Source organism: Mytilus californianus, unplaced genomic scaffold (genome assembly GCF_021869535.1).
Source record: "Mytilus californianus isolate M0D057914Y unplaced genomic scaffold, xbMytCali1.0.p SCAF_10, whole genome shotgun sequence".
NCBI classification, from domain to species: Eukaryota; Metazoa; Mollusca; class Bivalvia; order Mytilida; family Mytilidae; genus Mytilus; species Mytilus californianus.
Genome location: NW_026262582.1, coordinates 28,245,264 through 28,389,442, shown reverse-complemented (window position 1 = coordinate 28,389,442; position 144,179 = coordinate 28,245,264). Strand labels below are relative to the sequence as shown.

Genomic DNA, 144,179 nt, shown 5'->3' with positions numbered 1-144,179 from the left:
TCCCCTTCAACAGAGAAACTGGCAACTCTAGTAAATTAAGATTGACGTTAAACACACCTACAATGTGAGGGTTCAGAGTGTTGACAGGCTAGTGATACAGTAGTTGAACTACTTTGACCATTCAGCCACCTGATTACTCCATCCGCACTAAATATGTTATTGAAATGTGTTGAATTTTTGTAATTTAATTATTTTTTTATTTTGATTACCGGTATACTATTTATGTTTTTTTGTTATATATAACAAAGATGTGGAGTTCTAACAGGGTGAAATTTAGGTCAAAGGGAGGTAATTTATTATACTGTGTTTAACTTCAAATACTTGAAATTCCCTCAATGTTAGATTTTTATTTACTTGAATACTCATATTTATGCACTTTTTTACGTATCAGATGTTTTCTAGATAATAGAAATTTAGGGTGGGAAAAATTATGTGTCACTTAAAATAATTACGTGTATTAATTGAAAGTGCATCTGATATTTTTTATGTATGTTACCTTATTTTCTAAAAACAAATGGACACAACATAGATTGACAATAAGATATTGAGAAGAACCAGTCCTTGTCAGCCAGGATAGCAGCTCTTAGGAAGGTGGTCAATTAAATCTTCAACCAAGTCTGACTCTTTACCATGATAATAGAAAAGGCAAGTTTATTTTAGCCAGATCTTTTAAGATAACAGACCCTTCATTGCATTTAAAACACCATTGATGAATTAATTTACCAGTTTAGTATTAAAAGATACAAGATACATGAACAAGATTTTCTATTAAAATATCAATAGTAAATCCTAAAAATAGTCATTAAACCAAGAAAAGACCAGTACAATTTAAAACACGATTTTGCATTCAATGGGAGAGAACTTTGTAAAATATTCAGATATTTTTTGTGCATTTAAAAATTAAATCTGACGTTTTTTTACTTTTCTAACTTTTATAATGATTTAAAAAAAAAATGATTTTATACAATTTTCTACCTGCAATAAGAAATCAGAACAATATTTAGTAAATTTTAGGTTATCGGTAACACATAAATTGATTTACAAAATGTATAATGTGTTGATTATAATTTCATTTCAGGTTCTTTCTGAGAAAAGTTTTCATGGTGTGGGAATAAGACTTGGTGGTCTAATACAGCTAATACAAAGGTATGTACCAGTATGTTAGTCCTGTTTTGGAAAACTCAAATGTATTGTAAATATTTTATGGAAAAACAAGATTTGAACGCTTAAAAGATTTTTTACAGGAATCTACTCTTATTATATCTGTAACCAAATAAGAGTAAAGTTTAGGATCTGAATTGTTTACATAAAAATGTGTTGGCTTGTTGGATTGCTGTCTCATCCATATGTTCTTGACATATATAACACATTTTAAGACTATTTCTATTTAATGATTTGCCACTGGACCTTAAGCAACCAACTACCAATCATTCAATCTATTCAATATACATACATAATACCAACAAAGAACCTTTTAAACAGTTATTATACGCCCGTTTATGGGACGTATTATGGTATACCGTTGTTCGTCCGTCTGTCTGTCTGTCCGTCGTCAACATGTTGGACATTAACTCAAAAACGCTTTAACCAATTTGCATAATTGAATTGTTTATATCTATTGACGTGAGCTCCCTTTCGTTTTTTATAAATTTTAGATTTTACGTCTCCGAGTTATGGGTTTTTTTTCATTAAAAAAAGGGGGGGTTTTCCAGTTTTCGGACAATAACTCAAGAATGCTTTCACCAACTTGCAAGAAATTGTGGTGAATTGTTTATATCTATTGACATGAGCTCCCTTTCGATTTTTATAAATTTTAGATGTTACGTTTCCGAGTTGCAGGGTTTTATTAATGAATTATCATTTTATATTTCAGGTTAGCATCACAGCTTGTCTGTAAGGATTGAAGCTGGGAGTGGGCATTGGAGCTGACTTTTATGGTAAGAATCAATACATAGATTTATGAACTTTTCATCCAAGAGCATTTTAAAGCCCAAGATTTTTGTTAGGCACAGATGTAAATCTTACATATTAGTGTCTTCTTTACTTATAGTTGAATAAACAATTTAGGAGATATAAAGATATAAAAGGGAAGTCAAAAAGTATAATGTATAATGCGAAATCTTGGGATTTCATTTTATTTGTTATCTATAGTTGTCCCCATATATGAAAATATGTAAGTGTGGTATGTATGCCAATGAGACAGCTATCAACCAGAGACCAAATGATGTGGATGCAACTAAATGTCGCCCTATGCCTTCAACAATGAGCAAAACCTATATTGTATAGTTAGCTATAAAGGTTCAACATGACTAAATGTTAAAAAATTCAATCAAGTATGTTAATAGCCTGATATACTATATATAGCTATATAAAACAATGTTAAAAAGATATTTGTCAAGACATCAGCCAATGACTTGTTTTTCATCCTTTTATTGCTAAGAAATACTGGTACTTTAAAATTTATGTCAACAAATCACTTTATAACAAAGAAAAAGAAATGTTCTATATATACATTATAATTGTAATGCTCAGTTAATTAAGTCTCCCTTTTCTTCTTCTTCTTCTTCTTCTGCCGCTTTTAAATTTGAACTTTTCCGCACCCGTTCTCCAAAACCGCTTGTCAGATTAACTTAAGGTTTCACAATATGTCTAGTGGTGCAATCAGGGTTTTGTTTGTGCAATGGGGTTTATAAAGGGGTACTTTGAGGGGCAAAAAGAAAGGAGGGTTTTACTATAGAACCCTATGGGATTTTATTTTTTAAAATTTTCAAATGATTATAAATTGAAAACCGTTTGTGATAGATACAATCTTTTTAATTGAAATTGTTCTAAATGATAAAGCACATTATATGATATACAGGGTTAGTCCCCAGGGGTCACCCCCACCCCCTGCCATTTAAGAAAGTTCTAATATCTTGTAAATGGTCGAGATCCCCACCCCTAAACCATATATATGATGGTTTGAATGATATACAGGGTTAGTCCCCAGGGGTCACCCCCACCCCCTGCCATTTAAGAAAGTTCTAATATCTTGTAAATGGTCAAGATCCCCACCCCTAAACCATATATATTCTGGTTTGTCATGATAAAGCGCATCAAATGAAATACAGGGTTAGTCTCCAGGGGTCACCCCCACCCCCTGCCATTTAAGAAAGTTCTAATATCTTGTAAATGGTCGAGATCCCCACCCCTAAACCATATATATTCTGGTTTGTCATGCTAAGATGGTTTGAATGATATACAGGGTTAGTCCCCAGGGGTCACCCCCACCCCCTGCCATTTAAGAAAGTTCTAATATCTTGTAAATGGTCGAGATCCCCACCCCTAAACCATATATATTCTGGTTTGTCATGATAAAGCACATCAAATGAAATACAGGGTTAGTCTCCAGGGGTCACCCCACCCCCTGCCATTTAAGAAAGTTCTTATATCTTGAAAATGGTCAAGATCCCCACCCCTAAACCAAATATATTCTGGTTTGTCATGCGAAGATGGTTTGAATGATATACAGGGTTAGTCCCCAGGGGTCACCCCCACCCCCTGCCATTTAAGAAAGTTCTAATATCTTGTAAATGGTCAAGATCCCCACCCCTAAACCATATATATTCTGGTTTGTCATGATAAAACACATCAAATGATATACAGGGTTAGTCCCCAGGGGTCACCCTGACCCCCTGCCATTTGAGAAAGTTCTAATATCTTGTAAATGGTCGAGATCCCCACCCCTAAACCATATATATTCTGGTTTGTCATGATAAAGCACATCAAATGATATACAGGGTTAGTCCCCAGGGTTCACCCCCTACCCCTGCCATTTAAGAATGTTCTAATATCTTGTAAGTGGTCAAGATCCCCACCCCTAAACCATATATATTCTGGTTTGTCATGCTAAGATGATTTAAATGATATACAGGGTTAGTCCCCAGGGATCATCCCCACCCCCTGCCATTTGAGAAAGTTCTAATATCTTGTAAATGGTCGAGATCCTCACCCCTAAACCATATATATTCTGGTTAGTCATGATAAAGCACATCAAATGATATACAGGGTTAGTCCCAAGGGGTCACACCCACCCCTTGGCATTTAAGAAAGTTCTAATATCTTGTAAGTGGTCAAGATCCCAACCCCTAAACCATATATATTCTGGTTTGTCATACCAAGATGGTTTGAATGATATACAGGGTTAGTCCCCAGGGGTCATCCCGACCCCCTGCCATTTGAGAAAGTTCTAATATCTTGTAAACGGTCGAGATCCCCACCCCTAAACCATATATATTCCTGTTCATCATGTCTCGAACATTTGAATGACGTATACGGTCAGTCCCCAGGGGTTCCCCCCACCCCCAATGTTCTAATATCTTGTAAATGGTCGAGATCCCCACCCCTAAACCATATATATTCCTGTTTGTCATGTCTCGAACATTTGAATGATGTATAGGGCAGTCCCCAGGGGTTCCCCTCACCCCCAATGTTCTAATATCTTGTAAATGGTTGAGATCCCCACCCCTAAACCATATATATTCTGGTTTGTCATGCCAAGATGATTTGAATGATATACAGGATTAGTCCCCAGGCATCACTAATGCATATAACTTTACTGGACCAAACCAATTTTCACTGGACTTTTTCCAATGTCAGGCGACCCTGGGAATTACGAATTATGGGAGCTTTGTTTGGGAGACTTCGTAACAGCATCCTGTTACAATCATTTCTTGTTATAATGGTTTTGCATTAAATATTATTTCAATGTTCATGAGTAATGTATATTTCTTTTTCAGATAACTGTGGCTGCATAAAATGGTTGTGTGATATAACTGCAACAGTAAAGAATGTAATTCAGACTATATTTGTGTATGCTTGAGAAAATGTTTATAATTTTTTTACAAAAAAAAAAAAAAAAAAATATGTAAAGATTCTCCATTTTCAACAAGATTGGAAGTTATAGGTTAACTTGTATTTGACTTATCAAAAATTCTTTCTATTATCCGTTTATACTCATGTCTAGTCAAAACACTTCCAGCAGTTTAAGAATGGATAATCTAAAAGAAAAAGAAAGAAAAAAGAAAAAAAAATGTTCAATTATTGAAATGTATTGTTTTTTTGCAAATTGTAATGTATATATTTTTGCCATCTTTTTGTTATTTTAGGATTTGAGATACTTTCAAATTTTACAAGTTACTTTATACATGTAGTTAATGCAATTAAATCTGCCGATGTGAATATTCCCACTAAATTTCTTAGCAAAAATTTTTAATTATTTTTGTTTTTTTTTAGCAACGTTTCAAAATACCTTACCATAGCACATACACATCTAGTGTAAACTAAAAAGATGAATAATGGTCTGCAGTAAATATATCCCCTTACAACCTTTTCTTTCATGTTAATTTTAATATCTTTAAGATATGTGACAAGGGTGCTCTAATGCAGAGGAATTTACGAAGTTAAGAAGTTAGAAATATATTTTTTGCACTTTTTTTGTCATTTTTAGCTGATTTTGGTTTGTAACCAAGGTGATATTTTTTAAAGAATAATTTTACAAAAGGCATAGTTGAAGAACATCTTGTTGAAATTGGATTGGTTGATTTTTGGTGTTAAACACCACTTTTACATGATTTACTATAATTTTGGCTGTAAATTTTTATTTGTGGAGACAACCAGAGTGCCTGGTGAAAACATCACCTTCATCAGGGAAACAGGCAAACCTTAGTCAAATTAAGAATAAAGTTACACATTTCATGTGCGGGTTCTCAGTGTTGACAGGCTAGTGATACAGTAGTTGAACTACTTATAGGACCACTCTGCCACCATACAAGTTGATCAGTACAAAATATTTTATTGAAATGTGTTAGATTTTTGTTATCAATCTATTTTTTAATTTTAATGGTACTATTTTATTTATTTTGTTTAATATAACAAGGATGTGGAGTCAGAACAGGGTGAAATTTGGGTCAAAAGTAGTAAATTTATTATACCCCTGTTTAACTCCACATACTTTAAATTCCCTCAATGTTAGGATTTTCATCTACTTGGATATTCATGTTTGTACATTTTTTTTTAATATCAGATGTATACTAGCTAATATTGACTATTATTTAGAGCTCTGTAATAAAAATAAATAAATGTAAGCAGAGCTCTAGATAATAAGTATGCAGGGTGGGAGAAATCTTGGGTCATTAACAATTGATTTGCTGAAATTTTCAAGAAAGGGGATTTATTGGAAATGCATCTGATATATTTAATGTATAAAACTATATTTAAAAAAAAAAGATGTTAAGATGATGAGGAGAGGCACCTTGTCAGCCGGGAGAGCAGCTCTAAGGGAGATGGTCAATTTAATCTTCACCAAGTCGGAGGCTTTACCATGAAAAATATGTGGTAAGTTTATATATTCCACAAATTTTATGGTAATAATATATATGTAGGCATTAAACATTATTTTTTAAGGGTTCTTTTCTATCAGTGTTTGATTTTTAGAGTATCTAGTCTTACATTTGTTTTCTGTCTGGTATCGAGTGAGCTGTGTTGGATAGAAACCAACTGTATGCAAGTTATTATCAATGAATTTGTAAACTTATTTGGGTCGAACAAATTTTTATGCAAAGTCTGTAACTGTTTGAATATTGAATTGATATAGAATCATTTTCATAAAAGCGTGGGCAAGACGATTTCTTGGCGCTCTTATGTTATCTATCGACTGGGTCAGATATGGTGAAAGTTTGTCTGTAACGCCCACTTGTCACATTGAATGTGTTATAGACATTTAAACTGGGGTTGCCAAAGGTTCTAAATGCCTACATCAAATAGTACGAATTACTAGCAGAGGACTGAACCTTGTGTGTTGATTTAAATGTTGAATAATTATTTTCTTTTTTTCTTCTCTTGCATGTGCCTACATGTACTTTGCTCTTTTATTCTATTTAAATCCCTGTTGGAAGGCCTCTGACAGACTGAGTGAGCGTAAAATCACTGTTATTGATAGCCAATGGCAAACAAGTTAAAGGTACTGTAAATTTAGAAATTATTGCGTGCAATTATTAATAAATAAATTTGGTGTATTTACTGTCTTCTGATTGGTTAAAAATGGTTAAAAATATTTCTTTTATTTTCAATGTTGTCAATTTTTATGGGGAGACGCCCACTCTGACGTTGTATATTCATACGCCAACATCAGTGTACGTTGTTATGGTTAATATAAATAATATAAAAAGTTCTTTGAGCCTTATGTTTGATAGAAATTTATTTATAATGAATGGCTATAATTTATTTTGAATTTATTGAACCATAAAAATTTTGGACTCTTCACATTTTACATAATCCACTTCGCGGATTATTCAATGTGAAGAGTCAAAAATTAATTTTATACTTCAATAAATTCAAAATAAATAACCATTCATTAATTGCGATTTTGTAATTTTAGACTAAAATGCAATTTTAATTTTTACGATATTGAGAAAAAATCCTGTTTAATTCATATAAAAAATTTCAATGCTAGTTTAAATTATTGCCAATACAACCATGTTGCATTTTTGGCAATAATAAAAACATTGCAATAGTTTCTGAATTTACAGTAATTGAGTTAGTATTATTACCAACATAAGTATTGGGGTTGTCTACGCTGTTTTGAAAATGATTTTAAGAACCATCAAAAGAGAACAAAACCATCCGATTTTGTAATTGAATATTCCAAAATCATTGTCTTATACATATACGTGCACTTGCACAAGGTCAATTTCTATCTCTAGCTTCCTATTGAAGGTCGGTGGTTTTCTCTGGGCACTCCGGCTTCCTCCACTAATAAAAACTGGCCGCCACGAAATAGCCCAAAAGCGGTGTTTAAAGTTGCGTTAAAAACACAACAAATCAAAATCTATCTCTAGCAGTTTAAAGTTTATATAGTGAAGATGATAATGTATAACAGGTTTTAATAAATGAAACAGCATTATTTTGTTAGTCTTCTTAGAGATAGACTGATCTGTAAAACAAGTAATTATTTTTACATTTTTTTTATATTTAGGTTGTTATAATGATGATGTTTTCATGGTGTTGGGAGTAAGACTTGGATGTCTGAAATTGTTAACATGTTGGTAGGTAATCAAGCATCTTTTTAGTAATGTAATATTTGAAATCAATTTCATAAGGTTCTTTAGTACCAAAAAAATAATTTTACACTGATGAGATACCGGTTGAATTTTTTTGGTAAATATGAAAAGAGTTTATAATTCAGAATACCAAATATTTTTCCATGATTTTAAGCTCACCTGGCTGAAGGGCCAAGTGAGCTTTTCTCATCACTTGGCGTCGTCGTCGTCGTTAGCTTTTTACAAAAATCTTCTCTAAAACCACTGGGCCAAATTTAACCAAACTTGGCCACAATCATCATTAGGGTATCTAGTTTAAAAAATGTGTCCGATGACCCCGCCAACCAACCAAGATGGCCGCAATGGCTAAAAATAGAACATAGGGGTAAAATAAAGATTTTGGCTTATATCTCTGAAACCAAAGCATTTAGAGTAAATCTGACATAGGGTAAAACTGATTATCATTGTTGGGTTGCTGCCCCTGAATTGGTAATTTTAAGGAAATTTTGCAGTTTTTGGTTATTATCTTGAATATTATTATAGATAGAGATAAACTGTAAACAGCAATAATGTTCAGCAAAGTAAGATCTACAAATAAGTTGTCATGACCAAAATTGTCAGTCGACCCCTTTAGGAGTTATTACCCTTAATAGTCAAATTTTAACAATTTTTTGTAAGTTTTTGTAATCTTTTACAAAAATCTTCTTCTCTGAAACTACTGAGACAAATTTAACCATACTTGGCTATAATCATTATTAGGGTATCTAGTTTCAAAAATTTGTCCAATGGCCGACTTGGTTAAAAATAGAACATAGGGGTAAAATGCAGTTTTTGGTTTATATCTCTGAAACTAAAGCATTTAGAACAAATCTGACAGGTGTGGCAAAAATGTTCATCAGATTTAGATTTATCTGCCTTGAAATTTTCAGACGAATCCGACAACCCGTTGTTGGGTTGCTGCCCCTGAGTTAGTAATTTTACAAAAATTTTGCAGTTTTTTGTTATTATCTTAGATATCATTATAATAGCTAATATCCAATACTATTAACTATGATTTTAACCTTATTTTACGTGATTTCCAAGGCATCAGTAAATACAGGTGAGCGACACAGGCTCTTCAGAGCCTCTAGTTTGTTATCCTAGTGCAATTTTAAATTTAGTACATGTGTAATAAAAATTTTTAGGAAAGTTTAGTATAACTGACTACTTTTATATTCCAGGTTAGCATCAGATTTCCATTGGGTTACTTGCTGGGATAAAGCTATTATAAGGTGAGAACTTATTCATCAACATACAACTTTAATGTGTTTGTTATAGTGTGATGGAATGTCACTAAATAGATTTCAATATATATATTTTTTTTTAATTTACAATTAAAAAAAATCAGTATTCAACTTTTCATTTTAAAATAATGTACCCTTTAAAGCAGATACTAGATCTGGAGAAGATGGTCCAAGGACACAGTTATCGTCCTTTGGTTTTCGTTGTCTACGAATATAGTCCCTAGTGTGAACAGTGTATAACTTGCATTTTTTTTTGATACACTTTCCCAATTTATTTCTTGATATTTTATGCATGAAATATTAAGTAAGGGGATGAAATTACATGTTAAAAAAATTTGGGTGCTGAATCTTTATGTTAAGTAGTGATTTGGTCCAGTTAAAAAAGGTCAAAAATTAGAATGTCTGAAGCTGTCAAACTGAATTTTAGCCCCCCTTAACACAGAATTGTCAATATTTTGAGTTAGAGCTGGTAGAAGTTTCTATAATTTTGATATTATTTGTATCAATAGTAGTACACTACACTGTAAAAATATTTTTGAGATAGAGCAGGTGCGATTTTTTTAATTTGAATTTATTGTCTAAAAGAAATGCACTACGAAATAACTGTGTTCTCGGGCCTAAGAGATGAATTCTGTAAATGTAGATTCTGTACTTTGGCAACTTTCCTGAATGGTTTGCTGGTTTCAATTTGTCAAACTCAATAAAAGTAAAGGATTTACATCTTTGTTTGACAGAAATTCTGTTAAAATGTCCCATTTCAGCATTATACGGCTAAAATAAGCATTTTAAAGCAGTTTCCATTTTATGCCTAAGAGCCATGCTGACTTTCTATCTGACAGCTTTTTATGTTCCTGATATTTGTGTTTCTATGCTTAAATCAAATTTAATTAACCATTTGTGAACTCGGAATCTAGAGAAAATTAGATTATCACAGAAAAAATGTGCAGAATATTTGTATTTATGTCCCTGGTTAAACGGCCTGTTTGATGTATGTGAAATGTGAAGAGCTTTGTACATAAAATCTGTAGTCCATCACAAATATATCACTAAATCTGTAAAAAAACACTTTACAATGATCAGTACACCCTATTCGTTTCATATGCTACCATAATTTTCTTCTTTAGGATAGTAAGTGGTTCAAATATATGCCAAATGAGACTAAACTACATGCAAGTTTTCCATTGAAAAATGAAAAACTGGTCATCAGACCATACTGTCTGCAAAAAAAAGTTGAATTCAGGAGTCCTTTTGCAATTAGACTTCTTGTATCATGACATCTTAGCATAGAAATGAGCAAAAAGTAACAAATTTCAATTTCTTATAGCCTCTGTGTGCATTTTAATATGTAAATATGGGCTACGGCCTAAATCGACTCTAAATAATTCTCAGTCTTACATGGCCTAAGACCATTTTATACTCATGTGGTATGCTTTTTGTAACTTTTCTTTACATTCAAAGTACATTTAATATATATTGAAGAATAATGTTTGGTTAAAAAACTTCAAAAACTTCAAATTGGTTGAAAAAAATGCATGTTTATGTAATGCTTCCCTTAATTCGAAAATCTCTATTTTCAGGCACAGGCTCATATAAATTTGACTTTTGAATAACTGTAATAAATCTGATAAATCAAGTGAGTGTTCCGTTGCTTTTAAAACTTATTATATTAAATTCAAGAGTATTTAAAAAGCAAATTTTTGCAATATTTAAATTTTTTAGGCCAAAATCTTGACAGTTGAAAATATTTGATTTAAACGTCAAAAATAAACATCCAAATTTCAATATTAAAATGGCCCTAGTTTCTATAATATATATCCTATGGCCATGAAACTTGGCCAACTATCTTATAATTGCCTAAGCTTAGGTCATGCAAAGTTTTATTAAAATTGGTCAAGTCTTTCTATCCTATTAGGTCCAAGGACACAGTTATCGTCCTTTGGTTTTCGTTGTCTACGAATATAGTCCCTAGTGTGAACAGTGTATAACTTGCATTTTTTTTTGATACACTTTCCCAATTTATTTCTTGATATTTTATGCATGAAATATTAAGTAAGGGGATGAAATTACATGTTAAAAAAATTTGGGTGCTGAATCTTTATGTTAAGTAGTGATTTGGTCCAGTTAAAAAAGGTCAAAAATTAGAATGTCTGAAGCTGTCAAACTGAATTTTAGCCCCCCTTAACACAGAATTGTCAATATTTTGAGTTAGAGCTGGTAGAAGTTTCTATAATTTTGATATTATTTGTATCAATAGTAGTACACTACACTGTAAAAATATTTTTGAGATAGAGCAGGTGCGATTTTTTTAATTTGAATTTATTGTCTAAAAGAAATGCACTACGAAATAACTGTGTTCTCGGGCCAGATATATGAAGGGGAGATAACAATAAAATCAGATATTTTTGATACTATATATTTTTGAGTAATCAATATAAGTAATAAACAAATTGTTTAACATACACTGATGTCTGTTTCTTTATTCCCGTTAGATTATTTTAAAATTAAGAATCAACAATTGAAATTTAACTTTGTTTCTTTTTCAGTCGAAAGAGTTGCTGTTGCTGCCTTCCTTGTATGGTAAAATCCTCAGACTACAATCCTGCAAACCATTAGATGAACTGTTTTTTGTAAAAAAATCAGCAGATATTTGTCTTATAAGCAGAATGAATTATAAATGCAATTAATTTTTAATGCTTTATTATTCAAATTATAAATATTTATTTCATTATTTTTTCTTGCATTCAATTATTGTTTTGTGATTGAAGAAATATAAAAAAAAAACTGTGAAATTATTGTTATTTGAGAGGTCCCAAAGGTATGATGTATGGTTTCACAAGATACCCATAAGACTTGCTTCAGTTTACATATATTTTTTAAGTTATGTACACTGGTTAAGAATTATAAGTCCTTTGTGAAATGATTTTTTTCTGGTTAGAAATCTATTAAGTAGGACTTTGATGGCCAAACACTAAAAGGGAATAAAACATTAATCCCCTATTAAACAATTTAAGTACTGAGTTTTTGGTGCAATATGAACTAGAAATAAAAATGTTTAGTCAGATGGTTTGTTTTGACTCTGCATTCTTTACATTCATACAAATTAATGGCTGTCAGTTTTATTTATTGGTTTTGATATATATTATAAATGCATTATTCAGCATCTGAGACCACTCAAGTGAAAATAATTACATAGTTTTTGCAGTTTGTCATATTTTCTCATTTTTGTGTGATTGTCACTGAGATTTCTATATTTTTTCTCATTTATGATTATTTATATTTTAATGTTTGATTTTTGAGGCTTGAGTCATCCACAGCTTATAAACTATTGGAAGGTTTTCATTTAAACTTTCAGATTATCTTCTGTATCTAATGGCTGTGTGTATTTTATTTTATTATAATGAAATTTTGGGATTCTCAATTGTAATGAATGGACCTCGATCCTAAGTATTTGAAAAAAAAGGGAAAGAAGCTTCTCATACCACCATTTTATCATGTGAAGGATAGGTTGGTTCAAATATATTTGTTTTTAATCATGTTTTTAGTAGTTGGATCTCATTATGACAAAATTTTAATGACTTAAATTCAAAATAAATTTGGGGTTCACACTGATAAATATTACCACTGTAGCTTTAATGTAAATTTTATAAGGCTTTGCTATAACAAGATTTGTGTTTTATCTGATTTTATCTGATTTTAGTGGTTTTTATGTGATTTTATTTGTTTTTACTGTCAAATCTTGTTATACCAAGCCTTAGTATGATTGAGTTTATATATTTTGATTATACATACAATTCAAAATATAAATTTACATAATGAGATCAGACATTTATTATGCTTTTAACTCTTCTTAGTGGATAAAATAGAAAAATGAATGAACATAAATATTGAAGTGGTCGTTGAAGATTGACCAAATTACAAGATTTATAAATGCAGAATCTTGCTCTAACTAAATCTATGTTCTTATCAGCTGAACCAACCTATCCTTCAATATGAGTAATAAAATTTTATAAATGGAAAAGTCCATTCTTCGATTCAAGGGGAACCTTTGGATGTGAAAAAAATATACACAATGCCAACAGATACTGAAGATTATTTGAAAGTTTAGACAAAAACAATTCAATCCTTTAATTGTGATTGGAAGTTGTAGACGGATGAGCAAACAGATGATATACTTGCTTACTATGGCACATTTCTTAAAGGATATGGACTAATGGTATGGGTTTTGCTCATGGTTGAAGGCTGTAGGTGACTGATAGTTGTTAAATTCTATGTCATTTGGTCTCTGGTGGAGAGTTGTCTCGTTGGCAATCATATCTCCTCTTTTTATTTTACATGAAATAATTACTTATTACTTCCTCGGCAAAAAGTTCTGGTTCCAAGAAAATAATAATAAAAAAATATATATATCATACATGTATTGTTAAATAACTATCCTACTTGGATATAAAGAATTGACTTTGGTTAGAAATTGGGAGAAATTATAAAGAAACTATATACAATATAAGAGCTTGGGGTTATAAATGTTTAATGAAATGCAGTTAACTTTTTCCTTGGTGATCTAATAATTTTTGCACAGATCACGATATTAGTTTATTTAAATAACCCAGTAAATAAATTGAGTACACCTCATAAATGAATTTGATTCATGTATTTTTATGCATTTTTTATCTTAGTATTTACCATTGTATTCCTTGTTATATTTGTAAATGGCTCTTCGTATTTGACAAACTGAGGATTCATATATTTTATGGAATTATATAAATTTATTTTAAGTTTGGTATTTAAAAGTATTGGGAGCAAAAAAAATATTCCTTTAAAACCTAAGGATATTAAAATTTAAGACATGTATCTCAGAACAGAATTGATTTTCTAAATTCTATTTAAACAGCTAGTCTGGGAACTGGTATCAAGAAACTAAAAAGAATCCTCAGCGCTGTCAGTTATTTTGTATAATTGTAATATTTAACCAATGATACCTTACCCATGATGCAGATCCTTTTCCTCCTTTTACTTATAAAGGGACTAAAAACATTATTATTATTACAATTTCTTTGGTATTTGTACACACTTGATGGAGCAGAATGGGTCTGGTTTCATTTGGGTATTTTATATTATGATGCATGATAATGATATAAATAAATAGGTAAATAAAAATTTAATTGAGAAAACCTATCTTATATTTTATTTGAGTCTGAATGACAAATAAAGGGGGAAGAGGTTTCTATGGTCATGGGTACATTTTTGTAACACACAGCTGATTTATTGCGAGACTTGGGCATGCTTTTTCCATAAGCAGCAGCTTCAACAATGTATTTGATTGTGATAAGTTCAAGTTAAAGAAAACAACTAGTGGTAGGTCAATGGTATTTGGTACGCAGTTATATAAGCATTGAAACATCTTATTTCTAAGGAGATTATTTTGCTTCTCTCCCTCAGTCATGGTCGACTTAAAACTTTTAATTAGTTTACATGTATAAGTTTGTGATTAGGTCAATTGAAAGGGAACTATTAGTGGTATGTCAATGATATTTGGTATACAGATGTATAAGCATTGACAAATCTCAGATCCATAGAGATTGTTCAGCTCCAGCCTCAGTCATGGTTTATTGACTGAATGTTTTGCATTATTTACATGTGATTTGTGATTAGATCAGTTTAAGATGAGTGACTAATATCAGATATTTGGTATGCAGTTGTATTGGCATTTGCAAGTCTCATTTTCATAGAGATTATTTGGTCCCACTTTCTTATCATGGTTCATGGACTTTGAAACTTTCACAGTTTAACAGGGAACCAATTGATAAGTCAATGGTGTTGGGTATGCAGTTTTATAAGCATTAGCATTTCCATGGTGTTTTTATTTTGCCCTGAACCGTCAGTCATGGTTCATTGCATAGATAACAAGTTTAAATATTGCAATTTAATTTCAACATTTGCATTATACCACCAAAAAACGCAATACATATCTCTGTGTCAACAGTTTATATTTCCATCTCTTTGGTATCTTTCAACATCATATTTTGAGTTTTAAATGTCACAGAAACTTCTTTGCAAGTTTAAACAAGACTTGACACAAATGATACTTAGGAATTACATGACAGAAATGTTCATTGGACTTGCTGATTACCTGATTGGCTGCCAAGTCTTTAAATAGATCTAGAATTCTAAAATGATCTAGTTTATATAAAGGCTCATCAGATACAAAACACAGGGATACAGATCTAGCAGTGGATGCTCCTGATATAAAACTTCATAATCCAGACTGAAGAAGAATGAGTTAATCCATATCTTGTATGCAGTTGCCTTATGGTCTGGTTAAATCTGGCATATGAACATTATCTTGATTCCATTTTTAAGGGTATGTGTACATTATTTGTTTTCAAATTAATTTGACGGTTTTTATGTGTAATAAGGACAATTAATTCTCTTATGGTTATTGCCTGTGATCTATTTCTCACATGAAGAGATATATTTTGTATCACATTGCATGGATTGGGATAAGAAAAAGGTTTACGAAAAATTTGTTAATTTGAGTGGCTTATCCTGCACCATTTGGTCATCATTTAGGTTCCATGATTTGGTCTGTTCTGGGTCAGATTCTCTAGGTCAACAATGTATGGTGTACAGAATGATTGTAATGTGAATATGATTGTCTGCTGAGATTCATCTGACCATGGCCTTTTTTTGAAGTGTGGTCAACATTTAAGTTTTTATAGACTGCAAAACTTTTGCCATTTTGTAATGGTGTGGATATGTGGTCATTGTGGTCTGTAGACATATGTTTTCCAGACAATAACTTGAGTATAAGTGTATAGATCTCAAAGAAATAAAACCACAAGGTCCCATACCACAAAAGGAGGGTATGAATTGAATTTGGGGTTATTGCCCTAACAGTTTAGGAATAAAGGTTAAAAAAAAAGATTTTCCGGGATTTCCAGACCATAACTTGAGAATAAATCCATGGATTTCTATGAAATTATTATACAAGATTTCAAACTAAAAAGGGAAAGTTGGAATTGATTTTGGTGATTATGGCCCAAACTGTTTATGAATTAGGAACCAAACAAACACCAATACTTTGTATACATTATTTGTTTCTTGACCAATTTCAATTTGGATGAGAATCATGTATTCTTTGGGTTCTTTAATATGCTGAGTCTGTTACCATGTTTGTGTATTTCTGTTTTCGAATTGGTTCACATTCAGGTCCAAAGGGTCCAAAATCAATCTAAGTTTGATTTAAACCCAAAATTGAATTCTTTGGGTTTGTTTTATATAATCAAACTGTGTATTTAGATATTGGGCCCATTATCAAAATGGTTCACATTTGAGGTCCAAATGGTCCAAAATTAAACCTTGTTTGATTTAAACCAAAATTTTAATTCTTGTGGTTCTTTGATATGCTGAATCTACTGGTAACTGTGATCTGTATTTAGATTTAGGATTTTTAGCCCTGTTAAAAAACTAGTTCAAATTGAGGTCCAAAGGGTCCAAAATCAAAAAAAATAAAAATTGAATTTTTTGAGTTCTTCGAAATGCTGATTCTAACTTATTTTAGATTTTGGATATTAGGGTATAGGTAAATGTAGTTTTGAATTCTTATACCACATTCATTTGGAGTCCGAAACCTATGCTGTGTCAAATATTTTATCACAATCCAAATTAAGAGCTGTACCAAGCTTGAATATTGTGTTCATACTTGCCCCAATTGTTCATGGTTCAACCTCTGTGGTTGTAACAAACTGTGCCCTGCAGTGCATTTTATTATGATTAGGTCAGAACTATAGTGAGTGTATAAAATGATTGTAAGGTGTAGTATGGTTTATATTTGCATCTGACAGGGTTTATCTGAAATTGACCTTATATTCATGGGTCAATGATAATGTAAATGTTCTGTTATACCTAGATTAAAACCTGCATTTTTGGTCTTTCAACATAGAATTCAATTTTCATCAGTTTTCAGCCTGTCTGTTTAGTACAAAGCAGGGTTAATATTCATATAAGATTCACATTCTTAATATGCATATTAATTTGCAGTTGAACTTAAGCAGCCATTGCCCATCCATCATCAGTTACACCGGCAAGAAATTTCCCTGTGAGAATTAAGTTGCAAGTTTATCAGGAGATTTCAAGAATTTTATGTTAAATGCAGATGATAAGAATACAAGAATCAATGCTAATGCAACAAGTTTGAAGTTTAAAAAATTAAAAAAAATGATATTTTCAGCAAGGATTTGTATAGTACTATACAAGTCCTTGTTTTCAGTAACATGTTAAAATTCTTGCAAAATACAATTAAAAAATCCACAGAAAGAACACTGAACGTCATTTTCCTAATACATTATTTACATATGTAACATAGAAATTAAGGACTTTCAATCAGTCAATACGTTATATTATATATGGACCTGTTAGATTATATTAAACTGGTAAAAAACAATTATTCCCTACTGTTGGTACAGTAAATACCTCTGATTTATCTAACTGTATGACATCCATCTTGTTTTATTTTAGAACTTACAATTGTCCAGTGAAGGTTATAGTTGTAGAGGTGTTTAGATCTCTTGTTAGTACAAGTTACAGTACTAATATCTGTCACTTAAGTAATACTGAGAATAAAAGTCACTACAACTGAACTTTTCCTGCATCAATTGGTTTCCTCACATTACTGGGTATTTTATGCAAAAGCCAACATTTTTTTTTTTAAAATGTGAAGGTTGTAGAATAATTTCTCATTGAGATTTTTTATTGGTACTGATTGAACACAAAACATTGCGCGTATTGTGACAAACAAAAACATTTTCACTATTTCAGTATTTCAATTCCAAAATTATTCTTTTTTGTCGAGCCTTCGACTTTAGTCGAAAAAGCGAGACATAGCGATCCTACATTCCGTCGGCGTCAGCGTCGTCGTCGGCGTCGTCCACAAATATTCACTCTGTGGTTAAAGTTTTTGAAATTTTAATAACTTTCTTAAACTCTCCTGCATTCCAACCAAACTTGGACAGAAGCTTGTTTATGATCATAAGATAGTATCCAGAAGTAAATTTTGTAAAAATAAAATTCCATTTTTTCCGTATTTTACTTATAAATGGACTTAGTTTTTCTGCCGGGAAATATTACATTCACTCTGTGGTTAAAGTTTTTAAAATTTTAATAACTTTCTTAAACTCTCCTGCATTCCAACCAAACTTGGACAGAAGCTTGTTTATGATCATAAGATAGTATCCAGAAGTAAATTTTGTAAAAAAATAAATCCATTTTTTCCTTATTTTACTTTTAAATGGACTTAGATTTTCTGCCAGGAAACAACACATTCAAGTTTTTAAAATTTTAATAACTTTCTTATACTATTTTGGATTTGTACCAAACTTGGACAGAAGCTTGTTTATGATCAAATGCTAGTATCTAGAAGGAAATTTTGTTTTCTTCCAGTTAACATTACATTCAGTCTGCAGTTAAAGTTTTTAAACATTTATTAGATTCATTAACTATCCTGGATTTTTACCAAACTTGGACAGAAGCTTCTTACAATTAAAAGATAGTATCAAGAGGAATATTTTTATTGATTTACTTCCTCATTTTTGTTGAGCCTGCGATTAACAGAAAAAGCAGGCGAGACACTGGGTTCCGCGGAACCCTTACGAATTTTTTATTATTTCATGTTTGTTAATTTATACTTCATGCAATATCTTTAATTTGAAGAAATGTGTTGGAAAGATGGTCTCTGATATTTTGGTAGGGTCAAACATTTTTCTTTTATAAAAAAAAAAGAAAAAAGAATTATATTATAATATCTATATGTAATAATTGACTTATTTTTTTCAGGTACTTTATACTTATCCTATGTTTAGTTTGATTTCAGAATGTTTTGGACAGACAAGATAGTTGATGAGAAACACAGTACGCCTTCGGGATTCAATTATTTCATGATAAAGTAATGGCTACATAATTTTAACAGGAATTCAGGAGTCAGTTTCACAAAAAAACTTACTACTAAGATCGATCGTAAGTATACTGAATTCTTAATGACTTACGATCAATCTTAGTCGTAAGTTTTTTTGTGAAACCGACTCCTGGATTCAATTACATTCAGTTATTTCGGGATAAAGTAACGTCTACATTATTTTAACAGGAATTCGGGATTCGATTATATCGTGATACAGTAGCGGACACATTATTTTTGGGGGAATGTAGAATTATAATTATATCATGATAAAGTAACGGCTACATTATTTTAACTGGAATTTCGGATCCAATTATACCTGATGAAGTTATGGACACAGTATTTTAGAGGGAAAGCAGAATTTAATTATATCATTCTGTTTGCCAATACTCTGAATTTTTCAAAATGTTGAATGCTACATATGACATCTTATTTGTTCAACAGCTTGACATGGACAAGTTGAAAACTGTGTGTGTTTTTAAGATTTGACTGAAATCTTCGTCCCATTTGTATTGTGTGTATGTGTGCAGCACCTATGTCTTGAATGTATGATTCAACCTCCATTTTGTAAGTTGTAAATTATTTTACTATCTAAACTCTGCTTCAGTAACTTACCTTACTATCTTAACTGTACTTCATTCTTATCTTTTGCCCAAGTCTGTCAGTTTTCCTGCCAAAGATCTGTTGCTCTCTGGGCACTACAGATACCTCCAACATTAAAAATTTGGGGGAAAAAAGGGGTAAAATATAACATTGTTTGAACTTTTAAGAGTTTGCATTTTTACTGTATATTTTTAAATTTTTGTGGATTTGTAGGATACGAGTATATGAACAGCAACACAACAACAAAGAAATTATGAGAACTGTCAAAATTGATAATCAACATTTTCAGGATGAAAAAAAGGTCACAGAGTCAAGGTCATCATTTAGTCCAGTCTGGCTATAATGATTTTCAAAAGTCTCTCAGAAGATGTCTAATCTAAATTCAGTCCAAAACAGAGATAGAAAGATGACTGTCCATTTATTATATGAAATAAATATATAAACAATTAAATATCACTGATCAATTTCCAGAAAACATCTAAAATTTCATTATTTGTTCAATTTAAAACCTTCCTCATAACAAAAACAGCAAAACTTATTAAATTTCAAACAAAAACACCAAAATTTATTAAATTTCCAACAAAAACACCAAAATATTCTGTATCTATGGCAGCATTCTAGTAAATTAAAGATAATAAATAATAAAATCATCTAACCTTTCGTCAATGTGGACTACTGACAACATCATAAAAACAGAAGGCATCTAGAGGTTTAGGCTTGTCTGACAATTATAGAAATGTACATGTGTCTATACAAGATGTTAAACATTTAGTTTACATTTAGTTTAAAAAGTTAAAAAGAGAATATTTAACAGATTTGATCTGCCATTAATACACAGGTTTCCTAAATGACAAAACAATAAGAAAAAGTAAAAAAAACAGAACAAAAAAATCAATTGAAAAAAGGTAAAAACAATAAAATTTCAAATTCTAAGTTCAAACACCTTCAATATAAACCATAAAGTTTCCAATTCTCAGTTCCGACAACATCTGTAACAGATAATAAAATATCCAATTTTGAGAATAAATAACATTGATAAAAATTAAAAAATTCCAATTCTCAATTCAAATAATTTCGATAAAAAACAGTAAAATTTCCATTTCTCAGATCAAATAACATCGATAAAATGATAAAATTTCCAAATCTCAGTAATAACAACAGTAATAAAAATGATAAAATTTTGAATTCTCAGTTAAAACAACATCGATAAAAACAGTAAAGTATTTATTTTAAAATAAAGATTCAGATGAATAATTGCTTCACTTTTTAAAATTAAAGGAAACATTAAACTGAGTCCATGTAATTGTTGATAAAAAGAGCAAAAGTGCCTAGTTAAAGACAAAAAGTGAGGTCTGATTAAGTTAGAAAAATTTCATTGTTCAGTTGAAAATTAGATTTTGAAAAAAATAGACCATGAAACCGTTTGATATCCAGATTTTCTCATTCTTTATCAAAAGCATTAGATAAAAAAAGGGCAATATATAATATACCCTCAAATTTGATAGATCCCATTCCCTTTTGTCAATTAAATATTCAATTCTTGTTTTAATTAAAATTTAACTTTAGCTTATAGGGACTTGATAGGTTGAAAATTTTCCTTTTTCAGTTTTTAGCAATGAGATTTGGGCTTTCAACAACTTTAAGTTAACAATGCTGCATTACTTTAGTGTCTAAGTACAATATTATAATACATTACTTGCTTTTTCTAAACATTGTTAAAAATATTGTAAAGATTTAACACTGGCAAGTCAGTATAACAGTACCTAACCTGACACAAACAGCAGGAAACCCAAGCATGAAACCCTTGCATGATACCAAAGCATGATACCCAGAACCATTAGCACTGCATGGATAAAGTAATATGTAAAGCTTATACTGGCTTGCTGATGTTTTCTTTCATTGTTTTCTTTAATTATCACCTCACCCAACATAGCAATAGCTCTATCTATAGTTGACCTGGTACTGGAGGTAGGGAGGAATGAGGCAACATCCATGGACTGAGATTTAAGGGCTGAGGTTTTGGAGGGGAAATCCGGGGTCTGATAAAAGGGGGAGAGGGGAGTCCAGGGACTGGTATTTAAGGGCTTTGAGGTTGGGGAGGGTTACCACAGGTGCTGGTGAAATGGTGAGATAAAAGGGAGTAAGGGAAGTCCGGGGCCTGGGGAGGAAGAAGTTACTGGGTAATGAGGGGTAGTAAGTTATGTGTTGGTGTTGTATTCTCACTATTCTGATGATTGTGTTGTTGTTGTATTCTCACTGTTCTGATGATTGTGTTGTTGTTGTATTCTCACTGTTCTGATGATTGTGTTGTTGTTGTATTCTCACTATTCTGATGATTGTGTTGTTGCTCTGAAGATTGTGAAGTACAAATTCCCTTGTACTTTTGGATGAAAATCATGACAAATTATTCCCTTTTGAAATTTCAGAATTTAGATAAATTATTTAGAATAGCAAGAGATTCCAGTTGTAATGTTCAAAGTTACCAAAATCATTTACTAGTAAGTGTTTTTCCCCAAAGTGTTGTTTTTATTTAATACTGAAAAAAGTTTGTAATGATAACTTCTAAATATCCCCCTCCCTGTTGGAAAATCCCACTTCAAGACAAAATTTTGGTTAAAACAGTACATAATTTACTGATTAAAATTAATTAAATTTAGTATTTTTAAACTTGACATATGGTATAAAAACATGTACTTGTCATTCTTTGAAGACTGTTTCGTTTTAGGTGCAGTTTTTTGTGTTGTTTAGTTGCTGTTTAATTGAAATAGCACCCACACCATTTTCAATCAAAATTTAGTAAAGTACAATAAAACTTGACTTCCCGGGCTTTAACATGGATTTTAGTAAAGGATTTCCACACCTTTTTTATTTGAATTTAAAATGTAAATTTTAGACGAAAACAAAAACATTTAAAAAAAAAATGCTACATCCCATCAAAGATTTGAAAAAATAGTCAAAATCACATTCGTGTTAATTTAGACTAAAGAAGTAACAAAGACTAATTATAAGTTTTATAATTTAAGTTAACTTAAATAACCTGCTATTTAAATAGAAAAAAGTCACTTTTCATTAATCCCCTTTATGTCACAAATAATATTTTTGAGCTTGACACACTTTCTATTCTTGCCATCTTGATGTGTAGATTATTTTTGTGGTTGTGTTTCTTCTGTCTCATTGAAATGTACCCCATATCCCTTTTTATACTATAAAGATCAAATAATTACTTTAAAAAAAAAGTGCAAAGGACATAAAGATTAATGGAAATCAGAAGAAACTTTTTAACATCTTAAGTTCACGTCATAATAATACAAAGCTCGGAAAATAGAACACAATAGTATATGGGGGAAATTATCGCATTTGTTTTTGACTTTTACCCAGTCTATAACTTAACTTTGCATGACTTACATAAATTAAATCTGTTTAAGATCACTCTTTATCCATAATTCAAAAACTGATTAATACTAAAATTTACCAACTTCAAAGAGTACATAAATATTGTAAAAAAAAACATTTAATCAGAACAAATTTTGTTTTCATTGTTAAAGTATTACTAATAAATAGATAAGTAAATGAATGAAATTAAATCGGTCCATGAAAAAATATTTCTAAATTGTTTTGCCAAAACAGTTTCCAGTGTAAAAGGACCTAACTGATATGACACAACTGGTAACTGTTCCCTGTTTTTAATTAAAATCTGTTCCCTGTTCTTATTTCAAACCTGTTCCCTGTTCTTAATTAAAACCTGTTCCCTGTTCTTAATTAAAATCTGTTCCCTGTTCTTATTTCAAACCTGTTCCCTGTTTCTATGTTATAGCTCCTTCATTTGCTCTCACTTCTTTTCTATGTAACTTGATCTTACCTTTAACTGATTCCTAGTTTACTTATCTACATTTTATTTTCCCATAGAAAAACTAGAGATTACATGATTTATATGTGAAATAATCATTTTCATGATTTTCGACAGGGTTGGACAATGTCCAAATCATGTTTATAGAACGCTGATATAGGGCAGGCCGAGGGGCAGGGAGTGGGCGTCGAAATGGTTCAGGTACCCCACTTGTGTAAACTCCTAACTTTTCAACTCAGATCCCTGAAAATTCACAGGAAGTTTGCATAAATGTTGAAAGTTTTGAACCTATCATAATGAAGTTGTTTGAGGAATGTTTGTTATTTTTTCCAGACTTGGGAACTTTGCAATTTTCAGCAAAATATATGAAAGAAGGTACATGTTTTGTGTTAAATAAATTTCTCCTACAGTTTTCAACCCAGATCCCTGAAGCTTCTCAGGAAGATTGCACATATGTTGAAGGTGTGCACCTGCTATTATGGAAATGTTTGAGGAATTTTTATATTTCATATTTCAAATATTTAAATGTTCAATATAGAGCATTCTCCATTGTTTAAGAAACATTCAGCACAACCCAACCAATTGAGTCTTAATGTTCTATTTTTTGAGTTTTTATATGTTAAAATAAAATCTATTTGGATAGAAATGAGTATCCAGTATTGATTTTGTTTTTACATTACTTTTTTATTGATCAGAAATTTGTTCACACAAAAAATGTGTAAATTGTAGAAATGAAATGCAAAATTTAACAAATATTTTTATTTTACAAAAAAAAATGTTTACATTTAGGCATAGTTTGTCAGACTTTTTCACACAAGACATTTTGGTACATTCTGAGCATCTGCAGTCAATTCATAAAGGCATTAAGTTTCATTTTAAAGTGTTTTTATATTTGCAAATTTTGAGAAATATTATCCTTGATTGAAAACATCATCTCTGAGTTTTGAGAAAATACGCCAGAATTGAAAACTTTTTAATGAATTAAAAAAAGACATTTTATCAAAATTGTTCCAAATCAGGGGGAGATAATCATATATTGACTTATCTAGAAATGAAAACAGATACTTACCTGAAATATCAAAATCTTATAATAAATACAACAAAATTTAAATAATGTATTTTGTATGTAATGATTACCCTTTTTTTTAAATGAATTTTGAATTTATAGAATATTTTAAAACTAAAAATCTTGAAAAAAGTATGTCATCTAAATGTTAAATAAAATTGGTCAAATGATCAATGAAACATGCATTTAGATGAGGAATATAAGATTCCGTATAGATATGAAATGAGATGTAGAATGATTGGCAATGAAACAACTATCCACCAGAGACCAATGTTAGCTACCATGCTGAAAGAGTAGTTTGTCGTTTCTTGTAAAAGCTTTGCAAGTTCCCACACAGCTGATAGTCAAAATATCTTCAATAATTAAGTCTCCCAAACTAGTTCCCACACAGCTGATAGTCAAAATATCTTCAATAATTAAGTCTCCCAAACTAGTTCCCACACAGCTGATAGTCAAAATATCTTCAATAATTAAGTCTCCCAAACGAAGTTTGGGAAGACTTATTGTTTTTGCTCAGTTATTATTATTATTATTATTATGTCACCCGATCGACAATGTCGGGTGACATATTGCTTTTCCTCTGTTTCTTTGTTATTATTATTATTCTTCCAATGATTTTTGTCCGGCAGTTTTTTTGGAGCCAATGGAACCAATATTAATGATAGTTCACTATAATGAGGAACACAAAATTTCGGGTTGCAGTAGGTCTTAGGAACATAAAAAATGGCTGCCATTACCATGGAAACGGAACAAATGTGAAAAAGGCCAGTTTTTGGTTTTGGTGAACTGTTTGGATATGCTTAAACTTAGAATCATTATATTTTAATACAATGTAGATGCCCACTATATACTGGTGTTGGATGATTTTGGCAATCATTGGAACTACTATATTGCCATGGAAACTAAACCAAAAATTTCAAAAATATCAAAATGCTCCAAACTTAATGAAACTTCACAGTAACGATGAGCAACATTGGAAGATGTGGCATTTGGAGTTAGAATTTCCAAAATGGCTGCTGTTACCATGGAAACAATGCAAAAAGGTCAAAATGCTCCAAAAACTTCAGGGTTTGGTGAATAATTTTGGTATGCTTTAACTTAAAATCATCAATTTTTTATACAATATAGTTGTCCATTATATACAGGTTTTGAATGATTTTGACAATCATTGGAACTACTATTTTACCATGGATACAGGAGCAAAAATTTCAAAAATTTCAGAATGCTTCAAACTTAATGAAACTTCAGTATAATGTTGACTGTCATGTGTGGAAGCGGCAATTGGCATTGGAATTTCCAAAATGGCTGCCATTACCATGGAAACAAGGCAAAAAAGGAAAAATTATGCGTAAAATTTATAAATCCGCTAAATGTTCTTAAAAATTACAGAAAGATGTATAGCCATCAGTATATATGTGCATTCACTGTTTAAATTTTTTAAACTGGCTGCAATCTAGTGGCAATGGGGGAAGGGTGACATCCGCTATTGCTTGCAATGGCAAATCTAGTTCTTCTTCTTCTTCTTCCGCCGCTTTTAAATTTGAACTTGTCCGCACCCGTTCTCCAAAACCACTTTTCAGATTTACTTAGGGTTTCACAATATGTTAGACTAACATGTCTAGTGGTGCAATCAGGGTTTTGTTTGTGCAATGGGGTTTATAAAGGGGTACTTTGAGGGGCAAAAAGAAAGGAAGGTTTTACTATAGAACCCTATGGGATTTTATTTTTTTAAATTTTCAAATGATTATAAATTGAAAACCGTTTGTGATAGACACAATCTTTTTAATTGAAAATGTTCTAAATGATAAAGCCCATTAAATGAAATACAGGGTTAGTCCCCAGGGGTCACCCCCACCCCCTACCATTTAAGAAAGTTCTAATACCTTGTAAGTGGTCAAGATCCCCACCCCTAAACCATATATATTTTGGTTTGTCATGCTAAGATGGTTTGAATGATATACAGGATTAGTCCCCAGGGGTCATCCCGACCCCCTGCCATTTGAGAAAGTTCTAATTTCTTGTAAATGGTCGAGATCCCCACCCCTAAACCATATATATTCTGGTTTGTCATGATAAAGCACATCAAATGAAATACAGGGTTAGTGCCCAGGGGTCACCCCCACCCCCCCCCCCCCCCCCATTTAAGAAAGTTCTAATATCTTCTAAGTGGTAAAGATCCCCACCCCTAAACCATATATATTCTGGTTTGTCATGCGAAGATGGTTTGAATGATATACAGGGTTAGTCCCCAGGGGTCATCCCGACCCCCTGCCATTTGAGAAAGTTCTAATATCTTGTAAATTGTTGAGATCCCCACCCCTAAACCATATATATTCCTATTTGTGATGTCTCGAACATTTGAATGACGTATACGGTCAGTCCCCAGGGGTTCCCCCCACCCCCAATGTTCTAATATCTTGTAAATGGTTGAGATCCCTACCCCTTAACCATATATATTCCTGTTCGTCATGTAATGAACATTTGAATGACGTATAGGGCCAGTCCCCAGGGGTTCCTCCCCACCTCCAATGTTCTAGTATCTTGTAAATGGTCGAGATTCCCACCCCTAAACCATATATATTCTGGTTTGTCATGCCAAGATGATTTGAATGATATACAAGGTTAGTCCCCAGACATCACTAATGCATATAACTTTACTGGACCAAACCAATTTTCACTGGACGTTGCCCAATGTCAGGCGACCCTGGGAATTACGAATTATGGGAGCTTCGTTTGGGAGACTTCGTAACAGCATCCTGTTACAATCATTTCTTGTTTATAAATAAAATTATCCTTTTTTTTTCTAAATTTTAAATAAATATGTTGAAAAAAAAACTTGCAATTCATCTCAAAATTAAATTTCAAAAAACCAACACATCTTTTTTAAAACTTTGGAATTAATTGGCAAATTCTGAAATAAACTGCATGTAAAGGCATGAGGATAATAGAATTGAGAAAAGATATGATAACTCTTGATTCAACTAGATAAAAATAACAGTGTAAATGGACTTTTCTAGTATCAACCTCACAGTCATGCCTGTTTTAAATATATTGACTTGAATGGACAAATTGTTTGAGGATACATGTGACCAGTCAGATTAATTAGTGGACAATGAAATACTCAAATGATGGAACTGGCAGGAATAGACATAATTCAGATTTAACCAGCTTTTAACCTGAGCAAGTGAATGATGGACATTTATAATGATGTGACCAGTATTCATGTGGATGGACAGTGCTAGTAGGATATATACTGATTAATCCCCAGAAAGGCACATCAAAACTGGGTCTGAAGCTTTTACATGCAAAAGATGAGGTAATTTTACACAAAAATACATGTTGTAGATGTTTAGTCATTTCATTTAAGCAATTATGATTCTGTTGTGTTCACTCACAATTTTTTGTCTTGAAAAGTCTAGCTAATATCCACAACAAGATAATACACAGAGCACCAAAAGTATTCATTGATATTCTGTTTTAGTGTAAATAACAGGGAGAACTTTCCAAGGGAGCAATCCAACACTTATCATGAAAACTCAACTGAGAAATATGAACCCCATCAAAATGGAGAATTTTAATTAGGGTGCTCTTGAAAGAAAAGGAAGGGTAGATGTTCCTGTTCAACTTGTAGCAACCATTCTGACAAAATTACTTATTACAAGTAAAAATTGACTAGTTACATAAAATACATGCATAAACTAGTAAAAAATCGAACAGTACTTGAAAATCAGGCTGGTAAATTTAGAAGAAATTATGTATCTGATAATATATGTATTAACTGCTAATTATATCAAATTTTATGTATTTAATTACTGCTAGGATTAAATGTTAATTAATTGACTAAAATTCAATATACATGTATATATATAAAAATAAGATCCAGTATGATTGCCAATGAGACAACTCTTGACCAGAGACTGAATGACGTAGAAATAAACAATAGATCACTGTACAGCCTTCAATAAGCATTTTTACTAGTATTACAGTTTAGAATTCAACATATTTTTTTTTTCAGTTATCCTGGACATTTTGAAGACATGTAAATGATCTATTGAAGTAAGGACAGTAGGACCTGGAAGTCATATCTTACCAACTTTGAGGTATGTTAACTCAGTCAAATTAATGCCTGGGCTGAGGTTCTAGTTTATTGCTTCTATCATAATTAAAACTGCTATAGGTATTGTCCTTCTAATTCATCAAACTGTTTTGGTTTCTGTATGAGTCTGAACCAAATCATTAGAAAGTTTTGAAATTTTGATATCAAACATTTATACTAGTAAGTTTTGACTATTAAATCCTATTGGTATTTTAGATTTAAGTTTGTTAGATTTCATGCCTCGTTCACACATACATTTAATTCAAATTGAATTTGAATCGAATGTGAATCGAATTCGCTAATCACGTTCACACACACTTCTTTTTTTAATTCGAATCGAATTCGAATTGTCTAATTATTAGTATCCAATTCGAATTAAAAATGCGTTTTCGTTGATGCGAATTAGTTTATTCGCTTTTATTTGATTTAAACTGTGGTGTGGATACTTTCTTGTAGTTGTAATTCGAATAAAATTCTAATTGATTAATTGATAATGCGAATTAAAAGTTAACGACTTTCAGACAGTAAAGCAAATTTAACGCGCATTGCAATTCATATTAAAAATTACGTTCGGACATAAAACGTTTAAATTGCGAATTAAACTAACTCCAATTAGTTAATGTGAATCGAATTCGAATTACGTGTGAACGCAGCATGTGTTAGATAGATTTAAGTTAGATAGAATTAAGTTAGATAGATTTAATAAGGAAGTAAAAATAGAAACCTATGACATGAGAATTCTTAATTTGAATAAATACAATTGTTGACATCTTTAAGGATGTTCACTCCTCTTATTTTTGATTTTTTGCCAGATATTCGGAATCCTCTGGATTTATTTTTGAATTGCCATTTGCAAATAAATTTTGCCCACTAAACCCCTGCTTTTCTTTTCATAATTTTATTACATATAGTTTAAAAAGCCATATTTGAAAATCCTATAAAATCCGTGTTATAAGATGCCAATGTGAAATGTATGAAAAATCTAGAGAATCATTTCCCGCCAAATTTTCAAGGACTTATATTTCGACAACAAGCACACGGACCCAGGGCTTCCATAGCGGTAGTATTGTAAAGACTTGACCGGTAAAGTCTATAAATGACTTCTTGTGCCGAGGCTGAAACTGACATTTAAACATAGTTCAGAAAAAACATGACCTGACCTTTTGCCTTGAACAGCCACACATTGATAATTGTCTTACTCAGGCAATTAGAACACTTCTACTTATTTTTACAGTGAAAACTACAATGAAAAAATATTTTGTTAGTTATAAAGATGTGAGGGTATTATACAATTATAGCCTTTGTATGAGGTCTATACAAGAATAAATTGACCTGAAAGAAGAATATTGACTGAGGACAAAGTCTGAGGTCGATATACTTCTTTGGGTCGATATATCCTGCATTGAGCCCATACAAAGGGTACAGTTGTTATACTATTTATTTCCGACCATATTTGTATCATAATCGTCAGTGCATATAATTTTGTTGGAATTTTAAAAATATCATATTGTCTCTTTGACAATAATAACATGTTAATTGTTATCTCAATTAGTTTTTGTGTGTACATCTTATGTATTTGAAGATTATTTTTTTTTAATAATCGATCATAAATATACACTTTTTAAAATCTTTTAACATCATGAAATTCATTAGATGACGTCACAAAGTATGTCGGTTTTTAGATATTCTAAAAATAACCGTGCAATATCACTTTTCTATTTGCCGTTTTCAATCGACCTTTGAAAATATAGTTTAACATGTGACTATTCCTGACTGAATCAAATTAGTCAAAATTTACAAATTAATAATATACATCATTAATACAGCAACCTTAAACACAAAAATGCTATAGAGGTGGTATATTTTGTTAAAATGACATTTTATCTAACAATTTTTTTTGAAAGCCCATATTCTAATTTTTAATCTATTTTTCAGCTTACACAGTATAATGTCTATGATTGGAAGGGAACATTCAGGTTAGTAATATAAATAATAAATCTTTTGGTTAAGGAAAATATTTAATCCATGGTGCCTGAAAAATGCAGATGTGTATTTTAATCAAATCTGAAACAAAAATTAAAATGTAAGTACATGAGGGCATTTCATGCTTTAAGATTAAATATAATTCATTGGCTATGAAGAATTGCTTCAGCCTCTGTCTCCTGATTACCCCATATTTGCATAGGATATTAATATCTTCTGACATCAACATTATATGTATTATTTTGTAAATTATGATTTCCATGTTTTAAGTGAAATTTTATTTTCTATTTGTAGATGAGACTGAGCTTGGAAATTTACAAATCAACTGATGAAGAAGAAGGGATTCTGTTGATCTGAGGAACTTGGACACATTTATTGACAAACAATATATGTAGTATTACAGTTATGTTTCAATAGAGAGAGGGGAGAGCCAGTTGTAAAGATTTATTCTTTCTCAACCAGACATGTTGACTACATTAGAATTTCATAGGCCTGCAGTTCTCCCTTAAATGGTCATAGTTAATACATGTAGTGTTTAAAGTATAATTTAATGTAAGACTTTGATGTGACCAGTGAGAACAATCAACTGCCATTGGTTTAATTCTCTTTTTTTCAAATATGTTTCTATGTGGGTACAGTGTCTATTTGAAACAAGACCTGTATTAATTGATCACTAAAAATTAAATTGAGCAGATTTGGTTTAAAAAAGAATAAATCTGGATGGAAAAAAGAAAAAATGTAATATATTATTCATTTGAATTTTGTACAATTTCATCTGGCAATCTTATTTACATATTAGAGTAGTTATATGTGAAAAAAGCGACTACATGCATGTATAAAAGTGAGACATTTATATAATACCATTATGGAATATGGAATTTATTTTTCTACATTATAATATACCTGTAAAATTTTTTAAACCTTTCATTTTTTGTGATTAAAGGACAAACAGGGAAATTGTATTTATGTACATTACTTGATTGATTTGTTGTAGAAGGTTAACTAAGTATACAGCATAGTACAAAATTCAAAACTTTTTTATGCAGACTACTGCAAGTGTATAGTATCATTATAGTTATCATCACAAACATGTCCCATTTAGATGTACAACACTTTTAAATAGTGTTTTGTAAATTTTTCAACAGGAACACCAGTTGTGATGAATGGGAAGACTGGCAGGCTCACATTTAGGGTCAAGGGGAGGGAATACCCCTGCTTATCTTTTCATACTGGTTAGTTCCATCGGTAAAGGTCTTATACAAATATTGTACATATCAGATGTATAAACTTTGTGAAGTTGTTATTTAAAGCTCTGTATAAAAAAAAAAAACAAAAAAGAAAGAAAAAGAAAAAAGAACAAAAATTGTAAACAGAGTTTTAGATAATAACTGGGTGGTATAAAATGTGGGTTGTTATTTTCAGGTATATTTATAAGGGCATTTTTTTTTAAATGCATCTGATATTTTTTTTGTGTATACAATGTTTTGTTATTTATTTATTTTTTACAGAATTGCTTTAGTGGCCTTTATGAAATGAAATGTTGTGATGAATGGTCTAAGACTAGCAGGCTGAGATTTAGGGGTAAGGGGAGGGAATACCCCTGCTTATCTCTTCATATGGGTTCGTTCTTTCACTGCATGGAAGGCCTGCAATAATTTAGAATGTATTCTTTAATTTATTATCTTTATATATTTTTTGTTAGATATGCTATATCAGATGTATATAAAGTAAGATGAAAGTATTATTTAGAGCTCTGTAAAAAAAAATAAGCTTGTAAACAGAGGTCTAGATAATGCATTAAGTGGTTTGGTCTGACATGGGGATTTCAAATTATATGTACATCATCATCATCTACAAAAATGCATCTGATATTATATGCTCCCTTTCTAATTTTGTGTCCTAGCTCTCACATATAAATGACTTCAGAATAATGGGTCATGTCAATCAGCTATGTCAACGTCTTATTTTAAGTTTGATTCAACCCCCCCCTTTAATATTAGTAAAGGTTTTCATATTGTGGGTATTGATTGATTATTTGTTTGTTGATTGCATCATCCCGGAATTATCGATGAATAGGAGATTCCTCTTTTTTGGTTAAAAAATGGGATTTAACTTGTTTTCACATTAAATGGTAAATCATTTGACTTCGTCATTTTTTACATAGCTGTAAAAAAATGTTTTAAACCCTGTCCATGAAATTGAAAGCCACTCCTTTTGATTTAAATTTTATTAAGTTAGTGATTTCTTATAAAGAATATATCAATAGTTGAAAGGAAATGTCAAATATTATTTTATAATGCATTAAAAGGAAAGGTATATTTTATGGAATGCTAATATTGTTTGAATTGTACAATGATTTAATTAATTAATTTAATAGTCACAAAAAATGTAAAATATTATAATCTGTTTTACTATTTTCAAGTAGAATTACATGAACTAATTTCCCTGTTTGTTTGTTCATAATGATTGTAAAGTTGAAATTTCTGTAACAATTACACACCCATGCTTTTTTCCTAATTTATATTAGGTTTTTTTAATGCAGGGTGCAAGTTTTTTCAATGACTGTCATATTCTTATGTATTAAGCAGTATAGTATGAGTTAGTTGATACATCATTCTCGTCTCTTTTGAATAAATATCAATAATTTGAAACTGTTTTTTGTTTCCTTTAAAAAATAAAAACTCCTTTTCAGTTCCTGTTTGAAGATATGATTTTGTTTGTTATCTCGTCCTGAGTGAAAGAGTTTTTGAGTTTGGATCCCTGGCTGAATCAGACCACTTAGGACTGAATGTGGTATTTGCTTATTATCTGTCAAGTACACATCATTTAGTAACAAGGACAAAGACTGGTTGGCTTGGAGTCGTTATAATATTTCACAGTATTGGATCTTTGTCAATTTTAAGGTAACTTGTTGAAGGTCATAGACTAAAAATGAACGCATGTCTGGACCCTGTAATTCAATGGTTGTCATTTGTTGTTGTATGTCATATTTGTTTTTTTTGTTTTTTTTTTTGTTATTGAATAAGGCCTTTGGTTTCCTCATTTGAATTGTATCATATTTCGTTATGTCCGTGGCTTTTAAAACTTGCTATGCATTTTTCATTTTTCTCATTGTTTACGCCCTTTACAGTCCATATATCCCAATCATTTTGATAAAATTGAGAATGGAAACAAGGAATGTGTTAGAGACAACAACCCGACCAAAGAGCAGAAAAATATGAAAGGTCATGGACACATAATAAAAAAAAAAATATAAACTAGTGAACCTACAGTTTTTCAATAGTTATATTTTATAAATTATTTTCAGTGACTGACATGAAAAGTGTGATAACATTTCTTATCAGTAAGCATTGGATACTTGTATACGTATGGGAAGTTAAGCCGCTCTCTGTGTTTAGGGTTCACAGATGCTATACCTCCCTTTTAGGTATACCGGTAGTAACGTCCCCTACCATATGTATCAAGTATCCGCTAGTACTGGTACAAACTGAGTGAGGTCGCTCAGTTGGACCGAGACCGAGTCCGGCGACTCGGTCAAAACCTTTTGGAGGGTGGGGATATGTACCAAGTATCCGCTATTCTTGGTACAGACTGAGAGTGAGCTGGCTCAGTCAACATGTGAAGCTCTGTCACATGCTTTTAACCAGGAAAACGTATTTTATTTGTTTTTATCAAATTTTAATTGGGGATATTTTACTATTTTTATCCAAATTTTACTTGGGATGTTTTACTGTTTTTATTCAATTTTAATCGGGGATGTTTTACTGTTTTATCCAATTTTTAATTGCAGATTTTACTGTTTTTATTCAATTTTTAAATGGGGATGTTTTACTGTTTTTATCCAATTTTAATCGGGGATGTTTTACTGTTTTTATTCAATTTTTAATTGGGAATTTTACTTTTTTTATTCAATTTTTAATTGGGGATGTTTTACTGTTTTCATCCAATTTTAATTGGGGCTGTTTTACTTTTTTATCCAATAACCGCTATTCCTGGTACAGACTGAGGGCAAGGTGGCTCAGTCAGTATGTGAAGCTCAGTAACATGCTTTTAACCAGGAAAAAAACGCTATTCCTGGTACAGACTGAGGGCAAGGTGGCTCAGTCAGTATGTGAAGCTCTGTAACATGCTTTTAACCAGGAAACTTAAGGGTATTTTATTTGTTTTTATCAAATTTTAATCAGGGACATTTTACTATTTTTATCAAAATTTTACTTGGGATGTTTTACTGATTTTATCAAAATTTTAACTGGGAAAATTATTATTTTACTGTTTTTATTCAATTTTAATTGGGATGTTTTACTGTTTTTTTCCAAATTTTATTTGGGATGTTTGACTGTTTTAACAATTTTAATTGGGGATGTTTTACTGTTTTTATCAATTTTTAATTGGCAATGTTTTACTGTTTTTATCCAATTTTTAATTGGTGATTTTACTGTTTTTATTCATTTTTTAATTTGGGATGATTTACTGTTTTTATCCAATTTTAATTGGGGATGTTTTACTGTTTTTATCCAATTTTAAATTGGGGATTGTTTTTACTGTTTTTATTCAATTTTTAATTGGGGATGTTTTACTGTTTTTATTCAGTTTTAATCGGGGATGTTTTACTGTTTTTATCCAATTTTAATTGGGGATTTTACTGTTTTTATTCAATTTTAATAGGGGATGAATTTTTAATTGGGGATGTTTTACTTTTTTTATCCAAGTATCCGCTATTCCTGGTACAGACTGAGAGTAAGGTGGCTCAGTCAGTATGTGAAGCTCTGTAACATGCTTTTAACAAGGAAAGGGTATTTTATTTGTTTTTATCAAATTTTAATCGGGGATATTTTACTATTTGTATCCAAATTTTAATTGGGATGTTGTACTGTTTTTATCCAATTTTTAATTAGAAATGATTTACTATTTTTATCCAAATTTTAATGTGGGATGTTTTACTGTTTTTATCCAAATTTTAATTTGGAATATTTTACTGTTTTTATCATTATTTTAAATGGGTAATTTTATTGTTTTTTTAAAAGGGTCAGGGTATTTTATGTGTCTTTTGGTCCAATTTAAATTGGAATTGTTTCACTGTTTTTATCTAAATTTAAATGGATCCTTTTTTTCCAGTTCTTACCAGGCAAGGATATTAAGTTTCCAAAATCCCCACACCCACAAAAAATCAAACGGACGTCCCTTTGCGACCATTTCATCAGAAAAGAGGACGTTTAAACTAATTAGTCGTACCTGACCATCTGCTATCGTCAAGTTAGTGTCTAGACTGTTTACAGTTTATCTGAATTACACAAGACTCTGACAGTCTCTGTAAACCATCCCCTTTATATCAGCTCATAGCAATTTATTGGGGAAATTTTACTGTTTTTATCAAACTTTTAAAAGGATCATATTTTATGTTTTATCAAAATTTTAAAAGGGGTATTTTACTGTTTTTATTAAAATTTTTAAAAGGGTATTTTACCAGTTTTATAATTTACATTTTTGTTACAAAATTTTGATTGGAGATTTTATTGTTTTAACAAAATTTTATTGTGCCTTTTGTATCAACATTTTATTTGGCCTTTTCTTATTTTTTTTTTAAATTGGCTATATAAGTCACGCCAAAGTCAAATCAGAGACTTTAAAACTGTTACTCCGAAAGGAAGATGCAGGTGTCTTACTGCGGGCATTTGTCTTGGTGAACTAGCACCTTAAAGTCCAGATAAAGTTGTACGTTCTATAGGGAGAAAAAGGAAGAATCGAGAGGATGAGGGTACCGGTAATGTTGAGAGTTGTATGTAAAGAAATAAGTTTGAGAGGGAGCATAAGAGCGAGAGAATGTTAATTTCTTTGTAAGGGCTTGATGAACTGGTCTAATGGTAGTGCAGTTTTCTCTTTTCCTTCATGTAGTTTCTATTTTCTTCAGAAATCTGTTAATATTTTAACTTCTGAAATTACTGCTGTCTAAAAGTTTACAAGTTAACAGCCTTTCTTGTTACTGTTTATGTGCTGCTTATATCTAAACATTGTAGCACTTCTCAGTGACTAGATAGTTTTGCAGCTTTTCATCAATTTTAACAGCATTGTCTAACAGTTACAGATGCAGTGATAACTACACTTACACTTTATGAATGTTTCTATCATTCTGAGAACTTTTTTTTTCCAGTCTTGTCAAATAAAATTGAGAATGGAAATGGGGAATGTGTCAAAGAGACAACAACCCGACCATAGAGCAGACAACAGCCGAAGGCCACCAATGGGTCTTCAATGCAGCGAGAAACTCCCGCACCCGGAGGCGTCCTTCAGCTGGCCCCTAAACAAATATGTATACTAGTTCAGTGATAATGGACGTCATACTAAACTCCAAATTATACACAAGAAACTAAAATTAAAAATGATACAAGACTAACAAAGGCCAGAGGCTCCTGACTTGGGACAGGCGCAAAAATGCGGCGGGGTTAAACATGTTTTTTTTGAGATCTCAACCCTCCCCCTATACCTCTAGCCAATGTAGAAAAACAAACGTACAACAGTACGCACAGTAAAACTCAGTTTAAGAGAAGTCCGAGTCCGATGTCAGAATAGGAAACAAAAGAAAATAAACAAAATGACAATAATACATAAATAACAACAGACTACTTGCAGTTACTGACATGCCAGCTCCAGACCTCAATTAAACTGATTGAAAGATTATATGTCTTCATCATATGAATATCAGACACAATCCCTCCTGTTAGGGGTTTAGTATTATACCATCATAAAATATATGAGAAGAACATAACCCGTGTCATGCCAACAACTGGTTTTAGAATAAATATGTTTAATTCCGATGCAAAGACCCTATAAGTGAATCAATATTAAAGCCAAAATATGCAATCTTTAATGACCTGACAACAGTATCGTAACTATATCCCTTCTTAATAAGTCTGTTTAAAGGTTTTGTTAGCTTTTGAGGTGAATACTGACATCAGCATCTTTTTAAAACTTCCTTGGTCTCAGTTCTTCTTTGTGCATCTTTGCTGTCAAGTTTATTATTCATTACCATCACATGGTTTTATGTCAGCCTTAACATTCTGTATTTTTGGTAGTTATCCATTTCATGGCCAACTTCCAATAGTAAAATTAAGTCTCTGTAAAAATATTTCTACCTATTACAAGGAAACTACAAAGGGTCTATATTCAAGCCTCTTTTAAACCGCCTCAGTGGTCCTGTGGTAGAAGACCTGGATGTGGAGAAAAAGACGGCTAGATTGGATGTGATATGTTTGTCAGCGAAAGATATTAAAAATCTTAGTACTTATTTCTATATACTTATGAAACAAATTCAGCATTTACCAGAGAGAACCGCTAATATTGGCTCCCTATTGTTACTGGGTCAGATTCCGATTGTTCAAAGCCGTTGTTCATAAACGAATGCTGTGTACTTTCAGAAACGTAATAGAAAACAAAAACTCTGTTGAATACAACGTTGAATTCATCCTCGCAGTGTGTAATTTTTCTTTCATTTAGTTTAACCTTTTTGTTACAGAGACCACCAATTTGACAAGCTATCAAGGAAACGAGGCAAGCAAAAACGGAAGAAGGAGCTAGACGTATCCCAACCAAATGAACCTGCACGAGATATTCGATCAGTCAGACAATTTCATAAAAGGGACGAAACAAAAATATTGCCACATGTTCGACGTGGTCTTTTTTAACCGATTTTCAGTAACACTCTATGTAAAGAAATAAAACGTTTATTGCATAGTTACATTGTTTGTATTGTTTTATGTTGTACCCCCGATCCTAAAGAGGGGGATACTGGTTGACTTCTGTCCTTCCGTTAATGTGTCCGTCCGTTCCATACAACATATCCATCCACATTTCGAAGTTCAATTGACTTTCCAAAATCCTAATACCATGTGGTAAAAAGTTGGTTTGTCGGTTTCAAACGATAAATGAAGTACCCAAATGAAGACGGGCTGTGGTTGCCATGGTTATCATTTAAGGAAAAGACACACTAGATGTCGTATGGGTATAAAATAGATCTTTCATATGTGCATGATGAAACATTAATGAGTTAAAATTCTCAATCAATTTTATTACAATCTTCCAATAGATTTAACAAACAATTATAACAAATTATAATAACAAAGTGGTATAAATAACAATTGTAGAAAACAGAATGTTTTTCTCTTACTAACATTTGTATACAAAATATTCTATTAGATTGTTAACAGTATGAGAGTTTGTGTATGTGTACTGTTTTTTACATTTTCCACACTTGAAAGGTTTATTTCCCATATGCGTGTTCATGTGGCTAAGAAAGTGGACGTTGTCTACAAACTTTTTGTTACAGATCTGGCATTTACGTCTCCTTTTTTCAGTGTCAGAGTGACTTATTTCATGACGTCTGTGGCCACTTTTTGTTTTTAAGTTTTCCGTCAAAAACAGCAAATAAATTCAGGCTGATCATTGGTGCTAATTAAAGCACTGTATCAGCTGATGAGTTTTCATTAATAAGCTCATGACATGACTCATTTAATCCCTCTGTAGTCACGTTTTCTGTCATCTGAAGTAAATAAAAAAGATTATTTGGAGGGTGATAGAAATGTCTAACAATATGATAAATTCATACATTTTTGGATAATTGTAATAGAGGAGTTTGAGACCAAATCTCTCCCCACCCCACCCCACCACCCCCAGCACAAATAAATCATCAAAATCCACACTTTCTAACCTTACATACATGTATCTATTATAGTAAGGGGTAATCGTAACAAAGATACAACTTTTAGCGCAAATCGCGCATTTACTATACAGGCTCTGTAACCGGATGAGTTAAGCTCTTTTCAACTTTTTGTTACAGTTTGTTCTTTTGTTGTGCTGTTACACAACTGTTTGGGGGAGGCGGCAACACGTTTAATCCCACCTTTCTGTATGTGCCAGGCCAGTCCCGAATCAAGGAGCCTGTAATTCAGTGGTTGTCTTTTGTTGCTTTATACCATATTCGTTTTGTACATAAAATAGGCAGGTAGTTTTCTCGTTTGAATTGTTTTACGTTTGTCATTTCGGGCCCTGTTATAGCTTGCTATGCGGTATGGGTGTTTCTCGTTGTTGAAGGCCATACGCTGACCTATATTTGATAACTTTTACGTCATTTGGTCTCTGAAGGAAAGTTGTCTCATTGGCAATTTTTACGGGGTTAGTGGCCACTTATGTTGTTCTAAATAAGACGTAGATGAAAGCTTTTGTCCACACTAGTACAAATGATAGGCAATGGCAAAAGGTTTCTTGTTTGGGAGGGGGTACAGTCGACATTCCCAAAAATTATGTATTTATAATACATTTAGCAACAGTGTCGACACGAAGAGTAGCAAAGTTGGTTCCCATAGGAATGCCGATTACTGTTGAAAAATACATCCTCTGAACGTAATAAATATGCTGTCAATAAAACAAATTAATTGGTATATTGATGAAGTCAGTGTTAAGAACTTTTTGTGTGAATAAGTGTGGATTTTTTACAAGGTATGACTTATCCTTCCTTTTTAATGATATAAATTTGGACCTATTTTTTTATCCGTTTTACAGTTTAGAATGTGGAAAGAAAGACAGAGAAGTCAAAGGTGTTTTATACTATTGCGCGGGAAAGAGATTAGACTGCATGTACTCCAACAGATGTTCTTTCGATTTTTTCAGTATCCACATCTATTTACAAAACCTATAGAGAAGATAGTTTAACGGTAATTCTGAAACCCGGTTTGAAATTACTGGTAAAATAGTTGTTAATAATTTGGAAAGAAGTTTCATTAAGCGTTTGGCAGACCCAACAGTATAACGTTGTTTGCAAGGACATTTGTGTAATTTTAGTATCTAGTATAGTGAAATTTTTCATCTTTTAATTGAAATTCCAAAGGAACATAGAACAGACCTATATATGACTTCAAGATTTTCTTTTTCGTAAGAGTTGTGGGGGTATATGTTTGTCAATAATTAAATCTTTATCATGCATTTTATGTAACGTGATTTACGATAATGTTGGGGGCTTTGTCTGCGGGGACAACAATATTTGTGAAGATAGAACAGGACTGGTGTATAATATCCTTTAGGTCTTTGAAAATAGAAGAAGCGTGAGTTTTCATATACTAAGTATAAACAATATGTTATTCTTATTTACATAAATTGGTCAATTAAAAGCTCACAAAAGACGAAAATATAATCACAAGATATTTATATATAGATATTGTTTTGTGATAAACAAATGCGGATTTTTACTAACCATAAACAACACTACATGGACCACTAGTGGCCCAGGAACTCTTAACCCTTCAGAAGCATGAACCACTAGTGGACCAAGAACTGTTAACCCTTCCAAAGCACCTAAGTTTTCAAGTACCCACTGCTTTGTTAAGGGATTTATATTGCTTTTATTTAAGTTTTATGTGTTGTTCCTGTTGTATTTTATTTTTTTCAATGACTATAGTGTTCTATCAGAAAATATCTTGTCTATCTTACCAGAAATAAATTTTCTTTTCAGTTTCATATTTAGTCATGAACAAGGGTTAGATTGGTGTTTAACGCCACTTTCAGCACTGCTGTGCTATTTCGTGGCGGTCAGTGTTTATTGGTGGAGGAAGCCAGAGTGCCCGGAGAGAACCACCGACCTTCGGTAGAAAAACTGACAATCCTGGTCAATTTAGATTGGAGTCGAATGCACAAACTCAGTGTTGACAGGCTAGTGATATAGTAGTTCGACTACTTAGACCCTCGGCCACCGAGGCCCCTTTTTCCAACGACTATAGTGTTCTATCAGTGAAGACTCTTATCTATCTTACCGGTCCATATTTTATTTTTCCAATGACTATAGTGTTCTATCAGTAAAGATCTTGTCTATCTTACCGGTCCACATTTTATTTTTCAAATGACTATAGTATTCTATCAGTAAAGATATTGTCCATCTTAGGGGACGACCATTTGATATTCTGGAGGGGGGCAGGAGGATTTGTTTTGTATGGGTTATTTATTTCTGCGGACGAAAAGGACAGATTATTTATTTTCTGCACTGTTGAAGCATGATTTTTCATTTTCATTAAAACAAGGGACAGATTATCTATTTTCACAATTATATTTATAATATTTGAAAACATACAATTTTTAAATTCTTAAATAAATAACATGGTCAATTAAGTCAATCAGAATTAATCATCATCCTCTGGAAGCTAATCTTCTGAATTGCAAACTGCATATATTGCATACGTACAAGGTATTAAAGCTGGGCTGTAACTAGCCTCTTTTAAAAGTTGTAAAACATTTTCGCCAAGCGGAGCGAGGCGAAAAAAAAATCAGCGAAGAGTCTGGGGTTCGCTGAAGGCCCCAAGAAGCTATAGAAAAAATGGCGCAAAATCATGCATTATGCGCATTTCCCAGACCCTTTCTTAATCTGAAACGCAAGTTCTGTTTTATTTTTTTGACAATTTTCTGGTTTCAAAGCAAAATATATAGATTCAGTGTAAGACGTTTAGTTTTTAGGGACAACACCAAAAGACCAATATGTAGGAAAAAGCAAAAAATGTTTCAGTTTGCAGAAAAACCTTTTATACCTGTCAATTATGTTTTTTTTCAAATTAAGTTAAGAGGGGCTGATTATCATTGATATAACTATGTCAAGTAAGTTTTTATAACACATTTCAATTACAACTTGATGTAGTTCCTAACTGGGATACAATTTAAAGTAGTTTGTAATAGACAAAAGATCCTTAAATATAATAAAACTCAAGTTTAAAACATAATTACTAAATTACAAATAGAATGCAACACTAAGAGAATAGTCATAAAGAAGGGCAATCAATGAACAAAAGACAAACCCAGGAACAGATAAAACACAAAACGACAAACATTATAGACAATCAACACTGAAAAATAAAAATAAATGAGAAACATGGATCTCAAAAAACAGGGGCTACGTCAGAGGGTGAACAGAACTTGCTTATTGCAAGACACTTGCCGTGAAAACAATTTGATATGAAGACAAGCTTTTGTTTTGAAATTTCCAACATGAGGCATTTGCCTCAATGTAGTTACGGCCCTGTTAAATAAAAGTGAGGTAAATGTTCACGAGACAATATACCTCAAGTGAAATGAAACCCATTTTCAAACATTTCAAATACATTAATATTTATATCATTAAAAGATTTGGGAAGTTTTTCCCGAAAAAAATATGAAAAAAGACAAATTTTGGAAGAATCTGGTGCCATCTCATTCTTCAGAATAGCATTTATAAAATGGATTAAAAGACCTGCCAAGTTATTTTCAATACATTGTAAGGCAGGTTATTTATTTTCAAACTACCACAGAACATACCATTCATTTTTGTTATTATCAAGGCTGAGTTATATATTTTCAAAATCCTCATGCCCCCCCCCCCCCCCCCCCCCCCACCCACCCCCACCCCGGAATATCAAATGGTCGTCTCCTTACCGGTCCAGAAATACATTTTAATTTCACTTTCATATTTCGTCATGAATAAGGATTAGAAGCTTAACATGTGCTAATGGCTTGTAAATTTGGAAATGTCTTACTTTTGTAGACAAGAGGCATTTACCAATTTGCTGTTGGATGACGCATTATCACTGGATTTGTTCTATCAACGAATTTTAACAGGAATAATATGATGACTATCACCAGTGGCGCAGTAACTGCTGACCATTCCAGAGCACCTAGATTCACCGCCGGTTTTAATCAGTTTCATGTTGCTCAGTCCATGTACTGTTTTGTGGACTTGTTTATCCGCTCGTCTTTTATTCTTTTGACCATTGTTTTCTTTGATCTTCTCCACATCGTAAGAGTAAAACAAGAGTGCACACGCTGCATTGTCTCACCTGATTGACTTATCATTACTGAATTGCAGACCATACATCGAATATAGTTAGACTATTGCTTATTGTATATGAGAAACACACCTAATTACGAAAACTGAACATTGATCAATAAACTATTAAAATAAGGTCAAGGTCAGATGAACCCTACCAGACAACACGAATACCATGCAATATTCCTTACACCGAATATAGTTGACCTATTGCTTATAGTATCTGAGAAACGGAAATAATCATGAAAACTTAACATTGACCAATGAACCATGAAATTGAGGTCGAAGTCAGATGAAATCTGCTATACAGCCATGTACACCTTACAATCATTCCTTAAATCAAATACAGCTGGTACATTGCTTATAGTATCTGAGAAACAGACCAAACAACAAAAAACTTAACATTGACAAATGAAGGTCAAATTAAGCCTGCCAGTCTGATATACACACCTTAAATTCATTCCACATACCAAATATAGCTGACCTATTGCTTATAGTATCCGAGATACAGACTTGACGTGACCACAAAACCTTAACCTTGATCACTCATCCATGAAATAAGGTAGAAGTCAGGTGAACCCTGTTTGATGGATATGCAGACCTTGCAAGGATCCCATGTACCAGATATAGTTATTCTATTACTCATAATAAGTGAGTATTTAAAATGACAAAACATCCTTTTTCAAACAGTCACTGACCCATGGAAATGAGGTCAAGGAAAATGGACAAAAGACAAACAGAACTTCGTAACATAAAGGCATCCGCATACAAGGTATGAAGCATCTAGGTCAAGCTTTTGAAGTTTAAAGCTTTATACAAACAGTCGTCGCTGCTGGACTGTATTCCCTATGTCTTGCATTCTGCAACTTTCATCGCAGGAGAGACAATAAATTTCTCAAGTCATTGGAGCATGACTTAGAGGTACATGAAACTGAAATGATTGGTTGCTTATACAACACTTATATCAATGATCAGGTTAAGGTGAAGGTTGGCGCCTGTTAAAACATTTAAATCAGTTTCATTTGTTTGCACCTGGCCTTAGTCAGGAACCTGTTGTTCAGTGGTTGTCGTTTGTTGATGTGGTTCAAAGGTGTTTCTCGTTTCTCGTTTTTTATATAGATTAGACCGTTGGTTTTCCTGTTTGAATTGTTTTACACTAGTCGTTTTGGGGCCCTCTAGAACTTGCTGTTCTGTGTGAGCCAAGGCTCCATGTTGAAGTCCGTACTTTGATCTATAATGGCTAACTTTTTACAAATTGTGACTTGGATGGAGTCTCATTGGCACTCATACCACATCTTCTTACATCTATTTGAACATTGGATAAAATACACCCAAGTCACTGATGGATGACAAAAAGACAGAGCCTCATTTTCTTAAATGAAAGGATGCAATAGAATATCAAGAGCACAAAGTCCAGATTCTTCTCTATCAATATTTAAATCCTGAGATTCTCGTTGAAACAGCATATAGCATATCAGTAGTATATCATAAATAGAATGACTTTGATTGATTGTTGTTGTTGTTTAATGCCACTTTCAGCTATATCATGACTGCCAGTTTTTATTGGGCAGAAAAGCAGGAGCAAACCACTGATCTTGGGCAGGCAGTTCGAGTTGATTAATGTCAGAGTCGAATGCATTTTGCAAAAAGCTGGGTTGGAACATCATGGTTTACATGCTAGTGATCACCGTAAATGAACTACATTTATAAAAGAAGATGTGGTATGAGTGCTAATGAGACAACTCTCCATCCAAGTCACAGTGTTTAAAAAAAGTAAACCATTATAGGTCAAAGTACGGACTTCAACACGGAGCCTTAACTCACAATGAACAGCAAGCTATAACGGGCCCCCAAAATGACTGATGTAAAACCATTCAAACAGGAAAACCAACGGTTTAATCTATATAAAAAACGAGAAAAGAGAAACACTAATGAACCACATCAACAAACGACAACCACTGAAACAGGTTCCTGACTTAGGACAGGTGCAAACAAATGCAACGGGTTAAAACGTTTTAACAGGCGCCAACCTTCACCCTCCATTCGGCCATTGAGGTCCAAGTACATTTCTGAATGTAATTATTACTTTAAAGCTAGGATAGAGTATAATTTCAAATTGAGGCCTTCATAGCCCTTCTCTGCTTTGGGTCAAAATATATAGTCCAATCAAATGCAATAGGAATACAAAGTCACAGCTGTATACACAATGACTCATAAAACAATAAATATAATAATAAGGCAATAATGTTATAAATACTGACTTTATTTTATGTGAAATGTTATGTTTTATATAGACCATGGTGATATGTCAATGTACAAACTAAATATAACTGGATTCAAATGAAAAAGGGATAATATAAAATAAAACTTTGTAAAAATCAACAAGTTTACATAATAAGACTGTTAAATCTGTCACATCCATTGAAATTTAACCTTCATAATTCCCCTCCTAGGCTAACAGATTTGTGTACTGAAGCCTTACAATAGTGTACATGGTAGAGGCCGACTTTTAATGGTGTTTGCTATAATTAATATCATGTAATGCTTTCTTTTGATTCTACCTAGTTTGGTTAAAAATGGTGATAAAATAGATGACTTTCACAAATGTGCATTGTCCATACATTTTCTGACGTCACAATGCTTAGGTTTTATGTATGTTCTAGTTAATTGTTCAATGACCTCAATAATGTTGACTGACCTTTGGTCAACCACCGTAACTCATTCATAAAAAGAGCTTGAGAATCTTGTCCATGAAAGATTTCTTTTGTGTCATATTGCTACCATGCTGATGTTTACGATAAACTTATTTTAAAATGAAGCATGCTTTAATCTTTCTTTCCAGATTTCCAAAACCAAAAGGCGAACTTTCTACGTAAATATCAATCAATATGAGGTAAAAAGAATGTGGGATGGAAACACACAAGACTGCAATCTCAAAAAACTTTACAAAAGTACAAAATTCCAATTCAGATCATGTTATTGTGGATTGGTCTTATGTGTGGGATATTTCAATCTTCTTGGACTTTGTTTTCTGACAGAGGGGAAATAATGAATTTCAGTAGTCAAAGCAATTAAAATATTCAATCATCTAGAGAGAGAGAAATTATAAAAACATAAAAATTCCTGAACAATGAAAGTTAGTATCAAAGAAAAAAATATCAGCCTTCTGTTACGTTAGGGTACCAGTATCATTAAGGATTATAGAATTACCACCCTTTTCTCAACAAAATATGTAGTATCTCAGAACATAGAAAAATATGAATTCAGAAGTTATAAAAAATGGAAACTTACACAAAAATATGTCAAGTTTGCACCAGTTTGTTTTTGTCATAAAAAATTATGTCTACAACCTTCACTAGTGTAAACAACGGTTCATCCATACAAAAACATAATGTCCTGATAGTTATATAAAAGCTTATTATAGATTCTCATACCTATGCACTCTTTACATGCCTTGTAAAATGCTGTGCATTGTTTGTTGTCCTCATCTTAAAAACTAAAAAAACTGATAGGCTGAGCTCACGAATTCACACCCCATACTGCCCCATATTTCATAGACTATATTTTGCTTTTGTAAACCCTAAAAATCATTAGAAATAATATTGCACCTTCCTCAAGTAAAGTTAACTCTTGACCCTTAAAGCTATTCTATTTTGGTCCCCGTTATATTTCAAGTTCTCAAATGTTTGTAATTTATTGCTTTCAAACTTTAAGTTTAGAGTATAGCAGATGACCAACATATTCAACAAACACTTCTTGTGCCATTTAAAAAATGGAAAAAAAAATACATTTTTAATAAACTTCAGTTGAAAAACTTGTGAAAAGTGAACCCATTGACAGTTTATGAATCCATTGTATCAGCTTTATAATTCATTTGTCTTGCATAGCCAGTGCACATGATTTTTATTCATGGTAACGTCCTCGTTTTAAGCAAGGGTTGTTGAGAATCTATAAATAACTTCAAGAATTTGTAAGAAAATCCCACTTTCTATTACACTCCCCCCTTTAAGTACAACATATACATGAAATACATGTAAAAGCATATATATATATATATATATATATGGACACAACCTTTAAAATCTACAACATATAAATAAAACACAACATATGTTCTTACTGTTTACATATAAATGCACTTTTATAATAATTTATAATCTTACATACAGCAAAAACCTGTCTTGAGAGACCACACCCCTCTTCTCAAAAATTTCTTGGCTCGCACTCAGAAATTTATGATGTATATTTATATTATCAAGATCACACATCATAGATCATAGATATAAAAGTTTCTTTTAAGTGATCAGGGAATCTTTCCTCAAAAAATAAAAAAAAAAAAATAATTGTTAGTTTTACAAAATGTTTATGCCTTAAGTCTTTTTTCTCGTAAGATTTTTAGTGTAATGAGTTGCTAGTCCTTATAGAAGCAAGATCCCAGTTAATCTATTAATACAGACCCAGTTCATTAGATATAAAAGTTTCATTTTTAGTGATCTAGTGCTACGACCAAAGAACCCACATACTACTATAACTTTAGGCATCAGATGAATACACTGTTATTTTTGTTCTTGTAGTTATAGTACCGGAATAATAGATCAATATTTTTGATATGTTAATGATGTAATATATTTGCCATTTTATAGAACTTTACCTATTACCAAATGAAATGTTTGATGCAAGACAGGTTCAACAACACGAAAAAACATCCATATTTCTCACAACTTTCTCAAACATCTGAATTCTGAACTTAAGATGAAAAAAAAAATACACAAAATGTCAAAAGGGTTGCCATTGGCAAGTATTACACCCATACTAGACACAGTCTGAATGTAAGGAGGGACAGCACTTGAATTTTTTTTAAACAGGATTACAAAGATGAGGTAAAAATAGAAATCTACAATATAGGCCTCACTATACACAATGTTAATCTTGGTATTAATTCGGCTAATGATGTATACTTTTATTTTTTATATTTTGCCTCTGAACCAAACATTTAAATAGACTTCTTGATTTGATAATTCTAAATTTTTGATAAAACAAATAAAGATTGAGAAAATAATTGATAATTGGTATACACTATTTTTAAGGTGAAATTATAATTAGGAAATCATATATGTGAGATTTTATATGTTTATGAATATTCATGTTTAATTTTGTCAAGAGGTCCAGCTCCATTTCAATTGAAGTAAATCAAAAATTATAAATGATATGCAGATATAAAAATAATAAATAAATCATTAAGCAAGATTATCATCAAAATTATATACTTATCAAAGCAGCTTTATGAAGAAAAAATAAATTACAAAGTTAACAAATATAATTACAACAATAGTTTGTTTTTATATCAAATCACATCTATCTTCAACTCTTGTATACAAATTATTGAGAAATATTTTTAATTTATTTGCCTCTGGTGCTTTACAGGAGAGAACTGGTAACCTAACAAAGATCAGGAAACCAGTATAGAGGTTATTGTTATAAAAGTTTGGATGATATGAGATATGAACACTGGCCATTTTAGCAACTGTTGTCTGATATGAACAGCTAAATATGAATTTCAAGAAAAATATACCCATTTACCATCCCTAATTATTGGGAGGTTTTTTCATTTGAATCTTTTCTAGTGATCATACCTCTCTCAAAGAGGTCCAAATAAATTTCCATGAACAAAATCTTCCCATTAGTCTAACAAATAATGCTTGAATTGGTCATAGTGCAAAGCCTCCATCAATGAGTTTTTAACATTCTTTATACAAGATTTTAAGATAAATATCGTATTCATACACTGAGACAGATATAGGTTTGCAAAAGAAATAATAAGTATTTGTTTTCTTATTTCAAACAAAATCTAAAAAATAAAAAAATAATACGTTCAACTATTCTCAGTTAAGAAATGCACAGACTGAAAACAGTGAATTTAGGAAATCTACATTTCCTTTTCGCTACTTGCTAAAAAGAGAAGTTCCTTGTTCATGGACCATTAGATAACGAAAGTAGAAATAAACCAGGAACTAAAATACAAGTTTACAACAAAGGAAAAATATATGATTTTTTATAAGCAGAAGTTAAAAGTCTTGTGAAATATCACTTCTAAACAATATAAAGTTACAGTTGTAGAATGTTACTAGATTATCTATTAAAACAATAATTAAATTAATTTTTAAGAATCAGAATGTATTCAGATAATAAGAACTAATATCAAAAAGCTATGGTTTAAAAAAAGAAGCAAAAAAAAAAAACCATAGCATTTGTTTTTTTGAAATATTAATTGAAAACAAACGAAAGTGCAGATTTTTTCATCATATTTGGGTAAAGGATTACTTTTTCAAAAATAAATTAAAAGCTTTTAAAATGAAAACAAGTTGGAAAATTTATTTTACATTCTGGAAATTTTAACGTTTATCTGTAAAACAAGATGTGTGTTATCAAAGTTTTGTATCGGACATCACATAAAAAAAAAAAATCAGCATACTAGTTTTGCTTAAATATAATTCTTTTTAATAACTGACAAATTTAGGTAAACTATATTAAATTCGTCGATAAACTCTTATTCTGTTGCTGGTGAATTGTGATAGATAAAACAACGAAAAAAACGTCTAATGGTCCTGAAAGGAACTTCTTCCTATAATGTATATATATATTGATCTATTTTCCAATACAAAATCTACCTGTAAACATATTAAAATTTCAAAATGAGGCACTATCCAAAAGTTTAATCACATACACTTTTGATAATTATTCTGCAATTATCATATTTATATAGTATAAAAAAGTAATGTCTGTTGATAGTAAAATGTTTCTATGGTAACACAGAATTAGAGTAAATTGTTCCATTTTGATAGAAAATTGTTTCTATGGTAAAACAGAATAGCGAATTGTTCTTAAAAAAATATCCTAACTGATTTGAATAAAGAATGTATGCATTTGAATGGAAGATACCTGATTGATTATTGACTGCCTAACGTCCAGCGGAAAATATTTCATGGATATTCAGGACATTGGGAGATATCAGAGATGTGATTACTTATACAATGATGGGTACATAATATTGCAAATATAACCTTTCAAAATATGACAGAATTGTATATTAAGAAATTTTTGTGTGCATCTATTAATGCGATTGTTGAGCAATTCATAAAAATGTCAGATTAATTATTGCAATTTTCAGGAAATGCTGCATATTAATAATGTTTTCAAAATTAAAATGTGAGATTTTATTTTTGCAAAACTTAATCTGTCAACTTTTCAATTAAAAATCATAAAAATATCGCAAAAAATCTCAATTTTTGTTAGATCTCTGTTCCCTCTTTAAACAAGAAACTGAATGAGAGACAACCAAAAGGCAATAATTTTCAGAAAAATTACTTTGATCTTTTCTTTTAGTAAACAACTTTCCTTTTTCAAGACAAACTTAATTTGTTAGCGAACTAAAAAATCTAAAACAAAATGACTTGAAAGAACTAACAACATTTTTTGTTTAATGGGAAAAAATCCATGTAACAAAACAATGTTATAAGAAAATGAAAGACAAAAATATATCTGTGAAAAAATGATGGTTATGACTATGACTATGAATGTGATACAATGTTTGAGTAATATATACATGTAAACAAATACTTATTAACAAAATTTATACATCGTTACAACACGTGCAATAATATACATATATAAATGTGTGACCTCTCTATATCAAAATATCTCCTATTCTATATTAAGCACCAACATTTGCATGAAAGCTTTAAAAATGAGACATTTGTTTTTCAACATTATCATGAAAATTGTCGAAACAGTTTGTTCAGTTGACAAATTATGTAAAATATTTTTACCATCTATATCTCTGTTGTTAACGTTTTTCTTATAAAAAAAAAAAAAAAGAAAAACAGCCAATCAAAATGGATTTATTGAACAGTCTCTTAAAAAATAATTCACAAATTTCCTTAAATAGCCTTATAACTAGAAAAATGCTAATGCCATGTCTGAGACCATTCAATATCTTTCATTTTAAACCTTTTTAAGGAGACCATAGTCAAGTCATTGTCCTCAAATGGCAAGTTTTTACACTAGGCACCAGTAATTTTTGTGTCAACTTGTTTAGCACTTGAAAAAAGTATACACTTGATATATACAAAAAAATTATAAAATTATACCAACAACCTTTTACATATCATAAAGGTCACAAATAAAAGATCACCAAAAAAAATTAATAAATAAAAAAATAATTTTCAAAACATTTTACTGTTTTCTTTTTTTTACAAGTTTGTAACATATATCATTGTTATTTCTTGTTTCAGAATCTACAATGATCTGAATAATATTCAAACAGAATACACCAAAAAATGTGTATATTGGTTAAGGATATCCAGGATTTTGAAAAAGGGGGGCCATCCTTGGCAAGCCAACGTTTAGAGTGGTACTTGTAGAAAGTCTATGTATTTATCATATATAAAGCTCCATAAGGGTGGGCACGGCCCCCTGGCCCCTCCCTAAATCTGCCTCTGATATCCTAAACCATGGATATTCCTCCAATTGGTTAAAAATATCAGATTTTAATGTAAAACAGGAGATTACCAATTGTTACGAGGATTCTAAATGATCAAATCATGACTTTCTAATACATGTACTGAAAAGATATCAAGTGTGATCTTTTATTTGTGACCAAAACCACATTGAATGCTGTCTGGTTTACTTGTAAGTACATCAGAAAATAACAACCTATTTTAAAAATAATGTCACGAATCCTGCAGGAAAGTTCTGCCAATGCTTTCAATGAAAAAACTACAGATAAAGAATTATTCTGTCCATGGAAAGAAAAAAATCATGATTGTATTTAAGGTGGTACATAACACTACAGGGAGATAACTCTGTTAAAAACAGCTGAACGTTTTAATCATGGTCTTTTGTTAAGGAAATATTAAGCTTCTCAATGACCAAAACTAGTGTTTGTCAAACTGCAAAATCCAATGAAATTTTTCTGATAAAGTGTGTGGTTCAAGTTTTTTGAAATTTTTATATTTTTGTCAAAGGGTCAAAGTAAATATTTTGTCCAAATTTTATTAAAATTAAATGTGCCAAATTAGTTTTAGTCAAGGTGTTTGTACCACCTTAAAGGATATATCTCTGAGTCCCCAGAAATTTTAGACTTTTTTAAAGTTAAATATATAGGTAGAACTTTCTTGCTTGTTAAGTTTCCATACAATCAAGAGTTAGGAAAAAAATATATATTATAATGTGTATTTTTCTTTCCATGGTCAGTAAATTTTTGAACACAAATAAAATTCACATAATATAGTTCTATAACATTAATCAGCACTTGAATACACCAGTTGTAATGATTTACAATTAAAAATGTGGTCAAAAATGTCGACATTATCCAATGAAAAATGATTGTACATTCTATTCTATCCAATAAGAAATGCTCTTTCATTTTAAAAAGGTCTTTTATCATTCCTAATAATGATGGTGAAATTGGTCCCAGTCTAAAAAGCCACAATTAACAACAAAACTGACCAAAATATACAAATATATGATTTTTAAATGAATATACATAATGTCTTTAATTTATCTTAAATCTCTTTCACTTCAAGATTACCATTATTTACTTTAATAGAACAATTTTCAATGACCAGTCCTTCTGATAGTATACCCTTTTACAACCTCTGAAACAAAGAACATTGGCCTAGATGGCAATTAACTTTTCAGCACTATCTAATAAGTGTTCAGAACATGGACATGTATTGTATTGTTTAAATACAAGATAAAAATGAGAATGTTAAAAGAGAAAAAAAAAATAATTCTAGATTCTCTCCGATTTTTGAAGTTCTGTCAATTGGCATTTTAAATTGTATTTTTTCTGTTTTAAAAGAAAAATTTTCAATCTGTTAAATCACCAATTTCTTCATTTACATTACCTTGGTGGCAGTAGTCAATATGAGCAAGAATCCAAAAATCTATTTATTTTTTCTGTTCTATGCTATAATTAATTAATAGTCAACATTTTTTCTTTCTATAAATACAACTATCACAGTTTGATAAATATAACTTATTGCTCCATTGTATAATGAAAACTAATGCAATTTTAAATTTATTTTGTTAATTGAAAATTCAAGATTTAGATTCTTGGAATCAAAGCTAAATAATTTATACAACATATAAAATCTTTGCATAAATAAGTACTTCATTATGTAATTTTGAATATAAAATTTCCTTATTCAAATTTCTAGTCAATAGCAGTAGTCACAAAGTACTTCAAATGAACCAATTAAGAGATGTAATACATCTGAATAAAATGCTTGATGGCCAGCCAATCATAAATAATGTTACATCACAGTGAAGACCGACTTCCAGCGAATTATGACCTTTATTTACAAAATGTTGGTTAAGATCTCTGTTATACTATTAATTATCATTAAACCAGTTTGATTTTCACATAGAAATCAATTCTGTAAAAGCCAATCCTATTATTTGTTCTTTAAATCAAATATATAATCTATGTTATTTTTAAAATACAAAACAATTGTTCTTTTACTAATGTATAATTATCATTATTTCTTCCTTTGTTTCTTTTGTTCTTTTTCTTTTATCTTTCTTTCTTTCTCTTGTTGTTTCTTTTCTCTATCTAATGCCATTTTAAGTTCTTTGATTTTCTTCTTAAACAATTCTCTGTCTTTACTCACTGTGATGCCCATAGTCTGAAATAAATGTGAAGTGACAAGTTTAAAATAATGGGATCAAAAACATCTTTTTTTTATTCATAGAAGCACATCTTTTAGCCATTTTTTAAGTCCCTTTTGGTCATGGAGCTCCTCATTTTTTACAGGTCTTATACATTTTTGGCTTCTAAATTTTTGGGTTTAGAGTTTCTGATGAAAATAAATCCAGAAAAGTGCCTTGGACGCTCACAATTATATAAAGTGTTATTTTCTTCTTTACTCACAGTACATGTCTGCAATTACTATCCATTACAAATCTCAATGAAAGTTTATAAATTGGTATGTATTATAAATACACCACATTTGTTTTATTTGCATACCAATTACCAGTCAACCCCCCCCCCCCCCCCCCCCCCCCCCCTCCAATCCCTACTAACCAAAAATATCCCCAGTTGCTGAATTTGTGTAGAACATATTGTTTACAATTTTCCCAAGAGAGACTCTACATATCAAAAGATTCACAGAGCATTTCAAGAAAAGGAAGCCATAACTATCACCAGAAAGACTCTCTTATAAATATCAATTATTCATATCAAAAGACCTAAATGTCAAATCATAGTCTATAGATCTACTTAAAATGTTACCTTTAGCTTGGTCCCATCTAATAATACAAGTTGAGGTCCAGTTATATTTTTCTCAGAAAACAGAGGAATATATTTCTCCTGTTCCAGGGCCACCAGCCAGTGTCTGACATGTTCCATTCTCCACTCTGAGATTGGACATGATTCTATTTGATTGATATTCCGCCGACTTGGGGTTGTAGATTTATCCTGAAAACAATTGTTAGATCAAACACTCAGTAAACAAACTTTCTTTCAGATCCTTTTTTTCGGTTTGAACCTTTCTAGCGGACTTTTATGTGATTTATTTTTAAATGATTATCTAACTTCATATAAATAAATTGCTCACGAAAATTTGTCTGTCACTTGTGCTCTATTTTAATTTAGCAAAAAGGTTTCTATTAAATTTACTGATTTTTTCTTCTTAAAACTTGTCAAACCTATCTATTTCACTTAAATGACGTCACTATAAATTTTCATTAACATGTCACAACTAACGTTCACACCTTTCTCCAGAACCATTAAAAACTTTGAATCTTTAATGGTATCATACAGTTTTTCATATTCCTTGAATTAACTTCATCAAATAATCATCAAAAATTACCTTCACCTTTTAGGACTATTCCATTATTATGGATGTTGTAAAGTAAGAAGGGACTTAAAAAATTCGTAAGGGTTCCGCGGAACCTGGTGTCTCGCCTACTTTTGCTGTTAATCGCAGGCTCAACAAAAATGAGGAAAAAAATTAATAAAAATATTCCTCTCGATACTATCTTTTGATTGTAAGAAGCTTCTGTCCAAGTTTGGTAAAAATCCAGGATAGTTTATGAATCTAATAAATGTTTTGAAAACTTTAACTGCAGGCTGTATGTAATGTTAACTGGAAGAAAAACTGAGTCCATTTATAAGTAAAATACAAAAAAACAGGTACAAAATGTTAACAAAATTTCTTTCTAGATACTAGCTTTTGATCATAAACAAGCTTTTGTCCAAGTTTGGTACAAATCCAGGATAGTTTAAGTTATTAAAATTTTAAACACTTTAACCGCAGAGTGAATGTAATGTTTCCTGGCAGAAAAACTAAGTCCATTTATAAGTAAAATACAGAAAAAAAATTAATTCTTTCTACTAAATTTACATCTGGATACTATCTTATGATCATAAAAAAGCTTCTGTCCAAGTTTGGTAGAAATCCAGGATAGTTTAAGAAAGTTATTAAATTTTCAAAAACTTTAACCACAGAGTGAATATAACGTTTCCTGGCAGAAAAACTAAGTCCATTTATAAGTAAAATTCGGAAAACCAGAATTTTTTTTTTTCAAAATTTTCTGGATACTATATCTTATGATCATAAACAAACTTCTGTCCAAGTTTGGTAGAAATCCAGGATAGTTTAAGAAAGTTATTAAAATTTCAAAAACTTTAACCACAGAGTGAATGTAATGTTTCCTGGCAGAAAAACTAAGTCCATTTATAAGTAAAATACGGAAAAACCAGAATTTTTTTTTTATAAATTTACTACTGGATACTATCTTATGATCATAAACAAGCTTCTGTCCACGTTTGGTAGAAATCCAGGTTAGTTTAAGAAAGTTATTAAAATTTCAAAAACTTTAACCACAGAGTGAATATTTGTGGACGCCGCCGCTGCCGGAATGTAGGATCGCTATGTCTCGCTTTTTCGACAAAAGTCAAAGGCTCGACAAAAATCACACAACAATCAACATACTTTCTTTGAATAATTTGTACACATCAAATGGACATACAACAAAATAAAAGAAGAATGTGTCAGAGGACAAGAATGCCCCCCGCTCAAGCTTGCTTTTCAAACGAAAATAATACGGACAGACAGAAGGAAGGACGGACAATCAAGATAACACTTATTGCCCCCATCGCCTTGTTGCGGGGGCATAAAAATAACCCAAAGCCCAAAAATTAAAAATGTTCAATAATTAAACTTCCTTTCCTACCCTCCCATATCATTTTAATGGAATAGCCCTTACTTAAAGGCGTTCATAACATATTTAACAAAAATAAATACCTCTGCGGCAGGGGTTCCTGAGATATTCAAAGAAAATATTGTCTTTTTTCCATCCTCATCGTCAATTTCTTGTACCATGTACGCTGAGGATATATCTTCATTGTCATCTAAACCTGAAGAGAAAAAAAGTTTGAAAAGCTATTTCAAAACCCCTCTATCAAGTTTTAATACACAGGGTTTTGCAATAGGAGTAGCCATGCAAAATTCATGAAAAGTATTGCAAGATCTCTAACAACTAAATAAACATTTCCTAGGGACACACTTTGCGAAATTAAACCTTTATTACATATAACACGAACAACATTCTATTAAGTTGCATACAACATACATATATATTTTACAACACAACACATGCTGATAATTAGTAGTAAATATTTGACATAACAATAAAAATCTTCAAAATGCTTACAATTTTCTATTTCTAAAGAGATACATATCTTTCTAGATTCTATGTTTGAAGATGTTCTGACATTTCATTCATATCTAATTTAAATGACAGATCACAGGGCTGGAAATGTCAATAATTCACAACTATTTGTATCATTAAAGTTTTATCAGTTTTTTCAGAGGTGGCAGAAAACATTTCTGACATGGAGGCAAATCCATCTTTTTGTCTTACTATACATGGAGCTTAAAAAAAATTTGGGTGTTTAGAAATGGAGAAGAAGTGTGAAGATGCATTCCTTTCTTCCAAATTTAATTTAGGTAAATTGCAAGCGACTTCCTTTTTTAAAATCACCATATTTTTCTTGCTGCTCTTTTAATATAAACACTTACATTATACAGTTTATGATAATTATATACAAACTGCTGAAAATATGTTATATAGTAAAACCTGTATATAAAGATCACCCTTGGAACCAGAGAAAACTAACCTTATGAGAGAGGTGACCTTTAACTTGAGGTTTTAAAATACATGAGTATTACTACACTGGGACTAAGAAGAGGATGACCTAACATGACAGGCTTTTTTTGCTAATAGAGATAGATGCCTTTATGGCTGGTTTGACTGTTTTTTTGCTAATAGAGATAGATGCCTTTATGGCTGGTTTGACTGTTTTTTGCTAATAGACATAGATGCCTTTATGGCCGGTTTCACTGTTTTTTTGCTAATAGAGATAGATGCCTTTATGGCTGGTTTGACTGTATTTTTACTATTAGAGATGCCTTTAAGGCTGGTTTGACTGTATTTTTACTATTAGAGATGCCTTAATGGCTGGTTTGACTGTATTTTTGCTAATAGAGAGGCTTTATGAGAGATGCCTTTATGGCTGGTTTGACTGTATTTTTGCTAATAGAGATGCCTTTATGGCTGATTTGACTGTATTTTTGCTAATAGAGATGCCTTTATGGCTGGTTTGACTGTACTTTTGCTAATAGAGATGCCTTTCTGGCTGGTTTTACTGTATTTTTGCTAATAGAGATGCCTTTCTGGCTGGTTTCACTGTATTCTGGATCAGGGCTTCCAAAATTATTTTTAGCCAGCCGGACATTCTATATATTATCACGATTTTAATCCCTTAACTTAATAAACAAAAGGCAATTATGGTAATCAGTTGCCGAGTTGGACATCCCAATGATTGACATTAAAAAAAAACGATATTAAACTTTCTTTGATTCAAATTCGAAGTTCTGACGTAAACTGTTAAATTGGCAGTACATCATTTGAAGTGTGCAACATCAGCGTACTTATATCTGCCTTAGACTCTTTATTTGGGCAAAATAAGGTTGTCAAAAACTTTACTTTCGTTTTTAAACCGGATGTTATCTTGACAATGGTAAAACATCGACCAGAGACGGATACGTAAATTCCGTGTACGTTTGCAAAGCATGAATGAGTGCAAGTAGCTCTTTCCACGTTATTTCTTCAAGAAAATATTCGAAATAAACGTGAGATAAAGGTATCGATGACAATTTAAGCATTTTTTGAAGAAATTAGGCTGCATAATTAAATTTCACACCTGCGCACATGCGCACACGTGTACTAGTTCATACATGTCTCTGGTTCAAACAACGTGGTTATGACGATTTTTCATTTTCACCTTTTTAATTTTTTCATCAAATAATATTTGTAAACGTATTTCTGATAATTTAGATCTTTTTGACTAAATTAATTAGATGCAAACCGCTGAAATGTAAGAAAATAACTTTGAATAGACCGATCAATGTCCGGTTCAAAATAGTTTACCTGTCACCTGAACAGGTAAATTTCAGCTGTTCGACAACTAATTAGCCATGATTAAAATGAGAATGTATTAAAGTAGGGGTTGTTTTGATAGTACTTAATGATCATGTCACTTTTATGACCGGAAATGTGTGGCTGTTAAAGGCAAAAGGTTGGGTCAAAAAGATCGCGAATTATGTTAAAATGACCGTCTCTTAAGAAAGCCTTGAAAACTAAAAAGTAGATGTCCGTTTCATGCTTTGCCCAGCCGGACTTTTACCGGACATTATACAAATGTCCGGAATATATGACCGTTTTGGAAGCCTTGTTCTGGATTAGACTTACAAATGTATAATGACAGAGTCAGGGCTAGTCATTATCTTTCTATAAAACTGTATTGAGTAACTTATAAATGCTTCAGAAAAGCCTTACTCTGAATTAATTTATTTTCATGGCTCCTATTTGTAAGATTCAGAAAAAAAATTGGGGATACTTGATATGTGGTTTTTAGAAATTGGTAGTACACTTAACAGTGTGGTTTACCTATACCCACGAAATCCATCAAATTAGTTTCTCTAATTTTTTCACTATTTTTCACATTTCCCAACAGATTGTGAAAAAATTGTTCTCCTCACTAGTGAAATATCTGTTCTTGGCAAATGATTGGTCAAAATTTAATTATGATGTCAACTTTTCTTGGTTTCTTCTGAATTTCCTATTGTGACCTCATGAGAAAAGGCGACCATGCCTGATGACGTCACTTATAAAGAACAGAACTTTCTGCAAATCTTTGAAAAGGAAGGATAAAAATCATTAGAGAAACAGATTCCACTACTATAACTTGTGTATTACGATATTTCTCCACTCTCAACAGTTAAATTTCAATTATTTAAAAAAGCTCAGCAAGCCTTGCACTTTAAATATTAAAATTTAACTGTCTCGAGCGGAGAAATATGGTAACACACTTGTTGCAGTGGTGGAATCTATAATGTAAACCAATTTATTTTTGTGGATACTTTATTTCGCGTTTAGCCCTTTCTAGTCCACTTCGCGGCGATTAAATTTCGCGATTTTCTAACTTACTTGATGTAATTAAATAAGGAAAGATCCAAGTTTTACATATTCGCGACAATTTATATTCGCATTATTTTTCTACTCGCGAAAATTAGTTGGTTTACAGTATATCCCATGAATAATTATGAATCCACAGAATCTTACCATCCAATGAGTCTGATGAGTATGTAGCCTCTAATGGACGTTTGGAAATAAGTTGAATTCCTGAACTACCTCCATCTCCATTTAGGTTTTTGTTTGATAACAATACAATTCCACCTCCGCTGTTTTCTGCTGAGCTGCTTTTGCCAAATTTAAGAAACTTTGGCAGTCCAATTCCTATTTAAAAACATGCAATTGGAATATGTATGCGTGTTAGTTTCACAAATGTTAAATTCAATGATTAGAACAAAAATAATGCTACATGCAACTTATTCTACGGTCTACTCTTATTACATCTGATTCAAGAAGCTACCTTATTACAGGCCATATTGCCTTTGCTTAAGAAAACGTAAACAAATTTACATATAATACTATAGGTACAGTACCTTAAACTAAAGATGGATTAGAATGGATTATTCTACAGATAGATATACAGGATTAAGCTGACAAATGGATCCTTAAATAGTACAAAATTGCCTTCATGTCTTCATGATCAGCTGTTTTAAAGATACTACTATAGATTTATTAATATTATTATAGGAAAAAGGCCAATTTACAACCTTGAATCAATCCAAATTTTTAATGAAGATATAGAGTATCCTTAATTGTAAATAGATTCAAGTTGAATTTAGAATGGTCTGCAGTCATCCAATGAAATAATGAAAAATTGACAAAAGCAGTAACAATTAGTGGATACATTAATGTAGATCTCAAACACAAGTTATTCTTCAATTTGACTTCGTTGGAAATAATAAGAGTAGACTAAATATTTGTAAAGAGAATATTTCACAATCTGTTTATATAAATGCATATATAAACTGTACAGAAAAATACACTTAGTAAAATTTTCTGTAGAAAAATTAAATAAAATTATTTGACACTCAAATAAGTTTTAGCATAATATATATGCCTCAATTTTGAATATGTTTTGTAAAACATCTATTTTCCCCCCTATTTTACTACTAAATAAATTTTCATACAAAGCATCTATATTTGATAGTAATTATAAGAATATTCTGAATATTAAGAAAGGTCTATGATAAACTAATACCAAGTGTATCTTTATGCAACTAGACATAATTATTACAAGTTTAAAACATATAAATACAGTATGCAATTAGCAAATACTACATGTAAAGCATCACACATTTGAAGGGGTTACAAGACATACAATAAACTCATCATAGATACCAGGATTACTGTTTCATCACAAATATCACTTGTCATATGGCGAGTTATTTTCAAAATGGCAATTTAAACAAGTGTTTTTTGGTTTTTTTTTCTGTTTTTTTTTTTTGTATGAACTACTGATGGTGAGAACGTTGGAAAATAATATTCTGTTCTGGCTAATGAGATAGATATAGATCAAAATGCCCATTTCAGTTAATATTCAATTGAAATCGAATTGATAGATTGTTCCTAGCTTAACATTCATTTAAAATTCAATTGACATTAAAAAAATTTCAGACATACAAGTTCTGGTCTGAATTTCGAATATCTTGTTTACCTTTACCAGACTTTGATTTAGAGCTACTACTAGCACCATCTGAGGATCCTGTGGTATCTATTGAGACAGTGTCGGGTATTTCTGATTCCATGTTTCTAAATTTAGGATTTGAGGGATCATATGAAGTCTGTGATACTGTTGATGCTGTTTCTGATTGTTCTGATGTGCTGTTCCTCCTGAAATAAACAAATATATAATCTAAATTTTTGAAATACTATTCATTATTATTCGTGGGATACCAATTATCATGGATTTAAATGTTCAACTAAGTAAAAATTTTATATAGGTTTGTATGCAAAATTTTGTAAAACCATGAAATCAAATATCCACGAAAATAAAGGAATCCACAGTATTATATCCCAGTAGTCACTTGAGATGTACCCAATCAATGGATATATAGGGTGTTCCTTTTAAAATTTTACTAATGTAATTCTCCTTCTTATTTTTTTTACATTTAGCTTCAATGCAAATTCATATTTAAGTTGGATTACAATTAGATTGAACAACTGTACCTAACACTAAATTAATAAACCTTAGTAAGGATAATTTTGTCTAGTCCATGGCTAAACTGTACAGAGCCTATGTTGTCAACTTTAAAATTTGTATTCTTGCACGCAAGTTTAAAATGGAAATGTACCCTTTTTGGGTCCTTGTGTGTGGGGGTATATTCATATTAAGACACCTTGCTAGCCAAAACATTCATGGACACTGTACATCTGGCAATGCATAAAATAGCAAATAATACATTTTTTAAAACAAAAGGAAATAAATGTGCTTCGCCGAGCGCAGCTGGATACGACCGCAGAGGTCCAACCCTGAACAGTTTGGGCAAAAATGGACACAATATTCAAGCTTGATACAGGTCTGAATTTGGATTGTAATTAAATATTTGACTTATTATACTGACACAGAATAAATGTAGTCAAAGAACTTGAAATTAGTTATATGATTTGAATTCATATTCAATTGAAAATTTCTTGCTGTTGTGCAATACACTGTGCTGTTGCGCAATATTTAGTAAATCTGTTTTCAGACTATATACAAAGAATTAGCAAAATGAATTGTGACTCAAATTTTTTTGTGTAAAATTGATAATTTCTTAAATCTTGAGGGAAAAAAATTAACTCCCCAAAAATTTTTGTTATCTTTACCCCCCTCTCAAAAAAAATAATATTTGAAGAAATTTTCTTTTTGTAAAATGTGGTACAATTTAAGAGACATCCATACACTTAAACACAAGTTATTGTCTGAAAACTAGAAAAATGCTTGTTTTGGCCCCTAATTCCCGGGCAAATACCCCCAAAATGAATTCCAACCTTCTACTTGTGGTATTGAACCTTGTGGTACAATTTCAGAGCAATCAAAATACTTCTACACAAGTTATTGTCCTGAAACTAGAAAAATGCTTGTTTTGGGCCCCTTTTTGGCCCCTAATTCCTAAATGGTTGGGACCATCACCCCCAAAAACCATCCAAAGCTTCCTTTTGTGGTATTGAACCTTTTGATTAAATTTCATAGAGATCCATACACTTAAACTAAAGTTATTGTCCGGAAACCAAATGTCTTCAGACAATCACACCGACGTGATGGCAATATACGAAAGCAAATTTTTTGCGGTCGTATAAAAATGTCAATATATATCTTACAACCAAACTGACATATTTTACATTTATATCAGTTTATTTTAATAAAAATTTTAGTAGTGTCTAAAATATTTCTGCAGCTTTCCATACAAGCCAAGCTATCGAATTTCCCTTTAAAACTTATTATTATTAATTACCTGGAACTTGATTGTGAATCTGTGTCTGCCCCCAAGGGTGGAGGAGGTGGTGGAGGGATAGAGGGAGGTCCCTCCACAGGTTCTGTGATCATTCTCTCCTGCAGCTGAGCTTTTCTCTTCTTTGCATCACTTTTCTTCACAGTACTGTCTCTGAAATAGTTACACAATAAACAAATTATAGACCAAGCATGAACTAATAACAATAATTTTCATCACTATATTGAACATTCTAAAAAGAAATTGTAGTACATCTTATTCACAATCAACTATTAACTCATAACAGTTGCAAGTATATTTAAAGTACTGTAAATTCTGAAATTATAGCATGTATTTATTATTGCGATTTTTGAAGAATGGCCAAAAATGCACGATTGTTTATTGCGATTTCAGGATAATCTGCATACATACATGTGTATCAGATATCAGAATCCTAGTTTTTATAATTGCAATACTCAACCATTCGCATATGTAGCATTATTAATATCCTTCAAATAATTTCTGAATTTACAGTATACAATTTTGCTCGTTAATTTTTTTCAGTATTATCTCCCTTTGACCAATATAGGTTAGAAACTTTTGGAAAATCATTTTAGACGTCTTGCAGTGACAGACATTTTGGGCTATGGATCTATATTACTTAAGTTTTGTTTTAATGTGATTCGATCTCATGATCCTCCACCTTTTAATACTTCAGAAATTATTGTGTGCATTTATTATTGATTATTGGGATTCCAGGAAAATCTGCATACAGATATATGTATCAGATATCAGAATGAGAGTTCTTATTATTGAGATTCTTAACCAGTTGCATTATCTGCATTAATAAAAAGCTTGCTGAATCCACAGTACAATATTTTGATGATTACCCTTCATGTTTCATCCATGATTCCAGACCACTCTGTGTCTCTGACTTTATCTCTCCACCTTTTTCTTCATCCAATGACTGAAAATAAAATAGAAAATTATACCATAAATTAAATTTTATTATGTTGCTGAAGGAAATTTGTACATAAAGTATGTCAACCAATATTGGAGTGTAAGATGGCATGATTTCACATCAACAGGTTAAGTATTTTAAGCTTGCTTTCAGTAACTTAATATATTGTTTATTATTTATTGTTTGTACTTGTCAAGAGTTCTCAAAATCTTTTTTCCCCTGGTGGTGGTTGAAGAAAATCTGCTGGTCCTTGCAATTATTTCTATTGAAAAATACCTAAATTGTGTTAGTCCTTGCAAAATTTTGGTGGTCAAAACCATTGGACCACCACTTTTTCGAGCTCTGACTTGGTGTTTCTTTAATCTGTTATACTCTTTTTTTTAGAGTTGTACAGTTCTTTTAGAGACTTTTAAGTCACTCTACTGATTGACTTTAAAAGGGGGAGGGTTGAGATTTAACCATTCATATATTCATGTGGCTCTCCTAATCATGATCCCCTTCAAAGGTTGTTTTATGTTGTACTTAATATTTTTGTTACTTGGAGAATTTGTTGTCTATAGTAGGTCTTTGACAGTTTCTGTTTACTCTATTCATAATTGTAAAGATTCTGGGAACTTTAAAGCTTAACCTTTTCTATAGAAACCTGTTTATTTTTGATGACCTTAGGCTGTCCTCTGAATGTCTTTTGGTTATTTTTGTCAGTGTGTTTCTGTCCTTTTTATATATGCCCTAATTTTGGTTATTTTTGTCCTTTTTTCCTTTTGATATATGTCCTATATCATCTTTTTTTAAATTTCTTTTCATCTTTTCTTTTTGGGTTAATAAGACTTGCACATGAAAATAGAATTATTTCATATTACAATATAATAATGTATGAAGACCTATAAACAGAGTTTGTGCATACCTTATTTCTCTTGGAAGGTGGGCGTCGGCTGGCCATGGCACCAGAACTAGCTAATTGTCCTTTAGATTTACTGGCCGATGTGTCTAGGAGTCGTGCATCAGAGAGTACCTCATTAAATGATTCCGACAATTGGTTGTCAATATCTGATATCATACTGGTATCTAAACCTGTCAAAATATCAATATTTCCTATATAACAATTTTTGCAATAATCATTTTATTGATAAACAAAAAGCAAAAGTTAGTTTACCCAACAGTAACTTACTGTAAATTAAGAAATTATTGTGTGCATTTATTTTTGTGATTTTTTGAAGACAGGACAAAAATGCAAGATAAATTATTGCGATTTCAGGAAAATCTTAATATATATATGTATCAGATCTCATAAGGCTGTACAGTGACCTATAGGTGTTAACTTCTGTGACATTTGGTCTCTGGTGGACAGTTGTCTCATTGACAATCATACCACATCTTCCTATTTTTACGTTGTGGTTGTCTGAAATCTGCAGTTATTTATTTATCTTTTGTTCTGTGGTGAAGAACTCAATGATTTTGAGATAAAGAACAGCAATTAAAGTGCTGTATCTTATTTCTTCTTTTTCCATTCCTATACTCACTCTGACTAACTACAGTATCCCCTGGTGAATCATCTGATCCAGACGATATGGAAACAGCATCAGATATCTGACTTTGTGTCAATACTTTATCTAAAACATTAAAAACAAATATTAAATTCAAATTATTTTTTGTGTGTGTGTTTTCTTTAATACATAACATAGTTTCCCCCCTTTTAATCCACACACCAGATGTTTTATACATAGCAAACATAATGCCCACAGCAAATACTGCATTTCTATAAAGTCTTGTACAATATTCTGCAGTTTTTCCTTCTCTGAAACGCTGCCATTGTTCAAAATAAAATAAATTACATTTGGTTTGATTATAAAAAGTTTATGTATTTGACCATTATTTTTAAATTTCTTCACCAAATTTCATATCGGACATGAAAGTAGTAAAGCTCACCTAAGGAAGACTGTACTTTAACACTGGTTTCCTTTGATATGACATCTGGTACCCTTTGTGAGGCATCAGGAATTAAGACAGGTAACCCTGCTGCTTTCTGTGCTTCACCCAATTCACTCTCCAGTTGGAAGATCTATCATAAAAACAACAAACATTAATGGAATACCGAAATTTTTTATTTTCACCTATTTTAAAATAAGACTGACATTGAGAATGGAAACAGTCATGATTGACAGTCACCATCACAAATAATTTAGTTTATAAACTTATTAGATAGGTCTTCAGTGATAAAATTCAAAAGACCAACATTAAGTGACTGATATTCACAACAAGAACTTATTTAGTGCTCTTTATTTAAGAATTGAATGCTTCTTTTTGTAAATTCATTGGGGTGTAAAAGCGTTGACCGAAGTACATTTTGTATGAAGCACGGAAGCGCTTCATTCTAAAATGTACGCACGGTCAACGCTTTTACAACCCTATGAAATTACTGAAAGAAGCATTCAAAACTTATAATTACATTTTATCTCTATGATCATGAAAACACAATTACTATCATTTTCTTTCTTTTATTTACCTGTGCACTTTATTGTGGAAACGTGCTTCATCATGTATGTTACAATTCATGAAATTCATTTTGAAATGAAGAATGACGCGAGATTGCTGTTAGCCAATCAAACTAACGTATAATAATGAAATATACATCTAATGTAATTATATCAAATGAATTTCTGCTTAGATACCAGCAATAGGTGTCTATATATTAAATTATTGGAAGTAAAATCACTATTCTAAAAATTGCTTTCATTTTGGTCTGACTTCTAAAGTTAATTACAAGTTATTAAATTTTATCCATTAATGAGTAATTCTATTTGCAATCACTTTCATTAATACACTTGTTTATCGACGAAGACCACGTCTTGATCTTCTTAGTTTTTGTGTTGTTGGGTTTCTGTCTCTTTGGTGTATACCATATTTCTTTTTGTATAGATATCCATAAATTGTCAACTAATCATCTCATAATATTCTGATACTTCAAACCAAAATTATCCAAAGATTTGGGTAATTACAGAGTTACCTACCCTATCTTTGAGTGACTTGACTAGAGAATTATATTGCTGATCTTTTTCTGCCTGTTGCTGAAGTAATGATTCTCTTTCTTGTAGGAAATCTTTCTCTCTGTAGAAAAAACAAAAAGTGAAATACAATTTTGGTATAAATACTGTAAATTCAGCAATTATTGTGAGGTTTTTATTAATGTGAATAATGCGACTGGGAGAGTATCACAATAATAAGAACGTACATTCTGATATCTGATACATATATATGTATGCAGATTTTCCTGGAATCACAATAATAAATCTAGCATTTTTGTCCCTTCTTCAAAAAATCCCAATAATAAATAGTTTCTGAATCTACAGTACTTGGGAAAGGTACTGACTTCTTAACTCAATTCAAATTGCTATCAAAGATGGTGAAAGCGTGAGAACATTTCAAATCTATCTTTTAATAGAGTAATTTGCATGTGGAAAAAACTCTTTAATATTCAGATATAGATTTGGTGGAAAGTTACAAATGTTACAATTTATAAATTGTTCTCCTGGTTAGCCAAGACTGGTTCAAATGCAAAAAGAATTAGAGAAATAAGTATCTTCCTGTTCTTTCCTTTCCAAAGATTACAGTATTTATTATAGTTTTACCTGGATTGATATTCTTTGATCAGTTTCTTAGCTTTGTGATATTTCTTTTCTAGGGCTGTAAAATCTCCCTTCATTTTCTTTTCTAATGCTATATACTGTCCTTGTGATCCCTCTAATAAATCCTGTAGAAAAAAATAAAAAGTTGTGAAATTCTCTCATACAAAAAAAAGTCTAAAACACTAATTCTAATTTTTTTCATGTCAAATTGACCAAATTTCATAAGGCTTTCAACTCAAGCAAATTGATACGACATAGACTTTTTGCTATTACAACATTTTGGGCAGTTTATATCATTTTACCTTTTCCTCTTTCAATTAAAAAAAAATATCCTGAAGTTTGAATAAATTTTTAATGTTTCCCTGATTAAACCATGTGTTTGCATATTGTAAATTCAAAAATAAATTTTAATAATGCAAAAAATAAAAGAGGTGTACAAAAATCAATTTTGATAAAACTTCAATTTCATATTCCTACCAAGAATGCTTTAATAAAGAAATCTATCTAAGTAATATAATACATTTTGCATTTCAGTCAACTTTTAACAACTTGTAACTAATCAAACACACCCATTTTGCATTTTAGTCAACTTTTAACAACTTGTAACTAATCAAACACACCCATTCTGCATTTTAGTCAACTTTTAATATCTTGTAAATAATCAAACACACCCATTTTGCATTTTAGTCAACCTTTAATAACATGTAACTAATCAAACACACCCATTCTGCATTTTAGTCAACTTTTAATAACTTGTAACTAATCAAACACATCCATTTTGCATTTTAGTCAACTTTTAATAAATTGTAACTAATCAAACACACCCAATTTCCATTTAAGTCAACTTTTAATAACTTGTAACTAATCAAACACACCCAATCATTTCATCAATGTACATCATCTATACCTGATAATGATTTATTTCCTTTCTATTGGCTAACATTTTTTTCTCTAGTTCCCGTAATCTGTAAGCCATGTCTTCCGATTTCTTCTGATATTCCTTCTTCTCATTCTGTACACTCTCTAACTGTATTAACTATAAAACAATAATCATTTAACATTCTTCTCAGTACAATTTCTAGTCATACTAAATCATTCAACAATTGATATTTTTAGTGTAGCATTCCTAATCACATTAAATGCTACTAAGAATTCTTTAATGTTAAGTTTATACTTTTAGCATTTGGCATGTACAATTTCTTCACAAATTAAGTTTTGTTGAGCAGGCATTTAAGGCCACTTTCAGCCACATTGGCTTTATCATGGTGGCCAGATTTTTTGGTGGAGGCAGCCAAAGTACAAGCAGAGAACTGCTGACCTTCTACGTGAAATTTAAGTATCTCACCGTTTGAACTTATGACCTCAGAGTTGAAAGGCTAGTGATCACTGAAAACGAACTACTTAGATCACTTAGTCACTGAGACCCCCACTGAATACTGTGTTTATTTTGCAACCAAATTAAGTGATGAAGCCTTTTATGTGTATAATTTCAAACCTTTTTAATTTTTTTATGAAATTTTCCAACCTCTCTGTATTTAAATTTCATTAAACAAATAGTTGTCTAAAATGAAAGTTCTTTTTTACAAAGTTGCAGGAATTTCTAAGCTTTGTAATTTAACATATAAGTATAGTTTACATACCTTGCCCTTTAACTTTGCTATTTCTGCCTCATTTACAGCATTTTTATACTGGGCCTAAAAAGAAACATGTATATTAAACCTAAATTGTTAGTTATTGTGTTTATATGAACAATAAAACAAGTGTTCAGAGATTTATTATTATTAAGACATTATGAAAGGCACAATGTAGTACTGAACATATGTGTAATCCAGTTCAGTTCTCCACAAAATACAATTGAACTAATTGAAATAGTTAATTTGTATTTATATAAATTATGTTAAATTATGACTTGTGACAGGAAATTCTGGTCTACTTATATAGTATGCAAACAATATCATTACCCTTTATTCTTTTAAGTACATTAATATATAGCTATAAGAGCTTGTAATAAATATAGGCTATTGTGCTTTGTATGTGAAGGGAGTAGTCGATTAATTAATTGTATTGTGCTACCACAAAAGAATTTTCTGTTAGAATTTATGTTTTTCAAATTGTTTCTTCCATCAAGTTACCAGTGTAAAATACCCCTTTTCATTACCTCTTTTAATTTGACAAACATAGCCTGAGATTCCATATCAGGTGAAACATCCTCACTGCTGCTCTCTGGGAGGTCAAAAACTTCTATGACTGGTTTCCTGTCCTCATCTGGTGATCCTACACTGTTATCATTACTTGAAGGTATTGACATAGGAGTTGCCTCCCCTGCAGCTATTTCCTCTGTAGTTTCCATGGTGCTGGAAACTTCATCCTCTTGCTGAACCATTTCTTCTTCTTCATCCTCGTCATCATATTCTTCATTATGATTGGTGATTTCTAATTGGTAATCTCCAGAACATTCATCCTGAAATATAAAAAATACAATGGTTTTAAAATTTCTTCCTTTAAAAAAAATCAGACTGAAACTAACACTGAATATGAACTAATTACTGTTAACTAAGCATATACAAAACTGGAAATACGAAAGTGGCAGCAGTTCAAATTTTCAAGAATAATAGTCCCAATTTTCCTACATTTACTGCTTTTTTACCAAAAAATGTCCCCATATCTAATCTAAACCTATTTTATCTCAAAACTAATATCAACATCTTTTTCACTGATGCCTGATAACACCTTTATATGAGCTTCACATTTCCTAAAATCATATAAGCCTTATATATTTCCAGACCCCCAATCTAACCCTTGCCTTTCCTTACAACTAATCTTAGCCAATTTCCTAATCCCCAATGTGAGCCTCAGGCTTCTTGTCAGTATTGTCTTATGTATTATCTGAATGTCTTTTTTTTGGTTATTTTGAGAACTTGGTGTTGATGGCAGATCTTTGATACTTCCTGTTTATGACATTGACATCTGTTTTAGACTCAGGACACCTGTCCATTGTCAAAAACTGTATTTTGACATCTAAATGACTTTTGGTCATTTGTGTCTTAAGGCTACCATTTAGAGCAAGACATATTGTAGAGACACGTCCATTCCTGAAGACGGCTTTTGTCTGCTCTTTGGTCGGGTTGTTGTCTCTTTGACATATTCCCCATTTCCATTCTCAATTTTATGTATAATGCCATTTGATGTCTTGATTACTCTTGTTGTTTGCTGTCTAATTGACGTACAACCCACATTAATTTTTTGTCTTGCCTTTGACGAAAGTTGCAATGATGAGACATAGCGATCATACATTTCATCGTAGGATACCTTTGTCAAACCTTCATGATATTTCATAAAACTTGGACAGAAGGTTATTTGTGTCGTTGAGTTCCTGTTTTATTGACACATACTCCATATATTCATACTCATAATTTTTTTCTTACCGAATCATCTTCTACTTCCTCTTCCTCTTCATCGTCCAACTCTCTACCAGACTCAGACATGTGACGCAGATGGTCCCGTTCCATGACAGCATCCCTAGGTGTTATACTATCCTGTAGCTGGACTAATCGGTCATGTTCCAGCCTTTTCATTTCTTCTCTACGTCGATCCTGTTCTAGAGATTGTTGTATAAGGCGAGCTACTTCACTTTTACTTGGATCTTTATCTCGACCAATCATAAACCTTAATTAGGGAACAAGAAAAATTAATCTCAACAAATTACATTTCAAAGGGAACTAACCTTTAATTGAGTTTGTATTTATTTATCATTATTAAATTTAAATTTGGTTAATTATATGTTATTTTTTAACCAGAAAATTCAGTCCCTTCCCGTAATCGATCTCTCCTACTTGCGGGGGCCTGAATTCCTTACACGATAAAAACTCTTCACGAATCCTGGATTTTGATTGGTGCCCTGTAGAAGAGGTGACCAATCAGCAATCAGCTCAATTTTATTGAGATAGGTAAATCCCAAGCTTATTCCGAATGATTGATTGAAGATTTTTCATTGTCAATGCATTCAGGCGTTAATGGAGTAATCGTAGATCAGCGGAATATAACGACTGAATTATTCTGGTTAGTTATTTTCATAAGTTTTTCAACATTAATCAGCTGAAAATTACTTGTAAATGAAAATTACAAAAAAAACAAGACTAGTCAGTAGTCTGATTACAAAATGTAAAGTTGAGGCTAAAGAGAGGTATCCAGAAGGAATTAGTTTGCTCACTGTTGAAGGTTTTACAGTGCACTATAATTGTTAAAATCATCATCTTTTGGTCTTTGATAGTTGACTGTCTCATTGGCAATGTTACCTCATCTCCTAATTTTTATATATACACCATTTCCTTTTCTGGAAATTAAAATTGTCCAAAAATAAAGTTAATAACTTATGATTTGAATAATATGACCGCTATATGATAAAGGGGATATTAACTTACTTGACAGTCCCTGTTGTATTTCTCAGCACCGATGCCGCATATGCCTGTGTGACACCCACCAAACTTTTACCATCCACTTCAATTATCTGATCATTAACTTGAATCCTGAAAAAAAATAGGTAGATGGAATTAAATGTTTGTTTGTTTTGTCTTTAATGTGCCATTCAGTGCTATAAGCAATATCATGAAGGTATTCAAAGAGAGAACCACTGACCTTCATCAGAATAACAGGCAATCCTTGTCAAATGATCAGAGTCAAATATACCATGCTAGGAGTGTGGGGAAAAATTAACAACATCAGAGTAGACATGCTAGTGATCACTGTAGATAAACTACTAGTATTCAAAAAGCTCAGCCATCCTCCCCATTTATACCTTTGTACAGACAGATGCCTCTGATAGACAAGAAGAGATACGCATCCATTCACATTCTCCTCATAGAAAAATAAATGATATACCAGTAGATCCACATCTCATCGTGCATAAAGAATAAAGAAAACCTGTGGAGAGTATGTGTGAACAGATACATTATTTTTGTTGGATAACTGTCTATGGATTTATCAATCATCTACATATCATCACTTTTACACTGTTTTTATTGGTTACTTTTAGGTTTCCTTCTTGAAGTGAGAAATGGTATTTTTTAACTAGATGATGATTAATATTAGGTTTCAGACTTTCAAAATATTAGCCTTGAGCATCACTGAAGAAACATAACGTTGTCAAAATGTCCATCTGGTGCAGTAAAAATTGGTACCGTTATAGTTATTTGAAAGGAAGATTTGATTTCTCCTTTATGTAAAAAATGATATTATTTAAAGGCTGATGATTTTGTAAGGAAGATTTTATTGAGTCCAAGAGGAAAAGATTCTCCTTGCAACTGTATTGAAAGTTTTAAAATTCTGAAGGCATAAATATATTTATCCCCAGCAGTGTTCCTTATTTCTGATGGCATAGACTCTACCCTATCCCCATCTCTCGTAATTTCCCCATCACCTACCAAAGATGTTTTTTACACTTTTAGTGATATTTCTCAGTAATTATTTTTACCTGCTCTATACAAAAGTCATTATTTACCTAAGAAATGATGTATTTTGTCTAACTGCCAGAATATTTCCACAACACAAGGGATTGTTGATTGCTTCAATCAGTGAATGAAATTAAAGAAATTGTACAAATCTTCAGTGGAATTTGTATTAATGAGTAAACCCTCCACTCTCACAGCTGGTAGATAATAACCGACTCTCACAGCTGGTTGATAATAACCAATTCATTAATCTTAATTATCTACTGCCAAATTATATTGCTATCAATACTATGTGTTGTCAGATAAAGGTGTAACAAAAGCAAAACTATACTTGATACATGAAATGTTTCTACTTTTCAAATTAAAGATATTCAATTAAAAATTAAGGTTTTTCATGCATAATTCTTTGTGGTTTGTTTTATTGTGTTTCAGAATGCGAGCTGCCTGAATATAATTCTTTGTGGTTTGTTTTATTGTGTTTCAGAATGCGAGCTGCCTGAATATAATTCTTTCAACTTTCATGTGCAAGATCCTTTTCTATTGTTGATACATTATATAACTATTTCATATATAGGATTCTTAGAAATAAGAAGATGTGGTATGTCAGTGCCAATGAGACAACTCTCCATCCAAGTCACAATGTGTAAAAATAAACAATTATAGGTCAAAGCACGGCCTTCAACAAGGAGCCTTGGCTCACACCCAACAGCAAGCAGTAAAGGGCCCCAAAATGACTAGTGTAAAACAATTCAAACAGGAAAACCAACAGTCTAATCTATATAAACTAGAGGCTCTCAAGAGCCTGTGTCGCTCACCTGACTACTTTGGTTTTAGAAATCATGTAAAGATAGATAAAAATCATAACAGATACCCAAATAATGATTGAGGCCAAATTTTGATTAATATTGGTCCCGTTATTTAATAAAATATCCTGGTGGCCATCTTGAACAGTAAATCGGCAACAAAGTAGCAACACTTGGTCAGCACTTCATAAGGAACATTCATGCCATGTTTGGTTTCATTCCATTCAGTGGTTCTCTAAAAGAAGACAATTGTATGTATTTCCCATAGGGTCCTATGTTAAACTAAGTCCCCCGCTGTCGGCCATCTTGGATGATGGATCGGCTGCAAAGTAACACACTTGGTCAACATCTCATAAGGAACATTCATGCCATGTTTGGTTCCATTCCATTTATTGGTTCTCTAAAAGAAGACATTTTCATGTATTTCCCAAAGGGTCCTATGTAAAACTAAGTCCCCCGCTGGCGGCCATCTTGGACGATGGATCGGCTACAAAGTAACAACACTTGGTCAGCATCTCATAAGGAAGATTCATGCCATGTTTGGTTTCATTCCATTCAGTGGTTCTCTAAAAGAAGACATTTGTATGTATTTCCCTTAGGTCCTTTGTTAAACTAAGTCCCCTGCTGTCGGCCATCTTGGATGATGGACCGACTGCAAAGTAACAACACTTGGTCAGCACCTCATAAGGAACATTCATGCCATGTTTGGTTCCATTCCATTCAGTGGTTCTCTAAAAGAAGACATTTGTATGTATTTCCCATAGGGTCCTATGTTAAACTAAGTCCCCCGCTGGCGGCCATCTTGGATGATGGATCGGCTACAAAGTAACAACACTTGGTCAGAACCTCATAAGGAACATTCATGCCATGTTTGGTTTCATTCCATTCAGTGGTTCTCTAAAAGAAGACATTTGTATGTATTTTCCATAGGGTCCTATGTTAAACTAAGTCCCCCGCTGACGGCCATCTTGGATGATGGACCTACTGCAAAGTAACAACACTTGGTCAGCATCTCATAAGGAACATTCATGCCATGTTTGGTTCCATTCCATTCAGTGGTTCTCTAAAAGAAGACATTTTTATGTATTTCCCATAGGGTCCTATGTTAAACTAAGTCCCCCGCTGGCGGCCATCTTGGATGATGGATCGGCTACAAAGTAACAACACTTGGTCAGCACCTCATAAGGAACATTCATGCCATGTTTGGTTTCATTCCATTCAGTGGTTCTCTAAAAGAAGACATTTGTATGTATTTCCCATAGGGTCCTATGTTAAACTAAGTTCCCCGATGGCGGCCATCTTGGATGATGGATTGGCTACAAAGTAACAACACATGGTCAGCACCTCATAAGGAACATTCATGCCATGTTTGGTTTTATTCCATTCAGTGGTTCTCTAAAAGAAGTCATTTGTATGCATTTCCCATAGGGTCCTATGTTAAACTAAGTCCCCCGCTGGCGGCCATCTTGGATGATGGATCGGCTACAAAGTAACAACACTTGGTAAGCACCTCATAAGGAACATTCATGCCATGTTTGGTTTCATTCCATTCAGTGGTTCTCTAAAACAAGTCATTTGTATGCATTTCCCATAGGGTCCTATGTTAAACTAAGTCCCCCGCTGGCGGCCATCTTGGATGATGGATCGGCTACAAAGTAACAACAGTTGGTCAGCACCTCATAAGGAACATTCATGCCATGTTTGGTTTCATTCCATTCAGTGGTTCTCTAGAAGAAGTTCAAAATGTAAAAAGTTAACGCCGACAACGGACAACGACGGACGACGGACGCCAAGTGATGAGAAAAGCTCACTTGGCCCTTCGGGCCAGGTGAGCTAAAAACGAGAAACACTTAGTCAATGTGTACATCCATTTTCATTTATTTTGGAAATTTCCTAACATATACTTTAGTAGGACTAAATTTCCCAGATCCTACTGACTATTTTGGGGTTTTCTCTGTAGCATTGAAATTATCTATGACATGATATCTCACTAATATGTTCTTTTGTTCTGAGGTAAAAAAAAATCAAATGCATTATTGTTTAATCAATTAAATGACTAAGGTTAATAAGTAAATAGATGAAAATAGTATTCCTTTTTACCTAACTTACAACGTTTACTTTCATAACACTGGGTAATTACATACATTTGATTATTTTAGCACTAAAGAACACGAAGAAAGGAGTGATAGTTAAAACAAAAGCTATATTTCAAAGATATGAATATCTTTCTTCATACTGAAACAGACATTCAAAAACAATTTAACTTATGTAATGCTTGATGTGAAATATGCACTGAACAATTTACTTGATTATCACATTTCTGAGGTGCCTCTAGGAAAATATGATAAATTTACCTCATATTTTTTAATTACTGGTATCTTTTATCATTTTACATTTACTCTCACACATCTAATCACTTTTTATTTTACGAGAGATCACAGATTTTGTAAAGAGGGCGAAGGAATTATTGAAAAAAACAAGAATGTGTCCATAGTACACAGTGCCCCACTGGTGATATCATTTTCTATGTTCATTGGACCGTGAAATTGGGGTAAACTCTAATTTGGCATTACAATTAGACAGATCATATCATAGGGAACATGTGTACTAAGTTTCAAGTTGATTGGACTTCAACTTCATCAAAAAACTACCTTGACCAAAAACTTTAACCTGAAGCGGGACAGACGGACGAACGGACACACAGACTGAAAAACATAATGCCCTCTTCTATCGTAGGTGGGGCATAAAAATGCCATTTCAAAATTGAAAGAAGAAGAATATGTGCCCATAGGACAACATGCCCCCAGTTGCATTATCTTATTTCCCTATTCTTAAAATAATTGGTCAAAACCCTTATTTGGCATTTAATTTATTATAAAAAGTTCACCTCATAATGAACATGTGTACAAGATTCAAGTTGATGTGATCACAAACTACCTTAAACCAAAACTATTATCTAACGTAAATTAAAAATGTAACCTACCCTTAACCAAAGCTTTTAAAGCTTTAACATACCCTAAACCAAAAATTTAACCTACCCTAAACCAAAACTAACCTACCCTAAACCAAACATTTAACCTACCCTAAACTCAAACTTTGACCTACCCTAAACCAAAACTTTAACCTACCCTAAACCAAAGCTTTAACATACCCTAAACCAAAACTCTAACCTACCCTAAACCAAAGCTTTAACATACCCTAAACCAAAACTTTAACCTACCCTAAACTAAAGCTTTGACCTACCCTAAACCAAAACTTTAACCTACCTTAAACCAAAGCTTTGACCTACCCTAAACCAAAACTTTAACCTATCCTAAACCAAAGCTTTAACATACCCTAAACCATAACTTTAACCTATCCTAAACCAAAGCTTTGACCTACCCTAAAAGAAAACTCTAACCTACTCTTAACCAAAGCTTAGCTTTAATCTGATAAGGGACTGACTGACTAATGGATGGACAGACAGGAAACATAATGCCCCTCTACTATCTTTGGCAGAACATAACAATCCTATGTTTCACATATATATTTTTTGTTATTTAGGGGATGAAAGTCTGTTTAATTTCCCTTGAATACCTCAATTTTAAACCAATTCCAAATTTCTATATAGAAACAACTGTATTCTGTAACTTGGTCTGTCACTCATAATTCTACACTTCAAAACTAAACACAAACTCAATATATACAAAGGCATGACAGAAAAATTCAGGAATACAGGACAAAAGGACAGAATGAAAGAAGGTTTGAAGGACAGATATTAGAAACACTTTATATATCTGTCCTCTATGATAGGGCATAAATATAATCTATCTCAATCAACAAAATAAAGAACTTACCTAACAAAAATTATATAGTACTCTGTATTTTATATAAATGTTCCAACATGTAGTTGATTTTTTTCATCCAACTTTGCAAATTCAAAAGGAATAATCTCTCAAACAACAGATATATATATGAAACTACAATCACCTAGAATGCAATGCAATCATATGCTGCTGCAAGTAAGGGGAACTAAATCAACAAACACATATCTGCCTTCCCAAAGATATTAATTATGTATCAAACCTAAGGAAATGTTAGTATAGCTTCTATTATAATAAACATGTCTTTTTCATATAATAACACAATATACAACTTTGTTTACATGGCACATCCATTTACAGTTTACATGCACCATGCATGAGGCTCATAAGGGGAAATCTAGTGCCAAATTTTTCTTGTACAATTGTCATTATGAGATTTGCTGCTCAAATTGAAATATGTACATTTTCCAAAATACAAAGTTGACAGGTTTTTATAGAATATATCATAAAAAAAAATGTCCTTATGTTCGTGGGATTATATTTACTATAGGTACAGGAAATCCTTTAAGAAAATGAGTTTTCGAATCTAAGAGGCTATGTATATGCTTCACCTCTTGTCCTGAACATGCATGAACTATTTGTCACTGGACATTAAGCAAATAACAATCAAGATATGCTTTGCTATTTCAAACATGGGCTAGTGAGGGAATGATACATTATTTATCTGTGAAACCTGTCAGAATCACTGAGGACACTTATCTGTAATATACATCTCAGTTACAGCCTCTTTTCCATACTATCTGTCAAGATGTCTAACTTGACTACATGTATATTCTTACATACATGCTTCTTTACTTATTTTTCTTGAAGAACACCTTTCTTTAAATAAAATTTGTCAGTAAGTCTTTAGGTCATATAATACAATGTTTCCCTAGAATATTTTTTAGAAAAGATGGGGTTTATGAATTTGAAAGATTTGAACTTAACATAGAAATAGGAAATTTCAAATTTTACGATCAAGGCCTCAAGCCATTGTGTGGGGGCATCAACATCCAAAAAACTTTGAAGGATGCAACAGAGTAAGTAAACTGACTAGATATGACTTGAACTCTAACTCATTAATTGATACCTCACAAAATTGACTTAGTTCACACTTTAACAAAGTAAGCAATCCCTTCAGACTACAGTGCCCAAAAAAATAATTTTTAATCTTGATCTACTGTGTAGCAGCATCAGATAATTTGAAGTTCAAACAAGGTCAAAGACATTTTCATCCAATCACAATCTCTTATCAAAACAACAGGTGACTTCTGTTTCATTAGAGATGATCAATTAGGTCTTCTACAAGTTAGCAGCTTTGAAGATTTAAACTTTTAATGCATTAAATTCTGATAGATATGAGAATTTCTTTTTAAAATTTTACAATTATGAAGGACCTCTAAAATTGTGTTAAAAATAGTGATAAATTACAAAAATGCATTTTTCAAAAAAAATTATGATTTCCTCAACCTGTCATTAATGGTCAATATCTATGTAAATATAAAACACTGTAGCAAAGTCACTAACTATCCTTTTAAATGATCAAGATGGCAAATAAGTATTGAGATGTCTACACCATGCTTGCTCTCAAGTTTAGCATATGAAAACAGCTTACTTTTAATCAGATACTCATTTGAACATTTTAAAGGAAAACTCCAGGTTTGACTGAAGCTGAGTTTATATGAAAAAAAGTGTTTTATCAAACGTAAATAACCCAACGAGATTTAAATTAACTCTTCTAATAATGAAATACGGTTTATTAAATTTGATATTTTCACAATATCATGGTAGACGCCATTTGTCAGTACTCTTCTAATAAAAGACAGATTCGGTGCCAATTATTCTCGTTGTTTATTGTTTCAAACCGATAAGCCCCGAAGGTCTCGTGACGTCACACAGTCTGTTTGGTACTGAAGCAGTGTGGATAAACATATCATTAAAATATTTTTTTACTTCGCTATAATTAAACATGATTCGCTGAATGTTTCAATAAAGATGCCGTCTTGCCAAGCATTTAATTGTACTAACGAAAAGGGGAAGTGTACAAAAAGGTTTTTTGTTATCCCTGATCCTTCAAAAAGTGCAGATAAAAAAAACTTTGCAAACAATGGATCTCGAACTTGAAAAATGGTAAACTGCAAATAGAAAATTTTAAATATAACAGTAGCAAGGTTGTTTGTGAAGACCATTTCACGCCCTATTCATTCGAGAGAAACCTGGTCAAAGAATCTTTGAACTTCTTACCAAAAAGAAAATATTTGCGACAAAATGCAGTGCCGACAATTGTCAACACTGGAATGGACACCAGAAAAACACAGGAACGATCGACCAATTCTACACAATAACGTCGAGGTGCACAGGTTAGTAAATAATAAAATGCTCCGCAGGGCGCAGCTTGATACGACCGCAGAGGTCGAACCCTGAACAGTTGGGGCAAGTATGGACACAACATTCAAGCTTGATACAGCTCTGAATTTGGATTGTGATTAAATATTTGACACAGCATAGGTTTCTGACACAGATATATGTGGTCTAAGAACTTAAAAATTTTAAATTGGACATTCACCTATTATGGTCCAATATCCAAAATCTAAATACATGGTTAGATTCAGCATATCAAAGAACCCCAAGAATTCAATTTTTGATGAAATCAAACAAAGTTTAATTTTGGACCCTTTTGACCTCAATGTGGACAAAGTTGATAACGGGGCCCAAAAATCAAAAATCTAAATACATGGTTAGATTCAGCATATCAAAGAACCCATATATTCAATTTTTGTTGAAATCAAACAAAGTTTAATTTTGGACCCCGATTTGGACCAACTTGAAAACTGGGCCCATTATCAAAAATCTAAATACATGTTTAGATTCAGCATATCAAAGAACCCTAAAAATTCAATTTTTGTTAAAATCAAACTAAGTTTCATTTTGGACCCTTTGGACCTTAACGTAGACCAATTTGAAAACGGAACCAAAAATTAAGAATCTAAATACACGGTTAGATTCGGCATATCAAAGAACCCCAATAATACAATTTTTGATGAAATCAAACAAAGTTAAATTTTGGACCCTTTGGACCTCAATGTGGACCAATTTAAAAACGGGGCCCAAAATCCAAAAACTTAATACATGGTTAGATTCAGCATATTAAAGAACCCCAAGAATTCAAGAATAAAACCCCCTTGAAATTGATCAAGAAATAAGCAATTAATACGAAGTATCTTCTTTTGCACAATACTGTGCAATTGAATATTTCTTGCTATTGCGCAATACTGTACAATTGACAATTTCTCGCTATTGCGCAATATTGTGCTATTGGATATTTCTTGCTATTGCGCAATACTGTGCAATTGAAGATTTCTTGCTATTGCGCAATACTGTGCAATTGAAGATTTCTTGCTATTGTGCAATACTGTGCAATTGAAAATTTCTTGCTATTGCACAATACTTATTATATAATAATTTACACATCCTGTTTGGTGTGTATCTCCTACCATATCATTATTATTTGCTTTTAAATATTAATCAGAAATAACCAACTTAAAATGGGAAATTTTAAAAGAAATAAAAAAGGAAAAAAAGAAAAAAAAAGAAAAAAAAAATCCCCTCCCCATATTTTTTGAACCCCCTTATGATTTATCACCCCCAAACTCAATCCCAGCCTTCCCTTTGTGGTATGGTACCTTGCAGTACAATTTCAGAGAGATCTATACACTTGAACACAAGTTATTGTCTGGAAACTAGAAAAATGCTTATTTTTGGCCCCTTTTTGGCCCCCAATTCCTAAACGTTTCGGGCAATTACCCCCAAACTCAATTCCAGCTTTCCCTTTGTGATATGGAACCTTGTAGTACAATTTCAGAAATATCCAAACACTTACACACAAGTTATTGTCATGAAACTAGAAAAATGCTTGTTTTTTGCCCCTTTTTTGGCCCCTAATTCCTAAAATTTTGAGGCAATTACCCCCCAAAATCAATTACAGCCTTCCCTTTGTGATATGGAACCTTGTGGTACAATGTCAGAGAGATCTATATACTTACACACAAGTTATTGTCTGGAAGTTACAAAAATGCTTATTTTTGGCCCCTTTTTGGCCCTTAATTCCTTAACTGTTAATACCATAACCCCCAAAATCAATCCCAACCTTCCTTTCGTGGTATTGAACCTTATGGTAAAATTTCATGGAGATCCAGTCACTTAAACTAAAGTTAGAGTGCGAAAACCAATGTGTCTTCGGACGACGCCAGACGACGACGACGACAACGTCATACCAATATACGACCAAAAAATTTTTAATTTTTGCGGTCGTATAAAAATAATATTTAAAAAAAGAATCACTTGTACTTGGTTTTATCGTCATACACAAAATTAAAACTATTTCCACGTGTGCAGTAATGTGTGTGTAGTATCATACTATCAGGTTGTTTGAGGTCATTTTTAATATGCGTGTGATTGTATGGAAACATTAAAACACAAAATGTCCTTAAAATAATACAGACAGACGTATGTAAGAGCACAAATAGGTCAACATTCCAAAAAAAGATTTTGCACATTTATTATAATTAAATATAACACTTATCTTTTAAATTGCTTGTATCTTTTGTACATAAGGTATGAAATTACATACTATCAACTTCCTTGATGGTAAAACTATGTCCTAAGAGAATACCTGCGATATTAACACCTGTTGTAGTATCAAACACTACAATTTTATACATGTTTAAGGTGTAACTCACTGACCTAAATCCAACCTCAACAAAGCTTTGGATTATAGGGCCCAACCTCCATCTGGCTTATTTGAGTCAATAAAACTTTTGAAGTTTATACCCATAAATTAGTTTCCATGTATATCAAACACACTTATCAAGATTATTTGATGATAGAAAGACTTAGGTGGGGATAAATACTGAGGAGAATTTAATTTATATTTTACAGACTGCAACATATATCAACACAGATTATTCAAAGGTTTTTCACATGAAAAACATAGACATCTGATAAATGTGCACTAGATAATAAATCTCATAAAATAAGGGAAATATAAATAAATTCAAATGCATAGTTGAAACAGTTCGTTTATAACTGTACTTGATTTTCAATTTATTGAAAAGTGTTTAGGCTATACATTGTGTAGGTTTAGTTGAACTAATTAATATATAATACTGTGGATTCATTATTACTCGTTGGATACCAATTTTCGTAGGTTTCATGGGTACAGATGTACCACAAACTTAAATGTTCAATGATGGACAAGGTTAACACTTAATGCCCCCCCTCCACTACGGCTGGGGCATAAATATTGTTAAAAAACTCTTTATCTTAGTACCCCTTCTTTATACATATCACCTAAAGTTTTATTACTACTTTTGGTAGTGAAATACTGTAAATTCAGAAATTATTGCGAGGTTTTTATTAATGCGAATAATGCGACTGAGTATCGCAATAATAAGAACTCGCATTCTGATATCAAATACATATATCTGTATGTAACTCTTCCTAAAATCGCAATAATTAAACTCGCATTTTTGTTAATTCTTCAAAAATCGCAATAATAAATACACGCAATTATTTCTGAATTTACAGTACTGAAAAATATCTTTACTGTTATTCAAAACATGACTCTACTATAAACAATTTACAGTGAAATAAAATACTGAAATTTTTTTTTTTTTTAAATCTAAACCAATAATGAACATTAATCTGACAGATCAAAGACAATTTTGTATGTTGGGACAAGTGAAATAAATCACAGAGCAATGTTACAATAATGCATATATTGCAGTAACATAATCAAGGCACACAGGATAGAACTAGAGAAAAAAAGGCCTCAAAGTGTTCTACAGAACCCCGTCCAGAGGAGGATTTAGAGGGGGGAAAATGTGGTAGATTATATAGGGAATCACTGAAGCATGACTAGAGCGGGCCCTCTTTTAGGCAGTCAGTGCCCCCCTCTTATGATTTGATTGATTGTTGGTTGCTTAACATCCAGTGGAAAATATTTCATGCATATTCAGGACGACCCCCCTTTATGAAAATTTCTGGATACGGCACTGCCGTCAGTGTAAAGGTGTACAATAGACTGCTAAAACTAAGTCCATTTATCAGTTAAGCATAGAAAAATATAAAAGATTCAATTTTTTTCTTTCAGCTGATTTATATTGAACATGAAGCTTTCATCAAAACTTTCTCACATTTCATGAAGATTTAACAAACTTATTGATGTCTATAACTTTAATCCCAGACTGTATGTAAATGTTAACTAAAAGAAAGTCAATCCATTAGTAAAAAAAAAACATTACTGTCAAGCTGCTGAACAAATATGTAGTCATTCTGTTGGGTAGTAACTCAGAAAAGTGACAGAAATAATTTTGGATGAAGAATTGACAAGGTGAATGCAATTTAGTCTAACTCTAGGAGTGGGGGTTTAAAATCAATATCAGAGGTAATCTAGACTAACCTTCCATCCTTTTGTGCTGCCCCTCCTTCTGTTAAAGTTTTAATGAAAATTCCTAATTTTTCTACCCCAGAATCAGCTCCAACTCCCATTCCAATAATACTAAGTCCAAGGCCTTCTGGACCTGCAAAAAACAAACAAATGAGAACTCTGATATCTGATTCTTAATTTCATAATCAACAGGAACTCTTAATGTAACAAATGACTGTTCTAGTTTGACTATTTCAAATATAATCGTCTCTACCATGGTTTACATTTCTATTTTGTATATTTATTTTTTCCATTCATTTCTAAGGACAATTTCAAAAATGGTGTTGCATTATGGGAACACCACTTTTTTAGCGGTCTGACTGATCCTATCGTTATAAGGACATAGAGACCGAATATAATTCACAAGGAAGCTATATTTTAGAATTGGTCTATTACTTAGGTCTCATATTTTACTTGTAATGTTCAAATTAATCAATCACTGGAAAAATATGCAAATTTTCAAATACAGGTAGAGCAGATATGTTTTATCTCTGACAAAGGTACAAAAACATTTACATTCTTTTTAAGAAATTATAACTACGAGTTTATCTATCTATTCTTCAGTGTCAAATAACATATCTTTGAGATTTGCTGTGTATAGTAAAATGTATGAAATACATATTATTCTTAGCTTAGATCAAAAGAAATGATTTAATTTTCAATGAAAGGGGTTGCATCTATTTGCCCACTGTACAAAGTTTTTTTTTTTTTTCATGAGTTTGAAACTATAGCAAAAGAAATACTGACCCTTCATAAGGTCAACAGGAAATACATCCATCTTTTCCACCCTCTTTTCCAGTTCATATTCTGCAGAAGCCGCCACGGGATCTACATCTTCATTCCTCCTGTCGTATTCCTCTGTGGAAAATGTTGGAAATACCTGGAAATTTATTGAACATATTTTAACAGACATTTCTATCTGAGTATTAATATGTTGCCATGAACTGATAAAAACATTTAAAAACATGCAATTAGGATAATTTATTTTTAGCTTCCTTGATAAAAAAAAACAATATTGGTATTACTTCCTCTACATATCTATTTATTAACAATGCTAAATTCTAATGTTACCGAGTAAAAAAACTGACTTGTCTCCCTTTGACCAACAAATGACAAACAGTTGACATGAAAAGTAATTCCTGTATATTTGATGATCAGCAAATGCAAATAGCAAAATTTCCTCAAGGACCAGATATTTCATTTCGGAATTTCAAATAAGTTTTGAAATCTGCATGGTTCATTCTTGCTTAACATTGTGTTATGAAATCACAAATATATTATGCAATTATTGGCTGCCATAATTACCCAAATGGGTTGTTTTCTAGATTTAATTTCACAAAATTTAATTTCACTGACTGGTTTATCTTGTAATACTTGCCATAATTGGTTGTGTACTAAATCTAATTTTATTGGCTGGTTGACACTTTCCTAAATTCGCCATTTCAGAATCTAATGCTTTCTGGGTAATATTTTCAAACTATACCCCAAACGTGATTGGTTAAAAATTCATAAATAATGGAAATTTAACTAATGACGTGACGTTATTTTCATCTTGGGGAACGCACAATAAAATTACCCACAGGTCCTTTAGATTCTGAAACGGCTAATCGGTTGTTTACTGAATTTAATTTTACTTGCTGGTTGACACTTACCCTAATCGGTTGTTTACTGAATTTAATTTTACTGGCTGGTCGACACTTACCCTAATAGGTTGTTTACTGAATTTAATTTTACTGGCTGGATGGAAGAAGCATTCATCCACGTCAGAATCATCACTGCTACTCAGGCCAGATATTTCTAAATAATCTATTATTTCTTCTTTATCATAATCTGAAAGAAAAAATGAAATGAAATATTAAATAAATCAATATTTACCCGGATTTTCTGTCCAGTAAATTTTAAGGATTATATTGTTATATTGCTACATGAATTAATGGTATTTTCAATTTCAAATAAATAATAATTAAAATTTCCAGAGAAACACATATAATTATTAAAAACATTTTCATTCACATTGTTGTCTTGGACAGCAACTCTTCAAGAATTGCAGTGACACCATTTATGGTACCACTTTTACTACACCAGATCGGGATTTCGACAAAAAACATCTTTTCAGTAACGCCCGAGGCCAAATAAATATTTAAAATCTTAAATCCAAAATTACAAACACTGAAGCCAAATGTTTTTATTTAACAGAAGTTGGTAAAATAAGGTGCAGAATGATAAAATGATCCAGAGACATGTTTTATTTTGGCCTTTAAGTAACATGCCAATTTCCAACAATCAAATCTTCTACGGACAATAAGTAACTTGAAATATCTAAGTATAATAGAAATATCTGCCGTTATCAGAAATAAGCCAACGACAGCCAAAGCTTGACAGGTTGAGCAGATGTTTTTTTTTTAAGTTGAAGTCTTCAGTCTTTTTGTGTTGTTATGTTTGTGTCTCATTGTTGTACACATCTCCTCCATCTAATTCATTCTATATCTATCTTGGATGTCAAAGGCTGTCAATAAGAACAGATATTTGGCACTTACAATTGTTTCATACTTAATTACTGTTATAAGACATACAGATCCTAAAAGATTCCCAGAGATGTTTAGAGCTAACCATTCTTTAGAACACCAGTAGAAACAAAGATTCCCAGAGATGTTTAGAGCTCACCATTCTTTAGAACACCAGTAGAAACATTTGTTGACAGTTTACAGATACAATAAACATCTGTAGTTACTTTCATAATCAAAGTCAACATTATGTTTATGTATGTTACTTAATCAGAGTGAAATCGGCTGTTTTCTTTATCTTTTTCCTGTAATTGTTTCTTGTTTCAATGAGTGCAAGTCAATATGAATAAAAAGAGAAACCAACAAGCATGCACAGATTTCTGAATTAACAGTAGTCTTCAATAATAGTTATGCTAAGTGTCTATATACACATGTCAAGCTCTTATTTGCCTGGGTCTTACTTTAGACAAGGTGCAAATACATCAAACAAAGACTATATATTCGTTACAACATCTTGAGACAAAATTTAAAAGAACCTAATTTATTACAATAATGCACATGGTTTATTGTCTCTCAAAAAAATCTAGTCTATCATGTAGGATTTTTTTCTTTTTCATTAATCAAGACAACATTGTTTTAAAGTTGAGTTATTTACTCAACATATCAGCTGCTGAGAAAACAGTCTGTCGTTCCCAGGGAATGGTGGATATAAACATGAAAAAGGTACCAGAGGCTTAAGGACTAGGAAAGAACCATAAGAGAGACCCTTTTTAGACATTGTGTTGTCAATAACTAATTTAACAAGAAAGACAATAACTCAATTATATAAAATAAAAAAAGAATGTGTCCATAGTACATGGATGCCCCACTCGCACTATCATTTTCTATGTTCAGTGAACCGTGAAATTGGGGTCAAAACTCAAATTTGGCATTAAAATTAGAAAGATCATATCATAGGGAACATGTGTACTAAGTTTCAAGTTGATTGGACTTCAACTTCATCAAAAACTACCTTGACAAAAAACTTTAACCTGAATCGGGACAGACGAACGGATGGACGCTTGAACGGACTGATGCACAGACTAGAAAACATAATGCCCCTACTACTAGGTGTGGCATAATTACCTGCTATATCTGTTGTGTCGTTGAGTACGGTGTCTGGTTCCTCATGCCCATCTCCTGCTTCTCTTGGTGGGATCTCTTCTGTCAGAACTGGACTGGTTTCCTCCTTAACTTTATCTTCAACATAAACAGCAGCTCTACTTCTAGTGATAAAAAGTTAAACAGCTGTCAAACATAATATCTATAATTTATTCTTAGGGAATATCAAGTATCAATACACAAAAGTTAAGTTTCATATCATATCTATAATTAATTCCTCAGGAATATATTAAGTACTAACTGTAAAAAGTTATCAGTTGACTTTCTCCGTGAAAAGAACAATGTTGCTTAAATCAACGTCATTTGGGCGTTTGAGGATACAGTTGTCTTATAGGCATTCATACCATCTCACCTTATTTCCTTATTACCTAAAAATTAGGTTCCATATCATATCTATCATTAATTCCTTAGGAATATTTAGTTCTAACTGTGAAAGATTTCAGCCGACTTTCTCCCTGCAAAGAACAATGTTGCTTAAATCCACGTCATTTGGGCTTTTGTGGATAGTTGTCTCATAGGCATTCATACAATCTCTCCTTATTTCATATGACCTAAAAGTTAGGTTCCATATCATATCTATAATTAATTCCTCAGGAATATTTAGCACTAACTGTAAAAGTTATCAGTTGTCATTCTCTATGCAAAGAAACAATGCTGCTTAAATCCCTGTCATTTGGAAATTTGTGGACAGTTGTCTTATAGGCAATAATACCAAAACTTCATATTATCATGACTTACAAAAACATGTACAGAGATGAAATCACAAAATCATATAAGTCTGAAATGCATGGAATATTTATGATTTTTCATATAAATATCAGCTCATAAAACTGATTATCAAACTATAGACCTACATCACTGTATGAATGCTTTTTAATCTTGACTCACGTAGGTTACATCCTGCTGAAATAAACATCTAAAAATCTATTTCATCGTCTTTTTCTTAGGTGAAATTTTTTTAATTCTCTAACCTTTATTAGATGTAAAATTAATGGAATTCACTCATTACCAGGGGCAAGTAAGTTACCATCTGCCAATTGTATTATAGTATTTGTTAAAAAAACAACTTGAAACTGCTTCACTTATTTTATACATCTGTGCTGTGATGCACATCTTCATGAAATTGATGTATGTTCTTTTAATTATCTGCATGTGAATGTGCATCTGCTGCACCTTATTTACAAGAATTTTGAACTTCTGTATTAACAAATCGGAGAAGATCGAAACATCTCACTAAAATTTTTTTAATGGAAAACATTGTGTACTTTGGAAATCACAACTGGTAAATTCCAGTTTTTCTTCATTTTCTCAAAATTCCTTCTGCTAGGAAGGCTATTCTCCAGACAGACTCTCATACTTATATCCCACCCCCCTTTTCTCTAATCGTTTTGTAAAGAAATTCAATATCTTTTTTTTTTATTTCCCACAATTTTCTTTTGCTTGGAGTTTGTTTGCTACAAAGAAGGCTATCAAATATCTTTATCTAACTTTAGTCCTCCACTCCCTCTCCCCCCCCTTTTATCCCTCCTTACCCTCACCGAATTTCCACAATCATTACAAGCACATAACTATAAACATGTAAATGTGTATTCAGGTTAATATGACCAGACCAATGACTTCAACAACAGATGTTACATTCAAGTTGTTATCTTTATTGGTTTTCAGATACATCTTTTTATCTCAAAAACAATTTAAGGAGTTATTAATATATGTGTTGCTGGCATATGTTTCACTACAATTATAATGTAAGAATCCAATGAATGAATCATTGAATGACTTATGATTTGACTAATTGTCTGAATGATTTGATAATTGATTAATAATTGATATTCAATATCAGTCATCAACTATTTAAAGATGATTAGTAGATCAAGTTTGTGCAGCATATATTGTTCAGACAGAAGCCTGGTCTCTAGTCAAATATTTAGTACTTAATATATATAGCCCTTATGTGGATTTTACATGTTTCCATAAAGTTCAAATTGGATTTAACATACAGACCTGTCCAAAGTAAATATTCAATATCATATTCAATTTTTTGCTGAATGTTCAGTGACAAATATTTCATACATATACATATTCCACATGAAAACCAATTAACAATGAATCTGATAGCTAGTAAACCTTGTCAGGGTCAACTGACTTACAGGGCAGGAAATTTAGACAGACACCCTTTTTTAATTAAAAAAAATACTTTGTCCACTCACAATATTGTGTGAAAGTTATTAAAATCCAATTATTATTACAAGTGAAGTAGCAATAATATCGTACAACTGTTGAACATTGAAAGTTTTTTGAGGTTTTGAAAATGTATATATCCTATATCTTTGACAAGTCCAAAAATCTTTAAAATACAAAGGATGCTTTATTTCAGCACTTAGACTCAGACACTAAGACTCCGTGAGTTATTACTTTAGGGTACACAAGTCAATACTCGGTAGCTTTCATATCATGCAGTCAACCTTGTTGAAATCTTATTTACTTTTTACATCTATATTAAATCCAGTTTGTAAAAAGAAAGGGTCAGGGTTTATATGCGCAATAAAAAAAAATTGCAAAAAATTCCTCGAGGTACTGTTTTTCCATATTTTTTTAATTCCAATTTGCAACAAAATGACGGTCATGTGACCCTGAAATTATCAATTTGATTTCTTCTCTATTGATTAAATATACATTGGTTCTGAAAATATTCCCTATTGATTGTTTAAAACCTTGGTCCTAAAAATATGGTCTTCATTTTTACTTAATGCATTGCAACTTAAAATGCAATACTCCAAGAAACAGGTAATACTGGGCAATACTGGGTAATATGATTTTTCAAGCTTATTTATATACAAAATAGTAAAGACTTATTGTAGTTTAAAGCTAAATATATACATTCTATACAGACAACCATTGAGAGTCATTCGGACTCATTCCTGAAGATTGAAAACTCATATTTTTTCCTTATCTCCACTAATTCTATGTAGGCAGAATACAAGTTTCGCATATTTCGGAATACCTTGTTAGTTTTCAAGCTTTGTTTCAATAATCCAATTTGAAACTTTCAAAAAATACATTTCATGTAGTGTTTAAGTGAATTGTAACTTTTAATACAGTAGCTATACAATCATATTGCTAAATAAACACCTAAGGGGACAGGCCATGAACACTTATAGAAATCAAAAGGCTGATTATTGTTTTGTAAACAAATCTGTGTTATAATCTGAATAATTACTTATTAATTAGTGATGTACATAAACATATGCTTAACTTTGTAAACATTTTTAGTAATGAACAAAAAACATTTAAAAGTAATTTTCCTTACATACATGTATAATTGTTAATTAATTCTTAACATTAGTTATATTTATTAAAAAAATTTGTAAGGGTTCCGCGGAACCCAGTGTCTCGCCTACTTTTGCTGTTAATCACAGGCTCAACAAAAATGAGGAAAAAAATTAATAAAAATATTCCTGTCTATACTATCTTTTGATTGTAAGTAGCTTCTGTCCAAATTTGGTAAAAATCCAGGATAGTTTATGAATCTAATAAATGTTTTAAAAACATAAACTGCAGACTGTATGTAATGTTAACTGGAATAAAAACTAAGTCCATTTATAAGTAAAATACGGAAAAAATGAAACAAAATTTTAACAAAATTTCCTTCTAAATACTAGCTTTTAATCATAAACAAGCTTCTGTCCAAGTTTGGTACAAATCCAGGATAGTTTAAGAAAGTTGTTAAAATTTTAAAAACTTTTAACCACAGAGTGAATGTAATGTTAACTGGCATAAAAACTAAGTCCATTTATAAGTAAAATACAGAAAAAGGAATTTTTTTTTACAAAATTTACTTCTGGATACTATCTTATGATCATAAACAAGCTTCTTTCCAAGTTTGGTAGAAATCCAGGATAGTTTAAGAAAGTTGTTAAAATTTTTAAAACTTTAACCACAGAGTGAATATTTGTGGACGCCGCCGATGACGCCGACGGAATGTAGGATCGCTATGTCTCGCTTTTTCGACAAAAGTTGAAGGCTCGACAAAAACAAATTCAATTCTTTCAACTTTTAGTCAACACTTAGATCAATATAGACAGAATGGCGATAAGATAGATTTTAAGGAGGATTGTTAAGAAAAGCTTTGCAAATTTTTCTTATGTGTCTTCATGTACCCTTGCATTGTCTAAGAGTTGCTGGACCATTAATATTTTCTCAGATTTATACACTTTATATAAAGAGTCTCAAACAATATGAACAAGTGCACATGTAAATCAAAATAGTAAATCTTATTTTTATAAAAATCTTTAATGTATTGCATTTATGATCAATTCTCTTTAAAATTCATACCAGTATTTCATATTACCCAGTATTGCCCAGTATTACCTGGTAAAACCCAGGTTTTCCCAGTATTTCCCACTGGGCTGACCAATACTCATAAAACCTGGGTTTTTGCCAACCCTGTAATTGCAGTGATGAAAGAACACAAATTCCAAAGAAGACAATTCCAATTTCAGGTACAATTTACCATGTACTCAATACAACATATATTGCTAAGTCTTTAATCGGTTATTGGAAAATTCCATTGAAATAAGAACAAATTCTAAAGAAGACAATTCCAATTTCATGTGCAATTTACTACATACTCAATACAACATATTGTTAAGTCTTTAATCAGTTATTGGAAAATTCCAGTGAAGTAAGAACAAATTCCAAAGAAGACAATTCCAATTTCATGTGCAATTTACCTGTCAAGTTTTAAGAAATCCAATGTTACCTACCTGACAACTTCTATAAAATCCTTCCTCAGTAAAAATACCATGTTGTAAAGTCTCTCATAAATAGTGAGAAGGAACTGACATCAGAAACAAACATCCTACACCACTTAATACCACATTCTCCTTTGCCAATTAGTTCTATAGTTTATTATATAGAAATATATGATGTGAAAGTCGGTAGAATTCCAAAGAAGTCTTGAAAGTTATCCAAACTAACCAAATTTATTATTTAGAATCATATGATGAGATGGTCTGTTACGAACTCTGTAGAAGTCTTGAAAATTATCCAGAAATGTTCCAAAATAAACCAATAGCAGTAAAACAACAAAAACAAAATTTCACAAACTACATGTAGATAAATGTATGTGAACTTTTTAAATCTTACTGTTTTTCCCTTCACGATACTGTTCAGAACTTAATTTAATTCCTCAGATTCCTTACCAATCCAAATCAGACTGTGAATAAGGCAGATACTATAAGTAGTGAATATTGCAAGCACATTTAAATGATGGGAACGCGAAACTACAATGTATGCATTTATCATTACAAACATCTAAGTCAAGTTTTTACATGGTAAATCGGTGATCTGCACAATATAGATACATATAATTAGCTACAAACAACAGACTAAAACCACAATTAACTAACTCAATACACACAGACACATAAATGTTCCTCAACACTCAGACAAAAGATTTGAATAATTAATTCCTTCAGTAAACTTCAAAGCAGTCAAAATCGAAATAAAATTTTCAATTAGACTTTGATGTAACCTAACAAACAAATAATGTGTGTTTCTTGTTGTTTTGTAAACAGAATGACCACAATGTACAAACAGTCCAACTTTAATAATGAGGCTATTCACATCCAGTTTTTGCCTCAGCCAAAATTTTAATTGGCCTCCTCAAGGTGCAAATTCTTAGGAAAAACAAATGTAATTTTTACATATGAATGACTCACTAAAAATGCCATTTTAGGTTGACTGGGTGATATGACCTCTCTTATCTTTAAAAGTAATGACTTTTTGCAGATTTATCAGCATATCACTTTCTATAGGTAGCTACCAGAACAGTTAATGAACATTTAATCTGTTCCTACCTCGTTCCTGCATTTACATGCTAACAAATCTTTTCGTGAATTTAATTCCAACATCAGTAGTGTTGTTGTGTACTATAATCTACTTAAATTATGAAACTTGGTTTTAGATTAGGAGTTTTATATCAGCTACAAGAGTCTGTTACAACTCTGACATGCATATGTCTGAATATTTAGCTTTTTCTGAAACTCAATCACAGACAATAAGTTTTTTGGTCAACACTCCAAGAATTAAAACAAACCAGGAATGAAGAGCCAAAGATTAACTAATTAAGCTTACATAAAATTAACAGACTGTGTTATGTGATAAAATACCCCCCCCACCCCCCAAAAAAAAATGCAGAATGCGTCTATGGGCCACAGATGCCCCGTGAAGACCATTTTGTGATTATAAGCATTGTGTATAAGTTTCATAACATTTGGCTGAGGCAAACTCACTAAAGTTATAGAATGGAAACGACAGATTTAGCTATTTTTCCATTTATAAAGGGCATAACTCAAGAACGGTAAAATTGACGCCACCCAATTTCAAACTTGATCTGTGTTTTGTGGTAATCAGCATTGTGTATAAGTTTCAAAACATTTGGTTGTGGCAAACTAAAGTTAGAGAACGGAAACAAAAAATTCAGCAATTTTTATGTTTATAAAGGAGCATAACTTATGAATGCTAAAAGTAACGCCCCCAAATTTTGAATTTGATCTGTGTTTTGTGGTAATAAGCATTGCATATAAGTTTTATAACATTTGGTTGTGGCAAACTAAAGTTAGAAACGGAAACCAATTTTGGGGACGTACGCGACGGACGGACAATGAAGGGTAACAAATAATGCCCCTCCGCATAAAAAACAACAAAAAAAAACATATTGAAATGTCTTTACTGGGACCACCCAGATGGTTACTTTTACAATCTCTAAAAGTGAAGGTGAATTTTTTATCACATGGTATTTTTAGAGCAGATAATAAGTGATGCACTTTATTATCAACAGGTACATCTTGTTTTTCTCGCATCCTGTCCAAAACCTAATGTACTAGTGAATTAATCCAAAATTAATCCCTTCCTGTCTTAACACACTTAGAATATAAATGATTAAAAATAAAGTCTTTTATTTGGTCATTTTATCATTTAAATTGCAAGTGGTTTTTTTTTTTTTAAATTATAAACATATTAATTGTAGCTGAAGCATGCAAAATGTTCATGTTTCAAATTTCAAACACAAAAAGTGTTTGCTTGTTTGCTTAGCCTAAAACCAATCATAATAATTATATATATGCTTTCTCCTTATCTTGCCAATTTCCTATGAGTTTAACATGAACCAGCTAATTATGAACTTCCTCCTAATGGAGCCTCTTTCCTGCACTAATTAGGGAGGAAACATGAACATTTTTATTATCATTCACTTTTCAATGGGGTAATGCAAAGGGTTTTATGCCAGAAGCCTCAAAGGAAGATAATTCTGAACTCAAAACATTTTTTCAATTGAAATTTTGGAAATTTATTCATTTGACATACAGATGATTCTTTTCTTCTGACCAATGCCTATTTTCAAAATTAAATTTACCCTATAGCTAATATCCTTTTCTTTTTACCTTGGTAAGATGCTATTTTCTCAATTACTAGTAATGTACATGCACAAATCTTTATCATATAGAGAAATCTAAAATCAAATTCATTTTAAGAAGTTCTCCAATTCTCAACTCTCCCAACAAAAAAAAATATAATAGCAAAAAAACCTGGATGGAAGGGGAATAACTCATATTTATTTTGAGATTTTGCTGTCAAATGTTTCTTGATTTTATGTGCCCCATCTGTCATGTGTCTGAGCATGATATTTAAAATGTATTTAAAAAGGATAATTAAACAATCTCTTTTTCACTAATACATGTACATTGTTTTGGAAGCATCACGTGTGTCAACTTTAATCCCTTTAGTTTACCTACAATGTTTATACATATGCAACTCTTTGCATATAAACAAACCTACATTTGTATATAATTAATTTGGGTTCAAGCCTGTTCAAACAGATTATATCTAAAGGACCTCTATATAAATGTAATTAAATTTGACCATAAAAAGTTCTAACTATCATACACTGTATACAAGTAATTAAAGTTTAAAACTACATTGACAATGAGGCTTTATAGATGTGTGGGCACTACGTCTATATATTATCTACATGTTGGGTAAAACGTACAGTTAAATTTGTACATACAAGGTGCCAATTAATTTCTATTCTGTAAACCCCACCTAGACCCTCTTAAACACTTAAAACTCAATAAAAGTGAAAAGGTGTCAAAAAAATATATATATAACAAAATTAATAAAAGATAATAACATTTTCAATTCATCCCACTGAATTCTTAAAATCAGGCGATGAGTTAGAATTGATAAAATTCATATCTTATATATATATATATGTCAAAGTTAAACTTGTTTCTAAATTCTATATTTGACTGCTAAGTTTAATTGTACTTTTCCATTGTTATCATTTTAAAATTTATATTGATATTTTCATCATATCTTAAATCTATCAATTTATTGCTGATTTAAATAAAATTCATCTCCTTATTTTTATCATGCATATGAAACATTCCAATGTGCAAATTACAATATATTATATTTCTATGGCCTACAGGCATATATACATGTATGCCACCTTAATAAGTTATGCTGTTGCTTGAAAAATGAAGCCTACATATATATATGTATTGTGCTTAACAATTCATTATTACTATTTCTAATATTAAATAGTCAGTTGAACAATTTCTTTTTGCTTGATGTTGGAATTATGGTAATTTGAATTGCCCTCCAATAAAACATTTAAACACTAGACCACAGAAAACATACTTTGCATAAATGAAAACCTTGTATGTACTGTAATACTGTTGACTACTAAATACAAAATGATAGGAGTGTCACTTTTACCTGTATAAATCTCTTGGCTTGCTGTTAAGATAAAAGTACCTATTGTTATAGCCTTACACAATTCAATCCTATATTTTGTAAAATTACATAAATAGCAAATCTAAGGCTGTTATTTTGCATGTTCCAAAAGTTAATGAGCTGTATATATTTGGTTCTGTTCATAATGATATTGCTCAAGCTTTATATGTTAATTGGTTATGTGGTCTGAACCTTGCTAGTGGGTTTTTCTTTTTATCTTTTCTTTGGTTGATTCATTTAAATGTAGGAGTCAAGTAGAACAATAACGATAACAAAAACCATGGCAATCATATAGATGATAAAATGATTACATTTTTAGTAAAAAAAACACGGAAATAATTCGCTTCAAAGTCTGATAAAATCCCTATAGGTTATTTAATTATGAAAAAGTTTTTAAATATATTTTCAAAATTAACTGAGAAAATACTAATATGGGCCATTAAATGTTTCAGTAAAGGAAAATCTTGACTCCCAAAAATTTGTGACTTTTTAATCTCTGTACTAAGTCTTGTCCGTGTGATTTGGTACTTTCAGAAAATACCAATCTATCATGGTAACATCTTAAGGAAAAGCCTGCTACACATTTGTATATTAACATCCTCAGGAATACAATTATATATGTATAACATTACTTCCTATTAGGTGACAAGATAAAAACTTCATTTAAATTTCATGTTGACACAGGTGATTATTACCTGTGGAGGTGATTTACAGGTAGACATCAAAAGAAGTTATATAACCTAATATCTTTATCATTTCAATACACAAAAGAACAACCTGACAATTTGATAAAAAATAACCACAACATTGTCCCACATCTGATTCTTATGTATAAGTCATTTAACTACAACTTTTATTTTTTGTCGACTTGAAAAGAAGAATGTAAAAACAAAAAATATGGCAGCTGTAGAAGACAATTGCAAGAGACCATGGGCTAAAATAATGTAAATAATTACCCAAGCCACTATCAGACAGATTAAAATGACCTCTACAAATATTTACAAAACTTATTATAGTTCAAAAACAATTTCCTATTTTCAATTTACATGTACTTAAACAACTAGGTGAAATATTAGACTAGAGTCTAATGTTCATATACATGTAAATGTAGATATTACACATGTACTTTTTTTGAGTGAAAAAAATTATAATTTAATTCTCCTCTAGATCTATGAACATGATAAAGCTGGTAAAATTTTAGACTTTTCAACATGCCGGATTTTGGGGTTAAATCTAAATTTTAACTGTCCAAAGTGGAGAAAAAATATAATTTATAAGCATACAGATCTAGAGGCAGAATAAAGTTTCTCCCATAAATTTTACAGTAATTGACAGTCTTCCTTTTTCAAAACTCCCATGATTGAATATGACAACAATGATGCAGTTACCAAAAAATCTCCCAATTACATGTATGTCCCGTGGTAATGAATTTAATTAGCTACAACATGTACATTTGTACCCATCAAAGCATTGTATTTTTTTTTTAATTAACTGTTTCTCAAAGGCTACAATTCAACCCACATGTGGTTCAAACTATATCATGTATACTGAAGATTAGAAACCATCTGGCTGAGTGCTGTATTAGTGCCTAATATCAGGAGAATATTTTATATTTCTAATCTAAATGTGTTCTCTAACTAGCAATTCACTCATGAAATATCTCTTTGTCTACAGGTTTATCAGAATCTTTTTCAAATGGTACATACAGTTGTACCTCGTTGTGTCGAACTCGGTTGTGTCGAAAGTTCGGATGAGTCGAAGTAATTTCTCAGTCCCCGTAAAATTCCCGTTTGATCAATGCATAATTACCTCTGATGATTCGAAACTCGGTTGATTCGAGTACTCGGTTAAGTCGAGTAAATTTTATAGTCCCGTCGATGTAAAATTCATGTAAATTGACCCCGATGACTCGAAGTTCGAAAGTAAGAATTTTCAAAAGACGCAGACCTAATGATAAAAATTCAAATCGGATGTATTTCTTATGTAACTTAATCATTTTCCAAAGAGATTAAAGCTGAGTAAACATACTTGTTTGTATAACAGTTAAAATGACATGTTTATGGTGACCGGTAATTAACACCTTTGGTTGATCGTTCAAGCGGAATGTTAGTGTGTTGAACATTTTTCACATCAGATAAAAACAAAACGAATTTAAATGACCCAAGCCGAGATTAAATGAATCTTTAGATTTAAAACTCATTAATTACAATAAATAAAAGGATTAGGACAATTATGATCAATTCACTATAATTTAATGTAAAGCAGACGACCTCTGGCTCATCAGAGACCTTCATTTGTGCATGATTTGTATCTGTACTTGTGTGTTTAATTATCATGAAGAACCAAAAATGGAGATTGAATACACAATCATAAAGTGTGATATCGAAAAAAAGGCACACAAATCATATCGTATTTCATGCATTCCAAATTTATGACGACACACTCGACCTCGGATGAGTCGAACCTCAAATGTGTCGAATACTTGGGTCCGGTCCCTTCGACTTCGACACAACGAGGTTCGACTGTATATTAGAGGTCGATGGTTTTGGAAATTTTGCATTGTATTGAAAACAGGGAGTAAGTGGCCCGAGAACACAGTTATTTCGTAGTGCATTTCTTTCAGACAATAAATTCAAATTAAAAAAATCGCACCTGCTCTATCTCAAAAAGATTTTTACAGTGTAGTGTACTACTATTGATACAAATAATATCAAAATTATAGAAACTTCTACCAGCTCTAACTCAAAATATTGACAATTCTGTGTTAAGGGGGGCTAAAATTCAGTTTGACAGCTTCAGACATTCTAATTTTTGACCTTTTTTAAATGGACCAAATCACTACTTAACATAAAGATTCAGCACCCAAATTTTTTTTAACATGTAATTTCATCCCCTTACTTAATATTTCATGCATAAAATATCAAGAAATAAATTGGGAAAGTGTATCAAAAAAAAATGCAAGTTATACACTGTTCACACTAGGGACTATATTCGTAGACAACGAAAACCATAGGACGATAACTGTGTCCTTGGACCAAGTCACGCACAATATCATCAGAATTCACAATCACATTGAAAAATGACAATCCATAGCAATTCTGAACTCAATAATTACAATGTCTGTCTGTACTACATTTTTGGCAATAATTGGTTATCACAGTCATAAAATGTACCAGTAACTTACTCTGGATTCATATGTAAATAACTTATTTAGATATACATGTAGACATGGTAAACATTTTCTATATATGCTTACAAGCAAAATTTGGCAAAACTATGAAATCAAATATATATATCCACAAAAATTACAATTTTTTCCTCCATCCACCCAAAAAACTAAATGAATCCACAATACAGTAAATGCAGCGGTAATTAAGTATTACATTCTGACATTATGAAACTTACCGTACTGAGGCCTGCTGTTCTGCTGACATCTGGTTAACTAATTGGACTGTTGGTGACGGGGGGACTGGATCACAGTCCTCGGTGGATGGTGAAATGTCAGCACCAAATTTTGTTCTCATCTGTACCCCATATGTTATGCTGTCAAATGAACGGTGGGTAATCTCTTCCACACCAGGCTGAGGAGCAGGGGATGGAGGTTCATCCACTCGTTGGTGGCCTGCTACACAATATGGTGGAGGAGGCTCTCGATCCTCTTCTGGATAGGGCGGAGGTGGTGGTCTGTCTTCTGAAACATTATGAGCAGAGGCCATCACTGCAGACACATAGTCCTTGTCAGTTTCAGCATTTGGCTGTGAGTTTTGCGGTAGCGGGGGTGGTGGTGATAATGGCGGTGGAGGAGGACTGTCTCTTGGTGATGATGTCATGCTAGATGTTGATTGTGGTGTGTCTGGTCTAAGGTCCTCGGTCAGATGTGAACTTACCACTTCAATCTGAACACTACTAGGTGTGGTTGGCTTTTGAATGACTGATTCACTGTCCGGAGTTGAAAACACAGGAGGTTCAAACTTCGATTCTATAACTGATACCGTGGGTACACCAGAATTTAACTGAGAATCAGTACTTTTACTAAAGTTTTCTTCAACTTCATTTCTGTTAGACTGTTCATCATGATCATTTTGTGGAATAGCTGGTGTCGGTCTCCTTGGAGATGGAACCGGTCGTGATATTGGACGTGTCGGTGTTGATGGTTTTGAAGGAACAGGGGGTTTTAATGGCACATTTGATTTAGACACAGGCACTTCTGGCTTTTCAATAGTCTGTGGTTTTGAACTTACATCTCTTACTTTAGAACTAATGATCTGTTCCGATTTTTTGTCAACAGTATTAGAGGATGTAGTTTCTGAATCATAGTCATAACTCCTTCTCCCGGCTCTGATCCTATATTTATCACTATAATAAGTTCGACTCTTGCTTGGTTCAACAGATTCATCATTGTCCAGGGTGTCAGCCGAATGTGAGCGATTACGTTGACTTAACTGTGAAAGTCCACTATGTCGAGAATCAGTAGACTCTGACATTTGTTCCCTTATTTCCCATGATCGCCTTTTTGACTGAAAGTCAGATCCAACATTTACATGAGACAAATAATTATCTGCCTTGACCAAAGCTGCCTGAATTTCCTGTTTTGTCAGACGGCCTCCAGTTTCATTATCCCTGTGGCGACGCATTACTACTCCAGAAGTGTCTTCTGTTGTGGAAGAGTGAGATGATTTAGCAGTCTGAGAATGAGGTACACTCTGACCTTTGTCACTTGACACTGAACGTATTCTGTCACATTGAAATGCTCTTTTGTTGCTATCAGCTGACCTTGACCTATAACCTGATGTCACACTAAGGTCATATTTGTTATTTTCTGATTGAATGTCACCTGTAGCTTCATCAACATCCATGTTTTCCTCCGTGTCCTTTTTATTTCCAGATGATGAATTACTACCTGATCTACTGTCATTTTGTCTCCTTTTCCATAACAATCCACTGTAAGAAGAATTTACATTTGTTCTGGCACCAATGTTAAGACTTGAAGGTCTTTGTTCAGAAGTGGTCCCTTTTGGCACATGTGACATATCGTTACTTCCCTCATGTTTATTTCGTGTTGATTCAACATTGTACCGATGAGTAAAGTGATCATCTGAATGTTTACCTGCTGTCGGACTCGTAGGTGTACTTGTGTTTGGGGATAAAACAGGTGACGGAGTTGCCTCCCCTTTTTGTGATAAATGAGTTTGGTCAGTTGAGTGAGGTTGATTGGGAGTTCCCTCAAGTCTTGCAAATAATGCTCTTGTATGTAAAAACCTTTGAACATGATTTGTAGCATCTAAGAGACCATGATCAGATTGAGGAACTGGAGCATTTTTGGTCCTCGTAACAGGTTCAGTCTTCTTACGTTTTGATTCTGGAGATTTTTCTACTTCTTGTGCTCGATGATGTAATTCTTGTTTATCATGTGGCATATTCACTTGGAACAGTTCTTTCATTTTACTAACATTTGACCCAAATAACCCAAGGTGTGAATTTGACTTGCTCGTCGTGTTCTCAGCAGGTTGTCTATGATTTGGAGGTGAATCATTCCTGCTTTCTCTGTGTCTAGGTTTCAGTGATGGAGGCATTTCCTCTGAAGATTTTTGTCTCTGCAAGCTTCCGCTACGAAACCTACTTGCTGTAAGGACATCCTTTCTTGGGTCAGCAACAGTTCCCATCTTGATTAACTTTTATATATATATATATTTTTATTTATCTCTCCATGAGGAATCAGTTGACCCTTTTTAACTTCTAATATATCCTTGATAAATTATGTATTCTTAAGCTTCAATTATCAAATATATATTTTCCAGTTTAATCCAAATACAAGTTTTTATATATAAAGGTCTTGTGGTATAATATCAATGAAACTTGTAACAATGAAGTTAGTATGTGTTCTCAAATACATTCGAACTGCCCACGTGTAAAACTAACCATTCCTGTATGAATCCATCTAAAATGAAAATAATTTTAAAATCTTATAATTACTTCAGGGTATTTCAAATATCAAATGTATAGTATGTTTTGTATACAGTGGATTTCTCTAATTGAGAGTGTCAAGAGAAAATTATTAGTGATACATTTTTATGGAAATGACAGAAATAATATTCTTGCCCTTTGTAAAGGGTTGGAATGCACTCTTTTTTAACCCTGCCATGCATAAAATTTTAATTGATCATTTCATATAATTGTTATTAAGGCTATCTGTTTAAAATAACCACCACCCATCAAATTTTAATAAAAGTACCTTTCGACCCCCCATTGGCCATTCAATTCAAATTCTAAAAAATGCCCTAACTGCAATGTTTTAATATAGATCTGTATGCATTTTGTTATATAATTACATAAATCATAAGAATTGATTGCCTTTTTTCTAATTTTAAAGGCTCTTAAAGGCAATTCGGTGAACAGTTTAAGTACACACGATACAAACAAATAAATAAAGTACATAATATTGTTATAAAAACAAAATTCTTTTGAAAAAAATAACTTTTTGAAATGTTCTTACTTTCTTATTACTTATCAGTTGAGTTGGAAAATACAGCAAACATAAAATTATTATTATAATAAAATGCTTCGCTGGGCGCAGCTTGATACGACCGCAGAGGTCGAACCCTGAACAGTTGGGGCAAGTATGGACACAACATTCAAGCTTGATACAGCTCTGAATTTGGATTGTGATTAAATATTTGACACAGCATAGGTTTCTGACACAGAAAGAATGTGGTCTAAGAACTTCAATTTTTTTAATTTACCTATTATGGTCCAATGTCCAAAATCAAAATACATGGTTAGATTCAGCATATCAAAGAACCCCATATATTCAATTTTTGTTGAAATCAAACAAAGTTTAATTTTGGACCCCAACTTGGACAAACTTGAAAACTGGTCCCATAATCAAAAATCTAAACACATGTTTAGATTCAGCATATCAAAGTACCCGAAGAATTCAATTTTTGTTAAAATCAAACCAAGTTTAATTTTGGACCCTTTGGACCTTAATGTAGACAAATTTAAAAAACGGGACCCTAAAATAAAAATCTAAAAACACAGTTAGATTTGGCATATCAAAGAACCCCAATAATTCAATTTTTGATGAAATCAAACAAAGTTTAATTTTGGACCCTTTTGACCTCAATATGAACCAATTTGAAAGCAGGCCCACAAATAAAAAATCTAAATACATGGTAAGATTTAGCATATCAAAGAACCCCATATATTCAATTTTTGTTGAAATCAAACAAAGTTTAATTTTGGACCCCAATTTGGACCATCTTGAAAACTAGGCCAAAAATCTAAAATCTAAATACATGTTTAGATTCAGCATATCAAAGAACCCCATATATTCAATTTTTGTTGAAATCAAACAAAGTTTAATTTTGGACCCCAACTTGGACCAACTTGAAAACTGGTCCCATAATCAAAAATCTAAACACATGTTTAGATTCAGCATATCAAAGAACCCCAAAAATTCAATTTTTGTTAAAATCAAACTAAGTTTAATTTTGGACCCTTTGGACCTTAATGTAGACCAATTTAAAAAACAGGACCCAAAATTAAAAATCTAAATACACGGTTAGATTTGGCATATCAAAGAACCCCAATAATTCAATTTTTGATGAAATCAAACAAAGTTTAATTTTGGACCCTTTTGACCTCAATATGAACCAATTTGATAGCGGGCCCACAAATAAAAAATCTAAATACATGGTAAGATTCAGCATATCAAAGAACCCCAAATATTCAATTTTTGTTGAAATCAAACAAACTTTAATTTTGGACCCCAATTTGGACCAACTTGAAAACTGGGCCAAAAATCTAAAATCTAAATACATGTTTAGATTCAGCATATCAAAGAACCCCATATATTCAATTTTTGTTGAAATCAAACAAAGTTTAATTTTGGACCCCAACTTGGACCAACTTGAAAACTGGGCCCATAATCAAAAATCTAAACACATGTTTAGATTCAGCATATCAAAGAACCCTAAGAATTCAATTTTTGTTAAAATTAAACTAAGTTTAATTTTGGACCCTTTGGACCTTAATGTAGACAAATTTAAAAAACGGGACCCCAAATTAAAAATCTAATTACACGGTTAGATTCGGCATATCAAAGAACCCCAATAATTCAATTTTTGATGAAATCAAACAAAGTTTAATTTTGGACCCTTTGGACCTCAATGTGGACCAATTTAAAAACAGGGCCCAAAATCCAAAAACTTAATACACGGTTAGATTCAGCATATTAAAGAACCCCAAGAACTCAAGAATAAAACCCCATTGAAATTGATCAAGAAATAAGCAATTTATAGGAAGTATCTTCTTTTGCACAATACTGTGCAATTGAATATTTCTTGCTATTGCGCAATACTGTACAATTGACAATTTCTTGCTATTGCGCAATATTGTGCTATTGGATATTTCTTGCTATTGCGCAATACTGTTAAATTGAAGATTTCTTGCTATTGCGCAATACTGTGCAATTGAAGATTTCTTGCTATTGTGCAATACTGTGCAATTGAAAATTTCTTGCTATTGCACAATACTTATTATATAATAATTTACACATCCTGTTTGGTGTGTATCTCCTACCATATCATTATTATTTGCTTTTAAATATAAATCAGAAATAACCAACTTAAAATGGAAAATTTTAAAAGAAAAAAAAAAAGAAAAAAAAAAAAAAAAAAAATCCCCCCCCCCAAATTTTTTGAACCCCCTTATGATTCATCACCCCCAAACTCAATCCCAGCCTTCCCTTTGTGGTATGGTACCTTGCAGTACAATTTCAGAGAGATCCATACACTTGAACACAAGTTATTGTCTGGAAACTAGAAAAATGCTTATTTTTGGCCCCTTTTTGGCCCCCAATTCCTAAACGTTTTGGGCAATTACCCCCAAACTCAATTCCAGCTTTCCCTTTGTGATATGGAACTTTGTAGTACAATTTCAGAAATATCCAAACACTTACACACAAGTTATTGTCATGAAACTAGAAAAATGCTTGTTTTTTGCCCCTTTTTTGGCCCCTAATTCCTAAAATTTTGAGGCAATTACCCCCAAAATCAATTACAGCCTTCCCTTTGTGATATGGAACCTTGTGGTACAATGTCAGAGAGATCCATACACTTACACACAAGTTATTGTCTGAAAGTTACAAAAATGCTTATTTTTGGCCCCTTTTTGGCCCCTAATTCCTTAACTGTTGGTACCATAACCCCCAAAATCAATCCCAACCTTCCTTTTGTGGTATTGAACCTTATGGTGAAATTTCATGGAGATCCATTCACTTAAACTAAAGTTAGAGTGCGAAAACCAATGTGTCTTCGGACGACGCAGGACGACGACGACGACGACAACGACGACGACGACGACGCCAACGTCATACCAATATACGACCAAAAAATTTTTAATTTTTGCGGTCGTATAAAAACATTACATATATGTTATTTTAAAAATTTTCAAATATCTTTATGTAATCAGTAATAACAGTTGTGTTGACCTATATATATATATATATATATATGCATGTATGCAATCAAGATAAAACAAATTAAATAGAAGAGATATAGATATTAACTGGTTTTGTTTTTTGAATTCTTACATTGTACATTGTATGCAAATAACAGGATTATGCAACATTTGAGTTGCGTCGGATAGAAATCGACCTTATGCAAGTGCACATATACATGTAACAGTATAAGACTTTGATTGATTTTGGAACATTCAAATATGAAATAAAAGATTAATTTGGGTTTGTATTGTAGAGTTTCTTATAACAAATCAATTTTCAAACAGTTACACACTTTGCATAGAGATTTTTTTAACCCAAAATAGGATAACAGATGTATTGATATTTATTTGCACAAGGTCCATTTCTATACGATGCAGCTCATTTGTTAGTATGTAGAACTCACTGTACATGTATAAACACAGTGTTTCCTTAAAAGCTAATAGACAACTGAAGAGTCTGCTACATTTGTACTTCACAGTTCTGGTCATATATACATGTATATATATATACATGTAGCTACTTTGTTACAATATAATAACATATGTTCAATGTACATGTATATTTACCATAAAGTGGATAAACCTGTACTGTCTTTCTTATAGCCAGAGCTTACATCTGGAAAGAAAAAATACAGAATTTAAACTTAGAATTTGAATAATCTGTACATTTGAATTACATGTAGTTAACCATATCCATACACATGTGTTTATGATTGATTGAATGATTGGTGTATTTCATGGTGGTCAGTTTTTATTGGTGGAAGAAGTCAGAGTGCATGGAAAGGACCACTGTGTACTTTGGCTGGAAAAACGAAAACTGACAATCCTAGTCAAGCATATGTGTTTATGGGCAGTAACACATACAATATAAGGTCATTTTGTTAAAATTCTCTGCAGTCTAATACATAAGTTTTGTACATTTGTGCAAGAAGCGTCATTTTAATAGTCCAAGTAAAGTTGAAACCAGAATTCAGAATACTCAGGACATCAGGTACTGGTAGTCTGGTACCCAGAAATACTTATTCAGTTATCATAATGCATTTTTTCTCAGATGGAAAATATACAACAGTTTACTTGAAAGTTTTCATAAAATATAGAGTGTATGATAAAAGTATTGAAAATACAGTCCTGTTAAGTTTAATTATATTTGAATTGTATTGTAATGTACAAATCCATAATATAATACCAAAATTATAACATTTATATTTAACGAGAGTAGTGCACATGCTGAAATGTCTCGCCTGTTTTACTGACCATTGATTTTATGTTGAAAGTCTTAAAGATAAAGGTTTTACTAAAAGCATTACAGAAACTTAACTTTTTAAAAAATTTGTAAGGGTTCCGCGGAACACAGTGTCTCGCCTACTTTTGCTGTTGTCTATGTCTTCAGTGTGATAGGGGAATGCACATAATAGATTTACAGTTAATGAAATAAAACGTTTGAAATGTATGAAAAAAGTTATGCTTGTAAAAAATGAATACAGTATGCAATCAAATCTACAGATTTATAAAAGAGTTGAAACATAAATTTATTGAATGAACAAATGATAAAGAAGATAATCTTTACATTTTCCTCTAGATACTATCTTTTGATTGTAAGAAGCTTCTGTCCAAGTTTGGTAAAAATCAAGGATGGTTTATGAATCTAATAAATGTTTTAGAAACTTTAACTGCAGACTGTATGTAATGTAATTAACTGGAAGAAAAACTAAGTCCATTTATAAGTAAAATACGGAAAAACAGGAAATAATTTTTTACAAAATTTCCTTCTGGATACTATCTTATGATCATAAACAAGCTTCTGTCCAAGTTTGGTAGAAATCCAGGATAGTTTAAGAAAGTTATTAAAATTTCAAAAACTTTAACACAGAGTGAATATTTGTGGACGACGCTGATGACAAAATGTAGGATCGCTATGTCTCGCTTTTGCGACTTTTGTCGTCACAGGCTCGACAAAAATCTATGACAATGAGGTCAAGGTCAGATAAATTGTGCCAGACGGACATATACACTAAATATAGTTGACCAATGAAGCATAACTATGAGGTCAAGGTCAGATGATACCTGCCAGACAGACATGTACACCTAACCAAATATAGTTGACCTATTGCTCATAGTACTTGAAAAATAAAAGCACAAAACCTTAACATTGACCAATGAACCATGAAAATGAGGTCAAAGTCTGATGAAACCTGCCAGACTGACATGTACAATGTACCCATTACAATCATTCCATACACCAAATAAAGTTGACCTACTGCTTTAATATAGTATTTGATAAACGGACCTATTCTTTTAATTTTCACCTTGATCACTGATCCATTAAATGAGGTCGAGGTCAGGTAAACTCTGTCTGACGGACATCTAGACATTGCAAGGAACCCATATACCAAATAAAGTTATCCTATTACTCATAATAAGTGAGAAATGCACATGACAAAAAAACTAAAAAAAATTTCAAACAGTTGCTGAACCATGAAAATGAGGTCAAGGACAATTTACATATGATTGACGGAAACCTGGTAACATAAGGTATGAAGCATCCAGGTTTTTTACCTACTGAAATGTAAAGCTTTATACAAATAGTTTAAGCCGTCACTGCCAGATAGTAATATCTATGTCTTGCATGTCGCAGGCAAGACAAAAATTTACGGGCTGTGATGAAAAAAAAAGAACTGCATATATACATTTTTTCAAGTAATCGAAAGTTATCTGTAATCAGCAAGGTGAGCTAAAAATGAAATTTCATTTTCCCACTTATTTCAAATTGCAATCTAAAACTTTACAGACATAATAAGAAGCTTTTCAAAATATAATTATGCAATATTTTTTGAAATTTTAAATGTGAAATAAATAGAGAATCAGGGTTCTGACTAAGGATTTTTTAAGGTGAACCAGGACTCATAACTTTTGGCCATGGAGAGTACAACAGTCATGACAGTGTGAAGATTAAATTTCATTGCTATATTATTTACTTTTTCAGTCTCCATGACAAAATAGAGCAAAGAAATGACATTAAATATATATTGTTTTCAAACATTAAAACAATGATATACGTGCTCAGTTGATACAACATTTTACAATCTTGATGCATCTTTGGTTTCACCAGTTTTGAAAATGATGAGTCCAGACATATTTTCACGAGTCCAGGACTCATGGACTAGCCTTAGTGAGAACCCTGGAGAATGTGTCCATGGGAAGAAGATGATACCCCCACTTGCATATAACATTATAAATGGGACATAACTAGATACATTTAACTGTAAAAGTGACGCCACCCAAATTCGAAATTTAATTGTGTATAAGTTTCATTACATTTGGTTGAGGCAAACTAAAGTTTGGGAGGTATGTACGGATGGTCAGGGGTAACACCTTATGCCCCAACTGCCCCAGCAGGGACATAAAAACAATCCCTCTTACAGTAACAATCTAAGAAAGCTTGAAATCTGAAATTTTGTACCCAGAAATAGCAAAATATTCAACTATGCTACATGCCTGCAATGTTTAAGACTGTGCTTTCAAATATTTAAATGTCAAAGGATATAATTTAATATTATTATGATTTTTATACCTAAATAGTGCCTTAGCATGCTTAGCAGCCCAATGATTCTATTTGTCTTGAAGAGTAGATTTACTGAACCTGATATAAGTGATAGCCAATATTTGAAGAGTTAATTCCACTTTCCGGTCTGCACTCAACCAGTTGTTTTGTTACCAACAGAATTGGGGTGGTGGGGGGGGGATAGCCGGCCTCACTAATTAGCGACAAGAAGAATTTTAGCGACACGAAGCGTCAAGAAGAAGAATTTTAGCGACAAGAAGACTAATTAGCGACAAGAAAACTTTTTTTTTTTTAATTAAAATTACTTATTCCAAATAAATATTAAAAAAATCTGCAAAAGAAAACAATTTTAGCGACAAGAAAGTTAATATTCTATCAATAAATAGATAGAAAACAAATTTGAAACATAGATCTAATTGCTACATTTATTTGTGATATTTTATTATTTATTATGTATAACAGCAAGTATTACGTTTACCCTGTCGTATTATGATATTAATTTTACTTGTGTTTTAGAACAATAGCACTATATAATGAACTTGCAAAATGCATTATTTGTGCATCATTGTCCAGAAAATACAGACACAAATTGTGAAATACAAAGAACTGAAATCAAACAAGAGGAAAACATATTAAATATTTTTCATCATTTTATTTTGTGTATTGCCTCATTTAACGATATTTATCATGTTAACTTTATGAATAGTTTAATGTTGATTGAAGATTAAAGGAAATTAATGACAATCTTGAGTTTTCAACTATTTACAATGATTGTATATTCTGGCGAGTGTAATTGTATAGTCTGACGCGTGTACAAAGTTGAAGGTGTTAATTGGATGTTATTGTAGCAATAAAACAAGGGACACGCGCCTCGTTAATCTCATTTGATGTTTCACATTGTGTGTACTGTTATTACCTAGGGTGAAGCCACATCTAATGTTGTTCCTATCATGGAAGTAATATTTAAAAGGAATAACAACGACTAATTAGCATGTATTAACAGCCTGCAGAGCTCTGTACTAAATCATATGATTTTATCCAATTATAGTCTCAGCGGCAAGACCCCTTTGGTTACTATCTGTGATACCGCGGTTGTAAAATGGCATCTGGAATTTCTTATCAGTCACGTGATTTTATCGAGTCTGGTAATTATAAAGCACCTGTGTGAAATCCGAGGTTTATTAATAAGACGGTGGCGCTGTATCATATTAAACCTCTACCTTCAGAAAGAAGTCGTATGATGTAAAAAAACTTGAAAAACGGACGAGAATTGTTCAACCTACAACAGTTTTGCATGGAAAATTGTATTTAATTTAGCATATTTTTGCTTTTTACCGTTTGTTTTAAACTGTTCTAAAAGTATTTTCTGGTTAAAAGCGGATCCCGAGTAAAACAGTTAAATACCGATGAATCGATCAGGTTTCGCATGATGTTTAACAAAATAATGTAGACAAATCTAGACATAGATTTTTTTACTGTTGAAATGTGCAAAGTTTATCGAGAAGTATTCTAAATTTATGTATATGTCATAAATGTCCTTGATTACATTATTGAAACTGGACAGCTAAAATAGGGATAATATGTTCGTAAACATATATTTTTTAAGAAGTATTTATTGTGGAATACTTGTATTAATATAACAAGCTACAGCAAAAATTAAAACAAACCGACAAAATGAGCTTGACGCTATCTGCCTTACGGCAAATTCATTTTTACACGAATTATTTTATGTATCAAGAACTATAAATTAAAGGATAGAACCGTTTAGAATTGTGATATTTTAATTGACTAATACACGAAAGACTTAGACTTATTCGTATTTAATAAAAGGGAGTCCAAACGTATTTTTTGTACAATCATCTTCTTAACTTACGGAAATGGCATTTTAACTGTCTGTAAATATTAAAATTGAAAATGACCCAGCCTTGTTCTCCAATTTCATATGTGATAGCTGTCGGAACTATTAAGATCGAATTAACCAGAAATAAGAAAATTGGACTAAAATAAAAATTGAACGAATGACTCTATTCGGCAGCGTACATCAACGGAATGTAACGAATGGACTATTCGGGTTACTTCGCACGTATATACGACAAAAACTTGTCTGTTCGTAGTTTTCCGTGAACACGAAAATGACCGAAAAGTGTCAGTGATTTGATCGATCACATGCGGAGAATCAACTTCCATGCCAGATATTAAATCAATTAACAAGTTATCGAAAGATGGGCGGTAACGCAGATGAAACCTTTGAAGTGACGACGTTGTTATTCCTTTCAATATTACTTCCATGTTCCTATCAAGAACAATGAATTGTACTGTTAGAAAGGAAATAATATTTCATGTTTTTGCGTGTGCATTTCCTTTGCTCTAATAAGCTGACTGAAGCCATTCAACTTTAATGTTTTGTATAAAGTAAATTAAACACGCTTAAATAATAAAGATGGCAAAGCATGGCTGAGAGTTCTACAAATAAAGCATCTTCAAAAATTGGCAAACCACCATGTACATAGTGTATAACGTTTGTGTAAGATATGAATGTAAACAAGCTTACAATATAACAAAGCGTATCTAGGACTACACAATCCCTTTCTTCCTCACAAATATTTAATTTCTTCATCTATCAATATAATAAAAAAAACTACACAATCCCTTTCTTCCTCACAATTGTTTAATTTCTTCATCTATCAATATAATAAAAAAAAATTATCAATTTATTCCTGCCCATATATCAAATGTATATTAAAAAAAAAAATCAAATGCATATTTTTTAATATTTATTTGGAATAAGTAATCTTAGTAAAAAAAATGTTTTCTTGTCGCTTCTTGTCGCTAATTAGTGAGACCGGGGGGGGGGGGGGGGGGGGGGGGGGGGGGCAGCCATATTGGGAAAACAGTTACAGATTTAGATAAAAAAAGAGGAGGAGGGGGAACTAGGACATTTAAGTTAGTGGAACATGTAAACATTATATGCATTAATCATACAAAAAGCTCCATAAGGGTCCCTCTAAATCAGCCTCTGTTTAGAACTGCCTTTGAAAAGTAAAAGTGATAAAATAGAATTACAATCATGACAATTTTAGTTAGAAAACTACGAATTTTTAAGCAAAAATAAAATTATTAGCCTGATTTTAAATAAAAACACCAGCACTAAATATGACCTCCTTCAAAGCAAACCCTTCATTAAATTTTTACCAATTAGGAAATTCCTCCTTAGAACCTACTTGCTCATCTCAATTGGGAAGCACTTGTCAAACAAGCTTCTGTACAGGTTGTATTGTCATTTACTTCCGGTTTTTTGGTTAACTTACTATTTACATTTTTTGTGTTACATATTGTGACAAAATGGTCAATAAATTTAACAGAAGATTGATAATTTATCTGTTACATGCTCATCTGATCACTTTATTTCCCTCTGAACACACCCAATAAGGATTATCTCATCAGATTACTACCCGGTGTCACAGCTACCGATTTGTCACCAAAGGGTCAAATAATAATTTCCCAAAAGTCTATGTCATTTAAATTTAAAATTTTGCATTTTCAAGGAGAAAATTCATTGTTAATTTAAAATGTGTAGTGTTATCACTGCATTATAAGGCCATGAGAATAATATTTTGTTAAAAAACAAACCTTTCTTCGCTTCGGCAGCGCCATTTTGTTTTGTGACCTATGACCTCAGTCTAACAAAACCCCGGATGTCAAAAAATTTCCAATGGAGGTGTGTTTGATATTTATGTTTTTTTTCAGGTGTGTCCAAATTAAAAGTCAACATTTTTTTTACTTCCGTTCGAAGCAAGATATTGAATATCCTTACGGTAATTTTAGCCTTTAAGCTGAGACTACTATAACACAGTGTATAAATATAGTCTCAAGTTTAATCGTAAAAATTGATGTCTATTTCATGATTTCTCTGTTTACTGTTGTTTGTATTTGTGTTTTATAAAGCACCGACTATTGCTTATTTTTTGGAGGGGTGGGGGAATGTACTTTGGGGCTTTTTTTTTTTAAATATTAATTTCATTCAGCAAAACTGCTCAAGATTTGTTTTCAAGTAAACTCAATGTTTTTGTGTATTTTTATTATTTCCCCCTAAATTCTCAAAAAAAAAGAAAACAAACTATTTTACACTTTCTTCAGAAACAAATTATTCGTTTTAGAACAAGTGATAGGTTTAAGATAAAGCATATCGTTTTTTTTTAAAACAATAATCGTCTCAAAACCCATATAATTATAGGCACCCAAAACCCGCATTAACGGGCCCTCGACCTGGCAACTAAAAAATTTTTTAAAAAAAACCTCACACATGCGGGTACTAACTAAACAATAAAAGATAATATTGTGTCATTGAATTCTTGCAGTTACTGACAGTAAGCTTAGAGTATTTAACAGAACACAATCACCAAGCGGAAAGGAAATTTAACAATGAGAAATGAAAAGTATAGTTTCAGGTCATTAATCTTCGTAACAGTCGGATATACAAACTGATATGGATATGCATGTATTAGGCGTGTTCAGCCATTAAAAGGAAAAGAATGTCAACATTGAAAATGAAACAAAGGTGAACCATTTCGTTGACTGATTCGATCCACAAAAAAATCTTTTTTATACAGGTACAAACAATGATTAACTTATTTTTTTAGCCCATAACATGAAATCAAACAGACCTTGAAAAATTCAATTGCACGTGGTCGCAATCTGTTTATATTTATGTTTATGTTTATATCGGGTTATGTGAACCTCGGCAGTCTTCGGAGGCCATCCCGATGGTTAATTAGATGGCGTCCTGACTAAAATACACACGAAATGTTGATATATATTATCGAGTCGATCCATGCATTGTTTATTGTTTATTTCAGACTTATTGTAATTTGTATATACATTTTAGTATGTTATAAATCAAATAAGAGAATTTGAGTCAAATCGGTAAACAAGAATTTGACAGCTAATGCCCCTTTAAAAATGCCAAATAAAGTACGAAGTTGAAGAGCATTGCGGATCCAAAATTCCGAAGGTGTGTATTGCTATTGCAAATTCTGACATATAATTTCGTGCTTACAAAATTGATATATATATATATATATATATATATATATATATATATGTATATTAACGAAATAACGGAAAATTTACTTATACATCGAATTTATTGTGTTCGAAGCAATTAAATTACCAGCATCGGTTCAAAAATAAACTTGAAGAAATGAGGGAAAAACAGTTACACAATCAGCAACACTCAAAAAATAATAAAAACAACAACAATAAAAACATGTTTATAAATGAAAGGTTTTTGTTTTGTTGTGAGATTCGTAAGACAGTTTTATGCACACATGTATTGACCATTCACATACGATATGGCTCAATCTCGAGGTATCACGCGTACATCATGAAAATGTCATGGTCATGCGTACCAAATAAGTAGGCTAGATAATCTGTGCATGAGTGAACTGGAAAAAAAAGTAAAGCCATATGACAAACTGTCTTTCTTGTCATTAAAGGAATATGTAAGACGCACAAGGTCTCATGGCTCTCCTGCATGTTTTACATTTTACTTTCAGTGTTTAAAGTCCACATTTGTTTTTCTAACTTTGTGCAAACGCATCCAATATTTCATTCTACTTGGATAATATGAAGAAAGAAATGGGAAATTCTTAAAATATGATACACAAGAACCTACACAAGTCTAATTTTACTGACCTTGAAAAATATCAAACTATTTCTATAACTTACTACATTTAAATGATATATCCATGAGGTCCTTTATTTGGGAAGGGGGAAGGGGGGTCCTTCATTTCTGTAAAAAAATAATTGGGGGGGGGGGGGTCCTTTATCCTGTAATTTTTAGGCAATGTTTCTCTATTCTATATTTTGTGACCATTGCTCTCTTTTGTTTATGAAAGTATGAAAGTTGTTTATGGTTCCATTATATTGCATCTTTAAAAAAAACTGACTCTATAGAGTACCAGTAAAATAAAAAATGATCGTAAGTATACAAAGATTGCATCAGATTTTATTTTGTTTAAATTGGAATTGTTGTTTCAAAGGATTTCTTAAAAACTATTCCATTAGGTCCAAATCGGATCAAAATCAAATCTACCACTCAGCTCATTCATTTTTTTGTCGGGCCTATATAAGATATTATTATACGCCCCGATAAACAAATTTACGGAACATACTCTGAAAGACCTGATTTTATCCCGATTGATGAGGTATTTACTGCATGGACCCAGTATCAATCAGCGGGTGGCCAGTTTAATCACCACGATTGGCAAATTGTTCAAAAATTAACATGCCCGTCTCAAATGCTGTAGCCGTGAGTTATAAATCTCGATCGAGTAAAATCGGACTTTAATGAAATTAACATTTGCTGCTATACTCTATCAACAAGCTTGCATGATTTAGGAGTAATAGCAAACAAAGCCAACTATACGGTGTAGTTTTTTCTCGTTGTTGAAGCCCGTACGGTTGCCTTCAATTGCTTACATCAACTTCATCTGAAACTCTGGTGTTTAGTTGTCTTATGTCATTATTTTCATAATGACTGTGGTCATTTCGAGGTCTAAATAATGTGCATAATTTGTGCGATATGTCTTCCAGCTGCAATGCTGTAAAATCAAGAGCTTGCACCTTAATTATATTAACCATCATTTGGTTTGCCCGAGAATAAGTTTGAAAAGCCAAATTAGTAAATGTTTGAGCGCATTTTAAACCGAAAAGGACCAAAGGAGAAGAGAACAAAACAGTCAAAAAACCGTCAAGGATTAATTTTGTCTGAAGGAGTACTTGATGTAAACTTCTACGTCATTTGTCTCTGGTGGAGGGTTGTTTCATTGGCAATCATACCACACCTCCTTACTTTTATATGGATAAAACTCATGAGCAGTAGCTCTTCTTTTCCGTGGCTTTTCATATCGATAGCTTTTAAAATAAAACTCACAAAATACACTTAATAACAAAGGAAAATAACGCTTTAAAAATTTAGTGCGCCGACCTCGCTTTTCCTGATTGACGTTCATCATGTAAGCTCAAAACGAAACTATCTATGATCTACATATATTACGTTTAAAAGGAACCATAAGGTATTGCCAACCCATCCGAGGTCAACTTTGCTTGATGGAGTAAGAACCTTTGTTTCTTAATCATTTCGAAATTTTGACCTTTAGATAATAGTCATGGCTTTTGAGGAGCGTACCCTCCTTTTCCTTGTTCACAGATTTCTTTTCACCAAATCAGGATACATGGGAGTGACAGGCGTGGAGAAACTCCCGGAACCGTTTAGAATGATTTTAGAAACTTGTATATGAACACACTGAAATTGATACTAACGAAAAGAAGCAAAACCTGTAGCCTTAAACAGTATATAATACCATTCACAGATTCTTTTTTTTTCAAATATGCTTATTTTTTTTCTTCAATAAATATACATAAATGACGGAAATAAAAGTATGAGTATAAAGGAAACAACAATCGTACTTTGATAGAAATATACCGGTTTAATATTGTGCCTGTTTATAGTGTTGATTGATTGTTGGTTATACTTAACGTTCAGTGGCAAATATTTCATGCATGTTCAGGACGATCCTGTGTTTATAGTTTAAATTTGTCTTATTTTGAAATTTACATTGACGATGTGATCATAGAAGTCTTCGGAGCAGGCGCAGTATAAGTTTATCTCGTTAGGTTATATACATATATAGGACTAAATGTTGATAAGACCTTCAGTGTTCTGAAATGACATTTGGCAGACGAGTTTAATAAGACTGCTTAGAATGGTAAGACTATTGTATATAAAATATAAAATGAAGACAATCTTTATATTTTGGTTTAGTTTATATAGAGTGTCACTGTGACTGATGATAATTGTATGTCACTAGCAGCGAGACATACAAAGATGTGTAAGCACGCAGATTTTTGATTTAGTGTAACATTTGTAAATGGAATTTGATGCAAACTTTAAATTTTAAAGGCACTTCGGACGCATGAAATAGTAAAGTGTTGTTTTAATGTTTTAAGTCACTAGAAGCGAGACGTATATACACACACGTTCAGTCTGAAACGTAACCACTGCATGTATGCTATAATTCTAAAGCTACTAGAATAACTCAAAAATGAATTTTACAGGACTATCTCATTGTGAAATTATTGAAGCGTTAGCAACTATAGTACACAGAAAAATGTTTGAAATGCGGGATGTTTAAATACACAGTCACATATGAAGTTTATAAACTTTTGTACGAAGATGCAAATAATGGTAAAATTAATTGGGCGTCTAACGTCAAAAATTTGTTATGTAACCTTGGATTTAATGATGTATGGATTTCACAAGATACTAGTATATTATCATTTGATTGTGTTAAAACACGTATTAAAGATCATTTTTTACAAAGCTGGAATACAGCTTTAGAAGAGTGTAACAAATTATGTATTTATAAACGATATAAACTAGTATTTGGTATTGAAAAATACCTAGATTTCCATTGTAATGTATCGATATTAACTAAATTGCGTAGCGGCACACTTAAATTAAATGTTGAAGTTGGTCGTTATCTAAATATTCAAAGAGAAAATAGAATTTGTATATGTTGCAATATGAATGTTTTAGAGGACGAATATCATTTTGTTTTATCATGTCCAGCATATAGATCTGTGCGATTAGAATTTTTACCTAAATTTTATTATTCTTGGCCAAATCGGCACAAGTTAGACAATTTATTACAAGCTCATTGTAAATCTCTGACAGTAAAACTATGCAGTTATTTAAATGCAGCTTGGAAAATTAGATCACATATTGTCATAATATTATTGTATACTTTGTAACTACTGTTCTCTGCTGTCTTTTGTTTGTCATATATTGTATATATTTTTTCGTTTGCCATAGCATGTATATGCTTCTTGCAAATAAAGTATTCATTCAATCTGCAATTCAATCTTTGGTTTAAAACAAACAAATGCATATATACATTATATACTATATTTCTAAAGCCCCTGGAATGGCTAAAAAAGAATTTTAAGGACTAACTCTATGTTGAATTATTTACGTTTTAGCCCCAAAATATTATGATAGAGAATACACCAAGAATTAAGCTTTATATTATAAAACTTTTGAATCACAAAACCGTGTATCGATCAATACCAAGAAAATTAGACCTGTTAACTAAGGAGTTAAAAACTTAAAGAAAAAAATATAGGTCAAGAAAAATGAATTTTTTTTTGGAATATTCTGAAACTGGAGACATGCATAATTAATGGCTTTAGAATCTGAATATATATAGACAAACTTCAAAATGTGAACATCGGCATAATATCCTAACTATATTGGTGAAGACGAATTTGCATGTATCAAATTTATTAGACACACTTGTAGGATGAGTTTATAGATATGATGCATCAACTTATTTGTTGACACATAACATCGATACCTTAAGTTATTTTTTCTGAAAATTTACTGTTAAAACTTTATCAAATGTTGTTTTTTCTACTCATTGACAAGTTATAAATAGCCTAATTGGTCATAATTGGCGTGACTTTTTGAAAAGTTCAATTTATAGTGCTTCTCAGACTTAAAAGTTTATCTTAGCAAGGAGGTTGTATGAGACATTCTTGATCTTAGCAACTAATCTTGGTAAAAATTTAAAAGGACAATTAATGAGGAGGTAAATTTTTTTTTGTAAATGATTTTTTCCAATAGTAAGAAATTCATTTACAAAATACAAAAAAAAAATAAAAAAAAACCCATGTAGACAAAGAAAGTTTCCACATTACTATGTACTTGTGTGTACGTGTAACATGTTTAACCCCGCCACATTCTGTATGTGCCTGTCCATAGTCAGGAGCCTGTAATTCAGTGGTTGTCGTTTGTTGCTGTGTTACATATTTGTTTTTCGTTCATTATTTTGTACATAAATTAGGCCGTTAGTTTTCTCGTTTGAATTGTTTTACATTTGTCATTACGGGGCCTTGTATAGCTGACTATGCGGTATGGGCTTGGTTAATTATTGAGGGCCGTACGGTGACCTATAGTTGTTATTTTTTGTGTCATTTGGTCTATTGTGAAGAGTTGTCTCATTGGCAATCATACCCCATGTTCTATTTTATTTTGTAACTTTTATTTTCTTATTGCACTATTTGTTTTCAAGAAAAAATCATATCTCCTGTATACTTTTTTCTTTTCCCTGTTCTGTTCTGTTCTCTTTTCTATTCTTTTTTTGTTTTTATTTTCGTCTGTTTTGGTTATATTTGACCATTAAAAGATTTTTTTGATCATCGACTATCGGACACGATCTATAGAAAAATCACATCCTATTTAAATAATCATATATGATACCATTGCAGTATTTGGCTTTCGGGAGGTTTCTCCATCTTTCAAAGGATCCCAGTTTCCAAATCGCATAAATTAAACGAAAAAGCAGTCACATATTTGAACTTAAAAGTTATTAAAATTCAAACCAGAACAAAGCAAATAATTGTAGAATATATTAATTTTTTTAAAATTCCCTTTTTTTTTTAACAATATAACATTTATTTCAGAATATCATCACATTAGCTGTATTAAGTCTGTTTGTAACCCTTTCACAAGCATACGACTGTGTTTGTTCTACTAATGGGTCGTTGCATGTATATAATATACATTATTCCAAAGACGAAACCCAAATTGTAACAACAACAAAAGACTGTTTGAGGATCACAGCCTCTTATACAGGAGGTTATGGTGTTGTTATTAAAGGAGAGGTAAGATTTATCATATGTAGTATGGTTTCTATCAGTCGTTTTCAATCGACCTTTGAAAATATAGTTTTCCTGAACGAATGAAACTAGTCAAAATATACAAATTAATAATATTATTATTTATTAATCCAGAACTAAGACCGTTTTGAAAACCAATTACACTGGTATGTATGGTTTGGTCATTGGCTATAGATATGCTGAACCTGCTACGCAATAAAATATATTTTGAAATTTAATTACTTCGGTTCCTGATTACAAATTAACGCATTTGATATTATATGTTGCCGCTTATTAACATGGCACAATTGTATTCATTAGTTTTGTTTGTAAAGTAATTACAATTGTAACTCGATTTAACACCACATATACAACATATTTTCACTTTTTAATTTGTGTTCATACGCAATGAAAAGCCAGTGACATTTACATTTGCATGAAGCGTGGAAGTAGTTCTTCACTTGCTTTCATTTCGTATGAATTTTCAAAAAGACTGCATTCAATTCTTGAATATTTGATATAAAACAATATATTTTGTTTCAATACATTTTAAGTCTGAAAGTAAAAGTTATAAACTTTAGCACAAAACTTCAGCAGAATTTGTCTAGTGAGATGTACAATGATAAAAGGAGTATAATTCCACGTGAAATCAATTATACGTCAAATAGCTTTAAATCTATATGAAAGGGAAAACATAGGAATGTTTGAAGTTGTGCAGGGATTGATAAAAAAATGTCCAAACAATATTATTTTTGATTACAGATAGGCTTTGTGATCCATGGCGGTATTCGTATTAAAAACAACTGTACATCAGAAACCATGAAAGGTAATCTATGTCATCAACTTCTTTTCCAGAAGAGAATCACCATGTATGCATTAATTAAATTCTCCCATTCTTTTATTAACTTAACATTGTTGTGTGCGCACAGGAACCTTTCACGTGTTTTTTAATTCATCTATTTTTATTCAGAGGAGAATATAATAACTTTCACTTTCCAGCCGTCGTGGAAAACTGTATACGGCTCATATCAATCCACATTCATTTGGAGACTCAAATCATTTGTTGTGCATCTTGTACTGTATGAACTTTGCCTTCTTCTGAAAGAAGAATGAAATACAAAATTAAGCATCCGCAAATCTGCATAGTTAAAGAAACGAAAACCGATAAATATGAAATTAGAAGTTCCAAGTCTAAAAGGATGGATTTGTATTGTTCAAAATGCGGGGAAGGGGGAATGAAGATTCTTTTTTTGCCCTTACTCAAACGTCCAACTTTCCATTGTCTTTGGGTTTTTTTTAAAACAGGATAATCACATTCATACCCAAACTCTGCTTACTCTTCTTCATAATTGTGCTATTCTTTTTAGTTATCTTTCGGTCATACGGCTCAAAACGTTTCTATGTATTTACACATGTCTGGCTTTCCACTGTTCAGATTTGAGCATGCCTGGTAAAGGTAAATCCAGAACAGTCATTCGGGCGGACGAAATTTAGAAAGTCTTATTTTCATTTACAGGAAACAAAAGTATTTCTAAAAGATTTTTCTTCGCCAATATGATGAAAGGAATGATGGAAGGAATGAAATCCTCAATGGTAGGAATGATGACCGGCGCAGAGAAGATGGCATGCTACTCTACATGTGGAGTATGCGATTGTGGAGGTATATGCATACGCATCAAATCTTCTTCATTAGACCTGATTTCACTCAGGGGTATATTTTTGGGAGTTTAATTTGCCTACGCTATCTGGTATGATTTTCTGTTATAGACGATTGTTATCACAATGTATTGAATGTTCTAACATGATTACACCTACAATTAACCCTAAGCAACCATTGTATCTTTTCACAGGAACACCAATCGATCATTTCTCGATTAACATTTTTTTTGGCATTAGTTAAAGTAACGTATTTCTTCATTTTCTCTTTTTACAGCTAATGTAATTTTAATAAAAGACCATTTAATAATTACAATAGAATCCAGCTACAAGATCGACACCCTCCTCGATTTGTAACTGAAGTACAAGGTTATAACAAGCGAAGTTAGTGTCTGCCAGATTTGGTATCTGTAATAGCTGAGTGTCTATTTCAAATATCAAGCTCAAGAAAACAGTTTTAGCCTTTGTTAGTCTTGTGTGATTTTATAATGTTGGTTCATTTGTATGTTCGGTGTGTCGTCCATTTTGCTGAGCAAATATACGATAATTGTGTAGGGGACCGCTGAAACCCGCCTCGTTGCGTTGAAGGCCTATTGGTGGCCTTGGGCTGCATGTTTGTTGTCTCTTAGATACATTTCTAGTTTCCATTCTCTATCCCATCAATTGAATAATCAAAGATTTGTAATCTTTACCAGCTGTCATAACCGAAAAATATTCGAGAATAAGAATAAGAATATAGTTGAATATGGCATGATTAAGTCATGTTTTTCATTGGGGATTCGGTAGAACGGCCTGTTATTAACAGGGTTTCAGTCCATTGTGTCACTGAAAGTTTTGCCTGCTGCCTGTACTAATTACTCCCCTTTATATATAAGACTATTATAGAGGAAAATACGTTGGAAGAGGGGTGTCTGTTCAGAGGGGTTACTTTTTATACCAAAATACTAACAATGTATTGAAGTGAATATTTCTTACAGCTTAGTACTCCTTTATCCGAAATTTCAGGTGATTGCTTCAATCGACAGCCATGCAAGCTTTGTAAGGATTTACTCTGCTCCAATAACCAAATACGTATGTATGATTCTTTGTAGATATGCTACAACAAAAATCTAAATATATCTTAACGTTTGTTATGGAAATACAATTCTGCTATTTATACTTGAAAATGAATTGATTAAACAAATTATTACAAATGGAAACCTTAGTCACAGTTGACCAAGGGTATGTCCAATGAGAACTTTTCAACACAGTCCAAATGACGTGGAATTAAACAAATGTAGGTCATCGAACGTCATTCAACAACGAGAAAAACCAGTACCGTTAAGTAAGCTATGAGTTGTCTCATTGGCACTCATACCACATCTTCTTATATCTATATAAAACGCCTACCTTTGGTAATTACACATCATTGGCCTTTAAGTTTTGGGGTATGATGTAACTGATGAAGGTAAATCAAGAAAAGTACATCGGTGTAACACATTAAAAATGTGTTATTTCCATTAATCCATCTATCATCACATTTTACTTCCCATGAGCATTTTGACCAATGAAATAACTTTTGAGTACTTTAACACAGACCGAAACCATGTTATAAAATTGATATGCATTTACAATCTAAAAGTGGTATGCTCTATTTAACATTTGTTTTACACACACATACTAGTATTCTCACCAGCCTTGTAAACAATTCTTTATGTTTGGGCTAAATGCAATGGTTCTCTTTTATATCAGAGGTCACTTCATACGAGAGAAGACGATGTTTTAAGATTACATTAAAGAATAAACTATTACAAATATCCTTTATTTATTGACTGCGGAAATCATTTTTTTGAGATCTCTCTCTCTCTCTCAAGTGATTTCTAGAGACAATTTCGATCGACCGAGAGAGAGAGAGAGAGAGAGAGAGAGAGAGAGAGAGAGAGATTATAAACGTGTCAAAATCCTGCTTCTGTTTAAAGGAAATAAAATTACAAATATTTCTGCAACGTTATCACAAGATGCAAACTGTAATATTACTTTACACGTTCCTATAGAGAGATTTACAGCATTAATTATTCACACGAATTCGTACAGTTTTAATTCAACATTAAATTTTAAAATGAATAATATTTCTTTAAGTTACTCAGCATCAAAACCAGACAACAATACCAACAGCTACTATCCAATCTGCGAACAAACAAACTACAAACATTTTAAAACAAACATCAGGTATACATATATCATACATGTAAAACTGGAAAAACTGTTATATCTTAAAATTGTGTTACTATTTATTGTGGATCATCAGTTGAATAGATAAATCGTATTATAAACCAACTTACAAAAAATCATATATCTAGATTTCATTTATTTAGATGAATTAAACTGCCTGAAATGGGTGGCACTTTGTAATAAAAACATATGACTTGATAATTATGAAAATTCAGAGGCGACAAACAACAGCTTTATATTAAACGTATTTTCTTCTTAAACTTTGCTAATATTTGAATATTCTTTCATGAGTAAAAGTTACAACCAAATGTATCTATTTCATGGTCTTGTTTACATTACCAAGGTTACCAGACAACTGACCAGAAGACGACAAAAATAACAGTATCACCTACCTCTTTACCTGCTGACACGTCTACTCCAGACACCCAATCTCCAAAAATTGGGACACAACAAATAGGTAATAAGAAAGAACATCAGTGATATATATATGAAACACTGGAAGGTTCATGCAGTAAATTAAGGCGAAAGTAATTTTACCGATATTCAAATATCGTAAATCGATTAGGAAGAGACAAATCAAGGTAACAAACAAAAACTGAGGGAATAAAAAAAAGGTGAGTACGTAAGGAACTAGCTATATATACATACATGTTATCAAAATTTTAAAGGCAAATATGAGTATTTTTTTATTTCCTTCCATGAAATGTGATCTATGATGAGTTTATTATCAACACCCTCCACCACAACAAAAAAGAGAAAACAACCCAACCAAAGAACTCCAAAGTTGAGCTACAGACAGTAGAACATTCCCCATGTTCATGTTTATTCAGTTTATAAACAGACTATACTATTTGATTATATGCTGATATATATAATAATGTTAGGCTGTTTTATCGCAATATCAACATGACTTTGTATTTTGTAAATACAGAATTTGTGTATTTATCAACAAACTATAGATCTTACATTTTCTAAATTTTCTAAATGAATAAATGAATAAATACATAAATGAACAAATAACAACATGAATGCATTTTGCACTAGCTAAACGTGATGAATTATTTTTTTATTTATAAGCTACGAACAACAGCCCTTGTCAAAGCTCCCCTTGTTTGAATGGCGGCTTGTGTGTGGACAAAGGATTGTCTTATTTATGTTACTGTCAAAGTTCTCCACTTGGTTCTATTATAAATACTGGGAAGAGATGTGAATTTCACATAGATTTATCAAAAACATTGAGTAAGTATTTTAATCTCATTGATACAAATTGTCACAAGTTGATAAATTAACATTGCCTTAAATTTATGAAAATAGTTTAATATACTAGTGGTAATGGTCTTTTCAAATTTATGTATAAAAATTAATTTCTGCACATAGATTTTTTAGATTCTAAAAAGTCCCCCTCCTCCCCAACGAAAAAAAAAACAACAACTAAAAAGCAACAAAAAAGAGATTAAAGCATCAGACCACCAATTCACCAACTCCAATTTAAAATATAAAAGTAACCCATCCCTGACAAAACATAGTGCTTTTGGTCATTGTTTACTTAAACAAAAAAAAAAAAAAAAAGAATTGTAAAAATTAAACTTTTGGTGAAATTGAAATATATTTAGACCATTTTGAGACTATATTTACTTGTTTATGAGTTTGCATTGACAAATGAGGATTAATGCGCCCCATAGAATGATTATTTAAGGTTTCAAGAAAAGCAGGAGTTGTTTTCAGTAGTAGTTGCCTTCTGAACAGTCGTTTTTCATTACAAGACTTTAAACGTCGGTTGAAATTTGGCATGTATAAATGTGATACGAGTACAATTCAGGATATGCCTGGTTTCTAAGAAGTTAAACTTAAGGTAAAATATTTAGAAAACTGTGAAAATTGAAAAAAAAAATATGGTTGAATAGATAGGGATTTTGAATTTGGTGGTCTGACACCTTTAGCTTGAAACCAAGTGCTTACAATATCTGTGTGAATTTGAACTGTTTGTTTGTTGGTGACGACACCTATCAGACGAGCTCGACCTAATATATTTCAAAGTGCATTTAATTTTGGATGGCATCTGCACCCATCTGTATATGATCTGTCTACAACATAGAATTTTGAACATTTAATGGCACTGAACCATCAAAATGAGATAAAAAAAAACAATGAAAATTAAAAGGGTTTTAAAGAAGTTAATTAAAAAAATAAGGACTAAGATCAACAAATTACAAAGAGAGTAAAGCCTACTCGACATAATCGATAGTTGAAAGTTTCCTTTTGTAGATTTACCAAATATTTGCTTTCATATTTTCCAGCAACAACGAAGGCACCTTGGCTCCACATACTTGGAAAATAGCAGCCGTTTTACAGAAATGTTTTATTTCTTATAACATACAATTTGATGAGTTTGTCTCATAACTTTTTATACGAAAGAATAAATGGGTGAACACAGCATAATTCATATTCAATATAAGATACAGTCTAGAAAAATTGATGGTTTACATACTTGTAGCTGTTGTTTGTATGTATGCATTTCAAGTGCACAGTGGGTGATGCATGCAAAGCAGGAGATGCTTACCATGTAGACGCATCCGGTCTCTCTCCTTGTGGAGTTTATACGATTTCCTCCTTTTTTGTTTGTTACCTTAACTTGTATCTTCTTAATCGATTTATGAGATTTGAACATCAGTATATACTGTTCCCTAAATTCAAACTCACATTTGAAAGACATTTGAGATGAGATCTTACAAAACATGTTTAACCCCGCCGCATTTTTGCGCCTGTCTCAAGTCAAGAGCCTCTGGCCTTTGTTAGTCTTGTATGTTTTTTAATTTTAGTTCATTTATATGTTTTGGAGTTTAGTGTGACGTCCATTTTCACTGAACTAGTACACATTTTGCTTAGGGGCCAGCTGAAGCCCGCCTCCGGGTGCGTGATTTTCTCGCTATGATGAAGACTCATTGGTGGCCTTCGGCTGTTTTCTGTCCTTTGGTCGGGTTGTTTTCTCTTTGACACATTCCCCATTTCCATTCTCAATTCTACTTACATTACACTATGACAATTCATTTTACACTGCATTAGTATGTGCTCACCTTACAAAAGGAGTCATTGTGAACTTTTATCACCAAATCACGTCAATTGCCGTGCTTTGTTTATGAACTTTTTCAAAAGTCTTCCCTTCTGAAACCAATAGGCCTTTCGAATTATAATATAAGTGTCTTACTCTACTATAAAAATGATGTCAAATGTTTTTCCTACCAATTAGCGTTGCAGCTGCTGAAACAAGCACAATGATAACAGGTGATAATTATCCCTGAAAAATATTTAACGTTGCCCTATGCTGGGCAAAAAAGTCAATGTAAGTTATTACTATACAATGCGGCCGTCGTCCGTCATCGTCAGCTTTTCAATATATATTTTTATGAGAACCACGGAACAGAATGAATCCAAACTTAGAAAAGATGTTTATTAAAAGGTCTTTTCCGTGTGTTGTTCTTTAGTACCAATTATATAATGCACAATCATTGATAAACTTTTGTTTTTTGTACTTGCATTTGTAATTAAAAGTCGTCCAGGCACAAATGGATACAGATTTGTTTTTTTTTACTACCGATGGCGTTAATCAAAAACATCAAAATAGTTGCAAAGCCACACCAAATATTACGCAAGTGAAGAGCATTAAACAACCAAAAATTCAAAAAAGTTGAACCAAATACGGCTAAGGTAATCTTTTCTTAGGAGTAAAACTTTAGTGTTTCGAATAATTCAAAATTATATAAACAGTAAACGAAAAATGAACACATCGATGATATTTAAAGTGCTGACTACCGGGCTGTTGAAACCCTATGAGACGAAACGTTCACCAGTAGTGACAACGAACTTGTGGTCCTTGTCTGGCTTTTTCAACACATTTAGTACTTTTTTGTTTTTATCAGCTCTTTAATTTTTGTTAGTTTTCAAAAATCGGTTTTTGATTTTCAAACATTTTGGCCTCGACCATAACTGCAAAGACATTTGTTGTCGAAATGCGTACCTGATGCAGTTAAATTGGTACCGATAATATCATTGTAAAAACTCATTACATATACTGGGTTTATCATGTTTGTACGCCAACCGCGCGTTTAATCCTCATAAGACTCACCATTTATGATCGTATCAAAACAAAATACAATTGAGGAAAGATGAAGTTAAGTATTGCAACAAGAAACTGGTGTACCTAAACTTGTTGCAGATAAGTGCTTTCTAGATTAGGTATTCGAATATTAGTTATTGTCACCTACAGCATATTTGAAGAAATTCATAACAGAACTTCTCTTATAAATACAGCTAGTTCAATTGATACTAAATAATTATAAGCATTTTTTTGGTAAGTTTGGTAAGCTACCTTCATATTTGCATCACCACAATAAATTCGGCGCGAAAACGAGAGTAGCAGATTCGTACATTTTCAAATTCACGGAAACGGATAATTCAAGGCAATAAATTTAACACACATATGACGTGAGCAATAACCTAGCGCTTCATATGAACTAAGATGAACACTATTAACAGTCAAAATTTATAAAAGTAAACCATTATAGGTCACATCATAGAGTTACATCATAGACGGCGTGACGTCAACGTGGGTCATTTGCATAGCTAGGTCAGTAGTCCCATTCATTGACAATGTGGCAGCATAGTGATGCATTTACTAAAATGAGTGCAAATAATCGACATATAATAAGATAAAATCGTTAGTGGATTAAGTATCCAATTATACAGACATCATGGACAATCTTCATAATTCATTATTTCATAAGGAACAACCATGGAACTAAGGAAAACGCACGTGAAGTTCCCCGATGTAATGGGTAGCAACGTCCGGGGATATGGGTTAGCAACACCCAGGGGCTATGGGTTTTGTAACGACGTGCGTTAACCAATCAAAATCCTAGAAATATACTAAGCCGGGGATAATTCTTTTTAAAACCTCTTAATTCATTGCCTTTTTTTCATTTTTCATTTTCAAAAAATTTAATCCAAGAAGGGTCTGTCGTCAATCAGATATTTTTAAAAGAAAGATTTGAATTGCAATATTCATATAAAGAAAAAGGGGTTGAATTGGAGAACATTTTTTTACTTTAAACAACAAGTACAAATATTCCTGCTATACTTTGTTCGTGATAGGGGACTTAAGGTGGTACATACCACTACAGGGAGATAACTCTGTAAAAATCAGCTGAACATTTTAATCACGTTCTATTGTTAAGGAAATATTAAGCTTCTCAATAGTCAAAATAAGTGTTTGTTAAACTGCTATATATCCAATGAAATTTTTCTGATAAAGTGTGTGGTTCAAGTGTTTTGAAATATTTATATTTTTGTCAAAGGGTCAAAGTTAATATTTTGTCAAAATTGTTTGAATATTAAACGAGCCAAATTAATTTTTGTCAAGGTGTTTGGTACCACCTTAAGCAAATCAATTTATATTTGAAAGAAGACCAATTACAGTATCAGTTATAAAGGTATCTCGGAAGCAGAGGTGTATCTAGGGGTGTTAACGTTATTACAATGTCATCATTCTTTATGGAACAAAACTTATTTGCTTTTTGTGCTTTCATTACATTACGCAGCCTTCCTTTTAACCGCTCACAGTTTCCTCTTCATCTTCGAAAAACTTGACATTGCAAATAAAATCATTCACCAAGTCATGATATTAATAAATATATCAAACGAAATTTGTAAGTTTATTTTTTGTTTACGCCATGCATCTGTAGATTGCCAGCTATTCCATTCCCTTCCATTTTAAAATCTATGCTGTATTACGACCGCACTTTCATTAATCCTTCCTTCACAATAGATGATGTCAACCATTCTTTCTCAGTCGATGATTTCAGTGGTAATAAATATCCTCTATCCAAACTACTGCGTAGTTTACTTACAAAAACAAACAAAAGTAGATTTTTTAATTATATTTAATGTAATTCTGTTAAGGCGAGTTTTGTATTCTTGGCTTACCAAAGTTTCTCCTTCAAGCAACTATACCTGATGGGCTATTTTCAGAAATTCGTGTCGTTGCAATTGAAAATCTGTTACAATTCTCAAAATTTGTTTGGAGCATATGATAATCGTTTGCCCGTCCGTGTTTACGAAAACAACTAGTTTGTAGATAACTTGAGTTTTCCTTGCATTATTTGAATGGAACTTAAACAGATGGAAGATAACAGGTCAAAGGTCATGATCACTGTTACAAAAACCATTTTTTAAAAGTTGATATTACAATATGAAATGTAAAACATATATACAGATGAAACATTAGTAATACTAGTACTTTGATTAATTGAAATAAAAATCTTTTGAAATACACTTTTTATCTCTCAATAAATATACACGAAGGGGAATCAGTTGGCAGTGTCAACATTTTACTTGTTTAGGACACTAAGGTTGTAACTACCTCCAAAAATGTTAGCCTTAGGACCATTGGACTGTCCTGTTTTGTTTCCATTATTCCAGGGATTATCTGTGAAGGTGTTCTGGAAGGGTAAGCATTTCCCCTATACGTATATTTTAGACTTGACGTCCAAAGCCTTTGATCTCTATGATACTTGATGCATATTAATCCGGAAGCAAACACTGAAATTGGTATCTAACTTGTCCGGAAAATTATATTACTATTCAAACAATCATTGTCCTTGCCCTTGTTTTAAAATTCTTTTCTAAGTAAGACACATGAAAAAGAAGACACCGAACGGCTAGATAATGTTCAAAAGAATGTCTGTATAGAAAACAATATAAAATATTTCGAGAATTATAATGGTTTTCACCAAACCTTATGAAATTTATCAGTTCAAATGTTATTATTTGTTATTAAGGTCATTGTAACTATCACATTCAGATCTGGTTAAACCAGCAGAAATTCAAAGATTAATATTTTGATCATATTGATCTTCAACTGTTTTGGTTCTTATAGATCCTTGGCTTTCAAAGTTTTGGCTTTGAGCGTCTCTGATGAAGGTAGATCCAGAGAAGCGCGTCGAACGCATGAAAATTATAACGTGTTGATTTCATTATCACGATTTCCTTGGTAGAGCGTTACTGCCTACAAGGAAGTTATTGAATCAAGGTGTCATAAACATCATACAAACGTTTTTAGGAAGCCATCTTGATTTTATTGATTTAAGGATCGTTCTGAATATGATAGTGGAACACATCCGTTATCATTTGGAACATACACAAGGGTTTTGAATTGGAGGTCTTCATTTCTATATTTTTTTAATTTTGTAGACCATTTTCCTCCAACTGCCTCGGTGGTCTCGTGGTAGCGTGTTCGCCTCGATGGCGGAAGGTCGTGGGGTCGAACACCGGCCGGGTCAAACCAACGACTTTAAAATTGGTATTTGCTGCTTCTCCGCCAAGCACGCGACATTAAGGAGTAAGAGCAAAGACTGGTCGGCTCGGAGTCAGAATAATGTGTCCGGGTAAGGTGATATGTCTGTCTGCGACTGTTACCTTGTGAACTAGCACGTTAAAAATCCGACTCAGCGTGTCGGTCTAGTACAAAGCAGATTATAAATTCATAGTACATTAACATGTTCTCGTCCTGAATATGCATATTAATTTTTGGTCCATTTTCCTCAAATTTTTTTGGGGTTGATTTTTCTCTAATGTTTTTACTTTTATTTTCTATCCTCTAAACCCATCAAGACCCTTTATATATTTCATGACGGCCATAAAAGTCAAGCCATATACATGCATACATAAAGAAATCTCTGTATCACTGAAAAATTATTGCACCAGGGTTTTCGATATCACAAACTAGTCAAAACATTTACTAAATTTTATCATCGGTACAAGACATCATTTGTAAATATAAATCAACATGCAGACATCTTATACGTTCAGGTATTTCACATCCAATCTTTTATGGTAATATTCTATACAAAGCCCAAAACTGTCGTCATTCACATAAAAAGCTATCTAAACCTTTAAACAGTCTTATTCAGAAGGGATATAGATACAATACTGTTGTCAGGTCATTAAAGATGGCATATTTTGGAATGAATATTGATTCACCCATAGGGTCTTTGCATCGGAAATAAACACATTTATTCTAAAACCAGTTGTTGGCATGATACGGGTTATGTTCTTCTCATATATTGTATGATGGTATGATACTAAACCCCTAACGGGAGGGATTGTGCTTGATTTTCATATGATGAAGACATAATCTTTCAATCAGTTTAATTGAGGTCTGGAGCTGGCATGTCAGTAACTGCTAGTAGTCCTTTGTTAATTTATGTATCATTGTCATTTTGCTTAGTTTCTTTTGTTACCTATTCTGACATCGGACTCGGACTTCTCTTAAACTGAGTTTTACTGTGCGTATTGCTGTGTGTTTTTTTTTTATTCTACATTGGCTAGAGGTATAGGGGGAGGGTTGAGATCTCACAAAATATGTTTAACCCCGCCGCATTTTTGCGCCAGTCCCATGTCAGGAGCCTCTGGCCTTTGTTAGTATGGTATGTTTTTTTTTTAATTTTAGTTCATTTATATTATGTTGTTTATGTTTCGGAGTTTAGTATGACGTCCGTTTTCACTGAACTAGTACACATTTTTGTTGAGGGGCCAGCTGAAGCCCGCCTCTGGGTGCGGGATTTTCTCGCTGTGTTGGAGAGCCATTGGTGGCCTTCGGCTGTTTTCTGATCTTTGGTCGGGTTGTTGTCTCTTTGACACATTCCCCATGTCCATTCTCAATTTTATTGTCTTGTATCTAGACATTAACAAATACTAAAACGATGGTTGCCAAAACATGCAGTTCTTTGAATGTAAATAAACCTATATAATCAACATAATTAGTGAGACTTGGTATACATTCTACTTATTTCCTCGTATATTCTACCTTATTATATCATATGGCCTAGTAGACATAATATAGGACAAAAATTGATAAGGTAATCACCTTTATGAATTAATTTGGACAGAAAATCTTCTAGAATGGTAGGTATAATAATGTCAATACACACTTTAAATCGATTTACAATTTCAAAGATAGAATATTTACCACAATAAATGAACTAGCAATGATAAGAACTACCGTGATCGTTGATACATTAGTACATTGACGGAGGATTCCTTCCATGTATCTGTCCGTGGTGATTTGCAAGATATGCAAAGTCAGCCAGTATTCAAACCTTAATGGACGCCACTTAATTGGAGTCGCCCTTAGTCCAATCTATGTAATCGTTGATATATTGTTATTCCTTTTATCTGCAGGATTTATGCTTTATAGATCCTACCGAAAGACATTGCCTGAACGTTCAGTCAGTTTTCGACTGAATTAAGGCGTTCTTTTTCAAACCGTGTATAAATGCTTACAAAAATCTTTAACAGTCAGCCATTCAAGTGAACTATGATCAACCCTTTAATTATCTTTAAATCGAAAGAATCAGTAAATATACTGCACAAAATAAATAACGAATCGTTTATATTGGAAGTTCTTATATTTAGATAATTCCACGAATAGAGAAATACCATTGATATCAATTCAAAACTCACTTCTGAACCCTTATTTGTCAAACTTATTTTCCCAGACTTTCAATTTAAGAGATTAGCATGTTTAAAAAAAACATTATTTTACAAAATGATTTCAGCGACTTCAACGACTTCTTTTGTCCTTTTCCCATCGATGTGCTGAAAATCAGTCAAGTTGATGGTTAAATCGAAGATGTTGTTTTTTTTTCTCCGATTAATCCGTTTTGTGAAGTTGCATATATACAACATACATTTTTTAATTTCAGAACTCAGTTACTATTGTTGTATTGTTTTTGTATGTATCATTGACGCAAGCACAATATTGTTTGTGTCCAGTAGATCAACCATTAGTTATATATGACACACCGTACTTCAGAGACGAGAAACATCTAATCACGACAACAAAAGACTGTCTCGAAATCACAAGTTACTATAGGGGTGGTTACAGTGTAGACCTTGACGGCCTGGTACGTAATGCAAAAGAATTAACAAAAATACCGTACTCCAAGGTAAATTCCAAGTGGAAAGTCCATGTAATAAGACTAGACAAAAGTCAAACGTTTAGACATTTTCCTCTTCCATTGATACGAAATTTAGGTGTGTGTTCTTCCGGTACATTAAAGTTTTAAAAATTGAACTCTGGGTGTAGTACTAATAAGACCCGACAAAAATCAAACGTTTAGACTTTAACAACCAACGGAACGAATAGAAAATGCGAGGTTATTGCAGGCTAAAACCTAACAATCTCTACGTGCTTTGATAGATTAAGCAGTCCCAATCACATAGTGTCACCCGTCGTGATGTTAACAAGACAAGTTAAAATCCCGGAAAAAAGTCTCATTCGGTGACTTCATAAGAATGCAAATAATATATAAATAAGAAAATGTGGTATAATTGCCAATGAGACAAATCTCCACCAGAGACCAAATGACATAGAAGTTAACAGTAATAGGTCACCTTACGGTCTTCAACAATGAGTAGACCCACATCTCATAGTCAGCTATAAAAGCTAAAACATAAGTTCGTTAAGGATGTTCGCTTCTCTCTTTCAAAATAGCAAGCTTTTTAAAAAACTGTTATAAATTGAAAATATATACATAAAGGAACTAAGAAAGCAGAAAAGAATGAAGGGTCCTTGAGTTTCTTTTCGAGATATAAGCCGTTGTAAATTTGGCGGGAAATGATTCTCTCTAGATTTTTCTTATAATATTGTCTCCTTTTCTTTTAAAAAACTATAAAAAAATAACAAGGATTTTATAAGATTTTCAAATATGGCTTTTTAAACTATATGTAATAAAATTAAGAAAAGAAAAGTAGGGGTTAGCAGGTAAAATTTTTAAAAGCACTACATTGATAAAACAAGAGGATTCCGAATATCTGGCAAAAATTCAAAAACATCCTTTATACAATTCATTGAAAGGTGTAGGCTTTTAAAAGTATTATACTGAATGCATTAAATTCTGAAACTTCAAATTGGAGACATAATTAACGTAATGACATAATTTTTGATATGAATTTTATTTTAAAAATTATTGAACAGATATGGATTATGCATGCATCTTGTTTAAATCTCATAATTATTATCCTAAATATTTTATTTGAAATTAGTAAATCATTATGACTTTTTCAAACTATTTATCATTCAGGTTTACAGGTATTGTATAACAAACTAAACGAATTTAATTTGTTTATTTTTAACCTTTTATTAATGAAGACAGGTTATGTGAACATAGATATTGGTCGTATTGAGAAAAGCTGTGAACAGAAAACGAGAAAAGATGAAACAAGTAAGCAATATAGATAGAATTAAATATTTCTTACTGAATAAAAATTTGTCAATTTGACTAATCGAAATCAAACATTATCATCCTTTAAAATAGTTAAATTAAATCTTGCTGTGAATGTTCTTATGTATTTTTTTTTGAAATTTATAATGGTCCTGGCACTTGGATATGTTGAACTTGTTTGCTGTATAATTCAGATGCATGTATAGCAGGAGACCCTATCCTTATAGTCGTAACCGGTCTCGGTCTTGTTAGAGTTTACGCGAGTAACGTTTTTTAACCTTAAAAGAGGGACGAAAGATACCAGAGGGACAGTCAAACTCATAGATCGAAAACAAACTGACAACGCCATGGCCAAAAATAAAAAGACAAATAGACAAATAATAGTACAGATGACACAACATAGAAAACTAAAGACTAAAGCAACACGAACCCCACCAAAAACTGGGGGTGATCTCAGGTGCTCCGGAAGGGAAAGCAGATCCTACTCCACATGTGGCACCCGTCGTGTTCTTATGTAATTACAAATCCGGTAAATAATCTAATTCGGTAGGTCACATTCGTGAAAAGGAAAGGGTATTGTAGTTACAACATAAGGAACATATCCGATATCATCTTAACTTGTAGTTCTGAATGGAGTTATGAGATTTGAACATCAGTGAAATAATGTTGCCTCTATTGTATCAATCTTATTCTATCGTTTATGAAACTATTTCAACCCTTCTCTCATTCAATTCAATTTTTCAAGAAAAGTTTCCACTTGGTTGTTTTACAGTTTTTGATTATTGTTTCAGAGAAACTACGTATACAATTTTTCTTATTATAGTTTTTTAATATCTATTATATTAATATCTTTTGCATTGTATTTATGATTAACAAAAGAGAACCATTAATGATAATAATACCAACTAATAGAAGGGACTTGTACGATGAGCGTGAGTATAAAAAAACCTTATCATAGATAAAAATTTGAACGCTAGATGCGCGTTACGTCTACAAAAGACTCATCAATGATGCTCGAATCAAAAAAGTTAAAAAGGAAAATAAAAGTACAAAGTTGTAGAACATTGAGTATGTTATCATAACGACACAATTTAATATATATATCTATAACTCAAACGCATGGAAGACTTACTTGATTATTTTTAGATTACCTAATGAAGGAATTCGAATGTAAGTTAAAAATTAATGAATGACGAACCGCATACGCTGTATTTCAATTCAAAATTTCAGAAAGATTCCTGTTAGGTGATATAGGATTAGGTGCGATATCCATGGCTACAGCTGCGTCATGTTATATATCATGTTCTTCATGTGATTGTGGAACAGAAGGTATGTTTTTGTATATCTATCACATGCATCAATTAAACCTGCTTAGGTAATTATATATTTGATATAACTACCGTCAGAGGTTCTAGCTTATATACACAAAGCTTGTCTGGTTATTGTGTAATACTCCATGGTCTATTGTTAACTTGGAAATACCAAAGGCATCAACAACGTTACAAATAGAACCAAAAAGAAGAATAAGCGGATATGTTCTTGTCTTCAAAGAAAATGGAGACAGAAATGTTTTTAAGTGAAGTTGTTTCACGCATAGTGAACATGAAGTTACTGTTAAGATTCTTATTCCCTCTTTGCCTTTTTTCTTTAATTCTATATTTAAGAAAATTAAAAAAAAAATAGTGAAATAAAAACAAAATAGAAAAAATAATTTATGAACAATTATTACAATATATGATACGATACCAAATTATAAGCTAAGTGTTTTTTATTTTTTTCTATTCCATGACAAAGACGTTAAAAGTGAAACTGAAAGGTTATGTAGTAAAGATATGTTCTAATAATCGTCACCACAATCTCGTCAGCTTTTCCTCATTTGTGACAACAACCGAATCAGACTAATCACCGAATATGTACTAACAACAAGCAACAAGACTGTTGACACTGGTAGATTGGGATCAGCTTATCCTTCCGAATCACCAAGGAAAATCAACCTAAGGTTTTGGTGGGGTTTGAGTTGCCCAGTCTTTAGTTTTTATTGTCTTTTTTGTGAACATGTTTGTCTTTCGTTTTTTGCCAGGGCATTGTCAGGTTATCTGCACTTATGAATTTTAAATGTCAACTTGGTATCATCCGTTTCTTTTGTTTTAACAAATCCGCCTTTTTTTCCAATACAGTTCAAGAGAGACGAAGGATACAAAAGGGACATTCAAACTCATAAGTCGAAAAAAAAACTGACAACGTCATGGCTAAAAAAGAAAAAGAAAAACAACAGTACACAAAACAACACACAAAACCAAAGATTGAGCAACACGAACTCCACCAAAAACTGTGGTAATCTCAGGTGCTCCGGAAGGGTAAACAGATCCTCCTCCACATGTGACACCCGTCGTATTACTTATGTAAGTATAAACCCTGTGATATGTCTAATTCTGTAGGTCACATTCGGGGAAAGGGGACGAGATTGTAGTTACGACAATTGGAACATATCCGTCGTCATCTGTGAAACAGATATTCCATAATGGTTAACCAACTCGTGATGGCGTCCGTAAAATTTATGAAGGGATGATTTCAAATTCACCACTTGGAACTCTTGGTTAAATAGCTTCCTTATGAGCAGCAACGCTCTATCAAGGAAATCATGATAGATAACACAAGCCCTGGGATATCGTTTCAACTGGGTGATATATACTCCGTATACTTGCGATGCTCCAATGTTGCTACATAGACATAGAACGTTCACAATTGGGAAGCTGAACTCATCTCTTTTGTCGTAAAGTTTTGTTTCAACCGACCCTCATTGTTATTTGAAGTGTCCCTTTTTTCCTGTCATTTTTAACATATTTAAAAATAAAGATAGATTTGTAAAAAAAAACAAAAAATAAGAAATACCTCTTATTTCAAAAACATGGGTATCTATCATTTAAGCAAATGCCCTCAATTACCAGTTTATATTTAATTGGGTAGATTTCAGTGGTTTAATACGTTTCCAATAATTAAATGAATTCAAAATTTTATTCTTATGATCAATCAATAAAAAACACAACTATTTAAATTTTGTAGGTAAATGGTCAGTTGTGCTTGCATTATATATAACATATATTGAATTCTATAAAACACAAAAGTTACATTTTTTTTCTACACATGTAGCTCTCTCCATAGTTCCAGGACCCTTTTATTTTTTATGATTTTCAGGAAAATGTTCTGCGCGTATGTAAGATCGCGTTTCTTTATACGAAATTGGAGAAATGGGTTAAGAAAAAGAGAAGAAAATCCGTGTGGATATTTTAAGAATGTTATGTTTATTGATGTTATATTTGATTCAACAAACTTTGATAAGGAGAGGCTCACATAGCTAGCCAATAATTTCGCATTGTAATTAAGATTGACATCTGCAATCAATAGATAGGCGGGGCTTCAGCTTGTATAAATTATACTTAAATGTTATTGGATGTTAAGTATAATGCAGAGTATAATGTAAACAAGCTGAAACTCCACCTATCTATTGATTGCAGATGCCAATCTTAATTACAATGCTTGAGCAAACATTCATACAAACAAAGTAAGCAAGCCAGCCAACCAGACATGTAAACTACATGCATTAGGAAAATAGCTCCAAATCTAGTGGATAGTTGTCTCATTGGCAATCATAAAACATCTCTTTATGTCTAGACATATAATATGAGATATATTTAGAAGCAAATTAAAAAAATAAACTTTAGATAAAAGATTTATTAATGGCTAGGTGGTTGTCTTATTACCTGTAAATGCATAGAATATCATCATTGTATAATATATCAAAGGTCTTCTGAAACACATACGATGATATTGTAAAATAGAGACGAAAGGTACCAAATCATAAGTCGAAAACAAAGTGAACAAAACATAACATAGAAATCTTAAGATTAGGCAACAAGAACCACGCCAAAAACTGGGGGTGATTTCAGGTGGTTCGTCGTATTGCTCAATGAAATGCAAATCCGCTGATAAGTCTAATTAGGTATTTTATTCTATTATACTGATGAATTGATTTGAAATCCATCCCTTTCTAAATAACTTTGTTGGCGTTATTTCTTGTATTGTTCATCAGCTGTTTTTTATATCCGCGTTTGCCTCGGACACCTTCGAGTAATATAACAAAACCTTAATTTTACCTAAATCATATGGTTAAAAGTACAATAAAAACACAAATGACGATAACCTCATGCATTTAGTTTAATATTACACATTAGTTTGTTCTAGCAAATAGATTATCATATTTTCAGATACCACGCAAACCTGCTTCGACGTTTCACCATGTGAACAATGTAAGGAGCTCATGTGCTCCAACAACAGAACTGGTATGTATGCACTTAAAAAATTAAGTAAAGAGATTTGAAATCTTGGTTTTACGTTGATATACGTCTTCGAAGCAGATAAAGAAATAGGTTCATGTAAAATAGAATACGTTTTTTTTATTTTGAAATAAAATGAGAGTAAAGTTGGTTTGCAGAACATATCGAAGAGTAAAACACAATGTGCCAATTCAGGAATATAACTTGCTCAGCCTCAGCGTCCTTGTCTCGACCTTACAGTGAGATTCCTCGATCGATCTGTTTTAAAGTAATCGGTAAACATGTAATCCATCAAACTGAAAAAAAACCTGATCAAATACCAGTTTCAGATAGCTGCCCAGACAAGTCACAAGTAACTTTATGCAGTAACACATGTTTTTTGAAAATGCAAAAATTTTACTCTTTAAGTCAAACAAATATGATCTGCTTAGTTGTAAGTTTTTTTTATTAGATTTACCAAAATAAAACCTGTGTTCGTCTGTAGTATAGTAAAACAAACTCACTAAAGATACCAGGATTATAATTTTGTACGGCAGACGCACGTTTTGCAACAAAAGACTCTCGAATAATAAAAAGTTAAAAGGCCAAAATAAAGTACGAACTTGTAGAGCATTGAGGACCCAAAATTCCGCAAGGATTTGCCATATAAAGTTTCAAATCATGTTTAACCCGTCGCGTTTTTGGCCTGTCCCAAGTCAAGAACCCGTAGCCTTTGTTAGTATTGCGTGTTTTTTTTAATATTTTGTTCATTTATATATGCTTCGGTGTTAAATATGGCGTTCATTTTGCTGAACTAGTATGCATTATTGTTTAGGGGCCAGCTGAAGCCCGCCTCCTGGTGCAGGAATTTCCGCTGCGTTAAAGACCCATTGGAGGCCTTGGGCGGTTTTCTGCCATTTGGTTGGGTTGTCGTCTTTTTGATATCTTACCCGTTTATATTCTCTATTCTAGGATATCTATTCCTGGGATATGCACTGTTAGTTTTAACAATATTAATAATGATATTGACTTCATTTAAAGAGGGTGACTCAATTGTGTTATAGGACAAGAAATTAAAACATTAAAATACACAGTTTGTGCTGTATTTAGACCCCTCTACCAAGAAATTTGTTTTGCATGCACACGTATAAAAATTGCGGTTTTTATCCAACGCAATCATAGGTTTGAACGTTGTTTTCAATTAGACTTGTTCATTATCTGACTTGTATATATACAAAATAAATACAATTTTCGGCAAAGATTTTCAGACATTAATCCTATTTTACCTATCACATTGAAGTGGGATATTCTTTTCTTAAGCGGTTATGTATTAACACGCCCTACGGCTCCTTTTTATGGTAAATAATGACCTGACACAGTTTGACACAGGTCATTATTGTATGCCTTGAAGCAATTTCATTGAATTCTGAGATTCTGGAAAATAAAAAAATGTGTATCTACCGAATTTACGGACGAATTAACGACATTTTCGGTTTGAAATACCCTTTTAACCTCTCGTAACACACTAGTGAAATTTGACGCTAAATATTAAACGCTAGTTCTGTTTTGGATATAATATACAATCACAAATTTTGTTAACAAAAATTAATCAAAGCACAAGTAAAAGTACATGAATACAGCTATTTTTTCGGTAAATAGACAGATGTTTAGCCAGAATTTTTTTTATGACAAACCAAATGTTTAGTCTTCTCTCGTCAAAGAATAATTCTGTTAAAGAATATAAAATAAAGCTGTGCATTTCTGACTGTTACTTGTAGTAATTATTTTTATTCCAGAAACCAGTACATTGCCAACAACAACAGTGATAGATCATTGTCGCAGTTCCCCTTGTCAGAACGGAGGAGAATGTAGGAACAAAGTCAGTTCTTACCAGTGTTTCTGTAAAACTAAATATACTCCAACGCACTATGAGATATATATCGGACTTAGTTGCGAAGTTGGTTTCAAATATAACTTCTGTAAGTATGAAAGCTGAACATTAGTAACAGACAACGAATTATTCATTATTCTCTCAAGCACATTCATTATATTGACTCACGCTTTTATGAAGAAGAGAAAAGAGAGGTGAAAGATATCAAAGGGATATTCAAACTCATAAATCGAAAACAAACTGACAATGCCATGGCAAAAACCGAAATCGACGAAAAGAACAAACAATAGTACACAAAACACAACATAGAAAACTAAAGACTGAGCAACACGAACCCCACCAATATCACCGGGGTGATCACCGGTGCTCTGGAAGCAGATCCTTCTCCAAATTCATAACATTTGATATAAGAACAACATACGCAAATAAAGTACACCGAAAACTAAACATAACTACTTAGAGAATATTCCTGTTATATAGCAATTTTGCGCAGCAGGATTCAGATGTTTATAACTGATTATCCAAATATCCAGGAGATGTTAGCCATGTCGATTATTTCCTACATTTAAAAGTTATTTCAACACCTAAGACGTCGATTCTATCTCTTTTTTCATTAGTGATAAGGATTATATTTATTTACCAAAGGCGTACTTGAGAAATGGTCCAACTGCATATTACTTGTTCGAATGCTTCATGATCAAGTCAGCAAGTTTCTGTGTACATTAAGTACCTATATGATATGCCAACTCTTTATTAGAAACATTTAACTAAACTAATTGGTGGTAACAGTTGTTGAATCGAGCATATCTACTTCTGCATTTTGTTTGAATACATTGTGCGTTCACAGTCAATTAGGGGTTTTTCTTTTGATATCTTTCCTGCAAAACGGGAGAAAAACATTTATGTTTTAAGATATCCTTTCAAATTTATTAATAAAGAAGTATGAGTATGAAAAACTTTAAGTAGTGATGGATCAAATATATAATCAACTCAGTTATGATAATAAATTAAAGTGAACATTGTTTACATTTACTTAAGCACACCAAACGACTAATATACCACAAACAACAGTACATACAATGCAATCTACTGACGCTACAACTACAAATGGACCATCATCGACAACATTGAAACAAGCATTGGGTATGTTTAAAGTAATAATGAAAACGAGCTCTGGAACTTCATTCTGTGTAAGATAACATTTATCAAATTTTAAAAACGACTTAGGTTTTTTCATCTCCTTGTGTGGTATAACCTTCTTTAGTTGTGCAAAAGTTGGCAACTCCGAAATAGCAGCAAAATCAATCGCTACACTTAATTCAAAAGCCACAAGTCAAGTATCGCATTGCATATAATACATAGCAGAAAAAACGGCACCACTGTTTCGAATTTCGCCAATGCTTGACTTTGTGTGTCTATGAATGTTTACGTTAATCATTCAATTTTCAAGAAAGAGTGATAAAGCGTTAGTGATTGTCCAATTACGTATATAATGATAATTTGAGATCTGAAACACAGCGTTATTCCTACCGAACGTAAGTTATGACACGTTCACAAATTAGTATAATCGTATCCCATAACATTTAACAAGATGTATTTTAATTGACAGCGTTTAACCCATATTTTCAAACACCTGTATAATTTCACGGCGGCAGCTTTAATAAGCAAAGAAAAAAAAAAATAACAAAGTTTACCGCATATTAATAAGAACTTGACATATATTACTTACAAATTATAAAC

The 144,179-nt window shown here is 32.0% G+C and overlaps 1 protein-coding gene and 2 long non-coding RNA genes across 6 annotated transcripts; 2 read left to right on the top strand and 1 right to left on the bottom strand.

Moving 5' to 3' along the window:
- Positions 1–1,076: 1,076 nt before the first annotated feature.
- LOC127717881 (uncharacterized) lies at positions 1,077–11,984 on the top strand. Its single transcript, XR_007989453.1, has 6 exons — positions 1,077–1,146; positions 1,874–1,937; positions 4,779–6,375; positions 8,015–8,084; positions 9,299–9,349; positions 11,905–11,984. It is a non-coding gene; the product is annotated as an uncharacterized LOC127717881 (long non-coding RNA).
- A 14,970-nt stretch (positions 11,985–26,954) lies between these two features.
- On the top strand, positions 26,955–31,853 carry LOC127717879 (uncharacterized). Its single transcript, XR_007989452.1, has 4 exons — positions 26,955–28,139; positions 28,839–28,923; positions 30,855–30,895; positions 31,197–31,853. It is a non-coding gene; the product is annotated as an uncharacterized LOC127717879 (long non-coding RNA).
- A 14,123-nt stretch (positions 31,854–45,976) lies between these two features.
- LOC127717874 (neurabin-1-like) lies at positions 45,977–114,048 on the bottom strand. 4 transcript variants are annotated; one of them, XM_052223731.1, is made up of 25 exons: positions 114,001–114,048; positions 107,376–107,424; positions 100,713–103,245; positions 97,290–97,310; positions 88,476–88,615; positions 86,549–86,676; positions 85,594–85,726; positions 84,820–84,940; positions 72,689–72,793; positions 71,693–71,933; positions 70,426–70,728; positions 69,908–69,961; positions 69,175–69,303; positions 68,271–68,392; positions 67,653–67,749; positions 66,571–66,703; positions 66,165–66,254; positions 65,549–65,715; positions 64,574–64,650; positions 63,708–63,857; positions 61,928–62,103; positions 60,424–60,597; positions 57,042–57,154; positions 55,025–55,210; positions 45,977–54,419 (listed from the first exon to the last, which is right to left on the bottom strand). In XM_052223731.1, the coding sequence occupies exons 3-25, from the start codon at positions 102,968–102,970 to the stop codon at positions 54,273–54,275; spliced, it is 5,265 nt and encodes a 1,754-aa protein (XP_052079691.1). In that variant the 5' UTR covers positions 102,971–103,245; positions 107,376–107,424; positions 114,001–114,048; the 3' UTR covers positions 45,977–54,272. The 4 variants fall into 4 exon arrangements, with proteins under 4 accessions (XP_052079691.1, XP_052079694.1, XP_052079692.1 ...); XM_052223734.1 differs by lacking the exon at positions 60,424–60,597 and having other exon boundaries at positions 114,001–114,044; XM_052223732.1 differs by lacking the exon at positions 97,290–97,310 and having other exon boundaries at positions 114,001–114,044.
- Positions 114,049–144,179: the final 30,131 nt, after the last annotated feature.

Excerpts from the sequence above, each read along its gene's own strand:
- LOC127717874 (XM_052223731.1), bottom strand. The coding sequence starts at position 102,970 with ATGGGAACTGTTGCTGACCCAAGAAAGGATGTCCTTACAGCAAGTAGG. Across the intron at positions 63,858-64,573 it reads TCATGGATGAAACATGAAGG|AGACAGTACTGTGAAGAAAA; the intron begins GTAATCATCAAA and ends TAACTATTTCAG. Across the intron at positions 55,211-57,041 it reads CAGGAACCCCTGCCGCAGAG|GATAAATCTACAACCCCAAG; the intron begins GTATTTATTTTT and ends AATTGTTTTCAG.